This window comes from Melanerpes formicivorus, unplaced genomic scaffold (genome assembly GCF_026170545.1).
Source record: "Melanerpes formicivorus ecotype bairdi unplaced genomic scaffold, bMelFor1.0.p_v2 SCAF_8, whole genome shotgun sequence".
Taxonomy (NCBI): Eukaryota; Metazoa; Chordata; class Aves; order Piciformes; family Picidae; genus Melanerpes; species Melanerpes formicivorus.
This window is the reverse complement of record NW_027142360.1, coordinates 7,959,766-8,103,944: the sequence shown is the minus strand read 5'-3', so window position 1 is coordinate 8,103,944 and position 144,179 is coordinate 7,959,766. Positions and strand designations below refer to the sequence as shown.

General features: G+C 42.1%; 1 protein-coding gene across 2 annotated transcripts; it reads right to left on the bottom strand.

Moving 5' to 3' along the window:
- Positions 1-66,623: 66,623 nt before the first annotated feature.
- On the bottom strand, positions 66,624-136,632 carry BCAT1 (branched chain amino acid transaminase 1). Of its 2 annotated transcripts, XM_068141926.1 has the most exons (12): positions 136,477-136,632; positions 116,344-116,415; positions 101,197-101,397; positions 99,953-100,009; positions 97,794-97,904; positions 96,799-96,918; positions 93,437-93,600; positions 90,933-91,075; positions 84,283-84,368; positions 81,579-81,719; positions 80,403-80,477; positions 66,624-73,680 (listed from the first exon to the last, which is right to left on the bottom strand). In XM_068141926.1, the coding sequence occupies exons 1-12, from the start codon at positions 136,483-136,485 to the stop codon at positions 73,639-73,641; spliced, it is 1,221 nt and encodes a 406-aa protein (XP_067998027.1). In that variant the 5' UTR covers positions 136,486-136,632; the 3' UTR covers positions 66,624-73,638. The 2 variants fall into 2 exon arrangements, with proteins under 2 accessions (XP_067998027.1, XP_067998028.1); XM_068141927.1 differs by lacking the exon at positions 99,953-100,009 and having other exon boundaries at positions 136,477-136,629.
- Between the last annotated feature and the right edge of the window lie 7,547 nt (positions 136,633-144,179).

The following is a 144,179-nucleotide window of genomic DNA, read 5'->3' as shown; positions in this document are numbered from 1 at the left end:
ATCAGCTTACACTTCCCTTCAATTTCAACCTACCAGCAAATGGAGTGCTCAGTAACTTTACTCAAAAAACAGGAGCAGAAGCCAATTGCACATCATGATCTGGAAAAGCCTAGTGACAGAAAAGCAGAAAGTGGTAAACCTTGGTGCGTACAACTTCAGCCTTATCCCCATGAACGTTATGAGTGAATAAGCTGGAAGAGAAACAATTTGCAGTACTGCTGGGGGAGGAGGTGTTAAAAAGTAAACATATCAAGCATTGAACAAGGTGCACTGATTAGAGGAAGTTAAAAGTAGTAAAGAGATGCTCCAGTTAGACTTCTAAGATGACTTGCTAACAAGACAGCGTAAAAGCAATTAGCCATCCTGCAGATGAGGTTGGTGGAAAAGACTAAGACTAGGAGCTGCATGTGTTCACTGCAAGGAATGATACAGAAAATAGGAAGAACTGAGGAGGTAAATTCCCTGAGGATCACCATGGAGAAAAAAAACGAAGTCTTTCACATGTATAGAGGCCCCAAAATAATTACACAAATATGTTTAAGTAAGGGGACATTTTCTACTACCTATAAGGAGAAAAGTTTTTGAACAGCTGTCCAGTGCCAAATATTTTCCTGTGCTGAAATGTCAGCAAGGTTCTGGCAGGTGTCTTGGAAAAACAGAGTCCACCTTTATGCACACTCAGCATCCCCTTTGGGAGACTCCATTTCCGCAGGTTGCTCTGGGGTTGTATTTGGCACCTGAGGCTTTTCACAGGAAGTGACAAGTTTTGATGGTTTAGAGGGTACTGTAGTCTGAAAAAAAAACATTTTAGTATGATGCAGCTAGAAAAGGAAGGAGTAGCTGTGGTGGAAGAACCTCTATGCACATTAAGAAACAGCCACAGACATGCTGGCATAACCCTAAAAACCAAAAAACCATGAGAAATTAATTCCATGTAAAAAAAAAAAATGGAGGATGAGGGATGAAAAATAGAGTATGTATGATACACAGGAGTACTCAGCTGTCTGAAGCCATTAGCAACATGACTGTCCCAAATTCAAAAGGCAGTAGAAGTGTGATGTATTGGTGAGCTACACCAGAAGATTTGTGTTTTCTGCAGTTTTGGACAACCTTTTAAAAGGTTGCAGCCCTAGGAGTGTGGGACAATAAGAGCAAAAGAAAAGGAGAAGAGAGGCAACTGTTTAAGGTACCTTACTTTCACAGGGCAGGTGTCCTAGAAAGAATGGAAAGAAGCCTTTGTTTTCAGTTGCTATGTAGACAGGGATTGCTCCATAATCAGCTATGACTCATTTAGCCCTCTCTAATGCTAAAGCATAGGATGTATATGTAGTTCATATAAAACTATAAATTCTGCTGCTATCAACTCAGCTAATTTAATCTCAGAGAAGAAATAGACTGGCAAATTACAAGCTACCATACTGGCCTTTCACAAAGGAGCAAGTGTGTACAGGTACTTTCTATAACATTTCCAGAGAGGAACGCTGCTACAGTGCATAAAAAGTGAAAGTACTGGACATGTTAAAAGAACCCTGTGCATTGCCAAGTCCACAGAAAGCTTTGCCTTTGTTAAGGCAAATATTTGATTTTAAGTATGAGATGGATGTTGAAATGGGGCAAATACACCTGGGCCTCTGAGAAAGTAGGACTGACTGTCTGAAGCAGAGAGGACAACCAGAGACTAAGGTCGAACAGACACCTAGCAGCTGGATGGCACAAAAAACATTTCATGATGGTTCTGCTCTTCAAAAGAAAGTGCCACTTGAGTGAGGGATCCTCTGGAGTTTCCAGGCCTTCAGAACATCTGAAAATCTTGACTTAGATATTTGTAAACATCATTGTTAATTAGTAGTCTTGGGTTGGAAAGTCATATTCACAGTAAAATATGAGCAGGAATACTGAATGCACTCAAAGAGGAGGAGAAATTAGTTGTAGCAATCTAAGCAATGGCGCAAAGGCATGCATGGTTTTGCCTCTCAGTGTTTCCTGGTCAGGCTAATAAATATTAATGTGTTACACTAGTGTTATGCAGAGGAGGTGTTGAACACAGCTGGAAATATCAGACTGCTATGGCTGCAGTTAGTGCAGGCAATTCTTTTCTAGAGATATTCAGCATCTTCCTGAACCTGAGAAATAATACCTTCCCTTTTTCCTTCTGTGGAGAAATCCCACCTACACATATACCTCCCAATACTTTAATGTGTGCACCTGTGTGGATTCCCTTAAAAAACACTCATTCTATCCAAAGTGTTTGAGATTAGTTACCTGTCATATTGAACATAAAGCTTCTGAGAGATCTTCCTTTTTATAGTTAGGCAACTTTGACCCTTTGCTATCTGTATTTTGGATTGTGTGTGTGAAAATGATGGCTTTAAGCTATTTTTCCCCTATAGCTAGCTCTCATTCTGCTCTAACAGAAGGTAGTAAGAGGGTTTTCTATTAATGGGTGCAGAATCAAATCCTTTGGCTTACTACCACAGCTAAGCTTCTGTTCAGCTCCTAAATTTGTTTGGATCTTACTTCCTAAGAATCAATGAAGACCAATTCTTGGTTGTACATGGCCACCATACCACAGCAATTCCTTAGATTTGCTTCTAAGGTCAAACTTTGCACTGAATCTTGGTTTTAGTCTTGTAGCTTATCATCATTGCATCGTAAGACTATCTGTGTGCTAAGAAGTGTTTGGAGAAGCACTGTAGCCTCTTCTAGACTGGACAACATTCTCTGACTACATTTGTGTAGTAAATGTAGCAGTGCCTAGGATTTCTCCCAAGCCTGGGAACGTGATCATTTCTGCTATTAAACCAAAAGAGCTGTGATTTCTGCCCATGCCAGCTGGCACTACTCCAGAAAATTCCCAGCCAAAATCTGGGAGCTAGTATGGACCATGGACTGGTCCCAATAGACACGTTTCATACAGACACCCTGCTTTTGGAAGCTATGAGAAGCATAGGCAGAATCCATTATCCACCAGGTGGTCTCAGTGCCCAAGTATTAGCAGACAAATGCAGCTCAGAATTACTGACAAAGGTTTTGTGTCCTTAGGGACCACTTACCTCAATGTGAGGAGATAAACACAAATTTATAGCACTGTTCTGAGTTCTAATGATTTAAAATGCATTTCCATACCAGTTGGTCGTAACTCAGAATCATTATAAGCTTATCATTCCTCTTCTTTATTTGTTTATTATTTAAGAAAGAAAAAAAAAGGAGACCAAAACTAACCACATCATCTACTTTTATTGGCTTAAGTGAGTAATTTTTCAGCTTCGAGTTAAAATCAAGGGGAGAATCAATATGGCCATCGCTGTAATTGAAAACCAGTGGGTGATAATTCTGTGCTGAAAACAAGATAATAAGAATAGAGATGAAACACTGGCAGGGGAAAAGAAGAAAAGATTAAAGATACAATCTCAATTAAATATCAACTATTATTAACATTATATTAAAAACTTCCCCGTGTTCTTTTCATACGCTGTCTATTTTTTCCTCTTTTCCTCTAATGGATGTTAACGGAAAGAATAAATTAAATTATGTGAAAATATTATAAAACAAATTCAAACAGAATCAATCAAGTGTGTCCTTAGCTGGCAATTTATTCCTAATATCACTGAATAGCCCCCCAAACATGAATATTTAAATTCAAATCTTCTTTCTTACCACTCTCTTTACACATCTTCCCTTCTACCTCCAGCTAACAATTCGAGTAATAAGGAATTATCTTCCCATTGCTCACAATGCATGAAAAAAAATAGAGGATTCAGCTTTACACCTTTACTCTTCTCTTCTAACAGACCTGCAGATTCCAGCTCTGGACTTTAATACTTGGGAGAAAGGAATAATTAATTCTCTAAATAAATGGATAGCAGGCCAACAAAACTATTTTGTCTCTAGTCTAATTGTATTTCAACCAACCCGGTGATAACACTTTAAGACATAAGCCATTTTGCTTTCAGACTTTTCATATTCAAAGCTGTACTGAAGAGGGAGCTTCTAAAAGCTCACTGAGAACAGATGATGATTAGGCCTCAAAATTAGTTTTCTTCAAATAAAATAATAATAATAATAATTCATTAAAAGAAAATGAACCCCCCCCTTGTCTCCATGAAGAATGCTATCACTCAACTGTTAACAGGTCAACTTCCCCAGAAAAATGAAGTCATATCTATGATGTATTCTCATATCTGCTTGTAGCAGATGAGAAACTACTGCATTCTTTCTTGCTGTATGCAACAAAATAAGGGGAAGGCAAAGAAAATAATAATACCATTATATAATTAGGCATGACAAAAAACTGACACATTGTCATGTCTTTTCTTATTCCCACCTTCACACAAAAATGTTGGGTGTTACAAGATGCACCCACAAAATCAACATTAATAATAGAAGAATAAAGATCAGACTAGGTAAGAAAGAGTTAAAGAACATTTAGGTAAGTTAGAGATACTTATGTCAGTTCTCCATGTGAAGTTTGCTGCGACACTATGGTAGTATCTACCTCATAGAGATCGTGTAGGATGGGAAGAAAGAAAGGTGTCCCAGGTGGTTGAAAAACACCAGCCCCTTGCCTCTTTCCATTTGTTAAACCTCAAAACCTTTAAGAGCTTAATCCTCAGTGCTTCTGCATATGTAGCCCACAGTGAAACCACCAAAATCTTATTAGCAGTGCTGTTTGATTTAGGCTGTTGTACAGTTTGCAAATCCTTCTGAAGGGCATGGATTTGGGTTATAAAGTGCCTTTCATCCACAGGCAGCTCCAGGTGTGTCAGTGATAGCTCAGTACAATGACACCAGCAGACTCTGCTCTTGCAAGAACAGTTTGTCATTCAGTCCCAAGCAGGAGAACAATTCCCCAAATCCCTGTCTAGCCACACTGCCTACCCAGATATTGTATGGATTACAGTGGAAAACGCAGATATTGTTCTCTCCTTTTGTGCCTTTGCACATGAATAGAGACTAAGAGGAATTTGCTCATAACGTGTTTGCCAGGGGAACCATAGACAGGCAGGGGGAAGTAAACTGCACCTTTTTTATGTTTTCTCTAGACCAAGAGGGGAGAATGGGATGGTATTGTGACTGAGACACCTTTCTTTGTCAGCATGCCTCCTGAGACGGTAAATGGCATATCGTCCGACAGGCAGGACTCAGCCTACAGACACAGAGTCTACTCTTCAGCAGGAATGGTCATTAAAGACAACAATAGTGGTATCGATATATCTGAATATGTTCTCAGGTACCATAGAAAGAAAATAATCTCTCAAATAGAGTTCAGGGGTTTAAAACATATGGTACATATTACTGCTTTTAATTATAGATTCTTTGAAGTCTCTTTCAGTCACTTAAGGTAATCTGTGCCTGTAGAATTCTAGAGATTTAGCACATTGGATGTTACTGCCAGGATTCCTATTAAACGTGACAAAATGGTTTAAGCATATTTGAATTTGGGAGTGTTACCTTTACTCTTCCTCCTACAACAATGACAGTCAGGTGTCACACTATTACCATAGGGGGGGAATAAATAAATCACTGAGCCAGCATGGAAAGAGCTGGCACCCAAGCAAATACAGATTTTCAGGATGAGATAAGACATGATTTTAGATCAACAAGTCTACAAGCTTTTGTTCAGCTAAGTGTTATGTCACAGAGTGTCACAGTTCAGGCTTGTCACAAGAATCCTTCTTTGATTTTTTCTCATAAAAAAAAAAAACCATGCAGAGCTGAAGAGATGAATAATCACTCCTGTGCAAAGAGCCATAGAATGAAGAAGTCATGCAAACTCAGAGGTACTATTTGCTTCCATCTAAGCTCTTTGCTAATGGCTTAGAGTACACTGAGCACTGCAAAGATGTCTAGTTTAGTTATCTCACCAGCATCAAATATCCTTTGTAAAAATTGCCACTGGTATTCATACTATGTCACAGCAGGAGCACCCTCAGTGACTTCATCCCCACAGTGTCCCCTGAGACACAGAGGAATATTTCTTCTCTGTACAAGTGGGAAATAGAGGCCTGAAATGATGTTGTGGTTTACATCCAACAACCGCAAGAGTTGCATGTAGGATAGAATCCCAGAGTGATTCATTATTTATGCCATCCTGGTGAAAGGGTTACCATTTCAGGTGCTCTGCAGGAGTCCCTCAGACATGACCTACTTGCACCTTGAGGATGCTGGGTCCAGCATGCAGCACTGTGCGCAAGGTGTGGAGCTGAGTGGGCACAGCCAGCTGGCACTTTCTCCACTGCTGCTCTCTGCAACTATAGCCCCAGAACAGTGGGACAAAGAGATTCCTCCAGACAAGACAACTCACATATGTAACAAGAAAAACAATCAACTACCTGATCACTTTTCTACCATTAAAAGCAAACTTCAAGACTTGGTAAAAAATATTTTTCACCAGTCTGCTTTAAAATATTTATTGACATAACACTGTCCTCTGAACAACTTCTGGTGTAATTTACATCAAAATCATCCTTAGAAATAAGTTGCAAAGGGATATTTTGATAATCAATTGCTAGATAATTACTGGTTCCACCAGGAAAGATGATGCAGATCTTGGGCACAAGGAGTCAATCTCTAACACCTCCAAGTAGTTTCTGCCCATGCTAATGATGCCTGACTGTATTAGCCCTTTCTTAACCATTTATAAAGATACACAAACATTACAGTATAGAATAAAAATTTTTGCTGACAGAGTAGTGTTGAATTAAGGTGCAATGTTTTAGAGCTTTTGTGGTAGAGAGATCTTGTTAGGATAGATATAGTTATACCTGCATGAAGACACTGGTGTTGACAGAACTTTCTCTCTCTCACATTTTCTCTCGCAAAATTGGAATACTCAATCCAAGTAATGTGTTCTTTAGCTAATATAAGTTTTCCTCTATGCTATATGGCAATCTAGGCACAGCAGCATTTTTTCAGAGATGTAAAGTATATCCAGATCTGAAACATCATCAACAGCCTACAGAGCTGCAGTGCACTGCAACGTCCTCAGCAATTAATATCACTGTGTACTCAGATGCTTTGGAGTCAGACAGATCATTATGGACACATAGCCTAAGGAAAATCAAGCAAGGGGAAACTTGTATCAATAACCTTACCTTGTACATCCTCCTCCCTCTTTCAAAAAGTTCTTTCCCCTCTTTTTTTTTTTTTAATTTTAATTGGAAGGTTTTAAAGTTATATTGGCTGGTTCTAAATGCCTAATTATCTTCATATAAATGGCACAATATGATCCTTGAAGTGCTGTGCTCGGTGCCCTGCGCTGTTTATTATTTTTGCATCACAATTATCATGCAAAGCATAGAAGGTGACTTTAAGCAGCTCATTTGAAGTGCTCTTTTCTTAAACACAATATGTTTTTTGAGGCTATTTACATAGATGTTTATCTCAGGTCTTTGTAGAAAAAAAAAACCACCTCAGCCTAATTATAACTACACAAAAGTTTTTATTATGGGTTTAATCTTGAAATGTAAATGGCTCGGTGTAAAATCCATGCTGAAATCTTAATTTGTGTTTTCGTGTGCATCTTGGATTAATAAACTATCCTGTGCTGGAATTTATTAAGCAGACTGTATATCTAATATATATTAATTAAACACAAAATATTAAGTGATATCGGAGCATATGTGGCAAAATAGCTCAGAGGTTTGAAGAACTGAAAGTTCTTCTGACCTGTGTATCATGGCTGCTGAAAAGAAATTCGTGCCTACTGCCCAAACAAAATAAAATCCTAAGAATCATCTTGTGCAGTGGACATATATTGCATTTAATATTGCCTTTGGTTGCCATGGCTATGATAGCCTTAATAGGGGAGGCTCACAGCAAGGTTGCAATTAGTATTTGGATTTAGAAGAGGAAAAATAATGATTTCATATTGAAACTTCTTGCTTAATACTCTTATGGACATAAAATTGCTTGTGGGTTTCAAACTAGCTATTCCTGTGCTAACAAAATGAAAGAAAAGATTCTGTGTTAATTTGCTTTGAAGCTGGTATTTGGGCTTGTTTGGCCTGGCATCCTCAGAACTCATCTGCAGTTCAGTTCACTTACATGTAAGTATCTGTATACATGTATGTGCATACATACAACCTCACATGCTGAAAGTTTGTAACTTTATTTGCCTTGTCATGGTTCTGGCATGACACCCTTGACACTCCAGGAAGTGTCTTTAGCTGCTTCTTGCTAATCCCTCTGTTCAAAGATTCATCCAGTTCTTATTGACTTGAAGTATTCAGGGTGAAGGTGCTAGAGTTTGAAAACTATTCTTCAAAACAGCAAGCCCTTATCTCCCATACCAAAGTGGATTCAGCTGACACAGACCAACAATTTTAGCCTTATGTTGTGGCAGATTGATGTACAAGCTGAGAATAAGCTCTGATGGTGAAGAAAAGATCTAATCATTCTAATGAGAGCCTCAAGTAGACCATTTGGATAAAATCAGTTTAACTTAAACATCAACTACTACTTAGCCTTCATGGCTGGCAACTTTTGTTTTCTGATGCTCACATTACAAGCTGCTATTTTCAAGCATTAAGTGATCCTGTTGGGTTTTTACCTTCATGACAGACCTTACAGCAGTAGTACTACTGCTGTCTTTGACAGCCATCATACTTTAAAGCTTCAGAGGAAAGAAGGAGGAAATCCTTGTGAACAATTGCTGAAAGATTCACCCAAAAAAGAAACACCTGCCTATTTCTGTCAATTTGCACTTCAGTTTCACCTTCATGATGCTGCCTGCAACTCTCTCTATGGTTCTGTTTTCAAACTTTCAACCTTCCCATGCCTTTAAATATGCCCACTTTTCCAAATCCATTAAAACTCAGTGCTCATATCCCACAACAATTACATTCATCTTTTGGTTATGTTAAGACTAGTTCTTCCTCCTCTCCTTTTTAGTATATTTTAACACATGTAATAGATTTGCTCAGAATATTAGGGGGTGGGAAGAAAAGTAAGTAATCTGTTAATCTTCCAGTATAATTTTGAATCTTTGTTATCTTTCAGTTTGCTTATTGTCCTTCAAAACTGAACACTGAGGGAAGGAATCCGCGAATTTTGAGTGGATCTGGCAACAGAGGTGTTATTCTTATGTCATTACTATAGGATTTGTGCTTGGCTGTGGTTCAGCTCAATTCAGATCAAGGTCTCCATAAGGGTTTACAATAAATAGAATAATGCCAAAAGTGAAGTTTGATGCTACACACTTTTGGGTGGATTAAAGCATAAACCACCATTTGTTTCAGAAAAACCAAGCAGAAAAACAAAGGAAAAAAGAAAGGAAAAACAAAGAAAACCAAAGGAGAAAAAGAAGTCTAGTAGATTTGAATTTTTCTTTTTCCCCACTTCTTTTATGGAGCACATGGGTCTTGTTTTCCTTCTTGCTCCATCTCCCTCCCAAGGGCAAAAAAAAAAAACCAAAAAAGCCCAAAACCCTTCAACAAATTAAAACTCCAAACAAACAAAAAACCAGTAGACATTTCCAATCTGAAACATACATTAGCACCATTTAAAGTTGTCTCTAGATTAGAAAGAATATTTGTGTGCTTTAACATTGGTAAATTTGTGAAAGACTATGTCCTGAGGATGTATTAGCAATCCCTTCTTGACAGCTGAGCTCACAGTAGGCTGGAGGAACATGCACATAATTCCTTGTGTAGACCTCTGGGTTCCTTTCTCAGCTATTGTCTGTGTTTGCTCTCCTCACTTTTTGAAACACTATTTAGAATAAACCAAACCAGGTTGGAAGAGACCTTCAAGATCATCGTGTCCAACCCATCAACCAATCCAACCCACCCAAACAGCTAACCCATGGCACCAAGCACCCCATCAAGTCTCCTCCTGAACACCTCCAATGACGGCGACTCCACCACCTCCCCGGGCAGCCCATTCCAATGGGCAATCACTCTTTCTGTATAGAACTTCTTCCTAACATCCAACCTAAACCTCCCCTGGTGTGGCCTGAGACTGTGTCCTCTTGTTCTGGTACTGGCTGCCTGGGAGAAGAGACCAACATCAGCCTGTCTACAACCTCCCTTCAGGTAGTTGTAGAGAGTGATAAGGTCACCCCTGAGTCTCCTCTTCTCCAGGCTGAGCAACCCCAGCTCCCTCAGTCTTTCCTCATAGGGCTTGTGTTCCAAACCCCTCATGATGTCTTGCTTTTAAGTGACTAGATATGATATTCCACAAGAAAGGAAAAAACATTCTGAATGTTTTTCTTCAGATCATTGCTGTGTTTTTTTTCTTGCATGACACATCATTCCCCACCTTTTCCCTGTTTATTCCCTGGTTTTCATGTCATAGTTTTCCCCTCACCCTTCTAGAAAGGATTCTTTGATTCTCAGATCTAATGCTCAGCTCCACCATATGTCTTTATAAGTGGCTGTTGCCCCTTCCCCTGTACTAACTGGAGTGGAAATTACACTTAGAATTACACTTAGAATACACTTAGAATACACTTAGAATACACTTAGAATACACTTAGAATACACTTAGAATACACTTAGAATACACTTAGAATACACTTAGAATGGTCTGGGCCAAAAGGGACCTCCAAAGGTCATCTAGTCTGACACCCCCACAGTCTGCAGGGACACCTCCAACTAGACCTGGCTGCCCAGGGCCTCATTGAGCCTCACCTTGAATATCTCCAGATGACTTCTCAGTAGTCATCTTGGAGAGAAAGTCACAGGTAGATGAATAGCAGTTTAAGCAGGAGGGAGAGAGTGAGAAAAAGAATAAATCTTGCTGAGCTTTGGTAATTACGTTTTATGTAGCACAGAATATACTCAGGCTGTCTCTGAACTTGCTAAGCAGATGTTCTTGGCAGTATGGATGCAGAAGTACAGAGTACATCTGAGGTTGTAAAACCCACATAAGAAGCCGTGTAAACACCTGGACTGTCTCTAATACCTGCCATTTCTGAGCAACAGGACATGAAGCTGTCTATCTGAGCACTCCCTCATTTGACCACAGTCTTACAAAGACATTATTCCCGGGGCATGGGAGGGGAGAAACAGTGAAAGCAATTGCTTGCGTATTTCTGTTAGCTGCCACCAGGAGAAGCTTCTGGCAAGTCCTGCCCAAAGCTGTTGACATCATATTTCTATTGTGAGAAGCTCTGAAACTCTTTTCTAGACAGCTGATTTTTTTTCCACTGGCTGCACCTCGCAGTCAGTAACACTGTTTGCTTTTACTTTTGCTTCACCCAGCTTGAAACAGCATGTAGCTGTGCAGCAGCCTTGATCAGATAAACAGCTGGATTTCTCCTGCTCTGTGCGGTAGCTGACAAGCAGTGGCCAGCTATTTAACTCCTGCAGTCAAAAATGTACTTGTTCCTCATGCTTACTATTTCTCAGGGATCACCACATTTGGATCCTTTGTCTACTGCAAGCTTTCATCTGTGGATGTCTCCAGACACACAACAGCATTGGTTTAGGGGCAGCTGCCCACACTGGCAATAATAAATTGTTGCTGTTGGTGACCTTACTGAATTAGCAAATCTTAATTTGTCTTACATGGTCTCTCCCTATTCAGACAATTCCATTTCTAATAGCCTTTGCCTCCACATTTGCTGCAAATGTCATCTGGCCTGTGATTCCTGGGAAACAGTCTCTCTCATCTGACCCATGGGACACCCATGCAGAGTCAGAACTTGGGTTGCTTCCAATTTACATTCCACCTCCCTCTCCCCCACTAATCTACATCACTAGCAATTGTTTTTTTTCAAATACTTCATCTGGTACAAAGGAGTCACCCAGAGGCTGGGAACGAACAGCTGATGCTTGTCAAAAAGATGCATAGTCTGGTCCACAGGTTATCACTATCTTTGATTCAATCAGCTGTGCCTGTCTCCAAATGTGAGTCTTCCCATGGCTTGCACTAGGCACAGGTCCTTATCTGCCTCTACCAGGGCCAAGTTTAGATTTGGCATAGCAGATTCTCCCTCACTTGAGCTATGTCCAAGGTACATGATGGAATGAAAGCCTTCATAAACAGTCTCCTCAAGGCTGTTCCTCCCCCCAGCCATCTGATTTGCTATCTTTGCCATTATTTTAAGAGGGCAAATCTTCCCCTGTCTCCTTAGGAATGGCTATGAAAATAAAATAAACCCCCACAGTGATACATATGTCTGCAACACCAAAAAGATAAAAAATAAATAAATTTGCAGATAGATTTTAACAACCCAAGCGACAACAAAGGGTGCCTGTAAGACCCAAAATCTGCAGCAGGAAATTGTTGGAAAAGATACTTTGATCTCCAGCTAACAGGCACCATCAGATACCAATACTTTCTTATCAGTTTAGCCATTTACAGAGAGAGAGACACTCAGAACCCACCCACTGCTCCCAGATTCCAGGCTTTTTATGCACAGCTAGTAAATCTTTCTCCCACCAAATAACATTGTGCCATATATAATCTGCTTCCATCAGCTGAAGTACCTGACTGTGGATTTCAAAAATGGATTGCAACATTGCAAATAACAAATGTCCTTTCCTTCTCTAACTTTGTTAGATAAAATGCAGGAGATCCATGGCAGGGCAAAACAGATAACAAGACTATCTCCTTAGAGAGGAGCTGTCTGTGCTGCTCCATACACATTATTAAGGGCATGCCTAATAACCTGATTTTCAGACAGGCAAGTGTTAGAATTTAGGAAGGTAAATATCAAAGATACAGGTACAACATCTTGTTTCCAGTCCTTTTAGCTCTAAAAAAAGAAATTGAAGAGTAAAGATCATCTGCCTAAATCTTCAGACCTAGAATTAGAGGAAGCAATCTGGCTTCCTACCCACTTCCAAAGCAGACCTATCCTCCTCTGGTTCTTCAAATGAAGCATTGGCAAAAATTACAACTGAAGACTGAAGGAGTTGGGGCTGTTCAGTCTGCAGAAGAGAAGGCTCCGAGGTGACCTAATTGTGGCCTTCCAGTATCTGAAGGGGGCCTACAGGAAGGCTGGGGAAGGACTTCTCAAGATCTCAGGTAGTGATAGGACTAGGGGGAATGGAATGAAGCTGGAGGTGGGGAGATTCAGGCTAGATGTGAGGAGGAGGTTCTTCCCCATGAGAGTGGTGAGACCCTGGAATGTGTTGTCCAGGGAGGTGGTCGAGGCCCCGTCCCTGGGGGTGTTTAAGAGCAGGCTGGATGAGGCTCTGGCCAGCCTGATCTAGTGTGGGGTGTCCCTGCCTGTGGCAGGGGGGTTGGAACTAGATGATCCTTGTGGTCCCTTCCAACCCTGAATGAAACTATGAAACAAGAGTGGAGCTCAAAAAAAAATCCAAACCAACCCATGACAACTTTCCCCTTTGTCTCTACTGGCATGGTAATAGTTTTAGATACCTCTGTCAAACACTTGCACAGCGAGTGCTTCATTTTCAGCACAAAGGAATATTTATTGCAATTATTTGGCAAACTAACTTTGCAAAAACAAATAGCTGAAAGAATGCTTTGATATATTCGCAGATATTTTATGATACAAAAGGAAAGGTAAATTCTTTGATTAAACCATACATAATGAATTAGTCATCCAGCTCTTTGCTGTGTTAATCAGTTAACACAAGGTGATAACATGACTTCAGAAAAAATGAAAACAAACCCTAAGAAACGGTAAGGAAGTAAGCATAATCTGATATGTGAGCCAGAATAGAACATGCATAATGAGATAATGAAGATTCCTTTTAAGACAGGGGTAAAGAGACAAAGCCAGTACACCTTCTGAACAAAGAACAACAAATTCCTCTTTCATGACTTTGATCATGTTGATTCCAAATGAGAAGGTATTTGCTGGAGACATGCAAGAAACCTAAGCTGTCTGAAGCTGTCCTCAGAGTTACCTTAACTGCACTATCCTCGGAGTAAGTCCTCACAAAAGAATCTGGTTTAGAGTCTAGAGAGTGGAGATTCAATAATTTGATCCTGCATCTTGGAAGAAGGATTCAGTTCTGGTACTGAAAATGGGAAAATAAACCACCAGTCTCATGGTCAAACTAATGGACTCAGCAGAATATCCTACCTGCCTTACTGGCAGGCAGGTTTGGACTAAAAAAGTTAGAATTTACTAATCATAATCTTTTGGGGTTGTGAACCTGACCACTGGACGAGGGAAGGAGCAATCTTGTTTACTCATTGTGGGAGCAGAATTGACCCAGAGTAGAACAGCAATCCCCAGGACACCAGCACACATGCAGAAGTGAGATAAACAGGACTAGCCACTATTAAATCTGTTCCACACAACTGGAAAAACCTCAGCTAACACTATCAGAAGTGTGGAATCTGTTAATGTGAGAAAGAAAGAGCAAGAAAACGAGGTGTAAGTTTTTACATATTGAACACCTTGACCCCAGAAGGCAGACAAGCCTTAATCCAATTTTTTCCCAAAGCAGCCATACCCAAGTACTTCAAGTGTGTACTCATCACAGAGGCTCTAGCACCTAGATGGCACAGCACAGAGTCCCATGACAAAACCCATGGACTATTTAGATCAAGACTGCATCTGCTCCTGAACAGGACAAGAATTCATTCACAGAACTCTGTGGGGTTCCCTTTTGAAAGTTTGGAGCAGCACAGCACAGTGGGAGCCCTCTCTACCACCCACTGGCACGCTTTTGCAGCCCACCCTCACTACCGAGCAGCAGCACAGGAGCTTTACTCCAGAGACACGACTCCCTACAAGGCTGATTTCACCATACGTGGTTTCCTCATCACATTAGCAATAAGACTCCACGCTTGTGAAATACCCATCACATCAGCATATAGCTCCTTTCCAAGGAGAACAGCAATGGATGTGTCTAATTGAAATTTTGTACACTAAGAGTAGCAACAAAAATCTCCAGGTGAATGTAATTTTTTCATCACACAAAGAATTTTACATATGGATTTCATATTTCAGGTATTTGTATTTCTTTGGAAAAACCCCACACATGGAGTTTACCATATTGGTGAATATTTATCAAGAATGTTCTGTGAATTTTCCAGACTTCTTTTCCCTTGACCCCCTAAATGTCTCAGCTTGAACCTGAACGAAATATATGCATAAAAAATACAAAGAGACTCCAAAGACAGAAAGAGAAGTGGCATTTGGAATTCCAACCTGCTGAGAAATATTTACTCTTCCTTCACTTGACTTAAAAGTAGCTGAAGGGAGTTACTCTGAACAGCAATTTTATGCCTTGTAAAAGCTATCAAAGTTGCACACATGCATTTTACAGAGACTCAAAGGAACGCTCATACTACTTGGCAGGTGAATTAAGCCTGTGGCACTGTCTGGAGACAAGGTTGCAAGGGTGAATCAAGCAGTCCTGAAGATCCAAATCATTACATGAATTTAAACATTTTCTCAGCAACTGTATTCCCTAAGTCAGAAGTGTGCTTTTGTTGGTTAAACCTTTCAAAATGCTAATGCTCTCTGAATGGCTACAGCTCTAAATCCTATGGTGCCCAAATGAGCTCCAACACAAGCTAGTCCACATACCTAACTAGTCCTGTTTGTGGACTAAGCAAAGGCAAGTGACTCCTATCAGTAAGATATTAGCCTAAGACCGAGGGACTAGGCAGGAGACACGATAAAGAGCTGTGCATGCTTAAAACAAAACAAAACCAACCAAACTAAAGAATAAACAGACACCACTAAAACATACAGGCCTCTAAATGAAGTGCTAAATTTAGTTTCTGCTAGCCCCATACACAAATTGGTACGCTGATGAAAACTCAGTCCATAGCCAGGAAGGCACAAGCCTTGAAAAGAGCATACAAACAACGCTGTTTCCTAAGCAGACTATCTTAATAATATCTTCACTTTCAAGTCCTACCTCCTGTTACTGCTAATCCTCCCCTCCTCCCCCTCCCACCCAGTCCAAAAGAAGAAATGGATTTGAATGCACTTACTGTGAGATGCCATCAAAAATTATGTACGGTGCCTTCCTTCCTGCCACCTTTGCCCTTCGCTTTTGGCTTTTCAACTTAGGTTGCAGAAGACTCTTTGCTCTGATGCAGCATTATTTGGGGCTTTATGTCGCTACTGAGTCCCAGAGGTCAAAATTAACCTGTAGCAAGAGAAATAAAATAAATATTGGTCAGTCTATTAATTGGATGACCCAGTAAGAATTTCACAATAAACTCTGAAGGCCAAGATTTTTCAAAAGCAGATGGAAATGAGGTAATTTGGTTTTTTTTACTTGGATACTAGTTATTGTAAGAAGTCATCACTTCAATGCCTGCAGTCAGTTCTAACCTTGAGTTTACTTTAGAAAGAAATAGATAGCATCAAGCCCCACGATAAGACCTGCATGAGTGTCTTTGTTTAATACAAAAAGGTCCCTTCCAAGAGGTGGGTGGACAGCAGTAAGATTTCAGGGAGGCAGAGCTAAAATAAAAACACTCTTGGAACTTGTGACTCTAACCACCATTGTGTAAGAAAATCAAATGGGTCACTGAAGACCCTTCATAATTAGATGACTGACTCCTGGTAATATCCACAGGAATTCCAGCACCAACTGGCAGCATGAATTAATAGGAAGTGTTTCTCAAAAATCCCCTTTTCATTTTCTAATTTGTCAGCCAGGTGCTCCTATGCCCAGCTGTATTGAGAATGGATTGGTTATTCTTTCATAATTATCAATTCATGAGAAGATTATAGATAGTTCTGTAATAGCATTATATACACAAATCACCTATAAGAAGAGGCAAGGCTAGGATTGTTCAGTTTTGCCCCCCCAAAAATGTGCCTACCCATGAGAGCAACCACAGTGAATTACAAACCTTACTGCAGAAGCCTCGATTTATGCACAGGGTAGAAAGAAGAGCATGGCTTATCTCAACAGACTTGAAGCTTCTGACCTTCCTCAGCTCCTTCCTTTCCCTTGTCCTAATTGGAATAGGGAGGGGCTACACCACTGCCCAAACTTTAAGTGGCAGCAAGCTGTGCAAGTCTGGTTCCCCCTGCATGAGGCAGGTGAAAGCCTGATGGGATTCTTCATCAATCGTAGCTTTGAACTACATCTTTCTAGAGCTTTTCCTTATAGCCAGCTCCCTAAAGATGACCAAAGTAAAAAAAACCAAAACAAACCACCAAAACCAAACCCCCCCAAGTTTAATTAGATTATAAACTAATTAGCTGGCTCTAAATGGAGAAAACTCAAAAGAGGGTAGGTAAAGCAGGACAGAAATAAAAAAGGTTTATACCCAAGTCTTCCCTTGTTAGCTACATTCTTGCAAGTAGGTCATTGCTTCCAAGCATGAATTTAAACAAATTAATGACTCTGCTTTGCAGCAAACTACACATCTTCTACAGTTCCCTTTGGTGCTTAGGAACCACTCATTCCTATCACCAGAGACTTCTTTGCCCTGTGAGCATCAGTCTCAAGCTCCTGCTCACTCTTTTTCCACCTGTGAGCTGGAAACTTCTCCACTCAGCTTGCTCACCCTAAAAGAAGCAGCCCCAGCTGAGCCAGTTTTAGGTTAAAGGATAGAAACTTGATGGCAAAAAAGCAACATAAGTTTTTTTTCTACGGTCTTTCAAAAGATCTTTCTGCATCTGTAACACTTGGGTTTTGTCTCACACCCAACACACAGTCATACACAAGGACACGAGTATTCACCAGACTTGAGATCATTGCTCTGGTGCAAAACACTGCAAAGGAAGTATTTTGGATTGGTTTCTGCCTTAGAGTTAGTGCTTTATTCCTCTGCTGTATATCTTTGCTTCCATTTGAGAATGTTGCACTTGAGAAAAGAAGGGCCTTGACAAACACTAATGAATAAAGCAGCTGCCACTGTTTCCTCCTGGGTGTCCAACAGCATAGCTAAATCATGACCCACAGTTAGCAGATGCCCTCCTCCAAGTGGGCATCCCAGAAACTACCATCAGAAATCAGAGAGTTCCCTCTCATCTCACTCACACCCTATTTATTGTCCATCTTGGTTTTGTCTGGTCACTTATTTGTAAGAGATTTCTACCCCATGAAATGGAAATGAAGGTTAGAGATTATCTATCATCAAGCACATTGAAGCAGATTCCTTACTAAATCTCAAGTTGGAGAGAATGCAGAATCTGCCTCTTCACTTACACAAACAAACTTGAAAGTTTTTAATCAATTCCCAATTACAGCTTCCAGAGATAAAGTCAGCTGTAGCTGACCACCAGTAGCTTCTGAATTTGAGTGGTCAGCTGGGATTTGAAGAGTTCTGAATTTGTTCTCCTCCCTCTGTATGATTAAATCCAGGCATTTAAATTTGGATCTCTCCCATTCCAGGATTGTTTTAAAAAGCTACCTCTTAACAGACCATGGTTGTATCTGTTGTGTTACACGGATGCAGAACTACAGGTGGGAGCAAAGCTGATGAAAAAAGTACTTGGCTTTCCTTTTGAAATGATTGCACACACCCCACACCCCCCCCCCCCCCCCCCATTATTGAAAATCAGAAACATTGTAAACTTGCTCTCACGTGTCTCAAGTATACCTAATTGCTGACATGTAGTCAGTTACTCTCTGAGAAAAGGGGTAATAATCTAATGGATTGAAATGCAACAGCTCCAAAAATCAGCAGTAGAGAGAGATGGAGAGATTGCAAATATTGGATATACTGCAGACCTTCCAAATGTTTGGCATTTAAAATAATAATGATAAAAATCCCCACGTGGCACAGCAATAAAAAGCCTCCTCTCTGCCAGGCAGAATTAAAGGGGTTTTAATAGTTGCAAGCAACTATAAAGCTAAGAGTAGTGGAGGAGTCTGGATTGACCAGTCCTAGAAAGACCATGCCTTTTTTGTAGGATGGCTTTCAGAAGGACAGCTGCCACAAGTGGATCTGGTTTCAGTGCCTTCTGAAGAGCTCTGTGGATCCACTTCCCCTTAGTGGACTGTCTGCATTGGCTTTGTCGAGTAATTGCAATGCTTTGATGAAAGCAAAGTCATTGAATTGCTTTCTGTGAAAACTCTGAGTGTTAGACACTAAGTAGAAACAGAACAAGCTGGAAGAGGAATCCGCTCTGCTATCAGTTTTCCATTTCCTTATCTATATTGACTGTGACAAAGTAGTTTTGGATTATATGTTATCTTATTATCTGCTATCTGAATACTTGCTGTGGTGCCCTGCAATTCCATCATGACTAGGCTATCCTAATGGTGATGCTCTTGCAAACCATCTAAAAGAGTTATCTTCTGTTCGTGCTTATCTTCTTACCATACATTTTCTACCTTTACACAGGCTGAAGCACATAACCAGAACAACTGAATTATTCTGGAGTATGCCTGGCAGACCAAAGAGATACTTCCTGACCCAAACTATTGTATTTTTTGAAAAAGAAGGGTGAAACAAAACCCTGTGAGGATAACAATTATTTTAAGACTTGCAAACACAGACCAGCTGAGTACCATATATGGACTCGATGATCTTTGAGGTCTCTTCCAACCTTTGTGATACTGTGATACTGTGATACTGTGATACTAGTGCTTTGCTTCTAAGCTGTAAAAGTTAATGTTGGGCATGTCAGAGAAGAAAAAAGCTTTTATGATGTACTTCATAGCACCTTCCTTGAAGAGACTGAGTCACTGCCCCAGATGTCAAGTGTTCCCTGCTGAGAAGCAGAGGGACTGGAATCCTCTTTTAGGTCCAGTTACTGTGATGCTATTTGTAGTATCAGAAATGCTTCAGCTATTTGTTTAAAAAAGAAAAGATCTGTAAGCTCTTGGTCTTAGTGTCATCCCACAAGTGTCAGCTTTTGAGTACTCGACATCTACACTCCCTGTGCTTCTTTAATGGGAATCTAAGCAGGAGAGGGGGGAGAATAAGAATGCCTATGAACACTGAACCAAAACTTGCAGCAGAATCAACAGGAAAAAGCTGGCACAGGAAGTATTTTCAGTACTTTTGGTGCAGCAGCTTCTGGTTTTTGTTGTAAAAATAATCAGAGGAGATACAGACACATCAGAAGGCATGAGAACAAGGCTTATCCCATTAGGAAGGAATGTTTTGTCATTCTAATTTGGTAAGGTTGCCAGTGGACATTTAAAAGGCAGCATTAATAGCAGCTTTTGTAGCTGGATTATACAGTGTAGAGTATATAACCTTCTAGTCAAAGCTGCAACTTGCTAAACTAACATCCCTGTAGTTTTGCAAGGTAACGAAAACAGTCTACAAAATTAGTTATAAACCTGCTTCTCTCCACTCTCAGCTTTGTACTGTGTGAGCTGTCCAGCTATCTGCCCTGGAATATGAAGATTCAGAAAAGGGTTCTCAAACATAACCAAAGTATCTGCATACTTAAAGATTATTTAATCTAATTCTATCTGTCAAGTGAGATGCTTTTTTTATTTTCAAATGAGACAGCTTTTCTCACCATCATACATGAGTTAGAAACATTGGTATAAGGAATCAGCAAAATGTTGAAGAATGCTATAAGACAAGGTACAAAGTCTTCATCATTTCAGTACTGAGCAGTGCAATTTTCAACCACCAAAAGACAAACTGGTCCTAAGTTTCTAGGGAATTGGTTAATGATTAGCCAATAAAGGAAAGCTATTCTTATTCTTTAAACATGGTAGTACTCAGTTTAAACCCAAGGTAATTTTAAAAGTGTCTGGCTTTCAGATATTAGAACACAGCACCATTTCTGATAGATTATGGGGTTTATGCAGCTCTGACAGCACAATTAGAGAGGTTTGGAAGGAATGAATAGGATAGGATAGGATAGGATAGGATAGGATAGGATAGGATAGGATAGGATAGGATAGGATAGGATAGGATAGGATAGACAAGGTTGGAAGAGACCTTCAAGATCGTGTCCAACCCATCATCCAACACCATCTAATCAACTAAACCATGGCACCAAGCACCCCATCAAATCTCCTCCTAAACACTTCCAGTGATGGTGACTCCACCACCTCCCTGGGCAGCCCATTCCAATGGGCAATCACTCTTTCTATGAAGAATTTCTTCCTAACATCCAGCCTAAAATGTTGTTCCTCAGGTAAATGTTTTCCTCCCTATAGAGGTTAATTTTTAGAGGAGGAGTGCTGTCTGGAGCTCATTTTGGATCAAAATTATATGTGAGTTGTAAGACTTGCTTTGTCCTTGCTAGTGACAGAGTGGAGGTCAGGTGCTCTGTGTGTGCAGGGCTTCGGACAGGTTGAGATCATCTGCCCAGTGTCGATGCAGGATCACAATCTTGGGACCTGAGAGAATAGAATAGAATAGAATGGAATGGAATGGAATGGAATGGAATAGAATAGAATAGAATAGAATAGAATAGAATAGAATAGAATAGAATAGAATAGAATAGAATAGACCAGATTGGAAGAGACTCTCAAGATCATCATGTCCAACCTATCATCCAACACCACCTAATCAATTAAACCATGCAACCAAGCACCCTATCAAGTCTCCTCCTGAACACCTCCAGTGATGGTGACTCCACCGTGTCCTCTTGTTCTGGTGCTGGTTGCCTGGGAGAAGAGACCAACCTCTGCCTGTCTACAACCTCCCTTCAAGTAGTTGTAGAGAGCAATGTGGTCACCCCTGAGTCTCCTCTTCGCCAGGCTAAGCAACCCCAGCTCCCTCAGTCTCTCCTCATAGGGCTTGTGTTCCAAGCCCCTCACCAACTATGAGCTATGAAGCAGTTTCACAACCTCACCCTGCAAGGATTTAGGTTTACTTTTCACTTGTTTCCTATGTGCACTTCAAATGAGAAAGTCACCCACGGAAAAGAAACCCATGGAGCAAGTCTCACCCAAAATTCCTTGCTTTTCACTTGGTAAGAGGTAGGCCTAAGTATATCAGCAAACATGTCCTGTTGGTAGAGACCAACTTGAACTGGACACTTTCTGCCTTGGAGCCACACACTGCATGGTTTTACCACTTTCTAGCCACATTTTGTAGTAAGTTATTTAAATCTCTCATTAAAATTTGTAGAAACAGAAGTAAATGCCAAAGAATGCATCTTATCTCATTTGCAGCGTTGCACTGAGTTTATTTTTCAAGCCTTGCAACCAAAGAACCAAAAGAGTGCCATGGTCTCTTTGAAGCACACCTCAAATGCACATATCAAAACAAAAAAATTACATTCTGAATTGTCTCTAACTAAGAAATATTTAGTAAAAAATTAGCAAAAGACTTCACTGTTGGAAGAATTGTTCAGTTCAATAGGGGCAAGTGACTAAAAGAAACAAAGAACCAAAAACCCATCAAAGACCACTCTCCATTTTACACCTCCAGATTGGAGCCTGCAATGTTGTGTTTTATTTCTGTGCAGTGCAGTAGCTAATAATACATAATTCAAGGAGAAAGTGGTGCCTCAGATCATATATAGTATTAAAAAAACCCACCAAAACCAAACCCCTGCTGGACATCAATGCTTAGAATGTATTGGGTTTTTAATATTGATTGACCTTACCTTGAAGAGAATTTACCATTTCATTGTAGAAGTGTCACTGAAAGGTGTAATACTTGCCCTTGCAAGACACCTGTGTAGTAACATTAACAGAGAGAACATCTGAAATAGACATTTGGGTAACTAAAATTTAGACCTCAGGGCAAAAGACAATTAAAAAAATTATAATCATTTGAAGTGCCCTTTAATTGTTCTTAAGAACAAGAAAAGAGAAGTTCATTTTCCAGGGGAGTTTACTTCACAGGAATTTGCTGAGTGCTTCTGGCATAAAAAGGATTACAGAAGTATGAGTGTCCACTTCAACTGGCTGAATAGGGAGTGGGGATTCAACTTCAGTGTTACACAGTCCAGACTTCCAGCAAACCAAGCAAGCACTCCCTCTGAACCCAAAAGCCATCTGAGCAAAGCCTTACAGAGGCTAACATTTCAAATAAATGATGTATATGGCAAAGTTTTGCTTCACCAAAGTACTCCAGATGGCTCTCTTGGGAAGCATTAAAGGGATGAAAAGAGGTAGTACTCCTAGGAGGTGAAGGATCCGCAGGACAGATAGGAGCGTTTCCCTTTCCCTCTACTAAGTGACACAACTGGTGCCACAGTATCAGAAATGCTGCAGAGCCCCTTAACTCCCACTTCTGTGTTTTAACTGTTTTAATTGGCACATACCATTTAAAGATTAGGCTCCCTTCGAGGCCTTTCCTTCTGTAGTGCAGAATTTGGTCATGAGTATCCACTAAATCTAGTGTAAGTGTCAGTTTGAGATAGAACAGCCAGGGTTCTGCAAATTTCTTTTTAAAACAACTTAAGACTGTGCTCCTAAAGGACTGTCAGACCATAGCATTAAAGAAGCTCCTCTACTCTAATCAACTTTGTAAAAATCCAGGGAAATGTATTCCTGTGTAACTTTGACCAAGAGCTTTGAGCAATTTGTGATGAATAGTTTCCTACTCCCACTGCAGATTTAGGCAAGGATTTAAAAAAGCAACCAAACAACCACAAAAAGGAATGGGTTTATAGACTAGTCACACCAATCTTATCATTTACATATAATGCAGTCAAATTCAAAATAGATTTTAACACAGACTGTTTGGAACCTGACTATAAAACTTCCTTTTGTTCTATAAGAAATTCCTTAATTGAGTTTTAAGGGGGGGGGGAGAAAAGAAACTCAGAGGCTTTTTCATGACATGCAAACTGCCTCTTTTTAAAGCACTCTTTCTCTCTTGTTGCAAAACCAGTAAATACAGTCTTTCACACCCAAAGTCATGAAGTATATTATTTATTGCAGTCAGAAGTTCCTTTCTCAGTGTCCTGGATATGAGCTCATGCCATATCAGCAACCAACAATAGCCATTGTTCCTGGAGTTTTAAGGAAGTTTCTGTACCCTGTTTCCTGAACACTGTATGTAAACTAATACATACAAAAAAAGGTGTTTCATATTATTCCAGGTACCTTGGGCCCCCTCCATATCAGCCTGGTAGCAATTTTTTGCCCAGAGTCAGAAGAGTAAATTTGCACTTGTGTTTGTACGTTTGTGAATTTAAACAGGTACTTCCATCACAAACTATATGGAAACACAACCCAAAGAAACACAACAATGTGTTTAATTTGGAAAAAGCACCTTCTAGCTTTTGGCTGTTGAAACTGGCCTCCCTAATGGGTTAGTTCCTCAGATAAATCACCAAGTCTATGGTGTACATGATTAGGAGGGCTAAAAACAGTTTCATACACATCAGAAAGGCTGATGCTTGTTGTCATGTGAACAGCAATATCTCTGAGTGAGGAAGGTGTTGACTAAACTGAGTGACTGAGTTGTATCTCACTTCTCCACCAAACCCTCAGGCCTAATAATCATGTATGTGTAGATAGACATGTAATACTGCATAAAATTTACAATTGTTCTGCAAAGATGGAGTGGACATAGAATCATAAAATCATAGAATCAATAAGGTTGGAAAAGACCTCAGAGATCAAGTCCAACCTGTCACCCAGCACCTCATGACTACTAAACCATGGCTTCAAGTGCCACGTCCAATCCCTTTTTGAACACCTCCAGGGACAGTGACTCCACCACTTCCCTGGTGGAGTCCAATGGCCAACAATTCTTTCTGTAAAGAACTTTCTCCTCACCTCAAGCCTAAACTTCCCACATCTTGAGACTGTGCCTTCTTGTTCTGGTGCTGCTTGCCTGGGAGAAGAGACCAAAAACATCTCCAGGGTGCACAGAAAGCACCTGAACCCAGCATGACCAAATGGGGCAGATCTGCCTTGCAGTTTTACCTCTTCCAACACCAGCTACTTGCAACATTACATATTTCTGCCAGTGAAGTCAAAATCTGTTGGACTTCACTGTCACACAGTATTCACCTTCTGGAAGAAAGGCAAAGCATCCCACTTGCCCAGGGTATCTGCAGACAGTAGAGGTGGCTGTCATTTACCTATTCTCTTGAAATCCTAGCTAGTTCTCAGGCCAAACAAATCAGTTTGGTTTGGTTTGGTTTGTTGTTGTTTTCCTGTGAGTTACAGTGTATGTTTGCAATCTCAAGTCAGGTCTGGCAAGCTTTACTACATGCAAAGCTGTGCAAATTGCTCAGTGTAGTCTCCACATAACTGTCTCTCCTAGGCAGCGTCTCAGCTGTACAAACAACAGTTAGCCATAGTACAGTAAAAGATTTGCAGAAGGCTGAGGTGTGAAGGCACTCCTGAAGATCATCTCACCCAAATCCCTCAAGTAAGGTCACCTACAGCTCATTGTCCAGGATTATGTCTAGCCAGGTTTTGAATATCTCCAAGGGTGGAGACTCTATAGCCTCTCTGGGCACTCCTTTCTAGTATTCTACTCACAGTAGAAAAAGTGTTTGGTTATGTTTAAGTGGAATTTCCCGTGTTACATTTTGTGCCAAATACCTCTTGTCCTGTCAATGGACATAGCGGGGAAGAGTCTGGTTTCAGTTTACTAGAGGAAAGAAGATACTAGTTTTACTGCTATGGTTTTTCTACCCACCTGTGTATTTGTTCATTGCCTACTGGTGCTCTGCCCCCTTATGCGAAATGCCAGAGATGTCCAATAGAAAAAAAACATCCCAAAGGTTGGAACTGGATGATCCTTGTGGTCCCTTCCAACCCTGAATGAAACTATGAAACTATGAAACCTCACCACACGGGTGCTGACTGTGGTGCTACTGGAGCACTGCAGTGAGCGCAGCTCATGAGAAGGAGACTAGAGGAATACCCCACAGTGTTAGGCTGAATGCCATGACAGTGGCATTTGTCTTTAGTCTAGGGAACTTTATCCAGACCCCTCCTTCCAGGTTCCAGTTATCACAATAACTCCCTACCCTAAGTCCTCCCACTTTAATCACTGCTGCATTTACAATACCACGCTCTAAGAAAAGAAGACTGTTTTTTGGTGAGGACTGATGACTGTGATCTGAACCTTGAAATGGGACAAGAAATAAAGACGTGATAAAGACATTAACAATGTATGGTTTAATATATCAAGGCTGGGCAAGCCAATTAGGACTGAATAGAAAGTAAGCTAAATCTTTTCCCACAACTCTAATCCTTTCTGTAGGATTTGAAAGAGAATAAAAACTGCTACTGCTTTAAAAGTTACTTTCATGGTCATTTTTATGTTTTTATACTAATACTCATGCTCCTGCCAGAAGCATAAATGAAAGTGCTGAAATACCCCATAGCCTTTCCTGTGAGATTTACAGACTAATTTTACAGATCTAACAAGTTTGAGTTATTGAGATAGGGTTCAAATAAGCTTCTAAATTTGGGAATATCTCTCTGAATCCAGTATGAGATCTTCACTGTTTGAATTTCCCTCAGCCCTATGAGATCCACAGTATATTGCTGTGCTTTTACTGCATGTCCTATTTAAGAGTTTAATGCTAGCTCTTAAATCTTTTATTTCCAGGCAATCTGCTCAATTACTAACAGTGTCCAATTGACTCCTCTGACTGCAGCTATTCTCAGAGCATGAAACCATAAGTGAACTTGGAAGAGCAGAGTAAGGGCAGACAGAGGCATGTAGAGTCCAGTGAAGTCTGGGATGCTTTGTCTGCACCTCTACTGCACCTCAGGTTTCAGAGAATTTTAATAACGGTCTACTGGTCAGAAAAACTGAGAAAGGGAGAATCAAATAGAGAGACCATGTCTCACTGCCAGCAGTCCCTTCAATCCTGTAACATATGATTCCCTCCTAAGCACCTGCACAAGCAGCCCTATGGATGGGATTGCAGTCCTTAGAACAATCCAGTAAAGGCATTTTAATGTAAAAGAATACTCTCCCCAGCGTCTGAATTATGCCAAGAATTTTGCTCTTCCTTCTATGAAACTGGAAGAACAAAAGGCAACTTAAAGCCCTCTCTATCCTTGAACTGAACTTCTTAGTTTTAGCTCATCAGACTAGTGCTGAATTTTAAATGAAACATTTAATTGTGCATTTTCTCATTCCACCCAAAAGTTGAAGGAAAAAATCATCAGTATTAATAATCAAAACCTACACAAAGAGAAATTTTAATACATATATATGAATTATGCCCTTGTAGACAAGGTTGCTGCTATCAATTGCTCCCTGGCAATGAATAACGAATTAACCTTCTGATCATCATCAGCTATGATTTTCCTCTGCATATGTCATGAATTCTGTTTTCTGTTCCCAAAGTCATTGAGGACCTGATCCTGCAAACATTTTTGAATATTTCATGGTTTGACCCTAAATATATATTACTTAACCCCCATGATTCTATCTAATTTGAGAATAACTTTAATAGAGTAGCTTTACAGTATCCACAAATGTGTGTTTGTGGCACGAATGTGTATGGCTGCAAAATTACTTATGTTAATGTAGGTATTTCTGAAGCACAAATGCTGAAATTAAGGAATAACATTTTAAAACATGCTTGGATAGAAATGCAAATAACCAATACTAGTCCTTGTCTTTCTTAATGCAACCTTAGGTTTTAAAGTAACAAAAGTCTTAATCTTATTAACTTTAAATCATGGTGGGGTTTTTGTTGTTGTTGTTGTTGTTGGGTTTTGTTGTTGTTGTTGTTGTTGTCATTTACCAAAACTAACTCCAAAACATCTTCTGAGGACCTAACCTTAGAAACTGTATTTTTTGTTTTCATAGGCTTTGAAAAGTAAAATCTACAACTATTCCAAAGGAGAAAGGTTATTGAATAAGTAACATCTCCCTTTTTTGCTCTGCTCTCACAAGCCTCCTCACCATGCATACACACAAGCGTGCAGGCACGCTCACAGCGTTTAAGGACTGACTGGCAGCTGAAAGCAGATATTTCATACAAGAAACACTACAATAAAACCTGTGGAGAAGAAGACTGGAAGTGAACTAAAGCTTTGGGTTTAGAAAAGCATTTTAAAATATTTTCCATTCAGCTATTAATATTGTATTAAAAAAAAATAATAGTTTTTGCTCAAATTCCCATGTTTCAAAGCTCACACAGCTCTAACACTGAGGTTATCTTGTTTGGCATGAGAACAGCTCATGTCTACATTAAAGCTGGAAGCTTAGAAGTGACATAAACAGGCCTTTTTCTATAAAGATAAAAGGCTAAGCTTTAAAGAATTTTATATTTATAGATAAACGTTTCCATAGCAATCATTACAGTGAAACTTGCTGGTGTCAGCAATCCTTTGCATACAAAAATGGCTTATATTCAAATTAGTAGGAATCACAGAATCAGATCCCAGCTGCTACCTGAAAGAAGGGCTTACAGGAAAAGTGTGAATTGGGGTGGGCAAATGCTCTTAGTCTGATCATCTCTCTGAAACAAGAGATAGGTTGTAAAAGGCAACTTTGCAGTGCACAAAAACAGCGTAGGAGACCAAATCAGCCTTTTTCCATCTCTAATTTCTAAGTTTCAATGATATAAATGCAGTTCCCCCCTCACTTATTCTCTGCAACTTCTTTTACAATGGGGTGCAAATTCAATCACTGCTTTGGGAAGATGTCTGTTCCTTGTCACTTAGGGTGAAATCTCTTTCCCATAGCCCTCAGTGAAGCAAGATTCTAGTGCTCAACAAAGGCCTACATAAGTACTGTCTCACTGATGAGCTGCATGGATCTGAACTGGCACCTTATTATACCCTCTGCAACAGACAGACTGGAATTTAAAATTATGGAAGTTATTTAAAGCAGTGGAGCTAAAGTAATCATGTAAGATAAGACTCAAAACTGCATGTTTCTGGAGCTTTCTACAATGCCCTGAAGTCAATTAGGTTTAAATTAAATTGAAGGGGGCGGGGGGGAAAAGTGAGGTGAAGGCTTTCAGTCTATGAATTTTTAAAGCACCTCTAGTTAATTAAACAAAGGAAGGAAAATATCACACTCTCTTTTTTCACAGGTGGCAATACAAAGAAGAGAGGTGAGGTGACTTACTCAGGGACAATGTGGTAAATCAGTAGTGCCTGGCACAGAACCAAGCCTGCTCACTCTGTGATTACATCCTACTCACTCCTTGAAGTCCCAAGGAAGGCAAAAGAAAAATAGCTGAGAGATGTTCAGCTTTCAAATGAGAATGCTGTGTGTGTGAGCCCCCAGGCATATGAACACATGCCATGAGAGAGATGCAAGTAATACTCCCTGATCCGCAGTAATAAAACTCTCCCTCCTCCACCTTTTTTTTTTTTTTTAAACAAAAAAACTAGGTAAGGCAGGGAGGAGGTAAGTTGGTGTGCTTTGCAATTAATATACAAATGTTTCCATTGTAATCAGCAGACTAACGCCTGTCACTGCCAGCACCTCTTTGCAGAGAGGGCTCCCTGGCTGTTTCTCTTGGCGCACAGTGCTCTGACACAAGAGATTACTTCTGTAAGGTGCTCCGTTTGCACACTCAATAGTCACCTCACCCAGGTTTTTATGACGTCTTTGGAGACACACATCCAGTTGTTTGGCTTCTGCAAAGCTACTGAAGTCTGGGACTCAGCTGGAAGACAAGTAGCCTTCAATAAATAATGAAACTCTCTTGGACAGGGAGATGTTTGTGTTAACACCTAGCAGAAGGGAGAGAATGGAGCTGGGGAGAGTGGCCCCACTTCAAAGAGGTTGCCCCTGGCAGGTGCGGGCACCCTGCAGCCAGCCGGTGCTGCCCATGGTTGGCAAGCGCTGCTGGAGCGATGTCTGCCTTGGCTGCCAGAGGCTCTGAGGAGCTGGGCAGAACAGCTCGTGGCTGGCCCACATTCTCAGGTGCTGTCACAGAGCATTAGAGCCTGTGTTAAGTAGAGAACAAGGTGGGAAATGTGGAAAGTGAAGGGCCGGTGCTCCACTGACTGGCTTTTTGGCAGGCTGGATGAGGCGTTAGCCTCCTGTCTCTTTGCTTCAAGAAAACACTCTCAGTTGAAATACTTTCATAAAAAATATCATGCCCTGCATGTTGTGCTACACCAGCTACTTCACTTGCAGGACTGCCTCTTTCAAAACAGTTGTGTTCAAATCTGCTTTGGTGTACAGGCTTTTTTATCCTAGTTTTTCATCCATTTTTATCCTAGTCAGAAGTGTCTTAATGGAAGTACACATTAGCAGGCAGCCCCTGTCCAAATAGCAGCTTGTCCTACAAGATGTTCAGCAGCAAACCTGAAGCAGTTCTTCTCTCTTCTGCTTCTTATATCCCCTGTATAACTGAGAATCAAAACACCAGAGAAGCAGGGTAGTACTGCAGTACAATGGCCACAGTACTTACAAATTACATGACCTGAGCCAAGACCTAGGGAAGTCAGTGGGCTGTGGGTCACGTTCAACCATTGGGCAGCAAGGCTAATTACTTTGTTGTTGGGGTTTTTTTTGTTTAGGGGGTTTGGGTTTTGGGGTTTTTTGGGTGTGTTTTTTTTTGCATTTCTGCAGCACCTGGCATCCTAGCAAGCAATGTTTTACAGTCACCAAGTAAGACACACAGGCTTCTGATGAGGAAGAAAACCACCTATTTTATAGACAAGCAATACATGCCAAAGCAGATCTTCTGCAGTGTGCTGCTCAATAGATTATGAAGAGAAATCTGAGAGTTCTCAGTCCTTACTGCACTTTCATTCTCAGTGGCCACCTATTATGCAAATCCACAGTGGCAGTTAAGCCTTTCCCCTCCTAACACACACATTCTGGGAACTGCCTGCCCTCCTGGCTGTATCTATGAGTATATTGTCTGTGCACATCAACAGCTTCCAATTTCATACCACAGATGCTGCTGCACATCACCTCTGTCAGTATATGCACATATCACTTGAAAAATTAGATCTCTGCTCACCAGTCATTATTTATCAGATGGCAGAGTCTGATAGAGCACTGGCTCCTCTCAATTGCTTTGAGCAGGAAATAAATGCAATTACTTGCCTTGTGTGTTGGCAACTGGTGATTTTCGCCTTGTTGCAGCGTGTGTGCACTCACACGTGTGCGTGTGTCAGAGAGACATAACTCTGGAGAAGAGCAGGCGCTTCAGTTACATACCCTGAGATTTCACCCTAATCTTTTGTTAGTGTGAGGTTTATAAAGTAAATTCTGCTGTGAAATTTTCTGTGTGTGGTCCTAATGGAAGGTAACACAGAACGTCTGAGAGAAAGTCTGCTTAGGCATTTTATGTTGTGAGAGGAGGATGGAAAACACTTTAGCTGTAAGTTTCAAATGTCTTCCCCCCCACCCCCAAATAGCCAAAATTAGAAACTTCAAACACAGTTTCCTTCAGTTTTTATAGCCCTTGTTGAAAAAACAGTCTGAAGCAAATTGGCCAAGGGCTTTTTGAATGACCACATTTGCAGATGCTGATTATAAAAAAATGATGCCATCCACATTCCAGAATATTTCAGGACTCTCAGACATTGCAAAGGAGTTAGAAGGACTTATTTCACCGCTGTTTTATGATGGAGCAATGCATAATTAGGGATAGGATAATGAAATGCTTGACTGCTCTGAAATGCCAGCTTAAATTATTTGAATAAGAGGTGAGCCAACATATAACTTCACGCAGCACTTCATAGTGGCAGAAATGCCAAGAGTATCCCACTCAAATATAGGAAAAGATGCAATTCCCCCTTATGTTCTTTCTATTTCTTGATTTTTCCAGCTCCTTTTTTTTTCCCTCCCCATGAATTGCCTGTCGCCCCCACCATCCTCCTTCACCTTCCCACACAGATCCTTTTTTGTAAGTAACTGTGGAACGTTCCAGCCACACTGTGACTTAATGCAGTGTGAGAGAGGGAGAGGCAACATCAGGGAGTCAGAGATTTGAAAAGTTAAGGGGCTGAGTCTCTGGCTTCAGTTCAATCAATAAATGCTGTGCATCTGGCCCCGTGTTTCTCCTGCACAATTAACTCAGCCACGTAGCACAAACCTTGTTTTTTACATCAGTTTGCAAAAACTAAGTTTACTGTTTGCAATACTGGGTCCTGACTATGCAGGATGGTGAAAAAAAAACCCTCTCACTGATGTCACTACAGGTGAAGAGAGATTACAGTACAGGTGAAGAGAGATTTCAGAACAATGGGCCCAAACAGACCCTGGGTTACAAAGTTTTAATTTGCAATGCACCCTGAGATCAGCAAATTGTTGGGAGAAGGAGTCTTTATCCCTTGTGTGACAACTTCAGGCCTTGCTAGGAAGAAAATGTTCACTGCCAGTGGGGTTGAAAGCTTGGCAAATGGTATCAAAACAACAAGTGCAGGATGAGTGGGGCTGGGCTGCTTTGTTTGTTGTTGCTTTGACAAACCAACTAATTAGACAAGTGCCAGGCACTGCCTGCATGCCACCTCAGTAGTTTGTGTAAATGTGGAGGCATTTCAGCAGCAATATCAGTAGTTTTCTCCCATTGCAGAAACGACCACAACCCTTTGGTATGGGGGTGCTTTATGCTGTTCCAGATTATGCCCTTTGCTACACAGAGCACAGTAAACCAGTAGATAGTACTGGAAGTGCCCAAGGCACAGGCTTCTCATGCCTGACCTCAACTTTTCTATACATCACTAATGTAAATGCCAATTTCCCTAAACTCTTACCAGGACTAAAATGAAAACAAGTACAACTATTTGCATCTGGAAGTATCAGACCAAGTTTTAAAATACATTGATTTCTCAAAATGTTTCCCTGATGGCTCCAAATTCCAACACTCACAATGAAACTGAGCAGTTTGAAATCAGTAAGGCTGAGTAACTTCCTCCCTGCCTGAGGCAGCTTCTCTCCCTTTCACTTCAATGTGAGACAACTGCAGGGGCAGTGCCAGGCTCCCTACAGCCCCCTGGCAGGACAACACCACCTCCTGTGAGGTTGAGAAGCCCTTAAGCCATAGGATCAAGCCCAGTACATGCCAGCGAAGCCATCCTTTTACAGGATGGCCTGCCATGCACCTTGCACCACCATCCATGAGAGCTCTGCCGTCCCAGAGCTGCCAAGGCTTGGCTCATGCATGATGCTGTAGCACAAAGTTTGGTTAAGGATGTTTAAGCTTGTTTGGTTTTATTACCACTTCACAGCCCCAAGAAGTGAGTGGAAGACCTTCAGATAGTTGACACTTATAGCATGCTAAATTACAAACCCAGACTTAACTTCAATGCCTGCAATGATCTGTGATGGTGACTCTGCCTTCTCCTCTACCAACTCAAGGCAAAAAGCTACATAGAGCTTTGCAAGTATAATGCAGAAGCAAAGAGATTGCCCAAATCTAGCTTGAAGTACAAAACAAATACATATAGATGTGCACACATACCTCTACACAACTTGATTTTGACTTTCTCTTGTTTGTCTCCTCCTTTGCCTTTTGCTACATCAGTTCTACCAGAGGCAAAGATACGTTCACCTGACATTCCAGTACTCTAGAGCCAGATGTCATCTGGTGCCCATCTTAAAAAATATTCAGATGGTCTTTCATCTGAATTTGTTTCTCATTAAATGTTCCTGATGATGCAGAGAAGGGTGGAGCAAAGGAAAACATGCAGTGAAGTTTATGACTTTTATTTTGCTGACCAAACCAAATGCATTTGTTTCCTCTAATTTTGCATTCCATCTTTTCCTCTAATTTTATTGTGCTTGACTGAGCTCTTCCTTTCTTTTGTGGAGCTGATTATTTTTTCAATTATGAAAGTAAGTAGAAGTTAAGATAAAAAAGCAAAGCAATTAAAAAAAAAGTCAAAACATTTCTTTCTGAAATTCAAAATTTCAATTTCTTTGACAGATTCGTGAATTTGTTTCTTCTGGAGCTAAATATACAGAGCTGGTAAACATTTCACTGCAAAAATCCTGCCTATCTCTGAAGAGAAGCATTTTTTCTGCTTGCATTTTTTGCATGGGAAGAGAAGTCATTTAGCAAACTAGGACAATGCTTAGAGCTGCCGGTGCAGCCCCTCTTGATTACCGATGCTGGCTGCTATCTGCTGCCTGCTGTGGACCATGTAATCTCCTAGCATCAAGTCCCCAAGGATTAGGGGCCTAGAACTGAGTGCAAGCATAAAAAACTGTTCACTCGCAGTTTGCACCAGTCAGTAGCAGCAACATTCATGCACAAAAGGAAAAACGTTTATGGACCTGAGTAACAGTTCAGCAAATCCTCATTGGATTCTTTTTCCTCCCTTCCCAAATAAATGAAACCAAACACAAACTGATGCTGATCACAGTGTGTTCCGAGTAATGGGCCACTTTCAGCTGAAGCACCGCAGATCTCTCCTGGCTCTCAGTGCAAAGATGCTGATTTATACAAGTGAGACACATGGCCCACAGTTTATGTTACACATCCAAAATCCCATATAGTCTTAATTTTGCTTTTCAAAGCCTACAGAAATCCACAAATTAACACCTTTTAACGTTATTCACTTTGAGTTTGTCAGTTTTTCTGCAATAATCAATTAGCAGTTGTTTTCAAGCTAGGGTTTCTCTCTTGTTGGCGGGCATATTTATGACACATGGTTACACCTACAAGAATACATTTAAAGTTTTCTGAGTGACTTGGAGCTACACAGGCAAACTAGTGCCTTGCAGTTACTATAGTCTTTTATACCAGTAAGAGATTGCATTTATCAACATCAAGCAAGACATTTCTGCTTTCTGTGATTAAGGTAATCCAGGCTAAAGTTTTAAAGAAGCTGAGTTACTTTGACCTATGCTTTTGAAATGTTCAGAGATATTAACAGAGTGCCATGCATAAAACTTTTACCTGTATATCTCCCCCTCGACTAACTTCTTTTTCTGAGAAAGAGTATGCTGTTTCTTATAGAGCATCCAGTTGAACAAAGGAGAAACAGAGCCTGAATTCAGTGCTCTGGGCAACAGAATCTGATGCAACTCGCTTTCATCTCAGTCTAGCTTATCTGGTAGGCAGACCCAACGGGAGGCATGAATTCCTAAGGATAAGTTATATTATACAGCATGTGACTGGATTCAGCCAACTCACCAGTGATGAATTTGCCTTCTCTTCCAGAGTTTTACTTGCTTTTAAACAGAAGCCTTTGCAAATGGAATGAGTCTGTCAGTGTAATCTTTACCATAGTTAGACATGATGCAAAAAAAGGCACAAATATGCAAGCTACAGAGCCACAGTCCTGCCTGCATGTCAAACCAGACAAATGTGTTTACATCCACACATGTATATACATACATAAAGCACACATGACCTGAATGAGCTTATCTTTCATGGCACAGGATGGTGACAGGATTTGATTCCAAGCCTTACTACGGAATTCTTCCTTGACTTGAGGTAACACATGTCTTTCACTTAGACAAAACAGTCATCTGAGGGCAAGGGCTGTGTTTACTGCATGCTTGTATACTGCCTAATGAAATAGCCTGATGTGAGTTGAAATTCTGCCATGTCATAAATAAGTTATTGATAGATTTGGGGTATTTTAATGCCAGAAATTAATCACGACTAGGGCAGTGTTGGGGAAGTACTACAATTACGGAACAAGGTTTTGCTAGCTTTGTTTTCTCCTGTTGTAATAAATACTGCAAACAGTCATCTTACTGCACTAGTTCAAAGCATTCCAGGTTGCAGAGAGCTACTTCACTGTTTGGGGGATATCAGTATAATATATGCTGGTACTTTATAAGGGCTTTCTTCAGACATGCAGAAATTTGAGACAGAATTCATCAACACCTTTTCCTCTGACTGCCAACACAAAGCCATGGCTGGGAGATGTGAAATATTCTGTAGCAGCCAGGGAACAGAGGACCTAACTAGGGAAAGCAATAAAAACTGCATGGTGAGGCACAGACTATGAAGTCCATGCCCGGTTCACATCAGCCGATGTTCATCTAGGTTACCCTCGAGTCAAGTGGCGTGTTTTTAGTATTTCTTCTGGAAAGGTAGCAGCTTCATTAAATGTGACGCTGCACATTATCCACCATCACTCTCGTCATCCTCCTCTAGGATACACCCCCCCACACCATGCTACAGAACACTGCAGAGCCAAAGACCCTCGTTGCCCATCAAGAACTGAGAAGAGACTAAGCGCTACTTTCCAAGCCATGTGTCACGATTATTTACCGCACAGACCCCTGCTTTTAAATATGTGTTTTAATTTCCTATAATCCCAGCTCCTACCATGATTATGTGGAATTCCATTTATTCTATTTGTTCTATTTTAAAAGGGATGAAGTCATCTGTGCTGGAAACTATGACCTGATTGAAAGTACTGAAATGCTGCAATGTCTCAGGCACAGCTCTGGCATATGAAGAAGTATAAATTAAAGTCTTCTGCAGACATTTGATCTCTTGCTATGAAAAGGAATATTGTGCTTCCTCTGTTTAACAGGATTCTCTGTCCACTGTGAAAAGAACCCTGTTTGCACTTTTTTTTTTTTCCCCAAAGTGTGGCATTTTTTTCCACTCTAAATAGGATTGCAAATTAAGCTTCAGCATGTATACACACAGAGTCTATATATTACTGACTGCTGTGAACTAAGGGATGCTGATGCCAGATCTCACAGGCTCATTAACTAACTGATTCAATTGTTACCAATGAATCTAATGCTTCTGAGCTGCGGGACTGTGTACTTTTTACTACATCCAGCTATATCCAGGACTCCACAATTGCAGACTATTTTTGGTCATGAGTAACAGACTGTGTTAACATGCAAAGCAGCATGGTAAAGCAGTTAACAGTCTTTGCTTACAGTTATCTACAAAAATTCCAGTAGCCATGCAAACTCTGCACCTCTTAGCACAAGGTCACCATCTACAGATACCATTTCATTACTCAAGGTAGTTCTTGCAGACTCCCATATAGTTCTATGCAGAGAAGTCTCTTACTCCAGAATGTTAAGTAAATGTGTACAAACCTGGGTTCACACAACGTGAGCTATAATCCAGGATGTTGTGTTGTAAAATAATTCACTAAAGTTAACCATCTCATGCTATGCATTTGCTACAGAATTAGCTCAACTTGCCTACTCACCTCCAGAGTTAGGGAAACTTAAGTGAGAATAGTCACGATGAAAAATAGTACTTGAGCTGCTGCAGGGCTAGCAACAGATTTGGTGTGCGAACTACGGCAAATTCCCTCTCTTTTCCACAAGCCAGACAACTCATATTAATTGTCAAGGAGTGTTTTGTGTTACTAAGATTCATGTTAGGGGCAATACTCTTGTAAATACTTCAGGGAAAACAGACCCTTAGTGATTTCTTTATCAAAAGCTTTCAACTTATAACAACAATAACTGGAGAAGATCTTGCCGTGCTCAATAGTGACCTGCCTTTCATCCCATGAAAAATAAGGGGGCGGCAATCACTGCAGGCAGTGGAAGCTGACTCAAGACAATGGAAATACTTGTTCTGATAGAGCTCAATAAGAGATTTTTTTTTTTAAATAGAAGTCCTGCAAAAAGCAGCCTGTACACTGGTAGCTGAGTTATTTCTGTGCTCTACGTGGTTACCAGCAATAGTCTTTTCAAGAGTGGTGTGGACCTATTGCCAGACAAGGCAGGGCTGTGAGTAGCTGAGGACTAGCCCTGCTGCAGCATTGCTGGTGCAGCAACTAATAGCCCCTGGTGGCAGAAATGGGGTCCTGGGCCATAGGTAGAGAGGAGGAAGTCCAGGCAGGCCCCTCAAGGCCCTGTCCCAGCACAAGAAAAGACATATAAAGTGCCTTAACTTGCCATCTTTGGCAAGAGGCACAATATCTGCTTGTAGGATCTTCTGTTCTAGCTGATGGTGTGAACAATGTCCTCAGAGAAAGATCTCCTCTCTTCTGTGTTAATACCAGAAACAACTCAGTCCCCTGTCCCTGACCCAATACAATTGTACATCTTTAGAAAGCTAGCCAGAGGAGTTCTTTTGATACTTCTATGTTACAAGACTGATTTTTTTTGCTAGCCACCATTTTTAATATCATGCTCTTCCCCTAAGAAGAAAACTAACTTTGTTGAAACAAAAAGGTTTTAAGTATTTTAGCCACAAATATTTTAAGCTGACATCTACTAGTCTGCACTCCCCCCTATTTTCTGCTGCTAATGGAACCTTGCAGGAGAAAAAAATCTTCATCCCTTCACTATATATTCCCTCATTTCATTCCACAATAATATGATATTCAGTCATTGCTCTTTGATGTTCCTTTGTGCTGGGATTTTCAAAGGAAATTAACTACCAAAATATGATGACACTCAGCAGCAGAAGCTGTGGGTCTCACTGCACATTCAAGCTCTACTACTGAAAAGAGAAGTATCATCTCTGACCTAGAGACTGATATCTTTTATGGCACTTAGTCCTGACAGAGATACCTAGTAGTGTCAAAGAAATTAATGTCCACTAGAAAACTGAAAACCTGTGATATGTAACACATACCTCTTGCGGTGTTTTGGGTTTTTTCAATCAGAAGTCCTTATGTCATCTTTGGACACTTCAGTATAAAATAGAAATCAGCTAATACAATCAAAATAGAATAATACACATCGATGTGCAACTTCTGCTTCATGTTTGCAGAGTCATTCCACTAATTTTTGAACACTATATGAGCTTTATTCTGAGGTGGCTGCTCATCTGGAACAGCCTTTAGAAATTGTTTGAGTTCCTTCAGTGTGATTGGATTCGTTTTGCTTTGGTAGAGAAAAAGCATTTTTAGTAAGTTGAAGCTTTGTGATCAAGAGGAGTGCTGGGTTCTGGTCCCCACGCAGGGACCATGTTTTACATGTAGTAATCAGTCAAGAAAAAGGGCATTTTTAGTGGCAATCAGATGGAAGGGGAAACAAATGTATTAATCTGTAAACTGCTAAGCAAAACGAAGTGGGCGAGGGTCATCTTTAAAGACAAACTCTGGCAGATTTACAAGCCAAATCAGAGGTCTATTGGAAGGCATCTGACTCCCAGAACACCCAACAGGCCAACTCCAGGGTCCAAACCAGGCTCTCCTGGAAATTTATGTCCAACTGCTCAGATTGAAGCACTTCTGGAAACATAAGTGAGCTGAAGTACTTCAAATTTAAATGCAAATAGCAGTAGGTATCACCAGAGCAGTTTCCTATGATCCATATTTCCTCAAAGCTAAAAATCACAAGTGGCTTCCCCTTGAGCACTTGCAGAAATGGAGCAGAAATAGTTCACCACTAGCTGAAATATACTCCTATCTTCACTAGAAACATGAACTCTTATGAACTGCAAGTTCCTAATTGAAATTTAATACATTTAATGAACAGACTTTCTGTATTTTTCCCCAGAGGGTAAGCATTCCTACTTGATTAAGAAGGATCCTCCTTTTGCTTATACCTTTGCAGTTAGCCATCTAGTCCTTGAGACAGTTACTGCAGCACTGTCACAAAAGGCATTACTGATTTCAGTGTAAGAGTTACTCTTTTGAGTGCCTTACTTCCTCCAGTGCCCAAGACATGATTGAAAACTCTCTAAATGTTCCTCCAACAAGAAGATTCCCAGCTCTTACAACTACCTCTGGTTATACCACCCTTGACTCACTCCTAATGTAGAGATGCAGCCAGCATTGTAGCTGTGTCCTCATTACTGCTAATGGCTGACAGTAATAAGAAACAGTATGCCCATTTTTGACAGCCATCCATCACAATTCATCTGGGAGCTTAGAAGAGGGACTGCAGTTCTATGATCTGAAGCTCTGTAACTCTACAACTTGAATATCTACAGAGAAGGAACATATCTCCTGATAGCTGGAAACATGTTCATTACATTTTTTTCCAGTAGTCTTTTGGATTTCACAATCCAGAGCACAGAGCCATAAAAAGTTCACAGAGGTACATTTTTCCTGCTAGCCAGGTAGAGCATTATGCATCTCTCCACAAGGATGAGGAAAAAGCAATAATCAAGTCTTCTTACCAAGAATGCTTTGGAGTCAGTGCTGCTGAAGACTTCATAGCTTCCTGAGCTGGAAAACCTCTCTAAATTTCACTAGAATGGACACCATACAATCCCAAAGCAGCAAAAAGAATTGTAAAGGTACATATTTTCTGATCTCTCTAGATTACATGTTGTACTTGGTGCTTTACCCCCATCCACATGGATGACAGAAGGACTACATGTTTCTAAAAAGGATAAGCTCAAGAAAATATGAGCAAATGACCTGCAGTGGGTCAGACCATCAAGCTCACTACCCTGTTTCCAACTGTGGCCATCAGTGGATGTCTGGGAAAGAGTACAAAAAAAGAGCAAAAAAGTTATGTTTATCAAAAATACTCTCTCAGCTTCCAAAAATTTCTAACTCAGAAACTTCCTGCTCTGGTGAAACCATGTCCCCTCTTCCAAAAGCTCCAGTCTCTCTGCACAGTGTGAAGCCAGTGCTGAGCATAACAGTTGGGAACTTCCAGTTCCTAAAGCAATCAAGTGGAACTACATGTAAGCAGGCCCCTACCAAAGACTTTCCATACATAGCTGACTTTCCTCCAGCACTACTGACCATTAACACAAGATGCTGGAAGGCAGAACCCTCCCACCTCCACTGCTGTTTGTACTTTTCGCTACCTTAAGTCATCCTCCAAAAAAAAAAGCAAACAAACAAACAAAACAAAACCAAACCGACATCATGAGAAGGTGAAGGATACTCTGCTCTCCAATTTCCCTCCCTTCTCAGGAATGATGTGGCAATCAGGTTGGCTTTGCCCAGAAATACCAAGAAGTTATTCATAATATTTATTATTCCTCAGTGTTTTTCCACTGTCCCAGTGAAGCTGCTAGCCAGCTGCTCTTAAGAAGTGCATATATTAAAGAAAAAAAAAAAAGAGAGAGAAAAATGCTTTGTCTCTAAGCTGGACAAAGAAAGGCACTATACAATTCTCATCAAAATCTGCTGTAAACACTTCATTTGCCTTCATATTTGAACTGCGATGATCAAAGTTTAAGCTGTGCTCATTATGCACTTGTTGACTGGAAAAAGGGAGAGAAGACAAATGACATTATTTCCATTCCTTGACTGGCTCTGATGACCAAGTCTCTGGTTCAAAATTCACTTTGGTTAAAAATTCACATGTACTAGCCTAGAATTCACTTCCTCTGAAGGTTTGTTAAAATTCAGCTCTCTGGATGTTCATGGAAAGAGTTCAGAGAGCACAAATTCTGGCAACGTGAATTACAATTTCAAATGAATATTAGCCATCCTTTTAGCAGCAGTCATTAAATTCTGGTTTAAAGCATTAATCAAAAAGGCCTCTGAGTGATGTCTGCAAATTCAATAACAAAATTAATCCATTAATTGATGATGGAATGTGTTTACCCATAGATAAAAATACAATATTCCAAGCGCTATTACAATTGCCATTATTGTTTTCTCTCCAAATTTTGTTGTACCTTTTAGGGGCACTTCAGTAACCACCTTGTTTCAGGATACAAAGGGCTATAGAGCTTTGCCCACTCTGAATAGTCCTCTGAATGGGGCCTTTGTTTTGTGTGGTGTTTTGGTAGGAAATGGTTGCTATTTAGGTCTCCAAGAGGGAATATAAAACTATGCTCACCTAATCAAACAGACCAGTAAATACAGCAGTTAATCTGACAACTTCAAATTCCTGAATTGCATTTGGAGAAACAATTTAACACAAACAATCATTTAAAGCCTGCATTAATCATCTACCTTGGGTTACTAAGATGCATAATTTGTTTTAATTATTGCAAAGTTGTGTTTCTAAGTGACGTTTCTAGCAGCTGGGTGGTTTATTAAAGCCAAAAGAGGGGAAAGGTACTGTTAATCTTTTGCATCAGCAGAGCTGTAAAATGAAAGCAGTGTTATCACATGTATCAGAAGACAGGCCCATCATAACTCTGTGTCTAAAAAATGTACTTCCTAAGTATTCTACATATGGGAAATAAGATTCCTTGAAAACTAAATCCCTTCTTGTTCTCCATGGCGGCATAACGTTCCTTTCTGAGCAGCCTGCATGGTGAATGTGAATCTGGAAGTATTGCTTGGTTTGCTTGAATTATGAACATATCTACAATAGCTTCATAGTTACCTTGAAAACATTCAGTGTGCACTTCAGAAACAAAAGGGAGAAAGGCAAAAGCATGTGTAAGAAAATAATTCCACCTGGCACTTCAGCACAACACATGATGGCACTTTAAAACAATGACAGAAAAAGACATTTTCACTTGAATATAGTTAAATACAAAGATAAAACTGTGCCTCTCAGGACAACAGCACTAGCAATCTTGTCCTTGCAGCGTTGCAAGGTAGTTTGGCCAAAGCTCTGTTTTTAAAGCATTACACAAACTCTTTCTTCCCTCTTGAAAAAAAAAAGAAAGTTAAAACCCCCCTGGCTTTTAAAAGAGCCATTGTCACTTCTGGCAGAATGTTTATTTTACTGTCTCACGCACAGCAGAGGGCATTCCGCCTATAAAGAGCAATTATGTAGCACTGGGACAATTTGAATACCCTAATCAATGCTAGTTAAAGCACAGATAAATACATTTTTATAGTGCCAGGGCTCCTACCCTCCTTAGAAATTACTGTCAATTTATTGAATCAATAATCTTGGAACAGTAAATTATAATACCTTTTGTTTTACTAAACCCATCTTACAGCCTGTTTGAAAAGCACAGCTTTATAAATGTTGCAACAGGCTAAGGGGAGATTTCCAACCATGGCTTTGTGTCTGTCCCATTATGTGAAAGACTAAATTGTAAAAGAAAAAAACAAAACAACAACCACAAAACAACAAAACCAACACTAACCACCAAAACCCAAAACATCAACAAAAAACCCGAAGGTGCAGAAGCACAGAAACAAAATAGATCCTTAAATACAGAGACTGCCTGGGTTAACATGGAATGGAATGGAATGGAATGGAATGGAATGGAATGGAATGGAATGGAATGGAATGGAATGGAATGGAATGGAATGGAATGGAATGGAATGGAATAGAACAGAATAGAACAGAACAGAACAGGACCAGGTTGGAAGAGACCCTCAAGATCATCGCGTCCAACCTATCATCCAACAACACCTAATCAACTAAACCATGCAACCAAGCACCCTATCAAGTCTCCTCCTGGGCACCTCCAGTGATGGTGACTCCACCACCTCCCTGGGCAGCCCATTCCAATGGGCAATCACTCTCTCTGTATAGAACTTTCTCCTAATCTCCAACCTAAACCTCCCCTGGCGCAGCCTGAGACTGTCTTGTTCTGGTGCTGGTTGAAGCTCATCCCTTTCTGGGGCAGAATTTGTTAGCTCCTTCCTTACTAGCAATACCTTTATTGATTTGTTTTGCACAAAGTGGAGAATACTAAATTAGTAAGAATTCAGATGTTTAAGAGCAGAGAGTGATCTCCACTACAGCATAACTTTGCAATGGCTCTATTAACTTCAGCAGCACAATTCTGGATCTACATCAATGCAATGGTGATCACAGACTTACCCAACACCTGAAATTACATTTTCTGTAGAAGAAATGTCAGCCTAAAAATGACAGTGGAATTAATTTATCCTCTAGAAGTCACCACATCATTCAGCCTAATGTTCACCATGTTGATAATAGTCACTTCTCCATAAGCTTTCCTACTCTATGCTTTTGCAATACCTATTGCAAGGAAACCCACATCCCTGGCTGTTAAGGTGCTAGAGTAATCCAGTTAATATTATTATAGAATAGAATAGAACAGAATAAACCAGGTTAGAAGAGACCTTCAAGATCATTGCATCCAACCTATCATCCAACACCAACCAACCAACTAAACCATGCAACCAAGCACCCTGTCAAGTCTCCTCCTGAACACCTCCAATGATGGTGACTCCACTACCTCCCCGGGCAGCCCATTCCAATGGGCAATCACTCTCTCTGTGTAAAACTTCCTCCTGACCTCCAGCCTGAACCTCCCCTGGCGCAGCCTGAGACTGTGTCCTCTTGCTCTGGTGCTGGCTGCCTGGGAGAAGAGACCAACCTCTGCCTGTCTACAACCCCCCTTCAGGTAGTTGTAGAGAGCAATGTGGTCACCCCTGAGTCTCCTCTTCTCCAGGCTAAGCAGCCCCAGCTCCCTCAGTCTCTCCTCATAGGGCTTGTGTTCCAAGCCCCTCACCAACTTTGTTGCCCTTCTGTGGACACACTCCAGCAAGCCAACCTCCTTCCTAAACTGAGGGGCCCAGAACTGGACACAGTACTCGAGGTATGGCCTAACCAGTGCAGTGTACAGGGGCAGAATGACCTCCCTGCTCCTGCTGGCCACACTGTTCCTGATGTTCCTGATGCATGGTCTGGACCGTGTTCCATGCATCTGTATCTCACTGATTCCAGACTGTATCAGTTCAATAAGACATTCAATAAGCTACTCAAACATCTTCTTGTGAGGAACTGGAAGTTTCTGTTTACCTTTTCCTGGTAAATTAAGTTGGAGCAGGGGCTGATGGCTGTTCTAGTGGGAGCAGTTTCAGGACAGGAACAGAGATACACAGCAGAGTCTATTTTTTATCTTGAATAGCTAATTGTTCTAGGTAAAGGTAAGAGCTTACCTGGTGGCAATGAGAAAATTCTTTCTGAATTTAATGCATCCAAATCTAATCCTAGCTCTTTTTTACTGGTTACTGTCAAGGTTTCAACACTGGGACAATTACTGATGAAAACCAGACCTTCAACAAGGTATTAATTAGCTTAGTGGAGTAGGATTAATGATTCTATACAGATTTGAAACAACTGAGCATCTAGCCCAGACTAAAATTCTGTATCATACTCAAGAAAAAAACTACATGGCTTGCTACCCTGCCTCTGATCTCCTATTTTTGATGAAGGGTTTTGAAGATGGAGCTACAGTGCCTAGTTTATGTAATTTTTGCTTATTACACAATGTGCTAAACATAAGTAAAAGTAGGCTGAATCATATGGGGATGCAAACCTGGCCAAAACCCCCAGAAATCTCTGAGGTGGGCGTGAGGAAAATCAGCTGCTGTAATTATGATGGTGGTTGTGGGGGATAAAGGAGCAGCCAGATTTGGCTGAGTTTAAAGCAGTACTTTTTGATTTGCAGACAAGGAGTGTATTTTGACTTGCCTTCAGATTGTTAATTTTTAACTCTTGCTTCTTGCAAGGTTGCCAGTGCCCAGATGGGAAGCATCACTTCAAATTCTGCCTACATCATCAAACAGCATCCATCCACAGATAATTTTTAACTTACTCTGCTTGTCACTGGCAAGCTGTAGCCATTTCATCTTGGTAACTCTAATCCAGTTCACCACTGCTCTTTTCTGCTGTCTGCCATAAACCTCTAGTAAACTGAAGCTTGAAGCTTCATGGCTCCATGGCACCCTGCCTTTTTAACCTGATACTACTTGCTCCTATGTCCTTTTGTTCTGACATACTAAGACAAAGGAAGAATTTCTATGAGAGGCTTTTACCATCAATCTGGCACAGCCATCCGTCTTTTTTGACAAAGTTGTACACTTAGGCATTCCTTAGGGTGCTGTGAATGTGGTTCATGAAGTCTGGGATGTTTCAGGAATCTTTGGATGAGAGAAACAACATAATGAAAGCCTTTTGCAGCAGGAGAAGCATCTGTTACCTAGGGATCCGGTTCTGGGCCCCTCAATTCAAGAAGAAACTGCTTGAGACAGTCCATCTCAGAGCTACAAACATGCTGAAGGCAGTGGAACATCTCCCATCTGAGGAAAGGCTGAGGGAACTGGGGCTCTTTAGCTTGGAGAAGAGCCTAAGGGATCACTGCATTCATGTTTGTAAACATTTGAAGGGTGAATGTCAGGAGGACAGAGCCAGGCTCTGCTTAGTGATGTCCAGGGATAGGACAAGGGGCAATGGGTGCAAGTTGGAACAGAGGATGTGCCACTTGAACATAACGAAGAACTTTCTCACTGGGAGGGGGACAGAGAACTAGAACAGGCTGCCCAGACGAGTTGTAGAGTCTCCTCCTCTGGAAACATTCCAAGCCCTCCTGGATGTTTTCCTGTGTGACCTACTCTGGGTCATCCTGCTCTGGCAGAGGGGTTGGACTGGTTGACCTTTCAAGGTCTCTTCCAAAGCCTAAAATTCTGTGATACTGTGTGACTTGAGACTACACCCTTAAAATGTATAGGACTTTTGTCATTGCTTTAATCAAGAAGAGGAAGCCCATAGCTGAAAAGTTACATCCAAAATCCAAATATAATTTTTACATGAAGTGTGTAGGACAACACATGCTTGCAGTAGTATCTGGGGATAAGAATTCACAAAATAAATGGTGGTCCAGAGCTACTATTCTAGGATTTCCCTGTACTTCAGATTAAGCTCCTCTACTGTCTCTGCAGCAACTGTATACAATTATCTTCTAACAGCAACCCTAAAGCAGATGTAATTAGGGATCTTTGGAGCAAACATATGCATATCTTAATTACAGAACCAATATGGGATACTATTTGTTCCAACATTTACCATTAAAAAAAAACCCAAAAAACAATATCTTGGGCATCTGATTTAGGAGATAGTTATTTTTATGCTAATTTTGATTAGAATGTACTCAGCTAAACCTGTCACTCCAAATATGACATTGATTCATTACCAGGGGAGAGGAGGACCATACAGCACCCATCCTGGCAATGCTGGCAGAAGACAGAAGACCAGAGCTTTCTCTACATTACACACTAAACTATCACTTAGAACAAAATCAGTATCTATACCTTACTGGATCAGGGATATTCAGGTACTCATAGGAGTTGCGAACTAAGATGCAAAGCAAGGAAGAAACAGACCCTTAGCCTGCATCATTCAATGAACTGTTTGATTTCTTGAGTTTCAGAACTGCTTTGAACAATGAAGTTATCCCTAGCTTATTGCAAGAGAATAAAAACAATGAAAAAGAGCTCCTGGGCTGCCAACACCCCAAACTTTTCTCATGAGTCAAGAAACTGAAGGTAGACATCAAAACGTATTGAGACATTACATGCATCTGCAAGATTAGATCAATATTTATGAGCAAAGCAAAATATGCAAAATACTGGATGTGTAACTACTTACAGCATCTGTATATTTTTTTCTTTGAGCTGTCCTCTGTGAGTTGTCTGGAACTCTTTTGCATCCTATATTTTCAGTAGAAGAAAAGACATCTTCATTCCATGGGCTAACGCCTGCAGAAAAAGACACAAGAAGCAGAAATGCTTGATTTTCAGTCTCTAGTCTGAGATTAATCTCATTCTCCATTTTCCCCTGTGCAATTAGGAAATATTAGCACTTAATTTCCTCAACAGGTGGTATTTGTAAGCATTAGAATTCCATAGTGGTCATACACTTCACAAATGCCTTGTAAATTAAACAAATCTTGTTTATAAATCAAGTTGTCTTCTGCACAATGGCAATTTTTTGTAAGAGTGAGCCAACAGTACACAGTTCAGTGAATCTCACAGAATGTTAGGGGTTGAAAGAGAACTTGAAAGATCATCAATTCCAACCCCCCTGCCAGAGCAGGATCACCTAGACTAGGTCACACAAGAACACATCCAGCTGGGTTTAGAATGTCTCCAGAAAAGAAGACACCACAACATCTCTGGGCAGCCTGCTTCAGGGCTCTGTCACCCTCTCAGTGAGAAAGTTTTTCCTTATGGTCATGTGGAATCTACTCTGCTCCAGCTTGCACCCATTGCCCCTTGTCCTGTCATTGGACAGCACTAAAAAGAGCCTGGCTCCATCCTCCAGACATTACCCTTCAAATCTTTATAAAGATGAATGAAGTCACCTCAGGCTCCTCTCCTCCAAGCTAAAGAGACCCAGCTCCCTCAGCCTTTCCTCAGAAGGGAGATGTTCCAATCCTTTCACAATTTCGTGGCTCTGAGCTGGACTCTTTCAAGCAGTACCCAAGGTCCTTCTTGAACTGTGGGGGAAACTGAACACAATAATCTAGATGTGGCCTCACCAGGACATAGTATGTAGGAGGAGAACCTCTCTTTCTCAACCTACTAACCACAGCCCTTCAACACACCCAGGATGCCACTGGCCTTCTTGGCCAAAAGGGGACATTGCTGACATGGTCATCCTGTTGTCCACCAGGACTCCTTGATCCTTTTCCCCAGAGCTGCTCTCCAGCAGATCAGCCCCCAATGTACAGTGCTCCATGGGGTTGTTCTTTAACAGATGCAAGACTCTGCACTTGTCCTTGTTGGATTTCAATTTCTCCCTGCCCAACTCTCCAGCCTGTGTAGGTCCCACTGAATGGCAGCACAGCCTTCAGGTGTGTCAGCCACTTCTCCCAGTTTTGTGTCATCAGCAAACTTGCTGGCAGTGCACTCTATTCCCTCTTCCAGGTCATTGATGAATATATCAAATAGTACTGATCCCAGTACTGACCCCTGTGAGACTCCACTAGATACAGGCCTCCAACTAGACTCTGTCCCACTGACCACAACTCTGACTTCTTTCCTTTAAGCACTTCACAATCCACCTCCAATCCACCCAATCATCCAGACCACACTTCCTCACTTTTGCTGCGAGGCTATTATGGGAGATGGTGTCAAATGCTTCCCTGAGATCAAGATAAACCACTCCCACTGCTCTACCAACATCCACCCAGCTGGTTATGTCCTCATAGAAGGCTATCAGTTTAATGCTTTCTTAGAATACAAAATGGCTTTACAATTGATGTTCCAAACTTCCTTTTTTTTTCCCCACTTCAAACTCTTTACCCTGTACTTCCCATCATATCTCATCTCTTCCTTAATCTAGACATTTTTGGAACAGCTTTGCTTTCTTCAGATTTTTAATTCCATTTGTTACAGATGACTTGTGCCTCCCTAAGGACACTGAATATCAAGTATTTATCGTTAGTGGTAGATGGATTAATCTTGTTGGATATTTAAGAATGAAGACCAGAAGGCTGCACTGGAATAATGTTTCCTAGTTGATATGATGAAGGTAGTGGTGTATTTCTTGCACCCTGCTTTAAATTAACAGCAGAGTGTGGAGGACAAAAGGCAAGTTGACCACATCAGTTAAGACATGAGTCAGTGAGTGCTCTGGGAGGTACAGGATCTTTCTTGATTTCTTGTCTCAGGCAAGCTCTACTGCAAATTTTCCCAGTTCTTAAGATTAGATGACCACCTGACCAAGAATAGTGTTCCAATGTCATTACAGTATCACAGTATTGCTAAGGTTGGAAGAGACCTCGAGGATCATCGAGTCCAACCTGTCACCACAGACCTCATGACTAGACCATGGCACCAAGTGCCATGTCCAATCCCCTCTTGAACACCTCCAGGGATGGTGACACCACCCTGGGCAGTACATTCCAATGACAAACGACTCTCGGTGAAGAACTTTCTCCTCACCACGAGCCTAAACTTCCCCTGGCGCAGCTTGAGACTGTGTCCCCTTGTTCTGGTACTGGCTGCCTGGGAGAAGAGACCAACCCCTTCCTGGCTACAACCACCTTTCAGGTAGTTGTAGAGGGCAATGAGGTCACCCCTGAGCCTCCTCTTCTCCAGGCTAAACAACCCCAGCTCCCTCAGCCTCTCCTCATAGGGCTTGTGCTCAAGGCCTCTCCCCAGCCTTGTTGCCCTTCTCTGGACACGTTCAAGTGCCTCGATGTCCTTCTTAAACTGAGGGGCCCAGAACTGGACACAGTACTCAAGGTGCGGCCTAACAAAAGCAGAGTACAGGGGCATGATATCACATGCATTATTGCTACTCACATTGTACCCAGGGCACTTAGTGGATAAACAGTAGACATCAAGGTTTGGGGCATTTCCCCTCAAGATCAGTGTCTGTGCAGAACAAATGGACATGACAACTATAAAACATAATAAATGAAGTGGATGTGACACAGATAGTTAATCACACCAATGTAGTAATTTCCAATGTAATGGCACTACTGAACAAAAGTAAAAATGCAAATAATATATGGCAGTATTTAATATTTGTGCAGTTCCCGATAAAGAACAATATTGTTTTTCTCATCTTCATTTCTCATCATCATTTATGGCACTCATAACAATCAGACTGTGATTGGAAAAAAGAAGAAGATAAGAAAGTGCCCTGCAAAACATCACCTGCCAGGACCACAACTGGGTGCCAGGGACACAAACTTCCATCCAAAACCAAATTATAACAGCATTAGTCCCCATCAGCATTTCACATCTTCAAAAGCAGATGCAAATCAAAATTAAATACTGTGACAGATATCCAACAGGTCCAGTAAGGCCATCTCACTTCTCAGAGGGAAAACAGAGGAAGATCTGCAGAAGGAGAGTATTTGAGGGAAAGGTGATTTCTCCAGTGACAGGCTACAACTGCAGTAGCAGCAAGAGCAGTTTGACTGCACTCTAGTTCATTGCCAGTTCTTAATCAAAGCCTCAGGGCATTATTGAAACAGGAACATAAGTAATAGTAAGAAATAGTGAAGGACAACTACAATGACAAATTGTTTCCTTCCAGCTGTGATGGCACTACTAGCTACAGGTCTAAGTTGGTCACTGCACTGCTGATCACAAACCTCTGAGCTCTGTTGTTTAGGCAGTTCTCAATCCATCTCACCGTCCACTCATCTAACCCACACTTTCTGAGCTTACCTATGAGGAGGTTATGAGAGACTGTCAAATGCCTTGCTGAAGTCAAGAGAGACAACATCCACTGCTCTTCCTTCATCTACCCATTCAGTCACACCATCATAGAAGGCTATCAGATTAGTCAAACATGATTTCCCCTTGGTGAATCCATGCTGACTATTCCAATAACCTTCTTGTCCTTCATGTGCTTAGAGATGGCCTCCAGAATGAGATGCTCCATCACCTTTCCAGGGATGGAGGTGAGGTTGAATGGCCTCTAGTTTCCTGGTTCTTGCTTCTTGCCCTTTTTGAAGACTGGAGTGACTTGGGCTTTCTTCCAGTCGCCAGGCACCTGTCCCATTCTCCAAGATCTTTCACAAGTGATGGAGAGAGGCACAGCAGCAACAGGAGCCAGCTCCCTCCGTACTCGCAAGTGCATCCCCTCAGGGCCTGTGGACTCATGGGTATTCAGTTTGCCCAAACATTCTCCCAGTCATTGACCAAGGAAGAGTCTTCCATCGTCCAGACTTTCTCTCTTACCTCCAGAGACAGGGATTCTGGAGGGATGGATTTAGCAGTAAAGACTGAATCAGAGAAGGCCTTTGGTAATTCTGCCTTCTCTGTGTCCTCTGTTACCAGGGTTCCCACCTCATTCAGCAGTGGGCCCACATTTTGCCTGGTCTTTCTTTTACCACTGTTGTATTTGAAGAAGCCCTTCTTGTTCTCTTTTCCTTCCTTTGCTAGATTTAATTCTAAGAGGCCCTTGTTGCATTCCTACTTACCATGCCAACATTTCTATTACCCTCCCAAGTCACCTTTTTTTTTTCCACATACTATAAACTTCTTTCTTACATATGAGTTTTTTGAGCAGCTCCTTCTCATCCATGCAGATCTCCTGCCTTCTCTGCTTGATTTTTTACTTGAAGGAATGCACTGACTTTGAGCTTGGAGGAACTGGTGCTTGAATATTAACCAGCTCTCTTGGGCTTCCCTACCTTCTAGAGTCCTAGCCCATGGGATTCCTCCAAGCCAAGGCTTGTTTTATAACACAGCCATACATAAGGAAAAGGAGGGGAGAGAGGAAAGAAGTAGGAGCTCATGGTGGTATTTCTTGTTTAATATTTGTGCTAATTCTTTCTTAGTTCAGCAGCTCAGTCATCTGTGCTTTCTCTGGGACATGACTCTAGCTGATGTGAGACCCAGTAGTGAGGGCAGAACTGATTAACTGTGGGCTCCCCTGCTGCTGATTTCAGTCAGAAAGGCATGTATGGGCCATTTCCCCAGCAAAATTTGTTTATTGAAAGTCATAGATGGATTTCCTCCTGCTTTCCCTTTCTCCCTCCCTGCCACAAGGAAGGCTCACATAGCCAGGGTGTAGTAGGAAGAGCAATAGTGGGAGCTGGCTTCTACTTGTGTCTTGCTATACATGCCACAAGACATAGTGTAAGGGAGGAAGAATGACATGACACACACCTATAGTCTGTGAAGGGTATGTTTGAAATAATCAGGGGACAAGACCCAAAGGAGACCTCTGAAAATCTAGACTGCCTAGAGAGTGATAAAGCATATAGTCTGAAATGACTGATCAGCAGCCCAACACAGAAGTCAAAAGCAGCCAGCTCTAGGACACAAAGTGTTCAGTTGCTAAGTGTGGATCACCAGCAAGATTGCTCAGGACTGAAGAACAACACCTTACAGACTGCTGCTTGATGACTGTGCCATAGCCTCACCTTTCCTTCACAGGAGGAAAAGAACCACTGCATGGCACAGTTGTTTTCCTTGGGCTTCTAGAGCTGGTGGTACAGCAAACTTCTTTGCCAGATACAGTTTGCATGCACATGGGCAGCAGTGACTTGTACTGGTCAAACTGGAGATCAGGGATTGCTCTATTACTGGGCTATTCAAGAGGGCTCATTTTATTGCTCCAGACAGATCAGAGACGGTTTTGAAATCTGACTGATACATTGACACAGCTGCCCAGAAGAGGCCTTTGAAATACTCAGCCTATTGGTTTTCAAGGATTGATTTGCCTGCCCAGGAGAGGTGAGAGGCAGCCTTAGATCAGAAATGGATTACTGTCACTTTGTGGCAGTCATTATTTTCAGCTGCCTCATCTTAATCAGACGAAACGGTGGGTCAAGAATGCAGCCAGACACGTGAGAGGACTCTTTGCTTTCACCAAAGACAGTTTGTAACACAGAGTCAGGGGAGGAAAAGCAGCCCCAGTGCAGACAGCAGTGTAGTAAAGCTAGTTGCAGTGTTTTGTCATGAAGGCTGTTTTGGTATTACATGAAAGCCACCATCCTTTGAATTAATAAAAAACAGGTATTTTGCAAATCACTGCTCTCCTCTTTAAAGCTTCTGCAGTTTAAAACTATTTTATTGATGGATTTCCTCCCTTCTTTATTTTTAAATTTTCTTCATGCTTTCTTTCTTGCATTTGTGCACTGAAAAAGAAGAGCACAGGGAGAGGCTGGGGGACACTTGCTTCCTAGTTAAAATGGCATATCTTTACTTTTTTATTTCCCCTTTGTTTTTAGAAGTGCTAAAAAATGACAAATAAATAAATGTAAGAAAATCCACCTGGTTTTGCTTCAGAGATGCCAGTTGCATACGAGCAAACAAGTGCACCCTTTCAAGCTGACAGAAACCCCTTTCCAAAGTCTGGGATCTTGTTTCTTGAACTCCATAGTGAAAAACTGACCTTCTTTGCAATAGCTGGATCCAAAACACCCTGATCCTACAGCCAGGGGAAAAGCTGAAGGAGTTTTCTGTGGTGCAAGAAGGTAATGGCTTGTTCCTTTCAGTTACATTAGCTTATGTATAAGCATAAATATTACACTCAGCTATTTAGTTCAAGAGTAATGAATGCTGTAACAAATAGGTATGCTTCAAGGAACTTACTTTAGGATAGGATAGGATAGGATAGGATAGGATAGGATAGGATAGGATAGGATAGGATAGGATAGGATAGGATAGGATAGGATAGGATAGGATAGGATAGGATAGGATAGGATAGGATAGGATAGGATAGACTAAACTAGGTTGGAAGAGACCTTCAATATCATTGCATCCAACCTATTATCCAACACCACCTAATCAACTAAACCATGCAACCAAGCACCCCATCCAGTCTCCTCCTAAACACCTCCAATGACGATGACTCCACCACCTCCCCAGGCAGCCCATTCCAGTGGGCAAACTTCATCTAGTGTACAAAAGTCCTCCACAGCAACTGGTAGAACAAAGCCTAGCTCTCACTTTTTAAGGACAAAATATAATGGAGACTGGCTGCTGGTGCTCAGTCAGGTCAGGGCCATGCAAGCCAGTCATGTGCATAAGCACAGGATAAAGTCAAACATTTCTAAATCTGTCTACCAAAGGCAATTGTTTGTACATGCACTGGGCTACTATGCTATTATGCCCATCAGCAAGTCTGCTGGTGGCACCAAACTGGGAGGAGTGGCTGACACAGCTGAAATCTGGCAGACCTGGGCAGGCTGAAGAGTTGGGCAGGGAGAAATGGAATGAAATCCAACAAGGACAAGTGCAGAGTGTTGTATCTGGGAAAGAACAACCCCAAGGACCACTGTACATTGAAGGCTGATCTGCTGGAGAGCAGCTCTGGGGAGAAGGACCACAGGATGATCATGAGCCAGCAATGTGCCCTTGTGGCCAGGAAGGCCAGTGGCATCCTGGGTGTATTAGAAAGGGTGTGATTAGTAGGTTGAAAGGGGTTCTCTTCCCACATCTACTCTGCCCTGCTTAGGCCACATCTGGAATATTGTGTCCAGTTCTGGGCACCTCCGTTCAAGAAGGACCTCAGGGAACTACTTAAAAGTATCCAGCACAGAGCCACAAAGATGCTGAAGGCAGTGGAACGTCTCCCTGCTGAGGAATGGCTGAGGAAGCTGGATCTCTTTAGCTTGGAGAAGAGGAGCCTAAGGGGTGACCTCATTCATGTTTATAAAGATGTGAAGGGTGAGTGTCAGAAGGATGAAGCCAGGCTCTTCCCAGTAATGTGCAATGATAGGACAAGAGAGAATGGGTGCAAGCTGGAGCAGAGGAGGCTCCATGTGAACATAAGGAAAACTCTTTTCACTCTGAGGTTGTGGAGTCTCCTTCTCTGGAAGCATTTCAAACTCACCTGGGTGCTTTCCAGTGTGACCTACTCTTGGTGATCCTGCTTTGGCAGGGAGATTGAACTGGTTGATCTTTCAAGGTCTCTTCCAATCCCTAACTTTCTGTGAGTCTGTGATTTAGCATGATAGCAGAGAATAACAGTACCAGCTGGTCATCCAGTAGGCTGGAAATGCTAGAGTAGCTTGTACACAGAGCCACTCTTTTTGAAACAATGCAGGAATTGGTGTAGCATCAGAATGCAGCATTCAAGCTACCATCACTCAGCTGGTGTACAGAAGCTTGTTGAGTCAGGACAATCTGATTGTACTTCTCAACCATTTCATTCAAGGCCAAAATGAGCTCCAGGCTCTAATTCGAGTGCCCTGCAATCATACATACGAGTAGCCGAAAGTCTGACTCAACAGTAACGCTCACAGCACTCATCACATCCCTAGAGGTAACAGTTTGTGAGGCCTATACCAAGCAAACAGAAAAGTGATGTCCCTGCCTCAAAAAGATGTATTTATTTTCATGGCAAAACAAAAGGAGACCACTGAGAATAAGCTATAATAAAAAACTCATGACTGGAAAACAGGGGTTGGAATCTAGTCATTTGTATTCACATCCTTGATGTGACTTTGTGATTCTTGGACATCTGAGGTTCTCTGACACACTTCTGTGTTTTCCAAAGAGGAACAAAATATGAAATCATAGTTATTTATTAATGTTTGCAAAGCACTTTTAGCTGAAGAGAAAGTCTTGGCTGACAAAAGGACCATAATAAAGCCTAGATGACTGCTCAAGGTTCCCCTTCCATGACACAGGCTCTGGTGGATGTAGGTGGCTCTCATTCACACCTTTGGTACCTGGCATTGACAGAATAGCACTGGGGACATTCTGGAGCATTTCTGGAATATCTTGCACACTCTTTCTACTCAAGCAGTTGGTGCAGAGGCCTCTCTAATACCTTAGACACAGAGCAAGCCAAGAACAGCTCCAGATCCCTAGCAAGTAGAGCTGTGGCACAGCAGTATTTCAGTCCCAGACTCAGGCTGAATGCAGTCAGACAGGGGTCCAGGCAACAGGCGGTAATTTTGAAGTGGTGTAGCCACAGAAAGCTCTGTATGTCAGGGACAGCAGAGTCCCAGTTCATCTCTACTACATCTCTGGTAGAGGTCATCTGATTTTTGTATGGAAGGATGATAAATGTTTTATTCACAAGACCTCTTGAAGTTGCTGTGACCACAGGAAACTGAGAAGTTTAAACAGAGGACAACAGGCAAAGCAAAGTGTGACACGTTGTATTGCTTATTCAAAGACAAAGAAGGTTGGGAACAACAGTTCTTACACAAAGCCCTGTTTATATCAAGCAAGGCATAATTTTAAACTTCTTGCCTGAGTAATTTTTGTGGTATCTTTTTGTCACCCTCCACTGGATGAAAAAACAGAAGCACAATCATGCTCAAAATAATTATTTTTTTTTCTTAAGGAAATCCTAATGAATCTGGATCCCAGTAAAACACCACTGTGCTGCACCACCAGAACACCAGCCACCAACAGCTGAAGCTGAACAGTCACCCTAAGAAATGGATTTTGTAAGTCATCTAGGCCTGTGAAAAATCAGGGACATCCAAGCTCTGTAGAATCATTTGACTGAATACACTTTCCCTCCGCCACCTCTGGGAACATTCCATGGTTTTACACACAGAACTGCTGAGCATCCAAAGACACCTACCTAGCTCTCAGAGGAACAGAGCAAGTTCTACCTCTCTGAATAACAGCCTCTGCACTGCATCAGTCTCCAGTCCCACTGAATGCTTGGCTTCTCCCTGAATACTGACAGCAAACCCAGCAACACCCAGGGGACGTCTATGATGCCTGTCTGGTGGGTAAAGGACCTCAAGAGAGTACTTCTGACAGGCGAGCAATACGTAATGGTGCAGGAAAACCAATCTTTCACCTGGAACAGAGAGCAGCTCTACATTAAGGTGCTGTGTGCAGCCCCAAAATACCTCATAGAGAATTCACATGGCCTTTCTTTAAAAAAAAAGGCAGGGTTCTTGCCAGACAATACAATGAAAATGCACATTTGCCTTCTGAAATGCATGTTGGCTTTTGTGAGCTTGTCTGAAAGGAGCCCATTATTAAGCCAGAGTTATTTAAGCAATATTGGAAATGCCCCTGCCCTTTTGTTAATTTGCTTGGCTTGGTGCACACATGGCATTTGTTTTATATCATGTGTGGAACTTGCTTCTTTAAAAAGTCTGCAGGTTTCAAATTCCTCCACTTTTGATAGATGTACTGTATGTACTGTTAGGTTTAAAAAAAAAAACAACTTACAGGTGGCTGCTATTTTCCCCAGTTCAGCCCACAAAAGCCCTTTTATTAAGAGAGGTCCTTGATGAAAAAGAAAAGTAGAGCTACTGTATGTGAGGTTGCAAAGATCTCTGGTGGAAATATTTGGTGTTTACATTTTGCCAAACTATTTATACTGTGGACACACACTACACTAAAGGCTCTCTTTTCCCTGCATAATAGAAATCCTTGTGACTGAATTCTATATACGTAGTATGGTTTACATTTTTTTACCCAGCCTTACCACATTTTATTCCATCCTGCTTTCTACATGACTCTGCATGCCTTTAACAGAGCTGTATAACAGCAACACCTTCTGGAGGAAGGGAGACACTGGAGAATTGTTTCTGCCTCTTGCAGCTTGTTGCCCTCACCAGCCAGTGTACATTACTAATAAGGCAGAAGTTCGGAATAATAATTAGGGTACATCACCCTGTGTGCATTCATTGTGTCATTCAGCAGCAACTGAAAACTGTGGGGTTTTACTAGCTCTGTCACAGACTTTTTGTTCAACATACTTTTAATCATTAACATTCCGTATTTTAATCACACTGGATTTATGGGTCTAGGTCTCTGCTCTGTTGTACCCTTTCTCTGATGATATGAAGAGGCAGAGGATCACCCTGCTGCTCCATGGCAGCAGTCACTCTTCTGCACTTAGAAGAGCATGAGCCACCAGCACTAAGACCAGCATTCCAAACTCTGCTGCCTGCAACAGAGCTACAGAAGCCACAGGCTGGCTATCAGAGTGCCTGCATTTACTGTCAGATGAGCATCTGAAAATCTCACAAACTCAGAGCTAAGTGCCACAGCCTTCCTGGTGTCTTTAGAAACAAACCTTGGCCACTGAAGTGCCTTTAAGAGCCTTTGACATTAGGGCTTTTAAGTTTTTGCCAAAGAGGACAGGTGACCCTTTCTGCGTGTTGCTATGAGACAGCTTTGCCAGTGCAGGTAAGAAGCAGTGGGCTGGCTGCTGGGGCACCTCTTTAACAGTTTTAAAATGCAATCTATGGCAATATTTCTTTTTTTACAAAGTACAGCATAGAGATGCTACAGTTGTAGTAGTAATGGTAGTTAAGAAAATTAATACTAATACCACCTCTAATTAGATGTTTGAACAGAGATGCAATTAATCATTTTCACGCCACCGTTGTAAGGTCAGAACTGAAGGCATTGGTGAATGACTACAGGGAGACAAGAGTCAAGAAGAGGAGCAGAGGAGCTTCCACATGTAAACCACTAGGCTACACATTCCAAACATTAAATTCACTATGCTTTTCTTTAATGGTGCCAAAATGCTGAAATTGTAAACCAGCAGGCTTTATTCAAGAGGATTATTATGTTCTGCAACATTCAGTTGGCTTGGAGGGTGCAAGACAGAATCTGGGTAAGCCTTATAAACCTGGACGCCTTTCCTTGTACAAGGCAAGTCACAGTCTGGTTCTTTCTGATGGGAAACCTGATCTAGGGTCAGACCTAACAAATTCTGATCACTTTGCAAGTTAATGCAAGATTTCCATTTTTGCTTTTCATTTTGCTCACTAAATTGTTGAAAATAGCTCTGAGGTGAAGCCTTCTGAGTAATGCAGAAAGATTTTTCTATGATGGAAAGAAAAGCCCTTTGAGTTATGTTTAGGTGTGGTTGTGAAAGAAAACTCTTAAAGAAAACAAGTTTGTGAATGACCTTCATGATACACCCCATTTTGGCAAAGCATTTGAGGGCTACTGGTACCCACAACTGCCTAGCAGCATGGAACGCATACTTCTCACAAATAACCACGGCAAACAGTTCCCTCTCCCTCTCCACACCTCTCTAAGCAACATGATGATTGTACCTAAAAAGCAGGAACCTGGGGCATGATCCTGCTTGAAGGCAGACTGCTCAGCATTAAGAAATCCATGAGGGGGCTGCAGGCAGCTGCTTGGTGTGGCCAGGTGAGGATAGCTTACTGAGCAGTATAGAGAAGGACATATGGCACCAGCTGTGCTCCAGCTCCCAGCAGGGACAAAACTCTCTTCCTATGAATATAATCATGCATGAGAGTGAAATGCTATTGCAATAAGCAGTCCTGTCTACCACAGCAATGAAAAAGCCAGCACAACAAAACCTGCAAGCACTAAGCCTCATGCTGTGGAGGTGCTCTCTGCTGCTGCCAGAAAACAAGCACAAAATTCAGTAGGGAAGCCTGTTCCCCTCTGCTGTCTGCTTCATGTGAGAAATGACTGTGTCTGCTCCCCACACCTGTAAGCACCAAGAGCCATGGGATGACGAGCCAGCAGGACTGCTGTTGAAACCTTTCTCTTCGGTCCTGCCAGCACAGCCTCACTCCAAATGACACAGCTCACCCCAGTACAAGGAGAGCTTGGGACAAGCCACCGACTAGAAGGAGACTCTCTGGTGGGAGTTTAACAAGTTCTGCCTGGGATCCACAGTCGCTGGTAATGACAGGCATTACCTGACTCAGCCAGCACAAGGATCGCGATAGCTATTCTCAAGATTTTGCAAATCGTTCTCCAGTTCCTGGCTCCTTCCCTTTGACTATCTTGGCAGCCTGTTCTGGCAGCCAGTCTATCTCACCTAAGACTTCTCCAGCTGGTGAAGCATCTTGGCACTCCTTCCTCTCTGTGCCCACACACTTTCATCAACTTCAGCAGTAACCCTTTTTAAGTGTTATCTCACAGGCCTAATTACTTCAAATACATTTTCTGGCTGCCTTGGTTGGACGGGTGGAAATTGAGCGCCATCTATTGCTAGCTAATAAAACACTGTCAAGAATGCGGGGAAGGCCCTTCCCCGACGGGAGCCTTGGCTCTAGGATTCCTGCGATCCAGCAGAAGCATCCCCATGGCCACCAAAACCTCTTCTGCTCTGAACTGCTGGTTAAAGCCTTGAAGTTTCCTAGATAATACACCTGTAATTCTGGGGGTACCCCTAACCAATTTCTTCAACCAGGAGATACTGTAAGGACCAATATTCTTGAAAGATTTGTAAAATTTTTCAACTAAAGTTTGTTCTAAAATACTGTGAGATTAATATCTCTCTGTCCCTGTCACCCTACAGGTATTTTGGTAAAAATCCCCTAAACTGCATATCTACCACAAGCAAACTTTATGCACGGTGCCCAAGCCTGTGGCAGCAATTGGCTGTACCCTCATTCCAACTGTGAGCAAAGAAGTGAAAGAAGCAAATAATCTCAAAGGCAGGAAGCATCCTTCTGAGCTCAGCTGCAGCAGAGAGGAACACCTGAAGAACCTGAGAAGACCAACTGGTCAGCATTGCTTGCAGATGGGGAGGGGACTATATTTCTGAAGAGACATTAATGAAGCTGAAGGTTATATTCCTGCCAAAGGTCTTGGGATTAAGTAATTTACAAATGCATATCTCTAATAAGACAAGAACCCTGAAAAATTCTATCAAGAGAAAAATGCTAGAGAGTAGAGTGTGTCAATTTCAATGACAGGAGCAAAAGCTAAGTTTGTTTTGCTGCTGTGCATAATAGTTGAATACATCTGAAGCGATGCATGTTAGTTACATGATGTTAGCATCGGATTATAATGCTGTTAGCCTCCGCTTCTGACTGCAAGCAACTACTGATATTGTAAGCTTTGTCACCAAAAAGGCAAAGACTGTGGTGAAGACAATTAAAATTAGTAGGGTAGATGGGTAGACATCTGAAATCACTTACTAAACAAAAGGCCTGCTATACACAGCCTGCAAAGACCAGAAGCAGGTCATCTAACTGTCACATCTCCAACAGATATGGCTGCAAAGATTCCAAATAAAAGGGGAGGTACGAGATGACAGAATCAATGAGCAACACTACTGCAAAATGCCTGCAGACATGAAGATGGTACATCTTACAAGTGTTAGAACAACTACCTGATGTAGTGCAAACAGCTGTCTGTGTTTTATTGCGAGGTTCATTGTAACTAGTACCTTTTTAAAAAGCTCTGTGTGCTGTAGAGAGGAAAACCATATTTTAAACTACTATTTTTTGATCTTTTTGTAAGGCCTGACTCACAATTTTGGGTTAGGCTATATTACTGACTCTAAAAAGTCAACATGCTAATGACTTCTTGCTTTTTAAAAAGGAATAAGAACTCTTTTTCTTCAAAAAGAAATACAGAGATGAGAATTAAATAACTCTAATTCAGGCATGCTCTTTTTGAGTCTGTCATTGCCTCCATTTAATATACAGTAGCCCAAGTAATTTAGCACTGCTGCCCAGAAGTCAGATCACTTTTGTTCCCCTCCGTCTGTTTAGAGAACAGAACCTGGTTCACATGGCCCAGTTGCTGAATCAGTCCTGATAGCTTTGACTCTCTATTTTATCCCATCTCCTTTCCCTACTCCCCAGAGACTTACATCAGCAGTGGCAGAGATCATGCTGTCCAGCCAGCATTGCCAGGAGGAGAGAAGGGGAGAGTAAAACTTTATTATGGACTAGATCTGGCCCATCAACAGGCCAGCTCTAATTTAGAGCAATATAATGGACAAGGCAGGGCAAACAGTAGGGGAAAATCTGCCCAGATCTATTAGCATCTGCTACTTCTACTCAGAGAATCAGTCATGGTTCATAAACAGAGTCCCCAGTGGATGAAGAGACATTGAAACAGAGGGGTGCATGCCTGACAGGACATCTACACACCCACTCAATTCTGGCACACAGTAGACAGAGCCAGGGTACAAAGCCACTTGGTCAATCCTTCACCTCTCTGGGAGACAAGCTGTGGCAGGTACAACTTGCCCCCTGGCCCCAAAACACACAAATGGCGAGGCTGGCTAGGAACTGTTAAAAATCGGCTGAACGCCCCCACACGTTAGCTGATGTCCCCGGGCAGAGAAGTTCCTTTGGTGCGGCTCTCCGACTAATTAAGAAATTGACCAGCGGTAAACAACTCAGGCAGGGTATAAATGGAATCCTGCTAGGGAGAGAGGCTCACTCCATGCAGCAAACAGCCAGGCAGTCAGATCTTCCCCCTTAGACTGGGACCTCGTCGAAGGAGTCCCCACCCTGCCACTGATGAATGTATATATCCTGAGTACCTGTGGGGAGATTTTCCTTTTTGTTTCAGTGAGTGCACTTTTGGTTCCTCTCCCTCTAGACAGTTTAACTGGTGGTGCAGCAGTATGCTCCCGACTGACATCCGAGCCTGCAAATACATTGTGTAGGAAGGAGAGCAGAGTAATTGTGATTAATCCACAGCTTTCAAGTAGCTATTGCTGTCTGCTCTGTGGGTGCCTCTGTTACACAGGCAGTAAGGCTACCTTGAGTCTGCCGAGGGCATCCTCCTACCAGAAGAATATAACTGAGCAGATCAGCATAAAGAATGAAAGGTGAATGGCAGGCTGAAATGCAAACTGCAAGGAATTAAAAAATACTTGACTGTGAAGTTGAATGCTACTGGTAATGATCTGAGCTGTGTCAATGGAAAAGCAGAGAATGCCATGTAAGAAATGTGTAAGGTAGCACTGATGGGGGGATGATTGCGATCCATTCTTAGGCAGGCTGTCCCAAATGCTCCCCTTATTTCAGCAGAAGAGGGATTTTATATCACTTCTCATTTGGTTTGGAAGAAACATGGCACTAAATCTTTTAAACAGGTGAAAAATTAGTTATGGGTTTGGGTTTTTTCCCTTTTCCCTCTCCCTTGGCAGGACTGATATAGAAGGTTTAATACACTCTCTACCTCTGTTCTCTGTGTTTGCCTTTTTTTTGGTTGTTTGTTTTTGGGGGGGGGTGGGTTGGGGAGGTCATGCAGGTTGCTGGAAGGGAAGGATGCTTTGCTTTTTGGGCTGGTCTATTTTTTTCTGTATCAGATTTAAAATTGGGAAGGTAACTAGAAAAAGATCAAATTTCCCTAAAAAATTCTTCTATCAGGTAAATATATGTTATGGTTTAAAGAATGAGTTAAATGGTTACAAATCATCTTCTAGACAAGGCAGCAGCCAAATCTGCTCCTGTAAGTAATATGGTAGAAGTAGTTATGGGTGAAGGAAAGACATTTTAGTTTAAACCAAATCACAGTACAGTACAACAGCTCTACAAAAGCTTGCTCTAACTCATAAAAGCTCCCAGGGCTGTCAAGAAAGCACCAAAGACCTGAGTTGCCTGGGATCAGTAAGTTTAAAAGCAATCTGTTCTTCCTGAGCTATGAGAGTCCTGTGAGACTACAACTCTGTTCCAAACTTCTGCTATCAGCAATGCCAACTAGGAGCGTAGTGAATTGTGATTTCCCCAGCATAGCTGTGCCAACCAAAGCCCCAACTGACTGCTCTAGCAAAAATGTGCTTTTCCTGGTGTAACTTTTCAAGTGTGGGGCTGTGGCCAGGTATAGTCTTACTGTATAAACAAAACAATGTGTCTTTGCTGGTAGATCTGCAGCTTTATGTCTGCGCTGACAAAATGCACCTATCCATAGACAAAAGAGCACAGTGTATCACACTTACCTTGTAAGCAGACTTGGAACTTGATTATATACAGGGGGTCTAAAAATCCATTGTTACCTCACAGAGGCTTTATTTTTCTCTTTTGCAGTGTTGTGCTTACTCAGAGAAAGGTATTGTGAACTGAAGATAGGCAAGGCCTTGTTTCTTTTGTGCATGAAAAACAACACTTCTCACATTCCCTGCAGGTTTCAAGGAACCCCAGAACTGCACCTATCCCTCAGTGGACACCTTTCTTCAGGTAGGAAGAAAGAAGTTACAAGAATAACTTGCTTGGAAAGTCAAAGTTGTGATAAACAACCTAGAGTCATTCTGCCAGTGGAAATCCGAGAGGTCACAACCTGATTGCTGGAGACAAGGCAGGTTTTAGGTGCAAGCTAAATGAATAGAAGTTGGGAGCTCCGTGTTTTATCAGGGAATGAATGTTCCTGCAATTCAGGCATTCAGAAGCATAAACTTGAATTTAAATGTGAAGTAGGCAGCCGTGGTGGAATCTGTCTTCAGGCCCATATGGCCTTCCATTGCTCATTGATCATACAACCTGTCATGCATTTATCCTCACAGGAGTCCCTCAGTTTGCTGAGAACTATTGCCCCCATTTTACAGCTGGAAAATAGGAGCTAGGAGAGCTACCTGCCTTGCTCTGAGGCACAGAAAGGAATTGATCAAGGGTAACTGCTAATCTTTTCTTCCTTTCCAGATTGCTCATAATTTTCCCTAATGAAAATCACTTCTTATCTGATAAACTTGTATTAGGCACTGTGGAGGAAATTAAGAGAGCAGTGTCTTTTAAAAATAAATCATTAAAAGCCAACATGGCTTTAGCAATTTACTATAATTACAGTTTGATTTCCAGTTTTCCTGTGAAAGATCTCAGACTTATCCTCTTGTGACTGAAAGAAACAGTAATTGTTAAAATACACTTGGTTGATTACCAATGATCTGTGGGCCATAATTTTCTATTTTTTTTTCTCTCCAGAAAAATTGCTTTTCCTTTTTAAAAATGAAAACCAGACATTTTTCCAGCTACCAGCTCTACACAAGCACAGTGCTGGTGGTGGTACTGCAAGTGCTTTGTGAACAGAACTGTTGCCAGCTACTGAGATGTTTCAAAAAGGAAATAAAAAAGGATCTCTTCGACTTTGGCTAAAAGGCACAGGTCTGTCTGCCTTTGAGGCCTGCTCAGCCTCCTGTAGGATCAGTCCTCAAATAATTACAACTTGGGATAAAGACATTTTGAAGGTTATCTTACATAGGCTTCAAATTTTGAAGGTTATCTTACATAGGCTCAACATAGGGTTACAGCTAAGAGAGACTCCCTTAGGATTAAAGTGGAAAGGTCAAAATACAGGAATAAACCCTGATTCTAACACATTAGCTTTGTTCTCCTATCGGTGATTAACAACTTTTAGTATTTCTCTTTCTACAGCTTCTTTAAGGTGCCCTGCATCCACACCAGCTTCCACTGAAATCACCAAGAACCAAACCAGACGGAAAATGTACTATGATGTGTGCTTCACCACAACACAGATCAGCATTCCCTTCAATCACAGTGTTCCCCCGTGAAGAAACACTCACCGTGAGCTGGCGATGGCTGCTTGGAGCACAGCAGGCACCGGGATGAGGGAGGATGATTCGGCCCCTCCACTCCGCTCCAGTGAGACCCCACTGGGAGTGCTGTGTCCAGTTCCTGTGCTTCCAGCATAAGAGAGACATCAAGATGATTAGAGGGCTGGAGAACCTCCCTTATGGGCACAGGCTGGGAGAGTTGGGGTTGCTCAGCCCCGAGAAGAGAAGGCTCTGAGGAGTATCATAGTATCAGTCAGGGTTGGAAGGGACCACAAGGATCATCTAGTTCCAACCCCCCTGCCATGGGCAGGGACACCCCACACTAGATCAGGCTGGCCACAGCCTCATCCAGCCTGCGCTTAAACACCTCCAGGGACAGGGCCTCAACCACCTCCCTGGACAACCCATTCCAGGGCCTCCCCACTCTCCAGTACCTGAAAATGGCCTACAAGAAAGCCAGGAAGGGATTTCTTGCAAGGCCTTGTAGTGATAGGATGAGAGGGAATAAAGCTTGAGGAGGGCAGATTGAGACTGGAAATTAGGAAGACATTCTTTCCAGTGAGGGTGGTGAGACACTGGAACAGGTTGCCCAGGGAGGCTGTGGATGCTCCCTGCCTGGAGGTGTTCAAGGCCAGGCTGGATGAGGCCTTGGGCGGCCTGGCCGAGTGGGAGGTGTCCCTGCCCATGGCATGGGGGGGTGAAGTATATGTTCTTTAAGGTGCCTTGCAACCCAAACCATTCCATGAATCTAGGAAAAGGGGGGACACATCAAGGGGTTTGGTAAATACAGCTACTAAAAACAGCAAGCATCAAGGTTTTAACCATACTTGCTTTTCAGCGACTTTGGTTTTCAAAGGGCTTCCCATGAGCTGACTCAGAGTAACAGCTTGTGGTTCAAAGGGCCCTCTGAAGGGCCCATGGTCTAAACCTGTTTTCTGGCTTTTAAATTTCCCTTGAGTTCATTTTGCCCAACCCCCTAGAACAGGAGCTGCATTCAAGCATTGTTACATATTCCTGGCATACTGAAAGCTGCTTTGAGACAACATGGTCAGCAGGTGGCTAGCTCTGCAACCTGGGTTGTCCAGCATTTTACTCTAAGTGAAACAATGGGCTCAGCCTCCAGGCTTGGCAGGAGAGATGCATGCTTAGAGGGCTGGAGCATCTCTCCTATGAAGACAGACTGAGGGAGTTAGGGCTGTTCAGCCTGGAGAAGGCTCTGAGGAGACCTTATTGTGGCCTTCCAGTATCTGAAGGAGGCCTACAAGAAAGCTGGGGAGGGAGTTTTTAGGGTGTCAGGGAGTGATAGGACTAAGGGGAATGATAAAAAAAAAAAAATAGAAATGGGTAGATTCAGACTGGATATTAGGAAGAAGTTCTGCACCATGAGGGTGGTGAGAGACTGGAACATGCTGCCCAGGCAGGTGGTGGAAGCCTCATCCCTGGAGGTTTTTAAGGCCAGGCTGGATGTGGCTGTGAGCAACCTGATCTCATGCGAGGTGTTCCTGCCCATGGCAGGGGGCTTGGAACTAGATAATCCTTGAGGTCCCTTCCAACCCTAACAAGTCTATGATTCTATGCATGCCTGACATTGTTAAGGCCTCATTTTTACCTCTGAATGTATTATCTTTAGACTTTAGAGGAAGCCAGAATACAAGCTTTGTATTTAGACTATAAAGTTAGCTTATTGCTCACCAATAAGCTTTGCTGTTCTTAAATGCCATAGTTCATTTGAATGTATATACTTCTTTTTAAGCCAGCCTTCAAGAATGTATTTCATAGCAGTTCCCATCTATGGGATAATTATGCTTAGCTAGCTGCACTCAACAGTGATGATTTCATAACATGCCACAAACAGGTGCCATTAGATTCCTTTATTGGAGACAGAAACATTGGATAATTACAGATTTGATGAGGAAAACTGCAAATAGTATAGACTGTTTCTACTGCCAGCAAAATACAGTTATTACAGGATTTATAGACATACAAATATATAAAGTGTTTCTTTCATGCCAGATGGTCTGTCCATAACAATGCCATTAGGAGTGCTTAATTGTGCTTCTACAAAACCTTCAGAGAAGAATGAGGTAGAGTTTCCTTTAGTTTATCCAGTATTTTTCCACACTTCTGTCCTTTACTGCTTTTATATGCTCAGATCCTTGTAAAATACCCAGTTAATTTTAACATTTGAGAAAACAGAGACCTTCAGAGTCGTTTACTCCTCCCTCTTTAAGTTGCTAATTTCCCACTGCTTATATCCTACAGTTCCAATAACTACTGCTGAACCCTTCTAAATGCCTTGAAGGTCAGGTAGATTGGGACATCTGTCTTCCAAATTTACTCCTTCAAAGAAAATTGTTTGCAAATAGCTGCAGATAAAACTCCTGCTTGTCTCCATCATGCCAAAGAATCTTTTGCATTCTGTCACTCTCTACTATAGTGGCCATGTTAGAGTCCAAGTCATCTCCCTGGGAGTAGCTTCACCCTTTATCAACATCCTTGACTATGAAATAGAATTAATGATATATTTGCCTCCTACTTGCAGTTCTCATCAGCTACTGGGCCATAAGAAAATAAATAGAAAGTATGGGAATAGAATAAGCCACTGACTTTTAGGAAACAGCTTCTCACTGTTAGATCTGGAACATTACCTGTTTGGTTTGATCTAAGAGTTCACTGTTTCATGGCAGGTTTCGGTTAAGATACTAGGGCACAAGTTATGAAACTGCAGGCACAAATGCAGGTATTTAAGCAACTGAATAAAGGGCATTCCTCAATAGCAATAACAATCCACCACCTTGCTAGACACTTAGTGTAGCTGGGTAGTCTCTGTTCTGGACTGAACAAGCATGGTGATTACAATTCTTCTGACCTCCTTCTCTTGACCAACTTGATGGGTAATTTTACTCTCATTTCTTAGCATGCCTGTTCTGGAAACAGACAACTTCTCACTTTTTGCTCTGGCATTTGCTGCAAGCATTTAATACTCACTAAAACCCCAAGACTACATTAGTAGAGCACAATAGAGATAAAACCTGTTATTCCATCTGAAGAGGTAACAATTCTAGCAGTGAACAAAGCAGAATGAAGAGTGAATTTGGCATACAGGAAGAAAGTGATTCTTTGAAGACTAAGAATGTTTCTTTCTTCTCTCAACCTACTGAGACACATTAGTTTAAGACAATAGTTCAGTGACACTGTAACAGAAATTCTAAAGTGATCAGCAAGTGTTTTTTTTACAAAAAGGTCCCAAATTTAAAAGATTCTATGTCCCTATCTTGATCATTTTGATCACAAAATGAAACAAAATTGGTTCCAGCAAGACAGTACTGCCCGACATAACTTCTGAGCTCTTCCATCTCACACTTTAATGACTTCTCTAAGCCTGGCAGAATTGAGCCCTACAAAAAGCTAGCATTATTAAGAGAACCAGCTCTTAGAGGAAAAAAAAGCACTACACTTATTTTATCTATTATTCTCTGCAAACCTCTTTGGTAAAACCTCAAAATTATCAGTGTTGGAAAAATCATTTGGAACACTGTAGTTAATTACATCCATAAAGTTGTCCTTTCATTTTCTACCTAAACTTTACCCACAGATATTTTAAAGCCTTCAAAATTTTAAATCAAGGTTTTAAATCCTCCTTGTGATCTTCCCATAAGCATGAAATTGAAGATTCTTCTTTTTAAAGCATGACATTGAGAATTCAGGATGTGGTAAAAAACAGACACAATTAATTAAGCTTTAAGATAGTCAAATGGCATTAAATTCATGCTCAGAGAGGGATGAGCATCTACCTATGCTCTTACCTCAAGTGAATTTAAACACCATTTGCTTTAGTAACTATGGGAGTGGTTAACCTTGCTAGTGTGGTTTAAGAGATTTATTTCTACCTGAGTTACTAATTCCACCTGCTAAGTCCTAACATACTTGATGGTTCTAGCTCAAGGTATCTGTTGAATTTTGGGTTTGGAAATAGCAATAGATGCACTCAGAGTTTACACAGTCAGGGAAAATACTCTGGAATTCCCACTAATAACCATCATGCTTAAAGCATGGTATGAACAGAAGGATTGCTACAACAGCTATTTTTCACCAGTGCCATAACAGGACTTTCTTACAATACAAATACTTATTAAGAAGTTATTTAGCTTAAAGGATTTAGGATGTATTTTTCCAAATCTTGACAAAAGACAGTAAAATACAGCTCCCAGTTGCTAAATATTGCAGTTCAGAAAATCTGTAAAGAGGTTTGTCACTGTGCTAGACAACAGGGTACCTCCAGAATAGCTGTAATCTGATGACTCTAGGTAGAGGAGTACAATGCTTCCTTCAAGCATTCCCTTTAGCCAGAATTGTTTGAGAGACAAGGGTGAATTATCTTTTCCTGTGCTACCTCATAATCTGAATACTTACTTGTTTATGGGTTCATATAGCAAACCTTAAATACATTTCTAATTCAAATAATATCTTTTTCTCCTGCATTATAGAGGTAAAGCAATCCTTGAAATACTGCTCTTTACCTGACATCCTTCTCTGTTGCTTAGGTGGTTTTCTGGAAAGCTTATTTGACCTGTAGTAAAACAGCTTTTTATGCAAGACATTGGATTACAGTTTAAAAGGGTGTAAATGGTAGTACTATTACTCTGCATGTAGAAAGAGGTGAGAGAATTTGTGCAAAACAAAGTTTGTGCAGGCATTATGTATGCAGGTGCTAAAGTGCTACTCTGACACCTGAACACCTGCAAAACTCATTATTTTTTTTTTAAACTGTAACTACTGCTAAAAGCAAAAAGAATGCAACATTAGCTTAAATAGTCACTTTGAGATTTGAGACTAAGTGACATCCTGAGAGGAGGCTATGGAAAAGGAGCTGCAAGTTTGTGTGAAAAGGAGAGAAAGAAGGGAACAGTCCACCTCAGGGCATGCTAAATCATGACTTACACCTGCTCCCCTCCTAGTATACGAGCCTGCCACTAGAACAGTAAAACTTAACATCCATGCAGAGAGAGTCAATGTGCCATGGACTGGCAGGCTGTGCTACCATCTCTATATTCCATTTCATAGCAAGGCACTATCAACAGACAGTTCAAGCAAAGCAATCTGTTGAGATTATGTAGATTATTTTGGAGAGGTCATTGATTTCAAGAGGGCTGCTGCTCTAATTAGCCAGTTATGAAATCAGTTCCAGCTGTTGTTCTGTCTAGTTCCTTGGAAGATCACATACTAGACAGATATTTCAAACAACTTGTACTCCAAATGTCTCTCAAATATCACAATTTCCCACATTACTATTCTTCATGTCTGAGGAAAAGCAAGTATGAAATATGTACACAGGAGAGGCTCAACGACACAACCCTGCTGAATAAGGTAATCCCTAAACAAGGGCTTATCTAGAAAGAGGAGTGGAGGACAACTGGATTTTTGGTTTGAGATAGTTGAACAGGTGTAAACAATGGCTGGGCAGAAAGATCTCTCATTGTCTTGCTTTTGTCTTATCAGATTTCCCTTCTACATCCCAGAAAAAATTAAGCTTGCTTTGCACTGATGCAGCTTCAACAGTTTGTCTACCCTAAGCAGGAACCTTTATTAGCATTCTTACCAGAGTCTGTCACTAAATTCTCAGCAAATCTGCCCTTGTTGCAGTTAAGAATCTAGTTAAGTACTGTCAGTTGCTGAAGCTGTAACTCTTGGCATCAGAACAGCTTGTACGAAATGCCAGTTCCATGAAAAGTTCTCCCATTCGAAGAACTCCCCTCCTATGCATGAATTATGTTCACCAAACTGAAAATTAAGGATGTGCTCAATAGTGGAAAACAATCATCAAAAGAATGCAGGGGAGAAGAAAGAACATACAAAAATTAGAGTTCATTATCATTTTAAAGTACCAGTGTTTGTAAAACATAAGCATGTGAAAGGCTGAATCTCATTTGATCAACCCAATTAAACATTAAATAATTGCAGCCAATTATGCAAATATCACACAACAATATTATTTTGTTGATTTTTTTTTTAACAGTCTCAAACTCTCCTAAACTATCTCATGTCTTTAAATCAGCAATTAGCAGAACCCTAAGTGATGAAGAATGGATAATTGCCTAGATATGATGTACCATACTCTTTCTGTGTAAATCTGTTACAATTAAACAAATAGGGCACATGGAGAAAATACATGCAGATGTTCTTTTACAATCTATTCTTAGCTCAAGGAACACCCCAGTTCCTTCCCAAATTTTACAGGAAGAATGCAGTACCAAGTAGTCATCATTATTTGCACATATTATTTCTTGCCTTTGGTTAACAAGATAAAAAGAAGTGGCAGAATGCAGGGCAGGACAGCATGGAACAGCAGAAGAATTTTGTACATTATGCTGACCTGTCAGCTGCCTTATTTAGGTTTTAAAGTTTAATATCTAGAACCTATTCACCTGGATCCCATTTGGAAACAAGCACAACTTTGAGTTGATACAGCCAGAGTAAAGCAGTTAACCAAGATGTTAAAGACAACAGCTAACACATACACTGTGTCTTTTCATTCTTCTCTGCTAGAGAAGACTATGCATTTCTGCAGGGCATTCCAGCCTCAACTGGCATCATTTTGAAGTCTCCAGCAGCCCAAAATGTGCAGTGAAAGTCAAGTTGCCTCTTTGGTCACTGCAGGAAACAGTGCAAGCCACAGTAAACGAAATCACCTGGTTTCTTCACAGAAAATTACTTGCATCCAGTTTAAGAAAAGTTTTACACAACTTTCAGGTTCACACCACAGTATCATGGTGTCACAATCCATGCATCTGATGTTACCTAGTTCCACTTTTCCTTTTGCTGCTAAATCTCAGATGAACATAAGGGGACAGATTAGATCGCTGAGTGACAGGAAACCACATGTGGTTGCTCATGACAATCTTTCATGAGCTCCTCACCACGCTCTAGTTAAAGGCACTCTTTAGTTATACTTGTCTCCTTGGATTACACTCTCTACCCCACATTGCATTTTGACATAACTCCCCATGTGATTTTTTTCCCATCCATCTAATGAAATAAAAAGATTAACAGCAGCTTGTAATACATAGTAAGATACTGAAAGACCAGCTCACAATACAGATTCAAATGGTCAGAAAAGGGACACACAATACCATTGCTACCATAAGTGAAACAACATTTTGTGCTTGCAGTTCTATCCTAAAGAGAAAACTATCCAACAAATTTTAACAATGGCTACATTGTCAGAGAGAACCTTCAACTGTTCTTCATTAAAAGATCAGACTGGACTGCAGTAAAAGTCATAATTTGAGGAAGCAAAATAAAGTGATGACTAAATAGGGGTCATCTTTAAAACCTAACCCACACTTCAACAGGAGAGCCATAAGGCTACTTTGTAGCAGTTGTGTAAGGCATGGGTGGTGTATCAGAAACTGTATTTTGCCTTTTTTAAACTATGTTAATAAATGCCAATAACTACAAAGGACTTACAAAGCATGTGAGAGATACTGTTGGGTCTTAATAAAAAAATAAAGTGCTAAATATTTCCCTTAATACTGGTGCATCTCTACTGCAGACTATGGCAATAAATGTTTCACTTTTACTTCTTACAGGACTCCATCAGTGTCAGTGAAGCTCCACCAGTTTCATACTGAAGCAGCACTTTGGAACGTTGATACAGAAGATAGTGATCCTTTTTTGGCAAGAGATATCTTAAAGCTGTTTGACAATGCTGTGTGCAAAAAGAGAAAGCTAATAAATAGTACAGCATGATGTTAGTGGACATTTACAGGAGTTATTTTACTAATGATGGGCTACATGCTCTGTGTTGCTTTCAGAGTATTGAGTCTGCCTGTGAGAGAGCAGCAGTGTATGACAAGTATGGGTTTAACTGGAGTGAAATCAGGGTTTGAATGAAATCTCTTTCTTTCTTAGGTATTTTCTGTTGACAACATAGCTTGTCCCTTAATAGGATAGCCCTGTTACATGTGTCAATGGAGGCTGGACATATTTCACAGTGAGTGGGAAAGGGGACAAGAAAAACATTTTGCTGACCTAAATTATGTGAGGGGATGATGGGAAAAAAAAAATCCTCAGTTCATGGGTTTAGTTACTAGGAAGAGTGGTTCAACTGTTACAGCCATAATTGCCCAATCTTTTCTTGGCATTCACCTGGAAGGCAACACTGTGTCTGCAGCGCCATGCCCAGGCCAGACAAAGAGGAATTCTTGTCTCAGCAGGCCCCGACCCAGCCCTGTAAATCATGAACAGAAGGATGTATTCAACAGTTCAAGAGATATACACGGCCCAAGAAGCCACTGTGCATCCCCACGGAGGGAAAGGCAATAGGCCAACAGGGAGCATATTGCAGGCCAGACTGATTCAGAGAATTTTGGCCTAAAGCACAGAGGGCTATGCAAACTCAGGAGCCTCCCATACAAGCAGAGGATGAAAGAAAAGAGCACATGGCTAAAATTAATTGTTTCCTAAAGAGAGAAAAGGCAGAATGATGTCAATAAAACCCTGTGGTCAACTAACAGGCACCAGCTTTGAGTTTTAGGGCAATATGCTCTGCTGGTGAGGGCAGTTAAATCAAACTGAAGAGCAGTTGAAGAGCATTTTACAAGTTTTCAGACCGTATGTAAGACACAAGGAGGCACTAAGAAAACCGTCAGGAAAGTTCTATTGCTAACATTTAGCACCTCTACTAAGAATATAGGCTTCTACTAATAGGATTACAGTAGAAATCAAAATGATTGTGTTCACATTCACCAGATTGTGGAAACAATCATCCTGGGGAGGAAACTGATACGGAAACTATGCTACACACAGGCAGCTACAGGAGTTGTCATTGTTCACGTCTGTTCTGTCCAGAGGGGCTCAACTGCTCCAGCTTCATGACACCAGCACAGCCCAGTCGCTGTCTTCTCTTCCATACTGAAATGAAGCAAAAATGCAGTTTAAGAATCAAAGTATCAGTGTACAATTACAATAACTTTAGTCTGTTTTCATCATATCCACCAACCTGATAGCATTTGACATTATTTCTTATGCCTTTACATCTCTCTTTGATTTGAGCAAAGCCTAAATGCAGCTTGGAGCTTTATCCATCTTCCCATAAGTAGACCAGGAAACAGTGATACCAACACTCACTAGAGATGATACAGAACAGTCTTGCTTCACTAGAGCTTTCCACCAATTTAATACAGTTATTCCCTGAGGTCAGTTCACTAATTTATTCCTAAGTACACCTCTGCTCAATCTCCAATAAACACACACATTTGGTTTTATTTCATTTTTAAGGTGGACTTTATTACAGGATTCTGACTGAAGGTGAATTGAAACACATCACAAATACCATAGAGTACAATTAGAGAGAACTGGAACCCAAATAAAACAAATCATCTTTCCATAGACAAACCAACAGGATCTCCAGGGAGAAATGAAGGCAACCTACCACATGGAGCTGTATCCCTTCCAGGGAGTTCACAGACACAAAGCAGCACTTTCAGTTGTTAAGCTGGCTACATGTTCTCAAGTTTTGTTACTAGACCTGTAAACAATGCTCCAGAGAACCCCAAAAATGCACACAAGGCTAAAGTAAGTAAGTAAAGCAGAGGTAAACAGACTAGTGGCACATGCAAGTAGGGAGTCCTTTCCATCATACCACCATGTTCAGGGAGCTTGAAAACACTCTTAAACAAGGAATAAACACTAGTTTTAGACAGTAGGCTAAAACAATCACTTCATCAATTCTACAGAGAGGATAAAAGGAAGTTTCTCCAGTCTAGGTTCTACATCAGCAGGAAAGGAGATAAAAGTATATTAAAGCAGGGAAAAGACAACCATTCCAAATCAAAATGTGCCAGAAAAGCACAATACTAGATCCACACAAGAATCATTCTCAATGTGTTTATGTTTTACTCTTTATCCCAGCAAGTAAAGCCTCTAAATGACCTCCACATCTATTTACTTTTTCTTTTCAGCACTAATCCTGCTGCTCCTGTTTTGCAATCTGCAGTGTGGCTGAACAGACACTAGTGTGATGCTGCATGGAACCCTGGACAAATTACTTGTTCAAAGGATTTCTAGCTTATTGTTAGTTTAACCACAAAGCACTGTATTACCATCACATGAGACAATTTTGCTGAGGATGGAAATAAAAGGCAGGGGGGGAGGGGAAGGAAAAAAAAGGAAAAGAAAAAAGGTATGTCTTTGACCTTCATATCACTGCTTCTCAGAGAAAAGGGGGCACCCCCACCTCCCCCAGATAAAGCAGGCAAGGTCCAGAAGATTATTTGTATGTTTTGCTGGCATTAGGTAGCAGCAGCATCTAATGCCCCAATGCTGATTTCAGAAATTGCAAGGCCTGGTCCAAGTTGCCATTTGACAAAGGCAGGGAAGTGCTAGGTCCTGCATTTGGGTCACAACCACCCCAGAAAATGCTCCATGCTTGGGAAGAATGGCTGGAAAGCTGCCTAGCTGGTCTCCAAACTGGTGACACATGGGTTTGATGGGTGGACCACTGGATGGATAAGGAACTGGCTTGATGGCCGCACTCAAAGAGTGGCTGTCAATGGCTCCATGTCCCAGTGGAGGCCAGTGACAAGTGGAGTCCCTCAGGGATCAGTCCTGGGACCTGTCTTATTCAACATCTTTGTGGGGGACATGGACAGTGGCATTGAGTGCACCCTCAGCAAGTTTGCTGATGACACCAAGCTGTGTGGTGCAGCAGACACGCTGGAGGGAAGGGAGGCCATCCAGAGGGACCTTGACAGGCTGGAGAGGTGGGCACAGGCCAACCTCATGAAGTTCAATAAGAGCAAGTGCAGGGTCCTGCATCTGGGTCGAGGCAATCCCCGGCACAAATACAGGCTGGGCAGTGACTGGCTGGAAAGTAGCCCTGAAGAGAGAGACTTGGGGGTGCTGGTGGACAAAAAGCTCAACAGGAGCTCTCAGTGTGCACTTGCAGCCCGCAAAGCCAATCAGATCCTGGGCTGCATCAGGAGAAGTGTGGCTAGCAGGTCGAGGGAAGTGATCCTCCCCCCCTCTACTCAGCCCTGGTGAGACCCCACCTGGAGTACTGTGTCCAGTTCTGGAGCCCCTATTACAAGAGGGATGTGGAGGTGCTGGAACGTGTCCAGAGAAGGGCCACGAGGATGATCAGAGGGCTGGAGCACCTCTCCTATGAGGACAGACTGAAGGAGTTGGGGCTGTTCAGTCTGCAGAAGAGAAGGCTCCGAGGAGACCTAATTGTCGCCTTCCAGTATCTGAAGGGGGCCTACAGGAAGGCTGGGGAAGGACTTCTCAGGATATCAGGTAGTGATAGGACTAGGGGGAATGGAATGAAGCTGGAGGTGGGGAGATTCAGGCTGGATGTGAGGAGGAGGTTCTTCACCATGAGAGTGGTGAAACCCTGGAATGGGTTGTCCAGGGAGGTGGTCGAGGCCCCGTCCCTGGGGGTGTTTAAGAGCAGACTGGATGAGGCTCTGGGCAGCCTGATCTAGTGTGGGGTGTCCCTGCCCATGGCAGGGGGGTTGGAACTAGATGATCCTTGTGGTCCCTTCCAACCCTGAATGAAACTATGAAACTATGTTGGTTGATAGGTGGCTGAATGAGTTACCAGTGTGCCCAGGTAACTGCCAGGTGCCAGAAGCATCTTGGTTGTATAAGATATACTAAGGTCAGCAGGACTAGGGAAGTGATTGTCTCCTGCATTGGTGAAGCCACAACTCAAACACTGTGGTCCAGATTTGTCCCTCTCACTATAAGAAAGACACTGAGATGCTGGAGTGTACCTAAAGAAGGACAATGAAGCTGGTGAAGGGTCTAGAGAACAAGTGTCATGAGGAGAGGCTGAGGGAATATGGCTTGTTTAGCCTGGAGAAAATCAGGCTCAGGGGAGACAACCTTTCTCTCTACAGCTATCTGAAAGGAGGTTGTAGTGAGGTGAGGGCTGCTCCCTTCTCACAAGTAACAAGTGATAGGGTAAGAAGAAATGGCCTCAAATTGCTCAAGGGCAGACTTGAACTGGACATTGAGAAAAACTTCTTCAAAAGGGTTGTGAGCCACTGGAATAGTTAGTTGCTGAGGGAAGTGATTAAGTCACCATCCCTGAAGGTGTATAAATGTGGTGTTCAGGAAAGTGGTTTAGTGGTAGACTCAGCAGTGCTATGTTAATGGTTGGACTCAATGACTTCCTAAGTCTTTTCCAATCTAAATGATTCTATGACTATGATTTGAAGCCACTTCCAGGATTAAAAGGAGAATGAAGATGTTACACCACAAGCAGAATGTTTTAATTCCAGGAATAAAAGCAGATGTAGCTTCCATTTCTGATTCTGTCAAAGATTTTGTATCTTAAGATAGTTAATCCCATCCCTTTTACCCCTTGCCACAGGTCCCACTGTCTAAAAATTAACACATATTCACCTTCTCTGGTTGTGTTCTGCTGGCCTATCCATTTAGATTGTGCAACTTTGAGAAAGATAGGGTTTTTCACTAAATAGCCATTCTCTCCTGTCTTGACTACAGTGTTTAAATGTATTTTATATCATACAATATAAACAATGCCTCACATTCTTTCTGTCCCTTCCAAGCTGCACCCCAATCTTCACTCTAATGGCTATAGCAAAAGCTCGTTTATTCTCAAAGTATGGAATGCAAAACCACACAAACATTTGAGTGGCACTCCCAGAGGAAAGAATCACATCTCTGAATCATCTGACTCAATTGGTTACAGAAGACAGTGTGCTATGAATATATCATTCACAAACACACTATTACTGTATACAATATAAATGAGTTAGTTAAAAAAAAAAAAAGAATATAATAAAAGGCTGATAGAGATTTTTAATCATGATTTCCACTCAGTGATTAGAAGGGAAATGTGCATTGCAGTGCTACTACTGTCTCAATTGGCATGAGAAATGGAATCAGTTCTCCCCATGAGTTTCTAATTTGTCACTCTAGCTCTAGTTGTCACTGAACAGCTGTTCAAATCCAAATAAATCCTGTTGAACACAGAAGACTTACAAAAGAACAATAAACAGCATGAAAATAGACTTGGAAACACAATAATGAAGATAATCTGAAAATGTTTTAAAAGCACGTATTGTACCCAAGGGAACTGACATACTGGTATTGGAGATGGAGCTCTGCACCTCTTGGTGACAGGTTCAGATGCAGAACAATATGGGCACTGAGAATTTGTACTTTTCATACAAATGCCCATTGTCCAACATGAAATGGATACATTGCCCTAGTTTGGGCACAGCATGGAGACACAAGTTGTATTTGGCTGTAATTTTCATTGCATTTAGATCTTGCCTGTTCCTTGGAATAACAGCCTCAGACTGTCCAAATGGTAGGACATGGGTCCAACGACACTGCAAAGAGATTTGGTTTTTCTCCTGCTGGCAGAACACACAGAAGACCTTCGTGAAAGATCCTGCAAACTCCTCTGATGTTTTAAGAATATTACACATTCTGTGTGGTGCCCTACAGCATTGTTTTCTGTAGGACAACCTGGGGTCCACTGGGATATGAGCTCATCTCTCCACAGATAGAAATATGCAGAAATAAAACCAGCAGCCACTGAGTGGCTATTAAAGGGGAATCAGCCATCATTCTCTTTAAAAATCACTTTTCTAATGAGGAAGAGTTCTCACTCCCCTGACTTTTTCAAGGGAGGAAGGAAACAGAAGGAAACATATGCCTAATAGTCCAGCACTTTCCCAGAGTGATTGATTTACTCTTGGCATGTAACTAATGAAAACAAGGTATGTATGTAGTTTAAAGGTAAAAAGGTCCATATGCACAGGTGTAAAATGAGAAGGATTAAGAAAGGCAATGGTTAGAAGCAATCCATACTTTTTTCAGCTTCCTCCTGAGCCTTTGCTTGCAGGTGGAAAAGAATGATTAGGGAGTGCTGGGAAGAAGCCTCAGAGAGCAAGCTGGATAAATTTGTCTTAATAACCCACTCACTATCTCTTGGCCAAGGGAGAAAGTCACATATTCCAGTGTTGTCTTCTGGAACAGAATTCTGGATTTCACAGGCTATTCTTCTGGAGATGGCACTTGCTTGTCTCATGACGCAAACTGCTAAGGCAATACCTGCCCCTGCACAACACTCCACGAGGTGCTAGAACTGGCCTCAACTCTTTCTGCCACTGAGCTATTAGATGACTGCAATTAGAAGTGACCATTGGAAACTCAAACTGATGACAAATTGTTGCAGGCCCTAACACACTGAAAAAACATCAGAAGGTAACACAGGATTTACAGAAGTGCTTTCAGACATTATGGATAAATACTTGACATACAAGCAAGAGAGCTTTAAATACAGAGCAGAAAACTATGGAAACAGTGATCACAATGAAAAGTATGTAACAAACCTGGACATATGACAATAAAGTTATGACAATACCACCAAGAAGCCGCTATGAGACCTTAAATAAAGGGACCTGTAACTTGCCAAGACCTACTCCTATTCCCATATCCCCTACAATAAACTATGCTGAACAAGGAAAACAAAACAAGCAACTAAAATAAGGACCAATAAGTGCTGCTCATTGACTTTACCTGAAATGGTATTGAATCCCATGCCCAGGCATGAAGATTGAGTACAGAGTCTAAGTACACCTTTATATTTAACAAATCACAGTGAAAGTAATTGTTTTAAGATCAAGAAGCAACTGTGTGATTGGAAAGATGCTGAGAAAAAGAGATGATTATCAGCTGGCTGTGCCCAGGGAGTGCTTGCTGCTTATCCCATCTCTTTAATGCTTAGCCTATGTTAATTGTGATTGCAGTTATTAAGGTTCTTTATAATGTCTTAAAGAACCTCTAACAACAATAGTGATAACAGTAGCAGTAGTATCCTACAACTCTCATCCAGCTTCCAAGATGAACAAGAGAAAAAAAAAAAAAGTCTCTTTCTCTATTCATATCACACTTTCTCAAGGGGAAAACAACAAATAATAATTTTAAGAAATGGTGATAGAATAAAATCAAACCATACAAAAAAGCCTTTATTGTCACATAAGGCTATAAGCACCACTATTAAAACGATTATTTTCTGGTATTTTCAAATCACAGACTCACAGAATGTTAGGGGTTGGAAGGAACCTCCAGAGGTCATCCAGTCCAATCCCCTGCCAGAGCAGGATCACCTACAATAGGTCACACAGGAACACATCCAGGCAGGTTTGGAATGTCTCCAGAGAAGGAAACTCCACAACCTCTCTGGGCAGCCTGCTCCGGGGCTCTGCTACCCTCAGAGTGAGTAAGTTTTCCCTTCTGTTCACATGGAACCTCCTATATTCCAGCTTGTACTCACTGCCCCTTGCTCTGGAACTGCACATCACTGAGCAGAGCCTGGATCCATCCTCCTGACACTAACCCTTCACATCTTTATAAACATGAATGAGGTCACCCCTCAGGCTCTTCTCCAAGATAAAGAGACCCAGCTCCCTCAGCCTTTCCTCATCAGGGAGATGTTCCACTGCCTTCAGCATCTTTGCGGCTCTGAGCTGGACTCTCTCAAGCAGTTCCCTAAGGTCCTTCTTGAACTGAGTGGCCCAGAACTGGACACAATATTCGAGATGTAGGCGCACCTTTTATCACTTTATCTGGTTAAAGAAGAGGAAGCTACTTACCTGGATATCAGTCAGCTTGTTCAGGAAACGGGTGGTTATCTGAGGTCCATTCTCCATGGTTGGAATGTGCAAATGCTGACATCAAATCAAGGAAAGGGGTAGCAGGGGGAAAAAGAGAGAGAATAAGATGTAATAATAGCTTTATGTACACGTGAATACCTCTAGATCACCAAGTTTAATAAATGTTTATCAAGCTTTATAATTCTATCTTCTTACAAGTAGGGAAAGACAAAGCAATGTTTTTTATAGGGAGAGATGCTGAGACAGTGAAAAATTAGAGTGATGCTGCTTTGAAACAAAAGCTCATCTAAACCTTCCAAAAGATCTGTCCAAGCCAAAAGTTCTGTTCTACAGGCAAGAGTAGTAACAGTATATACAGTATTTAATATGGTGTAGGAACACAGCAGGTACATTTACAGTACATAGCATCACTCAGCACTTCAGTGTCTCTCATACTACCTTTCAACCCAGTTATATCAGCACATTTATTCCATCTTATCAATTAAAGCAGTATCACTTCACAGCCAGTTACTGCACTTCTCATATTTAGTGGAGCAAAGCACATCCATATATGTAACGGCAATAACCCAGTCCTCTGAAATAACTTTGTGCTGGCTAAATAGCATCTAGTTGTCTTATGGGTCTGAGTGTTTCTGCAATTCCACCTGGGCAGGAGAAACCTCCCACATGATGTATAGTAGGTGGAAGCAGCTGCAAGTCCTCCTGAAACTGAGCTAAGTTCCCTGCAATGATGGAAAAAGATGAGAAGAACTTGAGAAGGAAAAATGCAGGGGCTCAGAAACTTTGTTCCCTGAGAAAGCCTTTCCTCTTCTCACATTCCTAGGTGCCTTAACTTTGGGAAAAAAGTTCAATAAAAGAACTGTTGGAGAATGTACTTTTCTGTGTTTTCAAACAAGCTGGGAGCTATTTTTCCCCCCCTTTTTCCAGGAAGTGAGATTTTATGCATTGAATAAAGGGAAAGTTCTCTTCTGACAACATACTGACACTGTTCATCTTTCCAGGCTTCTGGCACCAATCCCATTCTATTTCACAAGTTATTTTGCTTCAGCTGCAGTTAATGATGATAAACTTCTGAAGAAAGAAGGTGGGAAAAAAAGAAAGGGAAAGCAAACAAAACCCAACAACAACAAGAAAGCCCCCAACCTATTTTCTTACCTTGCCCTTATATAAAATTTTCGAGATAGGACACACAATACAAGCTGTTCCAGCCCCAAACATTTCCTTCACTCTGTTCTCTTCCAAGGCCGCTGTCAGGTCACTCATGGTGATGTATCGCTCAGAAACTTTAAATTCTCCCTGCACAAGACAAAAAAATTCAACCATAAAAACTGCAAAAAGTTTCCAAATGATGCTTTTGTGGGGTTTTGGTTTTCCTTTTTCCTTTTTTTTTCCCTGTTTCTAGTGACAGTCAAGTTTTGGCTGTGATCTTGTGACCTTTTCTTCACACGAGACAAGACTCAAATCAAAAGAATGACCTTATAGAAAGGCTGTGGTTTGCCACATACAGGCCTGATGGTGAAGTGGCACTGCCCCCTGAGTTTCTACAGGATATTGATACTGCATGAGGGAATAAGAGAGGGGAATTTGTCATGGGTCACGTAACAGCAGGATCTGACTACTCGTGGTTTTCAGCATGGTAGAGTTTGTACAGAAACTGCTCAGGAGAGCTTTGCATCCCACTCTCACACAATTCCCAAGCAAAACACATTCTGTTAATTCCACCTGGAATGCCAACTCTATGAGGCATAGTTCTTTAATCCCTGGGGGAATTCCACACTGTGGCCTGTACACAGCTGTCACAAACAAAAGTTAACTGTACTGCAGGTATGAGTAAAACAATTCACTTTGGACTGTCTTGATAGGGGAAGTGTTATCCCTTCTACAAGTGTTAAAGAAGGCAGAGCAACTTACTGAGGGAGTGTGTTTAAAGAACAGAAGTAAACATCAAACTTTGAAATTTTAATTTCATGGGTTTATGTGGACTTTATGGTCCTAGCAGACTAAACTAAAGCTTAGAGCTTGTTCTATAGACAAGTATTTTAACATGAACTAGAGATGCTCTTGCACGGGACAGTAACGGGAGAGTGAGGCAAGGACACCATGTATGCAGAGTTTCAGACAGATTAGGGAAAGGAGGTCAGGAAGAAGAGAGCAATGTCAGAATAGAAGATGCCTAAGAGAATCACAGAATTATTTTGCAAGACATCTGTAAGATCATGGAGTCCAACTATTAACCCAACACTGCCAGGTCATCACTAAACCATGTCCCTCAGCACCACTTCTCCATGGCTTTGAAACCCCTCCAGGAATAAGGATTCCACCACTTCCCTGGACATCTTGGACCAGGCCTTTACAAACCAAGTGGAAGAAACTGTTCCTCAGTCCAACCTAAACCTTTCATGGAACAACTTGAGGCTGTTTTCTCTTTTCCTGTCACTCCAGTTCCCTCAGCTGCCCCTTACCAGACCTGTTCTCCAGACCCTTCACCAGTCTTGTTGCCCTTCTCTGGACCCACCTCAGCTCCTCAATATCCCTCTTGGAATGAGGTCCCCAAAACTGAATCCAGGACTCAAGGTGTGGTCTCACCAGTGCCCAGTACAGGTAGATGTTCCCTGCTCTGGTTGTGCTAGCCACATTGCTGCTGATCCATGCCAGGATGTGGGTCACCTTCTTGGCCACCTGGGCACACACTGTCTCATCCTCAGCCACTATCAACCACCAGGCAGTTTCCAGCCACTCTGCCCCAAGCCTGGAGCATTCATGGGGTTGTTGTCACCCAAGTGCAGGATGCAACTCTTGGCCTTGTTGAACCTCATCCCACTGGCCTCAACCCAGCAACGCAGCCTGGCCAGGTCCCTCTGTAGAGCCTCCAACCCTCCAGTAGATCAAGAGTCCATCCCAGCTTAGTGTCATCCGCAAACTGACTGAGGGTGTCTCGATCTCCGCATCCAGAGGACTGAGGTGAGGGTCTGGTTTCTCACAAACAAGCCCTATCAACTGGGAATATCTGTCGGTCTTGTAAAGGAGATGGGAGCAATACAAATAAAGATGCATAGGAGTTCAGTAAGTGACATGTGTCATGAAGTACAAGCCTAGCTGTCTTCATTGCAAGTTGAATTTGAGTCATCTAACTGTGTTTCAGCAAGCCTTTCAGTTACAGGTAGTTGGAAGCTGAGTTAATACCAAGGGGAAAGCATCACACATGCCTGTGTTATTCCTATTAATCCTCCCTAAACATAAGCATGGTCAAAAGTCAGGAGACAGGATACTGAGTTTAGTGTCCTTACAGTTAGCCTTTACAGTATCCTTATCCAAGCTGCAACACCACATTTGAATACAGTACAGAGTGAATAGTCTGCTGCATTTCAAAATGTGAGATAGTCCCAAGTGTCCTGGTAAGTACTTGGATGGCTACACTACAGAACTGGAATCTGGAAGCAGACAGATTACTTCAAGACTGTGGCTGGATTTTAGGCTGCATGCTAGTTAATAGAAATAAGGGTGGAACCATGAGAACTGAATGAAGAAACAGTGTGCTGATGAGTAAACTATAGCTCTGGTCAGCATGGTAATTGCTTGTTTCCTTGCTTCAAGTAGCTGGTACCAGTGGCTTTAATGAGAATTTTCATGTTAAATACTGCACGGAGCTAATTTTGCAAGCTCGATAATATTCTGTGTGACAGGTGTGGGTATTCTGATGATGTTGCAGGGAATCTACGAATATGCCCTTAGTTCCCATTTTGGTTAAGGGATTTGACCAGATGAGTTGAACTTCAAGATACTGAGCACCAGGAATGCTTGCTATCATTGATCTTATAACATCGTTGAAACCATTACTGCCAAGGGTCAAAGCGCTCACCCAGTTGCGTGCCAGATCCAAAATGCTTTGTCTTGTCACTCCTGGGAGGATGATGCCATCTAAAGGTGGAGTTGCCAGCTCGTTTTCTGTCAAACACAGAACAAATAGAAATAGTGATTGGAAAAAAAGAAACCCAAAGAAACAAAAATAATGATTCTCATTATTATGCATGAAATGAGAAGGGAGTTGAACGATACCAGGAGCATTCCCTACCCAGCAAGATGCAACATTTATCAGATTTCCATTTCCATTTATGTAACATGAGTTACATAAATTCAATCCCAATAAACTGATGGGGAGTGTTTGGAACCTTTTGAGTACTCTTCAGTGGGGGGGGAAGAAATACATATAATGCATTAACAAATCCATGGCTAAAGCCCAGTAGTAGTTTTTATTCCTTAGTGCATTATGGATTCACTGTATAACTACTAGGAACCACTGAATGGCAGAGTCTTCAAATCCAGAACAAAGAGGCACAACAGGAGCCATGCCTAATAATCTCAGAGCAGATCATTACTTTTCCTGAACTGCTTTACTTAATTTGGGAATATGGGATTCGGGATATCCACTTTGTAACAGTGGTATGTAACATTAAAAAAAAATGGAGGCTTATTTACTGAACAATCAATGCAGTGAAAACCTTGCCAAATACACCTTGAGAGGAGAGTTCCTTGATGATCTTCTGTCTTGGTCATCCTGTTTTTGCCCTTTATTTTCTCTACATAAAAAGAGCAATCCTAATAAAACTCCAAAGGCACCAACAACTGAAATTGTTCAACTAGTTTGGTTTGTTAGTTCACATTGTACCCCAGTCAAAGCACTCTCCTTTCTCAGAGAAAACTTCAACTAATGTAGACCTTAAAACCAAAGATTGTTAATTACATAGCAGACAACATTCTCTGTGTGGAGGTGCTACCACAGATCTTGGCCAAGAGCTATTTAAGCTCAACAACATACATTAATTGATTTGAGTTAGTTTGAAAAGGTGCCAGGCCAAGCCAGCTACCAAACAGCACTGAACAGACAGGACACAGGAGTCCCAAAATGTTTCAAACAGTCTGCTCTGTAGAATTTTGTCAAGTATACATATGATGCCTACCAGCCTGGGGCCACCCGAGGAACATCTGCTCCCCTGGTATCTGTGAAAGAGAATCATGCTATACAACATGGCATGCCAAAAAGCTCATCCTCTCTGTGAATCAATGCCAAGCCAGGCTCCATATGACATCTATTTGTCCATCTCAAAGGAAAAAAACCCACCAGACTGTGAGCTCACAGACTGCATTTGCCTTCTGAATTTTTTGATGGGCCAGAAACCTTAAAATACGTAGTAGAAAAAATGGGCGACATTTGATGCCAAGTGCCAGGGTCTCTTTTCAGTCAGCTACTGTTATAGTAGTAGCACTACCAAACCAGCACCTCGCTACCAAACCAGCTATGGTCTAGGCATGCTGTAACAATGGAAGTGCATCAGGGTGTTATAAAAGATCTTTAAAATGAGGTCTTGCACATTGCACAGCTTCAATTTCTGCAGGTCTGCCTTTATGAAGGTACAGCAGGTGAGATTCCGAACGTGGGATGTCTCCAGGACCGTAGCAAGCACGAGAAAGTCTCCAAAATATATTTCACCAGAACAAGAAGATACCAAATGAACTTCAGGGTCAAGAAGAATCCAGAAAACCTTAATTTCACTATGAGTAAGGGCTGACTTCTTCCAGATTGTTGTGGACCTTTCTATTGCTTTCTCCTTACTTTTCTTCTATGCTTTCCTCATGCAATCACAAACTTTGTGTCACTGTCAATTTACCTCAATTACATTTCCCTCCTTCTTTGCCTGCCATTTCATTCATCTGCTGCTCTCCTCTCCATGTTATTGCTATGGCTTTCTATAAGAGCAGAATGTACAATCCTTGTTCTGTTGTTAGTATCCTCCTTGTACAGGATACTTGTGTAGCATGAATAATCTTCCATCTACAGAGCATAGTATCATAGTATCATTCAGGGTTGGAAGGGACCACAAGGATCATCTAGTGCCAACCCCCCTGCCATGGGCAGGGACACCCCACACTAGATCAGGCTGGCCAGAGCCTCATCCAGCCTGCTCTTAAGCACCTCCAGGGACGGGGCCTCAACCACCTCCCTGGACAACCCATTCCAGGGTTTCACCACTCTCATGGTGAAGAACCTCCTCCTCACATCTAGCCTGAATCTCCCCACCTCCAGCTTCACTCCATTCCCCCTAGTCCTATCACTACCTGAGATCCTGAGAAGTCCTTCCCCAGCCTTCCTGTAGGCCCCCTTCAGATACTGGAAGGCCACAATTAGGTCACCTCGGAACCTTCTCTTCTGCAGACTGAACAGCCCCAACTTCCCTGGTAATCTACCTGACTGGTCCAGAGAATTTTTTAACATATTTGTCTTTTTATTTATGTCAACTATGGGCACTATTAATCTCCATTTTACCAACAGCAGAAAAATACTAGCACCTGAACGCTATTCACAATGCCTTAGCAGTAAAGCTAGAAGTAGCGCCAGGATGGTCCCAAATCTTTCTGAAGAAATTGAATTTTAGGGAAGTACCCACAAATTTCATAGTCAGCAACCCTCAGGTGGGACATGTGTTTAAATGTTAAGGGTTTCCATAATGTCAAGCCCATATTCTAGGCAGAACAACAAACATTAGAGGAAATGAGTTTCAACGTTAAGAGCTTTGGGGGATTGTTATGAGCTCTGAAGAGGCAAATGGAAAGAATTATAGGGTCACCTAAATTTTCATCTGGTGAACATAAGACGTAAACAGTATTTTAATGAATTAAACATCATAATTCTGTATTGATGTAAGTGCAGGAACCCAGACATGGTCATATTAACAGCCTCAGCCAGAGCAGCAGCAGGTATACAGGAGCAGCATACAGCACATCATGTTATTTTACCAGAAATGGAGTTGTTTCCTCTCCACTCCCTCCTCAATGTTGCAAATTAAACATTTTCCAGTCTCTTCCAGCCACAAGACACAATGCTGTAACTGAAGAGATATAAAAGCAAAGGCTTGCAAGAAAAGCCTGCTCTTATTGGCAGGACAGATATCAGGTCTAGACTTTCCTGGGTTAGGCCTTTACTTTGTTATAAACCAAGGAGAGCAGTTCAGACTGCACTACAGTGACCTCTGAACACACAAAGAAGGACATTTTCCTATTGGTGACCTGCAATTTCTGCCTAACTGTTTTTATGCGAGATCACTCTCTCAGCTGCAGGATTTGCATGATAAAACAAACCACAGCCTAAGCAGGTATCCTTTGTGAAGCGACAGAACATAATGGCACACACTTGAAACCACACTGTGAAGCCCTAGGCAGGTATATGATGACACAGGTTGGCAGCAAGAGTGATTCTCAGCAAAAGATATGATAACTAAAGCATTGATCAACACACCAGGAGACAGCCAAGTGCTCCAGAGATACTAATGACCATGTCATGTGAAATGGCAGGTTTGCCAGTACACAGTTAGCTTGGGTGGCACAAATTACAAGTTGTTTGCTGCAACCACCTCACAATAGTACTATTCACTAGTGCACTGGTAACAGTGTGATTGACACATCTTTGGAAGGGTATGGTGCTGCAGCTGGATAATTCCAGCATACTCCTGGTTTAAGTACAATGAGAACATTGAATTCTAATTAAGTGCCCCCTTATAGTTTCATAGTTTCATAGTTTCATAGTTTCATTCAGGGTTGGAAGGGACCACAAGGATCATCTAGTTCCAACCCCCCTGCCATGGGCAGGGACACCCCACACTAGATCAGGCTGCCCAGAGCCTCATCCAGCCTGCTCTTAAACACCCCCAGGGACGGGGCCTCGACCACCTCCCTGCACAACCCATTCCAGGGTTTCACCACTCTCATGGTGAAGAACCTCCTCCTCACATCCAGCCTGAATCTCCCCACCTCCAGCTTCATTCCATTCCCCCTAGTCCTATCACTACCTGATATCCTGAGAAGTCCTTCCCCTGCCTTCCTGTAGGCCCCCTTCAGATACTGGAAGGCGACAATTAGGTCACCTCGGAGCCTTCTCTTCTGCAGACTGTACAGCCCCAACTCCTTCAGTCTGTCCTCATAGGAGAGGTGCTCCAGCCCTCTGATCATCCTCGTGGCCCTTCTCTGGACACGTTCCAGCACCTCCACATCCCTCTTGTAATAGGGGCTCCAGAACTGGACACAGTACTCCAGGTGGGGTCTCACCAGGGCTGAGTAGAGGGGGAGGATCACCTCCCTCGACCTGCTAGCCACACTTCTCCTGATGCAGCCCAGGATCTGATTGGCTTTGCGGGCTGCAAGTGCACACTGAGAGCTCATGTTGAGCTTTTTGTCCACCAGCACCCCCAAGTCTCTCTCCTCAGGGCTATCCTCCAGCCAGTCACTGCCCAGCCTGTATTTGTGCCTGGGATTGCCTCGACCCAGATGCAGGACCCTGCACTTGCTCTTATTGAACTTCATGAGGTTGGCCTGTGCCCACCTCTCCAGCCTGTCAAGGTCCCTCTGGATGGCCTCCCTTCCCTCCAGCGTGTCTGCTGCACCACACAGCTTGGTGTCATCAGCAAACTTGCTGAGGGTGCACTCAATGCCACTGTCCATGTCCCCCACAAAGATGTTGAATAAGATAGGTCCCAGGACTGATCCCTGAGGGACTCCACTTGTCACTGGCCTCCACTGGGACATGGAGCCATTGACAGCCACTCTTTGGGTGCGGCCATCAAGCCAGTTCCTTATCCATCTAGTGGTCCACCCATCAAACCCATGTGTCACCAGCCTGGAGACCAGGATGTGGTGTGGGACAGTGTCGAAGGCTTTGCTCAGGTCCAGGTAAATGACATCAGTTGCTCGCCCCTCATCTATTAATTTTGTCACCTGCTCATAGAAGGCCACCAGGTTGGTCAGGCAGGATTTGCCCTTGGCAAAGCCATGCTGACTGTACCCAATCACCTCTTCACTATTCTTTTGAGCGAGTAGTGACTCCAGGAGGATCTGTTCCATGATCTTTCCAGGCACAGAGGTGAGACTGACTGGCCTGTAGTTCCCTGGTTCCTCCTTCTTGCCCTTTTTGAAGATGGGGGCAATGTTTCCCCTTTTCCAGTCTGTGGGGACTTCACCAGACTGCCAGGACTTTTGAAATATAATAGAGAGGGGTTTAGCAACCTCATCTGCCAGTTCTCTCAGTACCCGTGGGTGTAACCCGTCGGGTCCCATGGACTTGAACACTTTCAGGTTCTTCAGATGATCACGAACCTGATCTGCACTTACAATGGGCAGTTCTTCCTCCCTGTCCCTGGCTTTGACTTCCATAACATCAGGAGTGTGGCTAGAGGCCCTTGCAGTGAAGACTGAGGTAAAGAAGTTATTAAGTACCTCAAGAAGTTATTAAGTACCTCAAAGAAGTTATTAAGTACCTTCAGTGTCCTTTCCCTGGGCAGAATGAGCCAAAATCTATTTTTATGTCACTTCAGTGAAGTTATACAAGGCACAAGTTTGGCCATCTAGCTACATCGACAAACCTCCTGCTGCTATAGAAACAACAAGATTTCCCATATTTACAGCTTCATTCACAAGATTTTGCAGACTCATTCAACACTGAAGAACTATCCTCCTCACCAAACTGGTAAGTACCTTGCAGAAGAACAGTAATGAAACTGGAGATAGGAGTCAGGTAGCTGGATTCCCATTACCATGTGCTGTCTGAAGCACACTGATGTCCCCACAAGATGCTGCCCCTGTACTGCAGCTGAGCACTGTCAGATCAAAGTCAATATTCAAGGGTAGCAATAGCACTATGATGCAATCAGAATCTAAACCCTGTGTCTGTTGCCATGCAGTAACATTTATTTTCCATGGAGAGCCAACACTCAAAATCAGGAGGTATCCTTTGATTCATTTGCCTATGCACTGGCTCAATCCTTTAAGGACTCAGTCATGAAGTCTTTCAAAGCAGTCCTCATGTGCAGCTATCACCTCTCAAGCACTGAATGGCACATCCCAAATGGGTGTTTTTGAAATACCCAAATATTTGGATGCTCACTAACTAGACAGTTTTCTACATTGCTCAGAAATGGCTGTGGATACAAAGAGGTATAAACGGCTTCAAAAATGATGGTGTATCTTGAAAGCATCATTTGAGCATTAGTAATGTAGAATGCTGACTGACATGCTTCTCTCTCTGCCTCCACTGGACAGAACTGCAAATTCTTCAAAGAAACAGAAAAGGTCTTCATCAGCTGGATGCTGAAGTACTTTTGGTTATGCTTCAGGAACATTTGACTTGCCAGAAAGTGATGATAGGAACCACTCATGCCAAAAACAAGAGTTTGAAGAGTTACTAACTATAGACATTTTATAGCTGTGTATGTCTGCCTTATTTATGATCCAAACCCTCCTTCAATATCAAGCATGCTGCTAGAGTGGACACCAAACCTGCAGTGTGACCTCATGTACAACTAGACTCAGCCCTCTGAGCACAATGACTGGCCCAACAGTTTAGTATGTTACCAGAAGGCACAACTCATGGATGCTCCAGAGTCTCCTCTTTCAAAATGGTATAAATAAACTGATCACCAAACAGTTTTTAAGCAGAGAAAGTTTTCATAGTTTGTTTTCCTATACCTCCATCTTCATTTATCCAGTAGAGAAAGAGATTCATTGTTCCAACTTCAGTTATTTGGTGATCTTCTCCGTAGAGCCACAAAACCTGCTGGCAGCCTAACTCCATGGCTTCTTGTTGGGCATAAATAGAAGAACCATAATTCCTATGAGAAACAAAAAGAAAGAGCAAACAATTATGAGTATCAGTTTGGGTATTTTCTTTTTTCTACACAAGGTTTTGGGCACACCTACCTGGTGAGCAAGTGTACTGCACAGTATCACAGTATCACCAAGGTTGGAAGAGACCTCAAAGATCGAGTCCAACCTGTCACCACAGACCTCATGACTAGACCACGGCACCAAGTGCCACGTCCAATCTCCTCTTGAACATCTCCAGGGATGGTGACTCCACCACCTCCCTGGGCAGCACATTCCAATGGCTAACAACTCTCTCTGGGAAGAACTTTCTCCTCACTTCGAGCCTAAATTTCCCCTGGTGCAGCCTGAGACTGTGTCCCCTTGTTGTGGTGCTGGTTGCCTGGGAGAAGAGGCCAACCCCTTCATGGCTACAACCACCTTTCAGGTAGTTGTAGAGGGCAATGAAGTCAACCCTGAGCCTCCTCTTCTCCAGGCTAAACAATCCCAGCTCCCTCAGCCTCTCCTCATAGAGCTGTGCTCAAGGCCTCTCCCCAGCCTTGTTGCCCTTCTCTGGACACGTTCAAGTGTCTCAATGTTCTTCTTAAACTGAGGGGCCGAAAGCCACTGCTTGTCCCTGTGATATTTTCCTTGGAAGTACTAACTGATGTATTTTACTGGATCATTTGTACTTGAAAGGGCCAAACAACACCAACAGTTTAAAACTATCTGTCAAAATTGCCTGAAAAGCACCTCTTGTTCCATTTTCTGCAATTAGACACCTTGGGAAAGCACTGATCTTTACTCAGCAGTTGGCACCCTGGTAAGAGAACAATAATTCCTATCCAGCTCATGGCTTTAAAAAAAAAAGGCTAAACAAACCCAAGTACCTCATCTTGTATATATCAGCTTAACAGGTTAGATACACCAGATGGAACTCTTGGAACACACACACACACACAGAAAAAGTCACTTTTCTAGTAAAAGACATTCACAGAACTAATGGCTTTGGGAGCTGCAAAAGGGACTTGATGAATTCCATATCCTTGAGGACCAACTGATTTCTAAAATGCTGCCTACGGAGCGAATTTGACTGAAAAAACTCTGTCATTCACATTATGGCATTCTGTAGCTTCTCGGGGCAGTGGGGAACCCCCTATTGCTTCTGTTATTCACAGTATCACAGTATCACTAAGGTTGGAAGAGACCTCAAGGATCATCAAGTCCAACCTATCAACATAGACCTCATGACTAAATCATGGCACCAAGTGCCATGTCCAATCTCCTCTTGAACGCCTCCAGGGATGGTGACTCCACCACCTCCGTGGGCAGCACATTCCAATGACAAACAACTCACTCAGTGAAGAACTTTCTCCTCATCTCAAGTCTAAACCTCCCCTGGTGCAGCTTGAGACTGCGTCCCCTTATTCAACAACGATGAAGACCTAAAGGCAGCAGCTCCAAAGTGCTGACCACACTGGAGTTAAGATCTCACCATGGGGCACAAATCAAGTCAATAGTGACCCCAGACTATTCATTTTTTCCACAACTGATGTATTTCTGAACCCACATAAAAACTCACAAAAAGCAAAAGGTCTCAAAATTAAATGAATGATTTTCTGCCCTTGGATTATTCTGCCAGCTCCACTGAGCATCACTTGACAACTTGTGTAGAAAAGAAGCTCCTAGGTAGCAACAATATACTTCATTTAAAAATCAAAGACCAAGGAAGAATAATCAAGTCATTTATTCAGCAGCATTCAAATTGCTTGCTCTGGGTCAAGTCCTAAGCAGTTTCACTCCACAGGTCAAGTGCTTGAACATTAAAAACTATGTTTCTACAGAACTAGTGCTTTGGCCTAGTTCAGCAGAAACCTGCCAGACTATAGTAAAGTCAGTGCAGATAACTGTCTGATGCTTTCCCTGAAATACCCATTCTCCCCTAGCTAATTGCAGATGGCTTGTCAGGACAGTCTGCCAAGGAACGAGGTCAGCAGTCAGTGCTACTCACTGCCCATTTGGCAGCAGGATGCTATACTGAATACTGCTTCATAGAAGTGCTACCTCTAACGTCAGCTTTTGCAAGGGGAACAGCCCAAGTATTGCATTTGACACCTTCCAGGTCCAGTTCCTCAGTTTCCTGCTGCAAAATTGCTTCTGCCAATAACCCACTTGGCTTTAATAACCAATAACATACAATAAAAACCCCAAAAACCAAACAATTGAATCACATTAATAATATTTGCAGCATATAATTTTGAAATCTCTATTATAATACCTTGTTGAACTGCTGTGTTTAATACCTCTACTTCAAATGGATTAGATAACTTCACTAAAACCCAAATCTCCCTTATAAGCAATGTATAAGATGCAGAATTATACTTTCTTACCCTCCCAGTTTGCAGTCGCCCGTTCCTCCTTTCCAGGCTCTCACATATTTTGGATCTGCCCATAAGGATATTGGGCTGAAGCATCCACCTGCAAAGTAGGGGCCTACAGGGCTCAGTATGACATACAGCAGGGCTTTAGTCGGCTTCTTCACTCCGAGGGAGGGCTGAAAGGAAGGAATGCAAACAAATCAAAAGTTACCAGTATACTTCACTCCACACATCAAATGCTGCACAATTAGCTTTTGAAATGCTGCTTTCAAGGGAACTGCAACATGGACTACTTTTGCCAGGACAAAGCAAGTGCTGCAATGAAGAGACGGTATTTGTACAATTTCCCCCCAGTCCAAGCAACATAATGACCCTAATGACCAGTACCAGAACAAGAGGACACAGTCTCAGGCTGCACCAGGGGAGGTTTAGGCTGGAGGTCAGGAGGAAGTTTTACACAGAGAAAGTGATTGCCCATTGGAATGGGCTGCCCGGGGAGGTGGTGGAGTCACCATCACTGGAGGTGTTCAGGAGGAGACTTGATAGGGTGCTTGGTTGCATGGTTTAGTTGGTTGGGTGGTGTTGGATGATAGGTTGGACACGATCTTGAGGGTCGCTTCCAACCTGGTCTATTCTATTCTATTCTTATCTACTGTCCCCATTCACTTACAGTTGTTTCATTTATGTAGAGAATATTCTAATTTTCTCAAATGGCTTCAAGCTTTGGGGAATTTGGAAATTAACTTAAAAGGCTACTACATAACTACATGGATGTTAGGAACAAGTTCTTTACTGTGAGGGTAGTGGAAGACTGGAACAGGTTGTCCAGGGAGGTGGTTGAGGCCCCATCTCTGGAAGTATTCAAGGTGAGGCTTGACAAGGCCCTGGGCAGCCTGGTCTAGTTGGGGGTGTCACTGCTGACTGAAGGAAGGTCAGACTAGATGACCTTAGGAGGTCCCTTCCAGCCCAGACCATTCTAGGATTCTATATGAATTAATCAGAGCAAAAGCCTGAAAAGTCTTTTAGGGAGAAGACTAGTAAGGATGATTGCTAGCAATAACACCGATGGAGGGATCACTTAGTGAAGAGAATTAACCAATGCCATTTAGAACTGGCATCGGTATAGAGGAGTGCTGGCTCTGTGAAGACTGTGGGACAAGTTAAATGTTTTTTCTCCTGGAAATGGTTCACACAATAGTACAGGAAATAAGTTGGAATGTACCAGTTTGTGGTTTTTTTTGGGGGGTTTAGGTTCTTGTTTGTTTGTTTTTTCCTCTCCTCTCTGAGGGATGGTGTCTCACACTTGAGGGTGGGAGGGTGGAGGTCAAAATTCTGGCATTTGTCAAAGTCTGAATCCTGTGGTAGGAGATGCTGCTTAACTATATGATTCTTTGCAAAGCTCAGGACTGACCATAGAATCATGTAATGACTGAGGTTGGAAGAGTCTTCTAGAGATCACCTTGTTCTAATTCCCTGTTCAAGCAGGGCTACATATAGCTGGTTGCCCTCAATTCTTGGTATCTTCTATGCAACTGAATGGGTTGCTACTTGCTATCATTTTTTTTTTAACTAGAGCAAGTGCAGAGGACAGCAATGAAGCTTGTAAAGGAGCTGAGGCTGTTTGGTTTGAAGAAGAGGAGGTTAAGGGGTGACCTCATCACTCTCTACAACTACCTGAAAGGACATTGTGGAGAGGTTGTTATCGGTCTCTTCTCACAGGTAATTGCAGATAGAACAAAAGGGAATAGCCTCAAACTGCAACAGGATAGGCTTAGACTGGACATTAGGAAAAGTTTTTTCACAGCAAGAATGGTCAAACATTGGAACAGTCTGCCCTGGGGTGGGGGTTGAGTCACCATCTCTTGATATGCTTAAAGGTCATTGGGATGGGGTGCTTGGGGATATGGTTTAAGGGTGAACTTTATAGAGTAGGGTCAATGGTTGGAGCTGATAATTCCAAGGGTCTTTTCCAACCTGAGTGATTCTGTGATCCAACTTAGAAAAATTAGTCTTTTTTAAAACTAGTCTTTTAAAAAGAACAACATTAGGTCTCCACTGTAACAAAGACAGTGAATGTAAAGCTTTAGGACCAAAGGTCTAAGCAAAACACTGTGCACAAACTATGTGAAACTTAACTGGGAGGTAGAAGGGGAAATTATACTGTAATAATGAAATTACTGGAAAATTCAAACAAGTCTTCCTCAGGCACTGAAAAGATTCTTCTGATTTCTGTCTACCTTACTCCTTCAGCAAAACTTCTAACAAGATGAACTACCTGATATCTTGATATTTTGCTGATTCTTACAAAATCACTCAAAAGACCATGCTGACAGCACTTCTTAATTGTGCTGACTCATAAAAGGACTGAGTTTCAGGACATGTAATCCAGGAGCAACACAGGACAATGTGGAAAGTTCAGATATGTTGGCTAACCTGAAACAAAGCTCAACAGTAAAAGAATTTCTAAAAACAAAGACAGAGTGGGGAGGTGGATGGGGGTAGTCAGGTTTTCATACTAGTATTTCACAGTCACTGAATGGAGATACTTCCACCTGAAAATCTGCAACCAGTTTACAAGCATTAAATTAATGGAGTCCTAGAACACATGTGAAATGTATAATGCTCCATTTACAGTAACTACTTACAGATGTAGATATTGCAAAGAGTAAATTAGTTGGGAGTTATACATTCCTTGTCCTATGCTCTACCACTACAGGTTTTTCCTCTTTCCCCTGTTAAAAAAAATCCCTAAAGTTTTAATTAAAATGAAATTTCCAACTACCTCTATTAATGTTATAGATTTGACTCACATCCACATGAAACTCCCAGAGTACATGCTAGTTGCTGAGAAGCCTCTTACAAGGTCAAGTTTATCTAGGTTCAAGAATAAATTGACACAAAAACTACTTAGTTCTGTTAAAAGCCTCTCTCAGAAGAGCTATCATCATTTCCTGCATGGAATCTTCCAGAGTCTCCTTATTAAGATCAGCATGGAGGTATAAGATGAAATCACAAAATCTACAGAATAACTTCTGTTCCCTCACATTTTCTCTGACTTAATCGTATGCTAAAGGCATACATTACCATGCCACAACTAACTATTCTTTTGGTACAAATCTCAGTTTTACCCTTGCTACTCAGAATGGTTTTACTTTCTGTGAGCTGAATCAAGGTGTCCACTAGGTGGTGGTGTGGGCAACAGAAATTTGTGCAGTCGAGCTGCCGGGGACTAACTGCAAAGTGAAAACAAAACCTATCTGTCCCCCAACTCTAATACTGTTGTCTAGTAACTCTTGTGTATTTCCTTGCATGGATGGAGGCTTTTGCCTCATGCTTAAATACACAAGAGAGAGGGGAAAAATGAAGTTTCACACCTCAGTTCCAATTAAGGTAGGACGGATATACAGGCTCGCAGCAGTTGAGTATGGGACCCACTCCTTTTCCACCTCCACAAGCTTCCGAATGCACTCTAACAGCTCGTTCTGGTCAAAACACTGAGAAAGAAAAGCAAAGAGAAAAAAAGCAAATGGTGAAATACAGCCTGAACACTCCTTGGTCTTTATAGACCCAAAGGTTAAAGGGAACACTTCATCAGGATACATAGCAGTGACAGTCCACAGAGGTACACAAGACCACATCATCTTCCTTGATTAAGTTCCCATAGTCTTTGCCACTGCAGCTTTTTATAAGGTATCCTGAATACCTCCTTCTGCTACAAAGTATTCTCCTGAGATAATAAAAAGGAGAAATTGACCCTTCTTGTCACCAAAGCACATACAGAACTCCCAAGGTAGCAAACACCTCCACTTTGGCATGTGGGTACTGCATCACCTCTTCTGCAGATGACTGCATTGGGTTATAACTTCAAGGGGCCCAGCAAGTCTCCCAGCTCTACAGAGTTACAAAGTTCTCACAGTAATAAAGCCAAGAAGTGTGGGAGGAAATTCACTGGCTGACATACAACTGCTAAAAGCAGCATTAAGTTGCCAGCATGACCAAAAATGAAAGCATGCAGAGTCTGAAGGACTTAAGTGAAGCAGAAAGAGGAAAAGGAAGAACATTAGTGCCAAAACAATTTCATTGGCTGCCTGCATGCAAATACCTGCAGAACAGTGCTCCTCCATCAGAAACTGTCTAACACCTGAGATAGGAGGGAGATAAAGAAAGCAAAACACTGCTGTAATCTGAAAGGAAAACATGTGTTTCAAACTGCACCCTTTACTGAATAAGAACTCTTAACAAACTTCAACTGAATTATTTAAGAGTCAGAGTGTTTAATAAATGTTACACTACTGCAACATTTCAGAGATCTGCTCTCTAAAAAAGAAAATACACTCTGACTTCAGATTAAGATGCTGTGGCTACATACTGGCAAAGTTGCTCGTTTTGCTGACCGTGCCATCCTGTCCATGTTGAGGGTGGGCCGGAACAGGCGGATTTTGCCATCCACTCCTCGATAAGCCTTCATTCCTTCAAACAACTACCAAAGGAAAAGAAATCAAATAATACTTGCCATATTATCTCATGATGATCTGCACAAAAGTCAGAACACACTGCTTGGAAACAAAAGAACTTCACTTTCCCGCTCACAATACGCCAAGTATAAACATTAACTAGTTCATCCCTGCAGCACACTCCTGTGAGGTAGGTACTATGAAACGTATAAATCAAAGACAACCTGGCTATGTATCTCTCTCTGTCAGGGGACTTCATAACCCAATTTTACTTTTTTTTTCATAATTTGGTTACAGCAATTAAAATTTGTAGCATGTGTTTGAACTGTTCTCTTGCATTCTGATACCTAGGGCTGAGCCAGAACAGTATTCTCCCTTACAGAAAAGATCTAGAGAATTTAATTATGTATGTTTAAAAATTTTAGGGCTCTGTCCAAAACACATTTCAGTAGGAAGCAGAGAATAAGGTAATTAAGTGAATTCTGCTGCAGCTGTAGTAAAATCTTGGTCACACACTTCCCCCACATCCTCTTAATGTTGTGGAAGAGGGCTTAGCTAGCATGAGAGACAGAAGCATCGACCTGACATAAGAGGAAGAATGCATAAAAATGTTTTATCTTTGCTTTACAGGAAATTGTCACAATTATCCCACCCAACTGCCACATCTGGATGACTGGTGTTGACAATCAATTTACCAGAAACCCTTATGCCACCAGTGCCCTCCCAGCAGGATGCTATACAGCATCTCCTAACCACAGCAAAAAAAATATCTTATCCCCACAAAATATGCATAGTTATTTTCACTTACAGATGGATAATTTCCAGTTATAGACAGAAGACACTTGTATTATAGAAGCTTACATTAATATATACATATACACAACTATTACTTAGATTAAGTATGAAAGGATCACATGGTTACAGGCAGGAATTCAGACTTTTACAATCTATTGTCTAAAGCATTTTTTTGTCAATTAAATTTAAGATCTATGAATTTCACTGCAACAGTGCTGTCAGCCCCCTCAGACTTTGCTGCCTGACTGTTCCACACACACACACAAAAAAAATTATTAAAAAAAGCTGGAAATACATTCTGTGTGGTTGGAAGTCTACAGATACAAGTTGTTTAGTTGGGAAAAAAAAAAAAGCCTACATTTTTAACAAAACAATTCTAGTAGAGCACTCCTCGTTGTTATTAAATGCTATAGCATTTTACCATAAAGATCAGTGAAAACCAATGCTCAGAAAAGTTTTCTGCAGTCCCATGACAGAGCTAGGTCCTTCCACATGACAAATTTTAATTGGGGTGTAACTGGGTTGCAAGAATCCTGGTAATTTTCCTTAAGCTACATGCCAACTCTGTAGCAGAACCAGAACTAGAACCCAGAACTTTTTGCTTTCAAAATGCATCTTATTCCAATGGCAATGCCAACCTTATTAAAAGTTATGTATGCAGTTTTGAAACATAAACTGTTCCTAGGATAGGCATTGTATCTACAAGGGAAAAAAATGTCTTCAATAAAGGATGGCATAACTGGGGATATGGTTGATATTTTGGTATGATTTTTATTGGGCCAGTTACTGACTAATACCACATTTCTATATTGCTACTTTCTTACCACAGAACAGTTGTTTCCCGCCCCGCCCCCATCTCCCACAACACATTCACAGAACTTTTAATGAGAGGGAAGAGGAAGGAATGTTACTACTGAGATTTATCAATGGTTTGAGAGAAGTAAGAATCACATCATTACTGAAACACAAAGCCTTCTCAAGCTGTTAAATCCTTTTCCCCAAAAAGAAATACCTTCAACCTTTCAGGGCTCAGCAAAACCTTTCACTCATTAAAAAGGGAGACAGTGATGTGTTCCAGAAATGCTCAACTCACATAAAAGCAACTGCTGCGGTTGCTTGGATGACTGGGTGCTACAGTGGTGTGCAAATGGTATTATCTGACATGTGTACATCACAGGAGCTGGATCTGGAGTTTGCAGATCCAGATTATCACACTGCATCATGGAGGGCAAGGAGGAAGGGGAGGGAATGCCAAATTCATCATTTTTATTATACCCACTGTGTATTCATTGAGCCACAGCATTGGCACCAGATTCTCCTCTCTCTGTCCTCTTGGCTAGAGGAAACGTGATGCAATAAGAGTAAAAGAATAAAAAAATAAAAAAACAAATGGAAAAAAAAAATAAGAGCATATTCATATTAGCAATAATTTCAGACTGGGCCAGAGGCCAAGCATTAAAGCAATATGCTACTAAGAGTGAAATATAGATCTGGGACTCCAGCGTGGTTTCTTACTTCTTAGGCAGATCAAGAGCTGCAGCCTTTGTCACAGGGGCCTGTCGTAATTTAGACAGAACTTTGGAGGCCTGCTGACTTGATGGGGAAAAAATAGCAACAACTAAAAACAGAGAATGGTGAAGGCAGGAGCTCAAGGACAACAAGCAGGCAAAAACTTGATCCTTTCCTTACACCAGTGGCAAAGCAAACAACACAAAACAAAACAACAGAAAGGGAAAAATGAAGAAAAGAAGCACAAGCAACTCCACTAACCTCAGTGGAGACACTCCCACCTTCAGCACATGTGCCCTACCGAGGCTCTCACACAGATGTGAGTATAGCCAAAGCTGCTCTAGAGACACAAAAGGCAGCTTCAGGCCTTTTGTACACAGCTAAGCACGGAAACTGTTAACCACGCTGGTTTCCGACTTAACATTTCACTTTCCAAAGTTCCTTGCTGAATACTCTCTGCTTAAACACATTTGTATAGGCTGAATACATCAGATTTAGTTCAGAGCTCTCCAAACTTTGAACAGAGTTGCAAACGAGCATCTGTCTAATTTGTCCTACAATCCAAGCTATGAAACTTTAAAACAGCTTAAAATAACTTTCACGAAGTGCACGTCCACTGCCCAAATTAAAACTGCTCTTGGAATCTCACATAAGCTTTTCTAGTGCTTCATTAAGGTACATCAGAGACAGTAATTGGACAGATCCACCATCAATGAACCAAATGCTTTCTCAAATGGATTTGTCACCAGACAAGAAAGGGATCACCTTTGCTAGGCCAGAAAGTGAAGCGAGTTGGAATCCACAGGCCAGAGCTGCTTCTGAGTTATACTAATGTAAGCATAACATAACCTTGTTGTAAGTAATGGAATTGTTCTGGAAGGTCATCAGTTAACAACAACAAAAGTAATTAAATACTAACAAGCTTCAGACAGTAATAGTCCTTGTATAACAAAGCTATGGCTTCAAGACATAATTAAAATAAAATAGCACGTTCCAAACTGACTCAGTACTCACTTCTATAGCATAATGCAGAGATGAGGAGGCTGGATGCAATGAAAGGTTCTCAAGTGGTTTAATGTAAGGTTTCTCCCAACCTGAAGCCAAGGACCATTCTATTATCAGCATATTGTCAGTGAACACAGCTCCAAACACCAAACCACTGGGATCTGGTTTTTCCTTGAAAGTTGTAGCTGGGGTGATAATCAAGTCAGAAGCCTAAAGGAACATGAAGACAAAGATGAAGTGCATGAAAATAATTGTCAGGCATTAAAAAATTATTCTGCATCACTAAACATGGACAAATGCAATATTTTATCTGCAGGGACATTTAATAACAGAGTGGTTAAAGGTGGTTAACTTCTAAATAGCCAGCAAAGTACTCATGCTATGTATGCACACATATACACAGTGCTGCTTGTATCAGAAGTAGTAGGTGTATTTTAAAGCACTGTTAAGTGGAGGAAGCAGTACAAGGAATAAACCCAGAAAATCAGCAGATGAAAGTTTCCTGCATATTTAGATTAGCAAGTTCCAGAAACACCCAACTGTTGTACCTCAGAACATAACAAGTTGATCACCAGAAATTAATGCCCCTCACAACTAAGCAGATGTTACGTTGATTTTCCTTTAATGCATAAGGCCAATGTGAGATCCAAGCCAGCAGATTACTTGAGTCACACCAGTTTGTTCATTCACGTTCATGTTTTCCTCAAAAGATCCCATTATCAGAGAAGGCTAAATGTTCCCCTGCAAGATTAACTCAAGAGACTTTTTCTTACAAGCCATTTCCAGCTGCAGAAATGCAGCAGTTTTTTGCAGGTTTTGGCTGGGATAGAGTTAATTTTCTTTGTAGTAGCTAAACCAGTGGTGTCAATTGTCCTAAGCAGGAGAAAAAAAGAAAATCAGGATCTCTGGCACTTGACTCTTCTTTTATACAGATAAGGGCTAAACAACTGGAGATTACTAGGAAAGGGGCAGTCTTGATCCATCCTCCCCATTCTCTTTCTGCACCGTTTGACCATTTAAAATTGTGCTTATCAGAGGCAAGGAAGAACTAACAAAAAACTTATTCAAAGCTCCATTTTCCTTCCTAACTTGACTCTGAAAGTACTCACTCTTATTATAGATCTCTAAGTGAAATCTTAACTCCTCCCTGTTGGGTCCATTTAAAACAGACTGCACTGTCAGTAGCTTAGACTACTGTTTTCAGGATTTGCATGTGCAGCAAAAGGCAGCTCTCCATGAGGCATCACTGACTTTGACTTCTCAGACTCAGAGAACATTTTACAAAATGCAAAAAAAATTACTCCCAAGCCTTTGAAAAAGAACACACACCCCCCCACCTCTGCCTCTGTAAACAACCTGATTTTCAAGATGTATTTAATGAACGACAGCCTGGTTTGTATTGACCAGTTGGTTTGGGTGAGGTGTTTTTTTTTCGCTTAATGGCTTATATATGAAATTAACTTAGAGATGGAACAAATCAATAGCTAAAAGCTTGGTTCAAACTATCTGCAGTTATAGAGCTTGTCTAGATATTACAAGTGCATTAGCCTGGTTGAACTAATACTTAATCTGATGAAACAACAATTACTCTTCTTAACTCTTTATGTTATCCTGCTTTATCCTTTATCCTCCTGACAGCACTACTTAATGTTGTCCTCCAAACAAAATTGAATTTTACCTGACAATGTCCTAACATTTGCTTTGCAAAAAGTTATATCCCAGAAGAGTGTGAATGATAATAAAAAAAGACACAAGAGTACAAGACTCAGCTCAGGAAAACACTTATGCAGGGGCAGGATGTCAGCGGGGCTTAACCAAGGATGCAGAATAGAGTTATATCCTTGGCTTTATCTCTGGACAGAATCACAGCTTCTAAAGCACTCCTGCTGCCAGTGGCATTAACAGCTCTCCCTAAAGTCATGGCTCCTGTCTCATCTCAGGTCATTTTCATTAAGGTAATTACTTTTACTATAAACTGGCCTGAAGACCAGAATTATCACATGGAGTGTCATCTCGTACAACTCCCATCAATGTGCTGATTTCTGCATTCATGCCTCAGTTTGCCACTTCCTTAGCTGTGGTAGCACAACTAGTTGATGAGCTACAAAACAGTTTGCTAAAATCATAGGGATTAACAAATAGCTTTTACTTTAAGGGTAGGGAAGGCTTAGCTTTTATAGCTGGCCTACAAGCACCTACAGAGAGAGCAGTGAGCTGCAACCACAAATGGAGAAACCTATTTGAAAGCATTTGGGTTTTCTTTGACCCAAATCTTGATTACCTTGATACCAAAGATAATCCTCCAGATTTGGAGATCTAGGGTTCAAGAAAGCCTTGGACAGTCCTTATCATGCAAGTTATAATTGAATGAAACTATGATGATCAAATGTAAGCACACTGTTATGCTCTACTGGTTAACACATAAAAGGTCTCAGATCCAGAGTCACTCCAATGCTGGCTCATTAGAGGTAGGAGGTGGGCCAAGTACTCACCCCTGCAAGTCAATAAAATGGGTAGACCGGGGTGGGGGTGTCACAAAGCAGTGAACATGCCTCAGAGCAACAAACCACACTTCTTAGCTCTCAGTGCCAAGAATTAGGGACTTTATGTTGTCAAAACCAGAAATCTTTGGACTGGATTTCAGGTTGAGGCACTTGAAGGCAGATAGCTATGATGCTTATCCAGGAAAGAAGCAAAGAATTTCTTGACCACAGAGCTTCCTGAAGCTGCATACTCTGAGCAAAAGACCCCACATGCTGTTTCTTGGTTTCTTCAGCATTTAAGGAAACCAACTTCATTCAGGCATTTTGCAAACACCTGGCTCCACAATATCAACTATGACACTTAAACCATGCAAGAGACTTCAAATGTAGACTACACTGCATAGCCCAGTAGGGCAACAATCATTAAACAGGCAAAAGGGCAATTCTCCCAATCCTTATAATCCTGGTAAGCTCTCAGGAGGTGTAGTCAAGATTTTCTTTGGCCATTATTGTATTAACATTTTTCCTTAAAGCTCTTCCACCTTATGCATTCTGTTGTATTTTTCTCTTTTACCAAGCAGGAAGTAGTGCAACTTAACAGTGCAAAACCTGAATCTTTCAGAATCCATCAAGACCAAGAATCCACCATCAAGAACTGCAGTACATCCAATCTTTTTTTAATCCATGCAGGGGTGCAGGGCATCAGAGAACCCATGCTTGGAGCACTCTTTCCTACAGTGTGGTGTGCAGCATGAAGTATTGCCAGCACAACCTCTTGGTCCCTGAGCAGTAAGAGCCCCTACACAACATCTCACCTGACCCACCGACCCTTATGGTTTAACTTGCTCCCAAGTCCTGTCCCAGCAACTTGTGCTGTTCAGGCAGCACCAGCAGGAGGGAAACCAAGTGCTCATAAGAAACACAAACAGAGCAAAGCCAGGCCAGGTGACTAGTACCAGGAGTACTTTAATATCACTCAAAAAATTCTCACAATGCTACCACAATATCACCTATGACCTTCATAAATGGCAATTTATTTCTTTCCTTTGTCAACATTCTCCCAGCCCTGAAAGCAGCATATTAAGGATGTGTTAGAGATTGGTATTAACACCTATCCAGATCTCTGCCATTCAAACTGTAAATACAAAGGATAATGTCCAGCTAGATTTGTGTTTGGCTTCCTTTGTTTATCAACAAGCTCTCAAGCATCTTCTGACTGCTGCCGAATAAAACCGTTCAACTGGAAGGAAAGCCAGTAAATGCAGGAACAAAAAGGATAAGGAAAAAACAAACCAACCAACCAAGCAAGCCAGAAACAGATGTGGCACACAGTCTACTGAGGGCAGCTATTCCACCCCTGTTGCCTAAAGTAAAAGGGAGAGTTCCAGCCCTGCAAGCTCACCATGTCACAGCAGTACAGAATGTACGAGATACGTGTGCCCAGGCCCCTGCCCAGGGCACTCTGGTAAGAAATAGGAAGAACCAGATTGCTCTGCCTATGGTAGGCAAAAGGGAGTCAGCTGAATATTATTGGTTTTCAGGGATTACATAGCAACAATACACCTACAAACAGCCCCTGTCTTGACCTGAGGCACTTTGCTGAACATCCCCTAGTGTGATAAGTGCCTGCTGATTCCAATGCTAATTTTTCCAGAGTGAAGCCTTACCCAGTCCAAGTAAAGAAGATGTATTGTGACCTCCTGAAACTAAAATTCATCATTTGATCAAAACAACCATGTCAGTTGTGAGCTAGGTCAAACTACAAGTGACATGCCAATCAGTGTCAATTTTAACCAAAGCTGTAGCAAGACATTCTGGTGCCCCTAGCCAAGATGTCAGTTTAATGCTTATTCTAACCAGCCTTTGCAATAGCCTTAAGTGGATTTGGAGCTGACAGCTGCCTCTGGGCAGAGCTGCTACTGTCATTACTGCACTCCTACCTTTCTTAGCCGTCAGAGCTGTCATGGGTAGGTGCAGATAGCAAGTGCATATTTTGTCCTACTCTTTCCATCAAGTTTTGCTGAGGCCTTACCCAAATGATCTTTGGCTGAGGTTATTTTCATTGCACTGAAACAACTACACCATAACCAATAGGTTGAGCACCTGTAACACCTGTAAATTTGACATACACAAACTTCACTAAACACTGTGATGGGCAAGGTTTCTACCACTTTGACAAATAAAACCAGAACTGGCAGCCTCATCTGGAAAACAGCTTACAAGTTACCTAACTGTAACAGTAAATTTCAGCAGCAATCCTCAAAACATTAACATCTCTTCAGTGAGCGTGACTAATCTATTCTGATGAAATAAGTAACCTCCCTGATGTCTAGTCAAGGTGATTCAATCAAGATCACAAAGCAACTGCAATTATTACTTATTCTGAGTTTGTAAACATATCCTAGGAAATACCAGGGCCTTTGGATGCAACAACAGACAGGGAAGCATAAGCAAAACTCAGTCACTTGCTCTGCCCTTGCACTCATGAACAGCAAAATGTGGTTACAGTGGCAGAACAAATTTTGAGGAGACATTACAAAGAGCATAAGGAATTACTATGAAGGGAAAGGTAACAAAGCATAGCCAGGTGTCGTAGACAGTGGGGCTGGGACTAGACAATTATGTTGAGGGGAGGTCCAAGAGTGAGGATGTTATTTTCCTGCCATTGGGTCTTCATCACTGCTTTGGGGCCTACCCCAGCACACACATCTGAATGCCAGGAAGCCATTCCTTCTGCTGAAGCAGCTACTTTCACCCCAAAACACCTTCTGCCTGGCCTCCTGAACCTGAAGCACCTCCTACTGATGGGAAGATGTTTGCACTGCCAAAGAGAAGCAGTGGTGGGGAACTAGGTTGAGGATATTAACTAGGCTGATGAAAGTGTCTTGTTAATTCACCCCTGGAAGCTGAAACCCTCTCTTCTCTTAAAGAAGTTCTTCTAGCCTTGCAGCTAATGAGCAAGATATCACCTTTCTCCCAAAACTCATTCATCTCCATTGCTTTCCAGATACTGAGTTATAGATGGCAGAGGATTGCCCCAGGATTTTTTGCTGACTTGTGCAGTGAACTTAGCTGGCTGGAGAAACTTATCCACTAGTTATTCCAAGCCAACAGCCTCATAAGCAGAGTTAATGCTACTATATATTGCAGATAATTTCTCCTGTGGAGCAACTACTGTGAGCAGCACACAGGGAACTGCAACCTGATCTAGGAAGATCCTTCACCATATGGGCATGCTTCTGTAGGCAGACACCAAGAATCATACTAAACAGCTACTACTGCACACACACAAAGGCTTGTGCCAAACTATTGGCAAACTCTGAGAGGAAAGAGGGATTACACAGCAAATCCTCCATCAGTGGCATCAGAACACACATCAGCAGTGCCACACTATGTAACCCGAAAGTAAGAAAAGGTTATGGAGGCTGTGTACACTTGTAGGGAAACTGGTACTTTTCTCATCCACTGGGACAAAATAAGCAATCACCTGTTCTGCTGCTGCTAAACCCTGTCTTAGCAATAGAAATGCTGATTGCTGCACCAGATGAAACCAACTGCAAGCTCCTCTAGCAGGTGTTATTTTTGTCTAGTTTGTCTGGCTATTCTCTCTCAGGTCTATTCACTAGCTGACACCACAGCAGCATCTGCTTGAGTAAAAAAAAAAAAAGGGGCAATTTGTGTCCTACAGGGTAAACCAAGGTGTGTGGGTTTGTTTCTTTTCCCATCCCCATCATCTGGAAAAGACTGCTAGTTTTCCAGAGCAGAGACCATCACTTTCTGTAGAGGGTTATGTTCTGTACGGCTCTGATAACAATAATGAAGTCTATAACAGAAACAATAACAACAAGAAGTGGTTTATCCACTCAAAACAGAATAGGAGAGTTAAATACATTCTTAGAAATCTATTACCAGCTTGCAAGTATAAAAGTAATGTTAATGTAAGCTATCCTATAATCCCTTTAACATCATTACTATTTTAAATTTACAGAAGAGCCTGAGGCTCGAGAATGGAAAGTATGCCAAGATATAAGAAAATGTGAGCAGGAAGAAAGCTCTGATTTTCCTACTATAAAAAAAAAAATAATAGAAAAGAAATCAAAATCTAACAAAATATTTTCTGTAACCCCAGGGAGAATACCCAGCAATCTTTCAACATAAAGCTTCCCTGAGACTTCATCTGAGAATGTGTTAGCACAAATAATTGGACCGGGGCCTGGAATCATTGCATCAGATCGGCTGTACACTGGGTAGTAAACCACAGAACAAATGACAAAGCAAAAGGGAGTCAAGGCTCTGAACCAATTGTGAGTCAATCATAGAAACACCAGAAAATATGGTGGGAAGGATTTTGCCTAGTTCATCCTCTGCAAGGCATCTAACCTAAACTATCCAGAGGAGATATTCATTGAGTATTTGTCAAACCAGAGAATAAGTTTCTGCTACACTTGTAAGCAAAGGGAAAAAAGGAGAAGGACATGACATACTGTTGGCCTCTAACCTTTCCCCTGACCTGACAGATGTTCCATCTTTAATGCAGGAATATTTGACTTGGAGCAGTTGACAGGGAAGTAAACCTGCTCTGATAAGACAACAGATAAGTGGTTGGAGTTCACATAAACTTCTTGCCTTCGAGGATGAAAAGGGCACCTAGGGCAGCAACACAGCTGAAAACACACCCTGAAGCTCCCCAAATATACCAGAAAGGAAACAAAGATGTTGAAAAGCTGCAGCCCAGTTAGACTGTAGAGAAAGCATTCAGAAAATCAGTCTTGCCCTAAAAAACTACTCAAATACATGGACAATGCACAATATAATTTATTTCAACAGCACTGACTACATTTCAAGACTTCTCCAATATGTTGCTGAAATTTTGCCAAAATGTTGCCCTGCACCATCTCCCACTGATTTGATCCCAAGCCTGTTGAAGTTAATCAATACCCTTCCTCCAGCTTTGTAGGAATTTGGATTACAGGGGAGGCAAAACTACCTGAATTTTTCCAGCCCTATCCATTTCTACCACTTCAGGAAAATCAAATGGACTGGTAATGGTTCCACCTTTTGTTGTTTGGTTTGTTTTGTTTTTTCTTTATTTGTCCCTTACTCATTAGTCTGTTCTTCACTGGCACAAGTTGCAACAGGGCTCCTACAGATCCTAAGGAGATCTTCTGTCTGATATTAAGGAAATCTTAAGGAAAGCACCTATTTGATTTCAATGAGATCTATCTCTTCTAATCCATATATTATACAGAAATCTTGCTATTTAGAATAAACCAAACCAGGTTGGAAGAGACCTTCAAGATCATCGCGTCCAACCCATCAACCAATCCAAGCCGCCTAAACAACTAACCCATGGCACCAAGCACCCCATCAAGTCCAGAAATTGGACACTTGGTTACAATTTGCTCCTATAAACTATTGCTGTTTACTAACACCTATTCCAGTTAATTAAGTGGAGTGGTCAGGAAGTGTGAACAGGGAGGAAGTGTGAGCAGGCTTTCATGCAGTCATTTTACTGGTCTGGAAAACACACTGCCATAGCTTACTGTTACTGCTGGTCAAGTTAGCTATAAAAAAATCCTCTTTGGCCATGTCACTGCACTTCATGTCTGTTAGGTAGGTATACCTGGGCTTTTGACCAGAAGGACGCAATTCCATATAGGGAAACACAGACTACAACTCCCTAAGAACCCAATTCCTTGTACAGAAAGTCTTTTCACAGACTCGTATTCAAATGTCTCCAAAAATACAAAACTAGGACCATTCTTCACTAATGGAACATATTAATTAATTACCCTACCCATAGAAGTCACTATTAGTATATCCTGATTCTTCTCAAAAGATCTGACAGATTGGTTAATGCAATTCCTGATGCTGTGCTGCTCTTTGTCTCACAACCACTGTATTTCTGCGTTACAGCATAAACACAATGTTCCATTTTTAGAAAGAGTTTGCCTGGGAGAAGATTTGAGCATAACACAAGCTGAGGGCTCACACTGGCCTGTGACACAAAACTGGGATAGAGAGATGTGTGACATTTCACCAACATCACATTTTTGTACAGTGGCACAGTGGTTTAGATGCTCAAATAATTCTCTATGAAAGCAAAACTTATACAATGAGTCCATGAAGATTTAAGATGCTACTATCTCCTGCTTCAGGAAACAACATTTCTATGTCACATGAAGAAAGCAAACCATTATTTAAAGTATTTACACCTAAACCCTTCTCTAAAATATAGTAATGTTGAAGGAAGGAATGAATTGCAAATCTGTCTTTCAGACAAGCAAGTTGGAAATCTCTTGCCTAAGAATCCTGGCCAGTCACAACCATGTTATGTGGAATAGCCAGGAATAGAATCATAATCTCACACGTCCAAGTCCCGAGCAGTTGCAATTAAATCTTCTTACCCTGGTTTTAATAAGCTTCTAGAGATGCAGAGAAGTGTATTCATGGAATGAAGGGATTCAGAATTTATCATTTCAAATGGAATTTCAAAAGCTTTTGGGAATATAAAATACTTTGGTGGTGCAGACTTACACAGCGGTCACAGGAATAATTTCCAATGTTCAGTTAATCACACCTGCCTTTTTCTCTTATCTCCTTTCCACAATGGTAAACAGGAGGTACACTTACAAATTGCCATGAATTTCAGTGTCTGACCTGCCACTGAAACCACCACATTCTGCCAATTCATTCCATTCATTACTTTCTTAGAAAGAGAGACTAAATATGGGATAACAGAAAACTATTCCAGCTTTCCAAGCTGTTAGTTCATGAGTTAGGCTATAGAGATTTCAACAGAAATAGAAAGGCCAACAGAATCTTATAAAAAGAAATTTAAAAAAGAGGAAAAAAAGACTAAATTATTTTCCCCAAATGTATCACAGTATAACTAAGGTTGGAAGAGACCTCGAGGATCATTGAGTCCACCACAGATCAAGTGCCACGTCCAATCCCATCTTGAACACCTCCAGGGACGGTGACTCCACCACCTCCCTGGGCAGCACATTCCAATGATGAACGACTTGCTCGGTGAAGAACTTTCTCCTCACCTCGAGTCTAAACCTCCCCTGGTGCAGCCTGAGACTGTGTCCTCTTGTTCTGGCGCTGGTTGCCTGGGAGAAGAGACCAACCCCTTCCTGGCTACAACCACCTGTAGCTCCTATTTGGGTGTGTTTGGCAAAGGAGATATATATATATGTGAATCTCAGGGACTCAATATAGAAGAAGGTATGGACACTACATAACTTTTTAAGCTTTGGAGTCAGATAGTTTCCTTTGGGAATTATTGACTGGTGCTGAAGCCCTGCATTTTAAAAGCAATTCTTCAAATTAGGGGGGAAAAATACCAAACCCAGAACAACAACAACAACACAAAAAAAAGGCAAACAAAATGAAACAAACAAAAAAAAAAGCCCCAAACACGTTAAAAACAAAATTATGTAAGCCAAAAGGAATTTCCAAAACGGTAGTACAACTTCTCCGCTTTTAGAGACATCAACTATATCTTAAGCTCCTAGTTAACAAGAAGATAAAGCTATAAATCAACTCAGCCAGGCTGCCCCCTGCCTGTTTTTCTAGCATCTTCTTTTTATCTTGGCTAAAAGCTCCTGTTATTTGCCAAAGTCAATTAGCTTTATTTGCAAAGCCTACAGCTTCAGATAATGGGCCAATCACTTTTCCTACTCTTAGAAAACCTATTTGGTAAAAGCCTGCAACTATCTGAAGGACATTACCCACCTGCAGGAAAACACAGAAGTAATTGCTGCTAAGCTAAAAGGGAACAGAGCTGTCGCAGATCTCAAACACCACCTTACAGATGGGCTCCTGATGGCATGAGAAATCTGCTTGTAGACTGTTGGGAAATCATCCTTTAGTGCATCATGGAAGAACTGTGGTGACTTGTTTTCACAGGGCTAAGAACTTCTCAACACAACTTCCTCAACACAAGAGGGCTGTGGATCTGATGGAGTGGGTCTAGAGGAGGGCCACAAAAATGATCAGGGGGCTGAAACCCCTCTTCTATGAGTACAGGCTGAGGGAGCTGGGCTTGTTCAGCCTGGAGAAGAGAAGGCTATGAGAAGACCTAATTGCGACCTTCCAATACCTGAAGGGGGCTACAGGAAGGCTGCAGAGGGACTGTTTCCAAAGACCTGCAGTGATAGGATGAGGGGCAATGGTTTGAAATGAGAGAAGAGATTGGATGTTAGGAACAAGTTCTTTACCATGAAAGTGATGGAACACTGCAAAAAGTTGCCCAGGCAGGCAGTTGAGGCCCCATGCCTGGATATATTCAAGGTGAGGGTCAACAGGGCTTTGGGCAACCCGATCTAGTTGAGGATGTACCTGCTTACTGCAGAAGGGGTCAGACTAGATGACCTTTGAAGGTCACTTCCAACCCAGACCTTTCTATGATTCTATATAGCTTCCAGTCCACCATCGGCTCACATCCCACTGGCTTGGAACCTGGGGAGGCTGGGTCTGTTTGCAGAAGACTAAGTGAACACCTTTATGTGGAGTAACACAAGGAACCATTTGGATACAGAAGCTCCATTTAAACACTTTCCAATCCACTATCACAAGTCTTCATACCAGCAAACAAATCCAGATACACTTACAAACTACAGCTACTTTATTCTGTTTCAGCACAACAGGCTAACCAGTATTCCCTAGAAGGTTTAGGCTACTTTGGTACACTAATTAGGCCATTAAAAACTAAAACAAAAGAACTGAATATTGCACCATTAAGATGCCCAGTCAATTCTACATAGCTTCAGATCATTACAGTAGAGAGAAACACACAAGGAATAGGTAATACTGTTAAAGGGTTCCATGTATCAGTCTCTCACAGAGAAAAATGTATTCCATAAAAATGAAAATAAACTTTCTGGATATTGATGGTTAACATGAGGAAACTAAAAAGGCAATAATACCTACCTTTAGTCTTTAAAAGACCAAGTATTATGAATTCCAAGTCAGAGCTCATGTATACATTAAGAGAAACAAAATGAGATTTATGTATGGAAATACTATCCAAGCAACATTCATTCTGTTTTGTGATACTCCAATAAGCAGAAAGAAGGCATTAAAGAAATTACTAGATTTTTAGCCATAAACATCAAGTGCCTTAGACATGACCATGGGCTATTTCATGGCATTACTGAATGCAAAACAAAAAAAACTCAAAAAAATGGGTAAGAACAAAGCCAAACTAGAGCACTTCTTGATTCAACATTCTGAATTGCCTTCATTGGTACAGAGGATGACTGCACTCTCCATTACTGGTTTTGTGCTCCCCTCCCGAGATCCACTGCTGGCAACAGACAAAACCTACAAGAATAACCTCTTTGGTTATGGTCACAAACCACAGACAGTTATTTAAATAACTAAATATGCGCATACAGCATTTAGAAGTGGGAAGGAAGGAGGAAGATTTCACTCTAGTGTTAAGAGCTTGGTTGATAAATCGTGGACATGTGACATTTCCTACAATACAGGAAACTCCAGCATAATCACAATTTCCTTCAATGTTCTTATCTGGTCCAAGATCACTGTGTCAGCTCTAATTGCAACACATTAAGCACCTAGTAAAACACAGATCTGAGACTTTTAACTGGAGAAGTGAGTCCAATTAAGGTAGCCCAGTAGCAGTTAAAATGAACCAAGTACTGACTTAAGACAAACCCAGAGAAACCCATGAGAATAGAAAGCAGCAGGCAGCTAGCAGCAGGGCTCACTGCTTGCTAGAAGCTTCTAGGTAGCATTGTTTAACCTGGAAAAGAGAAGGTTCAGGGGAGACCTTATCACTGTCTACAACTACCTGAAGGGTGATTGTGGTCAGGAAGGGGTTGGTCTCTTCTCCCAGGCAACCAGCACCAGAACAAGAGGACACAGTCTCAAGCTGTGCCAGGGGAAGTTTAGGCTCGAGGCGAAAGTTCTTCACTGAGAGTCATTCGCCACTGGAATGTGCAGCCCAGGGAGGTGGTGGAGTCACCATCCCTGGAGATGTTCAAGAGGGGATTGGATGTGGCACTTGATGCCATGGTTTAGTCATGAGGTCTGTGGTGACTGGTTGGACTTGATGATCTTTGAGGCCTCTTCCAACCTTGGTGATACTGTGAATTTCCTAGTCCACCTGTCCAAGCCAGGCAGAAATAGCAGTAAAATTCAAAGCAGCTCACTCCACCTCAAAAGCATAGCACTGCATTCTGAGAAGAAATGTCTTCAGCAGGCTAACCTGGCATTCAAATGCTGGGCCTCATCCACTTTCAACAACACTTTATGTGAGCATAAAACAAAACCATACCCTGTTTTCTACATTCCCACAGTCTTGGATTACTTAGGTTTCTGGCACAAAATTGTGGCTTTCTTCAGCACAGACAGCACCGTGGGGCAACTTGATTCCTTTGAAATATTATTAATTATAGTTTATGAAATTGTAACAATAATTGCCTTCCACATAAATGTTTGTGACACTCCTTAGAATGAATCCAGGCTATTTTACTTGTCATTGACTGGAACTATTTTTCCTTCATTTATAAAGTTAAAAGAGACTGCAGATAATTTTTACAATGCAGCTCTGCAATCAGTACCTGTATTCCTACCATCATTTTCATACACAAACCCCCCACAGTATGATATTTTCTATAAAAATCATATAATTTTCTGGTGACTGCAGCTGATTTTCAGAAACAGAGCCAGAAGGCAGGGATGGACTTACAAATTAAACTTTGCCATGAGCCAGCTGTTTTGTTTTTTTCCTTAGCATTATTTCCTTTATGACCATCTGTCCCACCTGCTAACATATTTTTCCCCTCACACAGACCCTCCATTACAATGAGCTGCCATTCTGGCTGACATACAAGTATTGATGGAAAGGAAACTGGATTAAATCCAACTTTGTGTCACCTAATATTTGGACCTTTGGTAAAGCACCTGCTGGACTGCCAGTATAATTAAATCCACCTCAAGTCTGCTTTAGCTTACGTCCAGTGCACCTATGACCCAAACACTATCAGAGTTTGTTGCCACTCTATCTTCCTTCTGGACTACCTAAGTCAATGAGTGGAAGGACACAGCACAGTGTGATTACACAAGCAATCTGTAATGTAGTTTTTGTTTTCAAATGCCCTAGCACACTGTACTGAATGAATTTACCGAGGTCTGTCTTGTCTATTTATTAAAGATGAATTGACAAAAGAACTCTGCACTCCATACTTGTGAATTCTGGTTGCATTTCTGGTTTTGTCAACATTTTCCAAATCAGACCTTCTGGCTGAAAAGTCATCCTAAATCCTCCTTCTTGGGCAGAATTGCCAGAGCAACACAATGCAAAGAAATGAGGAAGAGAAGAGCTGGGAAGGGTTGAGGAAGATGAAAAAGGAAAAAAACCCATGTTGCTACATGGCAAAGTTCTGCAGTCATCTACTCTCAAAAATTCTTTACTGCTTTCAATGAGACCAGCATTGGAATAAATCTTACCAAGGAGTCTAACACATTTGATGCATCACTTGTTTTTGATATCTTCTTAAAATCTAACAACTGAAAGAGAACTAACTTCTTCAGCATAATTCAGAAGATCATACAGCTGTGATATTGCCCCCCCCCCCCCCAAAAAAAAAACCAAAAATCAGGAAGAAGATGGCAGTGACAAAGTGTATCATCATCATTTCATCTCATGTACTGCTGACAACAGTCAGCAATAACAGGAAGGGAACTGCTGAAAGAGTACAAGTGAAGACGCTCTTTTCCCAGGTACTATTTTTAAATATCTGCAGATTGTAAAGCAGTGAAGGAGAGAGGGGAGAAAGAATTACAGATGTGTGACTTAAGGAATAACATAGACAAGAGAGAGGAAAAAAAAAGGGAATGAAGGCAGAATGAAGGTAGAATTCCAAGAAGCAGATGCTGATAGACTTTACATTTCCAACAGAGAAAAGCTGACATCTGTTTCCATACAGTGCTCAAAATGAGCACTTAGTTACTAGCATTGCATTCAGGCAGGAGCAGGAGAAGTGATATCTTAACTGAGCTCAGTTCTAAGTAGAAGATGAAAATAAAAAAAGAGGGATTCAATTTCGTGTCAGTTCCTGGCAGCTGCTCAGCATTCCTTATTATCATAGCCCTGTTTGTTGAGTGTTGATAATATGCCAGAGCTGTGGTGTGCTTTGGAGCCCTGAGCTCTGCCAGTTTGAGACCAGATGGAAAAATCTACTTTTAAACACTAATCATAATGCTAAAGTTTAACAAATAATAGAGTGCTATATAGACTTAGGAAAAACTAAACTAGCACCTGAAACTAGATTAAAATAAACTTCTTGCAACATACTTAGTTTCCAGACTGAAAAATATGGGCATTCTCAGCAAATGCAATGCACAGAATTTAGAATAAATAAACCAAACCAGGTTGGAAGAGACCTTCAAGATCATCACGTCCAACCTGTCATCCAACACCACCTAAACAACTAACCCATGGCACCAAGCACCCCATCAAGTCTCCTCCTGAACACCACCAATGATGGTGACTCCACCACCTCCTTGGGCAAAATTACGACACTGAAGCCTGTCAGTAGGTAGGAACACCTGCACAGCAGTCACTACCATGTTATATGGATGCTGTCTGGCATCATCTACTGAAATGCCTCAAACCCTCATCTTTTACCAAACAACATACCTTGAAAGATTGTGTTGCATGCTTTGCTGTTTCTCCTGTGCATCCTCCAGCTGTGCACTCATTCTGACAGCCCTAGAGTAAGTAAAAACAGAGGAAGTCAAATTCAATGCACACTGCAGACAAGTTGACAGACATTCAGTTAATTCTATTTTAGGGACAAGCTGTATTGAACAATCACTCAGACTTCATCAGTAAATACATTAGCAAGAACGTTTTGGCAGTTTCTTAGCACACCTTTCCAACTTCTGGGTTTGTAGTTTTACTTCAGTTGCATTATTTTGTGCAATGGTATTTCAGGGCTTTATAAGTCAGACAGCATCTTAGAATAGATGATAGCTCTGAGGTGTAGAGGGGTATGGACAACATTACAAGTCTCTTTTTCAAAGCTGAATAAATAAATTGTATTTAAACACATCAAATCCCAGTTTCTCTTCTAAAGTATCCACTTTACAGATTTGATTTTGCCTTTTTCAGAGAAGCCTGAGTAAGCAGAATCGAAGAAACAGAAATAATTTTCTCTTAAATAATTAAATGAAGACAACAATAATGAATGCCCATCTGTGTAAATATATAATCAGAATCATTTACTCTGCTGAACTTCAGGGTTCTGCCACAGACCATGTTAGAAAGTAACTGAAAGAAATCCATCCAGCAACAAAGGGATAACAGACTGGTGCAAGCCTTCTACCTAAAAGCAAGATCCCCAGCTTCCACAGCATCCCCGTGGACCCTCCTGCAATACTTATACCTTCCTTGCCAGTAGCCAGTAAATACACTCAACAAGCATGGAGCAAAGGAGACCCTTACAAAAATTTCCCAATTCAGACCAGACCTTAAGAAAAAGCTGGAAAGATGAAATAGGGGCAGAGGTTAGGGAGAGGGCAGAAGGTGCTGTGTCTTGGGAACAGGTGATGAAGGGCATGGCTAGGAGGAAGGCTTACAGGGGGCACAACTGGCAAGATGGAAGGGATGGCAGAAGGGATGGCTAGCTGTTGAGATGAGACCAGGGATGGTGGGCATGGGGAAGTAGTAAAGGTGGCCAGAGTGACTCTCTGAAGGTGTGAAGGAAAGACAAAGTCATTAAGGGATATTTTTCCAGGGCTGATAGGCAAGGGGCTTTCAACCCTATAAGGGAAAAACCCTAGCAGGAGCATGAACCATCTGCTCACCACCTGGCAGCTGCCTCTCACCCTGCCACCCCTCAGCCTTGCTGCATCTTGGGTGGGAAGTTCCAACACAGGTGAGAAAGCCCCAGGTTAAAGATATAATCCCCCAAAGGAAAGAGGTGCACAGGGAACTCTTCATGGTCAGCCTCTTGAGATCCCTACCCCAAGCTCTTAATCAGGATGCCACCTTCATTTTACAAGGAGGGCTTCAGGGCAGTGCCAGGGAGACCCCAGCCGCCACAGGCCTGCAGCAGCCACCAAACTGAGTCCAGGACTGGGGCCGCATGGCTCTCAGCCAGTGATGCATGACGTGCACAACTTTTTGCAGATCACAGTAGATATAGAGACAGTAGAGGAGGAGAAAAAAAAAGTGGTATATTCAGTAGGCTTTTATCAGCTAGCTGGCTTGTTACCAACAAAAGAAAAAGCCAACTCCCACCTACAGTAGATCTCACATCCTCTTCCCTCCCCCACAAGCCCCAGGGAGACCATAACATCACTCCTGCCTTTTCTCACCATCAGCTTTAACCCTTCTGTTCCTCTTCTTTTCTAAGCCTCTATAATGACCTATACAATTTCAGCTATAGGCTCCTTCCTATCAACTACAGGAGAGTGCAGAGAGAAATCATAAATCTCTTTACAATGTGCTAATATGCTTTACCCTAAAACCTTATTAAATATATGGTTTATCTGCCTTAAAGCTTGGTGAGTTTCATTCCAGAATGACAAGTCTTTTTGATACACTGTTCAACAGCATTCAGTGTCAGACCCTGGTAGAAGCAGAGTGCTACCCTAACTGAAAGACCATTTGAATTAAATATTGGATAATAGGTCCTTGCTTTCCCTGCAATCCTTGAAGGATATTTCCAAATGCAATGGTAAAATTCCAGAAGGCCTTCATTACACTATCAGTTTATAATAGTTAAGTATTCTGCAGATTAACTAAGCCAACTGATTTTGCTATGCAGTGCAATGAATCAGGATGGAGAATGTGCTAGTTACCAGCTAACAGGATGGCAACTGCCAGTCGTGGAGCAAGAATTTCTCAAGCAACTCTAGATCCACTGCTGTTTTTTTGTCTAATATCTAGTATACAAAACTGGATTCTCATAGATTCATAGAATGGTTTGGGTTGGAAGGAGCCTTGAAGATTATCTAGTTACAACCCCCTGCCATAAGCAAAGGACACCTCCCACTAGCCCAGGTTGCTCAAGGCCTCATCCAACTTGGCCTTGAATGGCTCCAGGGAGGGAGAATCCACAACCTCCCTGGGCAACCTGTTCCAGTGTTTCACCACCCCCTCTGTAAAGATTTTCTTCCCAATCTCCAGTCTCAATCTGCTCTCCCCAAGCTTCAATCCATTCTCTCTTGTGCTATCACTACAAGCCCTTCTAAAACATGCCTTAACAGCTGTCTTGTAGGCCTCCATCAGGTACTGGAAGGTCGCTACTGGAAGGTCTCCCCAGAGCCTTCTTTTCTCCAGACTGAACAGCTCCACCTCTTGCCACCTGTCCCATAGGGGAGGTTCTCTAGCCCTCTGATCATCTTCCTAGCACTCTTCTGGACTCTCTGTAATAGTTCAATGTCCCTCTTATCTGGGGGCACCATAACTGGATGCAGTACTCCAGGTGGGGTGTCATGAGGGCAGAGCAGAGGGACAGAATCACCTCCTTCATCCTGCTGGTAACACTTCTTTTGATGCAGCCCAGGACATGGCTGCCTTCTGGGCTGCCAGTGACCATTGCTGGCTCATGTTGAGTTTCTTTACCAGCTGATATTTTCTAATCATAATTACTAGTGACAGCAAATACTGACAGATACTCAACCATTATGTTCCATTTTCTTCCCATCTCTGCATTACTGCCCTAAAGCAAGTGTTGACTTCAACACAGCAGGGAGGGAAGCTGCATACAGTTTAATCCTCTCACAATCTTTGAAAAGCTACAAAGCTTGTATGTGAATTCCAAACACGGACCACCTATATGGGAACAGCCCTGAGGGGGCCCAACCATGTTGTCCTTCAGTTCAAGGTTCCCACTGAACTCAGTGAAATCAAGAACCCATTTTTTGGGCTTGAGCCTGTTTGCCATGAAGTCATCACATCTGACAGGTTTAACTCATATTTAAAGCAAGCAGCTAACTGCCTTTGTTAACCACACAGAGATTATACAGAGTTAATCCCTTGGCACTGGAGAGACATACCACAATTACTTTCTAATTGATGGACTCATGTTTTAATGGCTCCATGGCTTTTAAATTTGAAACATTGTTAAGTGCAATAGGGAAAATTACTCCCTGGTTTAGTGCCAACATTGCCAAGGGAGATATGCCAAGCATAAATCTACCCTTAGTATTTAATAACATGGTAATTGAAAACTGCATCCATTAAAACACTGATATTATCCTAAGCATACCTCTGAGCCACTGGGTCAATATCTCCTCCAAAGTCTCTCAAGTCTGTATCAAGTTGCTATGCAATTACATAAGCAGAGCAGTATTTCCTATGTTGTGGTATAGAGATAACACCATTTTCTTTGTGGTATATGCACTGCTGCTTCTAGTTTGGAAATAGGGCAGCATTTCACATTTTCCCTTCCAAAATATTGAAAAGATATACTGATGTTATCACTACTGCAAAGCCTAAATGAGAAAAGAAGGGTAAAAATTACACTAGCTTTTGGTAAACTAGTGGGGTTTATATGCCGTTTTATCACTTGCTGGCACTTCTACAGACTATCTCCGTGGTATAATAATCACTGCACATTCTTTAGCATCTACAAAAGCAATCACAATACACTCAGTTGGGTAACAGTGCTCCCTTACGTTAGCACTTTCAGTCTAATTCTTATGCAAAATAAGGCTTCAGCAGGGTAATCTCTTCCCAACACGTGAGGGACCGTTGTGTGTGTAACATCAGCACTTTGGACATTTTCTACTTAATGGCTGTCATCTGCACTGCCGCTGGAGCTTTTCCAAACGTCAACATTCTGCTCTTGCATTTGGTCCTCAGACTGCAATTGAAACACGAAGTTTCAACGTCTTTTACACATTGTTCCAGTCAAAGCCTCTTTGGCTTTCCCTGCTGTCTTTGACACACCTCTCTGCTCTCCTGTCAAGGGCATGAAACCTTGTAACGAAAGCACTGACCTCCAAGAGCAGCTGATCAACTTCACTATTTTACCATGCCTGTTATGCTCATCTTTTCAGCTATCCTCTTGCAACTCCCAGCTTCCTCAAAACAGAGGATCTACTCTGTGTGGTCATATCATTCAGCCTTTAGCTGAAAGCCCCATTTTTGTAGCAAGAGATCCAATCTCCTCCCTAAACTCCTAGATTTCCTGGATTATCTGAGTCTGCCTTAGGTTTTTTTTTCCTGTGCCCTCAGACTTGGTGACTTTTGAGAGACAGTGGTAGCACCAACATCTTTGTCCTCATTCTCTGTTCTATAACCTACAGTTCCAACAGATCTTTTGCCAAACTGCTGCCCTTAGATTTTAGCTACCCATTATCCCATAGGCTCATCCTCAGTTATAAACTGATAATCTTATCAGAAGATTTATCACTGTAAACTTAAAATGCAAACTACATTTCCTTAACCTGTGGTGTATAACATTGTTCAATTTAAAAGCCTGCAGCAGTTCTCAAATGAAATAATAGTTTTAAAAAGAATTGGCAGTTACCTCTCTATGCCACATACTCTGTCACAGTTTTTCAAAGAAATCTAATTCTCCAATCAGCTCTGTGCTCACTTAAAATTTCCTTCTCACCACTGTGGAAGAGAAAGAAAACTTTCCCTTGTGGAAGGCAGGAGCAAAGAGAGAAATTCCACATAACTGCTACAGAGGTCACACCTTCAGCTAGCAAATCAACACAACTCAAGACCTGCAGTTTCACAAAATCCTTAAGTCATCTTTTGGTTTCACCAGTGTATGCTTATCTCAGGCAGCCCAAAGACAGCTCTGATGTCTCCACTCTATGAGTGAGAATTTCAACAACAGCCCCAGTACTCTGGTTAGAGTACCAGCAGCAACAGGGAACATTTGAAAACCCAGTTTCATGCCAGTGAAAGAATTTTAGACAGTACTTTTTTTGGCAGGCATTGGCTGTTCCTGAAGGATGAGAATCTAAAGAAGCAAATATGCCCCAAGCACAGTTACAGCTGCACATAGTTCTATCTACTGAGGCAAACTGGTCTCCAGATTTGCAGATAAATGTAACACCAAGGCTGTCTTGTAGGCTTGTCTTTGCCCCAGCAAAGATGATCTGAGTTTCCTCTCAGTCAGAAGTCATATGAAAAAACATCTTCAGTAATGAAAGTGCCTTCTGAGATGTTTCTCCAAGTTAAAACAGGGTCTTACTGCTTTTTTTCCCCCCATGCTTGCTTCCAGCTACTAAGTGTCTAAGAAGTATTTCATGCTCCAATTTACAATGGAAAGATAACAAAAATCAAAATATTTATCCAGCAATCTAGCAGATCAGTCAATTGAATACCTGACTTATACCATGGCACTGCCTACAGGTGAGCCAAATCAGGTATGTACCAGAGAAGGGCAACAAGGCTGGGGAGAGGCCTTGAGCACAAGCCCTATGAGGAGAGGCTGAGGGAGCTGGGATTGTTTAGCCTGGAAAAGAGGAGGCTCAGGGGTGACGTCATTGCTTTCTACAACTCCCTGAAGGGTGGTTGTAGCCAGGAAGGGGTTGGTCTCTTCTCTCTAGCAACCAGCACCAGAACAAGGGGACACAGTCTCAAGCTGCGCCAGGGGAAGTTTAGGCTTGAGGTGAGGAGAAAGTTCTTCACTGAGAGAGTCATTCACCATTGGAATGTGCTGCCCAGGGAGGTGGTGGAGTCACCATCCCTGGAGGTGTTCAAGAGGAGATTGGACGTGGCACTTGGTACCATGGTGTAGTCACGAGGTCTGTGGTGACAGGCTGGACTCGATCTTTGAGGTCTCCTCCAACCTTAGTGATACTGTGATAGGTACTCAGGCATTCAAAGCCATCAAAATCAGGGGTTGCCTTTCTGTTCCCAGCGTGCACAAGTGACACATATTCTGTTTATTGCTACAGCTATCTAAAATACTTCCATGACTTCATAACAGTTTTCATCTTCCCCTAGGAAACGTTAATACAATTTGGCAGCCACACCGCACAGAAGATGAACTTGCAGGAACAACAACAAAAAAAATCCTAACAACAAAACCACCCAGTAAAGATGTTCATAGCTCTAAAAATATATAAATATTAAAATCTATCTACTGTCAGACAGAGAAATTCTGAATATTGCTGTAGGGCTGAGTCATATAATAATTTTTTTTTAACATCAACTGAAATAATATTTACTTAACATTTATAAAAAGACTTGCAGATCTCAGGAAGCTCATTTATGGACTCTAAGAGCCCAGTGTGTTTACCTCAGCTGTCATGGGAGTAGTTACAGCTTATAAAAATATTTTAATATTGTCTTTATATTGTATGAATGTGAACATGAACCTGTAGAATAAGATAGACCAGAGCAGGTTGGAAAAGACTTTTGAGATCATTGCATCCAACACCATCTAATCAATTAAACCATGGCACCAAGGACCCCATCAAGTCTCCTCCTAAACACCTCCAATGATGGTGACTCCACCACCTCCCTGGGTAGCACATTCCAATGGGCAATCACTCTCTCTATGAAGAATTTCTTCCTAACATCCAGCCTAAACCTCCCCTGGTGCAGCTTGAGACTGTGTCCTCCTGTTCTGGTGCTGCCTGCGAGAAGTGACCAACCCCCACCTGGCTACAACCTCCCATCAGGTAGTTGTAGAGAGTGATAAGGTCTCCCCTGAGCCACCTTGTCTCCAGGCTAAGCAACCCCAGCTCCCTCAGCCTTTCCTCATAGGGCTTGTGTTCCAAACCCCTCACCAGCTTTGTTGCTCTTCTCTGGACACGTTCCAGCAAGTCAACATCTTTCCTAAACTGAGGGGCCCAGAACTGGACACAGGACTCAAGGTGTGGCCTAACCAGTGCAGTGTACAAGGGCAGAATGACCTCCCTGCTCCTGCTGGCCACACTGTTCCTGATACAGGCCAGGATGCCACTGGCCTTCTTGGCTCATGCTCAGCCTACTATCAACCAGTACCCCCAGGTCCCTCTCTGCCTGGCCAGTGTTAGCAAGCACCAAGTGTGTTTGCTGGGCTGGGGCATTTGCATGACAGCAGGGCACACCATATCCACACAACTCCTTTTAAACCTACTCTTTTCAAAATGAAGACATAAAGAGCAAGACTGAATCTCAAATTGGATTTCCAACTGCTTATCAAGCCAAACAGAGATCTTTGAGGTATCTTTGTTCAGTTGGGGCAGTCTCTATGCATTGGCTTGACAGTCTTCAACAATGAATACAAAGAATATGTAGCACAAACAGCAGAATTCCTAGAGCACCTGCAATGATAGGCTCCAATAACAGATCAGCTCTTGGGGGGAAAAAAAAAAAAATAAACAAACCCCCCCACACACCAATAAACCAAACCAAATCAACAAATAAACAAAACCAAACAACCCCCAACAAACCAAAAAACACATCAAAAATACCCCCAAAAAGGCCAATTTGGCATACCCAGTCTCAGTGTTTAGCTTACCAAGAGTTCTCTGCACTTCTAATATATTTTTTGGAGACTACTCTTGCCTAACATATGTTTGCCCTGATGCCTTGTCTGCTGGGCATTATCACCTTAGTATGGCTGCTTGCTCAACCTTGATCTGGCACTAATGGTGATTAAAACAGCAAGGCAGCTTAAGCAACAGTATACAATGAAGAAAGGCAACTATCATAGCAGAAAAAGCAAGGTTCCACATTATTTAATGATAATCTTTTACCAGAGGGAAAGCATCAGAGTTTAAACCATGGGAGAGTGTCTTTATCTAAGGAAGTTGCATTGCATAAAGCAAGAATCATCATTACATTAGTCCAAAAGACTGTGAAGGCACTTATCCTCTGGCTTAAGCAGTTTATTTGGTTTAATTTAAAGCAATTTGAGTAGTTTGAGTGAAGCTGGAATATGTTCTTCTTAAAACAAGTATCACTGTTTTTATTATGTTTAAATAAGAGTTCTGATGATATGAACACAACTAAGTAGTTAGAAAAACCTTGAAACAGAACAGAAAGAAATGGAAATACTCAGCTAGCCGATCCAAGATTAATATTTACTAACATTTATAGCTCTATCTCAACTCTAAAACCAGACAAAGTTGGTTTTACAAGATTAAATAAATGCAGGACAGCGTTGCCAGAGTAAAAGCATTGCAGTCAGCGCTCAGGTGAAAAACCTCTCCATGGAAACCATGGCAATTTTTTGACTTGGTGCTTAAATTACTAGTTGAATGAGTTCACTAATGCCTAACCTGTTATACAAGAAAGTTTGCGTCAGTTCATCTAAAAGGTAGCAAGGCTAGGCAAGGTGAAGGATAACTGAAGAAAAAGGCAGGGGGAACAGACACCATGTGCTTGACAAACTAGATTATCAAGAAGGCTAAAGGAAAGAGCACCAGAAATACAAAATATATTCATTGGGTATAACTAATTCTAAGGAGACCCTGACCAGGGATCTGTTCAGCTTCATGCTAAAATTATTTTGCCAGTTATTTCAGATATATTTACAGTGTGAGCTTTGAATTACACTCATGTACCACAGACTCATAGAATGGCTTGGGCTGGGAGAGACCTTAGAGATCATCTGCTCCAACCTCCCTGCCATGGAAAGGGGCACCTCTCAACTAGACCAAGTTACTCAAGGCCTCATCCAACCTGCCCTTGAACATCTCCAGGAAGGGGGCATCCACAGCCTCTCTGGACAACCTATTCCATATTCTTGCCACCCTTGTAGTGAATAATTTCTTCCTAAGATCCAATCTAAACCTATTGTTCAATTTAAATCCATTTCCCCTTGTCCTATCAATGGACACTCTTGTAAAAAGCTCCTCTTCAGCCCTCTTATGGTGGGAACACAGAATGGGACACAGTATTCAAGTATACTCACAAGAGCAGAGTAAAAGGGAAGAATCAGCTCTCTTGATCTGCTGGCCACACTCCTCCTGATGCATCCCAGGATATGGTTGGCCTTCTGGGCTGCATGAGCACACTGGCAGCTCATGTTGAGCTCATCTATCAATGCCCTCAAGTCCTTCTCTTCAGGGCTACTCTCAAGCCACTCTGTACCGGTTTATATTCGTGCCTGGGACTGGATAACCCAGGTGTAGGACCTTGCACTTTGACTCGTTGAACCTCATGCAGTTTGCACTGGCCCATTTCTCAAGCCTGTCAAGGTCCCTTTGGATGGCATCCCTTCCCTCAAGTGAGTCCATCACACCACACAGCTTGTTGTCATCAGCTGGTGTCTAAAGTGTGATCCTTCCCAACTGAAAGACTGAAATCCTTCCACCAGCCCTATCCAATACAGCTGTACAGCTCTATGTGGTGTCCCTCTGTTAAACAGTCAGCTCTGCCTTAATACATTTCCTGCACAAGCGTACAATCTTCCTTCCTATTTTCTACACAGAAATAGTCAAGTGCTCTAAAGAAATCCTCTTCAGAAACAACCTCCAAATGCAGTGTGCTGTGACCTTGATTTCTAAGATCACTGCTAACGCTGTTCTTGTTTGTGTTCTTTCTTATGACCCTTTTGTTGCTCTGTCACTCCCCAGTGCCATTTCCTCTGTGCTTCCTCTCTTGCACATTTTACCAACTCTTCTGATGGAGCAAAACAGCCTCCTACTATTAGGGGAACAGGCAGATGACCTAATGGAGCTTTTCCATCTCTAACTCCTATGAACAGTGCCTCTAAGTGCTTCTTTTGTTAGTTTGTTTGTCCGCTTCAGCATTAATTATGTTTTTAACAAGTGCATTGTTTGCTAGAAAGGCATAAAGAAAAACATGTTAAAGCAACCAGCTGGATCTAGTTGACCTAAAAATTCATCTGCCTGTTTTCTAACTAGACAGTGTCTCATGGCTATAGGATATGGTTATTACTTTAAAAAAAATAAATGGAAATAAAATTACAATTCTGAAAGCCATCCTGGTTTTCATGGTCTTTAGGCCCAGTTCTCATTGATCTTTTATATCCAACTGGCAACAAGAAAGGGTATAAATGCTATTACATACTTTCTCCTACCACTGTAAATTGGCTCCCTCTCACCCACAAGGAAGATTGTGCTCACTAAGTTTTCTCCTCCCTGGGGGTCCTCAGTGCCAGGGTGGATGAGGCCTTGAGCAGCCAAGCCTACTTGTGAGGTGTCCCCACCTATGGCAGGGAGGATGGAGTAGATGATCTCTAAGGTCCCTTCCAACCTAAGCCATTTTATAGTCCTGTGATTTCTCTTTCCTCATGTATTTTTTAATGTCAGGTACTAAATTAGCATTTTAAGATTTTATAATGAAGTTCATCAGAGCTACAGGGATGGATTTTTAACTGCACAGTTATACCAGCAAAGATAAGCCTAAGCACTATAAAAATAATTATTCTTCTTTCCCTCAGGGATTCAGTTACACCGGCTGTATTTTCCTATCCTAAGACAGCTGTAGAAGTAAAGTACAGATCTAAAGATGCATAAGATATAGCTTACAATTTATTTGTGAAATCCCCTGATGGTGGAAACTGCACAGAGATCCTGCAGCTAATGACCAAGGCAAGTGGCTTGATGCAATTACAAAATGATAATGTGACTAACATGAATGCACACACAGCAGAAACAAATAAAATCATTGTCTGAAGAGTTACTGAGTGTGTAGAACTGGAAGCAGACAATTTAGTGCAGAAAACCAAAGCTTCTGCTCTTTGCAAATAAATCACTGTAGACTTCTAGGGAATAAAGAAAACCAAACCACAGCAGATACAGTGATGGATTCCAAAATGAGAACTGACATGCTTAAATAAAAGAGCTAGCAGACAAAACCTTTATTTAAGGATGTGCTCCTGTCTGCAGGGTCACTCATAACTACAGTGGAACCAGAATAAACACAGGGTCAAGCTGAATCACTAGCCTGTGTAAGGGGTCATTTGTAGCTATTCTCAGAGTGCTTAGACCGTGTCCCATTTGAGTCCATTTTGCACTGCAATGGAGGTTTACATAAGACACTGAGCAATGATGAATCACACACTGAAAACAAAAGCTCTGGAGGGAAGGAGAAAAAAAAAACCCCAACAACCAAAAAAAAACCTTTTGGAGAAGAGTTACTTTTTTTACCACAAGTCCTGTATCCAGTCCCACCAGAGAATATAAAATAGTGACTTACACAGCTGGCTCTCCAATAACACTAAGTACTATAAAACATTATGCAACTGTGCATGTGGTTGCTGGTGTGTAACGGGCAGACATCATATCTAGCTCTCATAACTTTGCATGGCTTATTTAATTCATCACCAAGTATCAGTATTTAATTCACCACCACTATGCCACTGGTGCCAAAGCACAAGCAGCATGACTTTCTGTATTGCATTAGGCTGTTGATGCAGTTATTGCCTGCTCCCTGCTTCCCAAGCAGTTTGTTTAGCTGTTAAGTGTCCAACCGATGAAGCTGATAGAGCATGGCAGCAGCTATCTAACCTGGGGATCTGATCAGGCTCAATACTGCAGGTACACTCTGCCTGACTAGTCAGAGGAGGGCTCCTTACAAATGTGCTTCTCTACTGTGTTACTCTTCTCAAATGGCTGAGCATAACCCTGGCTTTTGCTTGCAGGCAGAACTGTATACACCTAACTACATGTCCTGTCGGAACATTTGGCCACAACACTGGAGAAGGACCCAGACCTGAGCTTTCAAGGCTTACACTGGATTGAGTGATCTAGAAGGTCTGTTTAAATGGGTGATGCAAGCCACGATAGGAAAAACAAAACAAAACAAAACACCCCAAACAAACCCAACACCACAAAAAAAAAAAAACCAACAAAACACAACCCCTCCAGAAAGACAGCAAGCATTGTCTAGAAGTGCTGCAAACACTGCTTTCTCTTCAGTTCTGATGGTGGGCTGGTCTGTGTGATGCTTGCAGTTATTCACCATTTATTCTTTAAATAAATGTTCTTACTGCACTACCTGGAAGCCTTGAAAATTAATACTGGCTCTACAGTTGCAACACCTAAGTGAAGGAAGGTAGAAGTATCTCTCTCTCCTACAGGCAGGAAGTTTAGGCATAGATTGTCCCACCAGCATACCTCACACCTGTTGGCAGTTGCTTCAGAGAATTCACTGGAAGGTGGACAGATTCCAGAACAGGGTGTGCACAGCTCCCCAGAAACTACATCTACAGCTCCTCTTCCTTATAGAGTCATACCCACCAGATCCACTACAATTCTTCTCAAGAACCAGCATAGATGACTGATGTGGTTTTAGCTGCGTACTCAGCAGCTATGCCCTATGCAAGCTTCTTGCGTAACAGCACACAGGATATGGCTGCAGAAGGCCTGCCTATACTAGTTCCAGTGAGTTTTAAGCCTGGCACAATTGGTTTGGAGTAATGGGTGATCTTTTCCTGGCTTTTAACAAAGTCTATGTTGTATCCTTGTGACATATCTTTTGCTGTGTGTTCAAACACTACCTTAATTTGATTTAACTGGACACTATTCAACAACATAGAGGAGAAGTTGAAGCTTTCCTCTTGACATAAATGGTCCTAGAAACAGAGCTATCCCCTGGAGAATATAATTGGAACCACCTACAATGGCGTTCATACTCTCATCCAAATAAAGAACAACTTAGAGAGGGAAAACATTTAAATGAAAGACATCCAGCTCAGAATATGCCAGGGAGCTTCTCTTGCTTTACAGTCTTCCTGAGTTTCAGTGGATACAACAAAAGGTAGCAAGCACAATCCACCACACCAAGTAAATGTAAATTATCACATAGTAGTTTACTAAACAAGCCAAGAAAAGCAGAGCACAACTAAAGTGTCACTGTACAGTGTCACACATTAATCCCTTGAATGGGGAAAAACACCAAGATAACACACACAAACTGCTGCTTTTCTTCATGATGTCTGCTCAAAAGCACAGTATTTTAAACTTGTGACAAAGCCAGATACTCCACCTATTTAGCTTATATTCAACTGTGTAACAACTTTAAGACAGGGAAAAATCACACATTGTAATACTAAAAGAATGGGAGCTACATTAAGGTTACCTGTGAGCAAGTCCTTCATATGAAATCTCTTATCATTTGTTACAGTGCCCAGAGCAAGCTGGATTCTGCCCAGGGAATTTGAGAGCAAAAGAACACTCAGCACATAAAAAGTGGCCTTGAAAAGCTATGGTTACAGATGAGGTATTTGCAAGAGGTGTCAGCATTAAGAATGCAAAGCAAAGAGGGGCCCTTTGCCAAAATTACAGCATGGTAAAAGGTCATCACAGTCTCTAACAGAAAAATGACAACTTTGAAATACTAAGAAATGCCACTAGAAATCAAGAAAATAAACAGGTGTGTGACAGGTAATGTACAGTTGTCCTCTTATGGTTCAACATTTGTGTCTATGACCAACCAGCCCTGCTCAGGTCAATAAATCACTTATTTTTAACACCCTCATGAACTAAGGGTTTTGTCCAGCTTCCACCTACATGGGTATCTTAAAACAGTTCAGAATTTGGCTTGATTTAACCACTGTTAAAATCCAGTTCACCTAGAAATGGCATGACTGAACATTTAATTTTATATGTATATTGCAATACATATTTTGCCCAGTTGACATGATGACTATTGTTGGCTACAGTAAAACCAGATAAAAGAAGGTCCAAAAAGAAACAATTGTAAATGGAGCATTTGCAGATCAATGGAGCAACAGAAAGGAATGTTGATGTTGCAGAGTTTGCTTCCAGCTGTTAAGACGAGAATCTGTCTCAAAATGCCCAAAATCATCTAAGAAAATGTATTTAAAGGCAAACCATAATGTTAAAAAGTGAAGCTATTCTGATGGGACAGACACTTGTCAATGTGAAGAGAAAAAACACCACACCACAGACTGCAGAACTTGTCCTGGTATTCTACAGAGCACTGTGAGATACTGAGGATGAAGCCCAGGCCATGGACTAGGCCATAGCACTGGATCAGATTGAGGAAAAAGCACAGCTATATTAGAAAGATACAGAAAGGAGAAAAACCTAAGCTGAACCAAATACAGTCAAACAACCCAATGGACTTCCTCTATGTTTACAGAAACAAAACACTTCCTGACAAGGGAAACTCTCATCTGTCTCCAAAACTGCACTTTGGTTTCTAAAGACAGTTAGTGCAGTGTAAGGCAGAGTCTGCAGTTAGTTCCCACGTACATGCAAATAGGTTACAGGATATCCAACCATCATCCTTGCTTCAAAATATCAAACGACGCACTTATGGTGAATAAACGCCTGAAGTATACAAGCATATGAATATTGTATGATGTTTTTCTGTGTGCTTGCATATGTGCAGCTGTACAGCTCAGCTATGGCAAATATTGTGGCTGCCTAGCCACTGCATGCTGTAGTAACTCCATGCTATAAATACTAATTCACGCCATGCCAGCAATATACTTTGCTCACATTGCACTTTTATACCAGTATACAACTATTCATTTTTAATAACTTTCACTCCCTGTACTTCAGGCAATATTTCCAAGCATTTAGGAAGAGATACTTTGATTTTGTAAGTAAGCACTGCCACAATGTAGGGCAGGATTCAGAAGAACTTAAAGAATTTTGACTTTTAACACTAGCACTCATTGTGACCTTGATGATCTTAATACATCTTGATGCCTTGTTCTCAGAAATTCTTATTGTACTTTTGAATGCTGTAAAACTACAGATCCTATAGGCTTCTATTAATCTGGGATCAAAAACTAAACCTGTTTCCTCAAACTTTAAAATTAGGGAAATAAAACCTGCATCGTGCATATGGTAAGAAACTTCCTTAGAAACCCTGCTAAATATGTTGAGAGTACTCCAAGTATTCAAATTTGCTGGGAAGTTTTCTTCCCCCATACCTTTTTGATTAATAATGTGTTTTACTCCATGCATCAAGAGAAATGATACTATTACTGCTGATTTTAAGTGGACTTTGTGTGAGTTTTAATGAATTACATGATGATGTGCAGTTGTATGAAACCTTGTGAATCAATAATCTGGTGGTAAGAGGGGAATGTGTAATTTTGTATGGCACATTTATATATTAAAGATACAGTCCTTTAAAGGTCACATTCCTTTTTCCCCAGTGCTTCATATGGATTTCCCAGTGTTTTATTTTTCACATACCCAAGGAAAAACACAATTTAGAAAGCTAAGCATCAAATATTACAGAAGTTAAAACTACTACACAGAACCTTTTCAGAAGCTGTAAGAATTCTGGCAGTGCACTGAACTTTACTTGCAGTTGAGTTGCACTGAAAATAAGTTAAAAGAAAACCTTGTGGATTCATCTCAAAACCAACAATAAGCTGCTAGGTTTTTGTAAAGCCAGCAGTATTAGAAACCCACCAACCTTAAGAAAGAGATGTTTAAATCCCTAAGGTATCACCTTAGCTTTCCCATTAGTAAATTGCCTTAGGAGTTTTGACATACCTCTTCCCTTCCCATGGCCAGCTCCCAGTGGTACAGTGATCCCTGTTTAAACAATCATTCTTAAGGTGCATGGTAAGAAACTAACAAACAATCTAGCAAAACCAGGATGTATTCTGGTTATAAGAAAAGTTGCTAGCTTGGCTCTTGGATGAGGACATAGAGGAAAGCTGTTGAGAGTGTAAGAAAGAGGTACAGTCCTCTTTCCTAAATCAGCAGTAGGCACACTGATAGAACACTGATAAACTCCAGAGTGTCCAAATAAATCGGCATGAGCCTCTTCACTGGACTGCTAACATTACTGTTCAACCTCCTCTGTTAAGGAATTCCTCAAGATAATACAGAAGACAAAATACTACTACCATACTGGTATGTTAAAAGGTCATCTCTGCACAGAGTTCTTTGTACTGTTACAAACCTAGCATGCAGGGTTCTGGACACACTTCCACACTACTGTCTCAAAGACCAAGAATGCATGTAAATATGTAAAAGAAAAATCATCTTAGCTCATAACCTTTTTTCCAGGACCACAGGAAAATCCAGGCTGGAAGAGGCCTCAGGAGGTCACCAGTCCAACCTCCTGCTCAAAGCTCAGCTCTGAGCTCAGGCCAGATTTCTCACAAATTTATCCAGCTGAGTCTTGAGTGATGGTGATTGCACGTCCTCTCTTGGCAACCTGTTCCACTGCCTGGACTGTCCTTGTGGGATCAACTTTTTCCTTAAATCTAGTTTAAGCCTTTTTCATTTCAGTTTATACCAGTCTCTTGTTTTCCCTACCATATATTATTGCTGAGCCACGCTCTTATCTCCTTGACTTTCCTCTAGGTTTCAGAAGGCTGCTGTTACATCACCCCAAAGCCTCTTCTCCAGACTAAACAAACCCAGTTCCCTCAGCCTCCCACTGTCAAAGCTGAAAAAAAAATCATACTCAGTAAAGGCAATGCAAACTCAAGCATTTATTACAGAACTGATGACTCCTAAAACAACAGTTTAAATAAAATTGAACAAGTGTCTAGTAGGGCACTCATCTTTCTGAACTCTAGCAGAAATTAATAATCAGAATTCCCTGTTGAACTAAACCCTATTCATATACCAGGAAAACCATTTGGGGGGGATTTTTTTGTTTGTTTGGTGGTTTGGGTGTTGTTTTTTTTGGTTGGTTGGTTGGCTTTTTTGCTTAAGAATGTTTTAATCAATTACTGTGTGAAATGCTTGAAATGCTCTAATATGCAAATTGAATTAGCAATAGCTGTGTACCTACTGAGACATCACATGCTGCACTTCATTAATGCATCAGGTATACTTCAAAATAAAACTTGGAACATACTGTAGACCTCAACAGAAGAAAGTGAATGAGTAACTCTGTTGGAAGGGTATTATGGCATTAGTCTGAAAACCAGTAATGAACTATGTGCCAAGATGTACAAAAGACAGATGGGTAGAACTTGATCATTTTTAAAGGCTGTTTAAATTATTCAGTTCACCTCAACTCTTTTGGATCATTTGATTATACACACCAAAGAGCAACATTAGACCTCTCCATAAACAAAACAGTGGATTTTCAGCTGCAATAGCATATGGCAATGAGCATGAAACTGCCATTCTACAACAGGTGCTCTATTTTATGAGGTAATGTTAACTGTCTCTAATGTGTATAAAGTGATGAAATTGTTTCCAAGGTAAATGAGGTCACCCATTCACTTAATCCTATGTAAGAATTGGAGTTATCAAGCTACAAGCATGTAAGTGGCTATGATTAACAAATTAGGGTCATGTATTGCTTTGATTTGTGCTCTAGTACCATTAACATTCAGAAATTCAACATGAAGGTTGTGCATTTAATCTCTACATTACAGCCATCACGGCTGTTGGATAGCCACAATTTATTATCAAAAGCCACAATCAGTACTGGATGGCTTGAGCTCACAGAAGTCTCTGATGAGCTTATCTAGCATTGTGGAGTACATAATATATCACTGTGTGACATGAAGAGGCCAGTCTTCACATGTGTGCTGCAAGAAGGCTAATTGTACAAATTTTCCAAGCAGCATTTACCCCCTAGCTCCTTTATGCTAACACTGAAGATCCTGCCATCGAAGCAGCTCAAAGTGCATTCTGCTATACAGTCAGCTGTGATTAATCACTTCAGAAAACGGCACAACATAAATAATGAATATGCCTGTTCCAATTCTGTAGCACACCCACACCAAATAGATTGTTTTAAAATGGCTGAACAAATAGAGAGTGAGTGCTTACAGAATTAATGATCTGTTTTACCTCCTTTCCTAATATTGCCCTCCTAGGAATAAATCCATGACTAAAATAATTCAGATGGAATTCACTAATCTATCAAATTAAACGAAGGATATGGCCCCCGGGGTGGTTTAGCAAGACAGCAACTGTAATAAGGCTACCTGATGGTTTTGTAATCTTTGCTTCTGCAGCAGATTTCAATGCTAAATTTCCATAGGAAAATTCAGAACATCCACCGGATCACACAATGCTTGGAGTGCTAGGCCCGTCAGTAACAATCAGTGCAATAGGTAGATAAGGCAGGACTGCAGAAACCAGAGGCATAATTCATTTCTTATACATAACATTCCTTTAAACAGGCTAGAAAGACAGGGTTGAGGCTGGGCTGGAAACGGTTCAAGGAGAAAGGGAGGGTTATGACTAAAAGCAGGAAATGATGAAGAGGGAGATGAAGGGATAAGAAGCTGTAATAATGTTGTTGCTTACTGACACCTTTATAAAATTATCGGGTTTTGCATAAACATTGTAACAATCAAATGGAAATTTTTCTGCACCTTTGATTCATGCTTCACAAATACTGAGTGACAGTCATAACCCTGAAGAGCTTACAGTCTGCACAGATGAGGCAAATAAAGGGTAAAAGGACTCGGACAGAACTGAGTTGCCCAAGGCTACACCACTTGCAAGTGACAAGCCTGTACTTATGTAGCTAATTGCTTCCTGTCTTTTCTACAGTAAAAATACAAAGCAACCTTAGGTTTTGTGCAGGTGAGAAGAACCCAGTGAGATGGCAGCTGCTTTGAGCAAGTAGACAGTTAAGTCTATGGCTGGCCTGCTACAAGTTTTTCACATGGGTATGGCAAAGCACTATTGCTAGGTGCTGGATAACACCCCAGAGACTGGGCTCGTGCCCTCTTTCCCAGGCACGCAACAGGTATGGCAAAAGTGATATAAGAACATGACAGCCTCTTACATTCTGTCCCTAAGCAATCTGGCTGAGAGCAGCTTCACGTGTATTTTCCCTGAGCAGCTTCAGATCAGTTTTCAGCCATGGCTGGTCTGCCACTCTCCAGTTGCAGAAAGTGCAACTGGGGCTGATCAGAGCCTCCTGAAGCTCCTCCAGGGCACTCGCCCATTCTAGCCCCGCCACCATCAGCAGCACCTGCACCATTGTTAAGGCTCACACAGGAGAAAGTAATGTAGATGAGACCTGCGATGGGATGAGAGTAACACTTGTCATCGATGCCTGAGAAGAATTGGGGAGACACCTGACAGTCACCTAACTGTTGTGCCCATTCCATCTGTTATAGTTAACAAAGGACAGCAAAATAACTCAGTCTTGTTTTTCCCTCAGCTGTTAACCTTGGTATAAGGCTACAGCTGGCAAGTTCACAGCCCAGCAAAGACCTTCTTCAAAGCCCAAGAATTATTCTTAGTACATCATGAAGTTACTGGAGTGTTCCCTCAGCCTAAGTGAAAGATACCCGTGCTATCTCCATGCCCTTTGCCTTGATAAGGAAGACTTCTTTTTAATCCCCAGATCAGCCTCACTGAGCAGAGCATAACCATGGCATTCATAAAGGAATCATTTCCACAGATGCTCATCTCTCACGTTAGTGTTCACTACTGACAACTCCTCCTCCATTACTAAAAAGTTATTTCTGAAATTACTCAAAACCTCTAAATACATACTGCTGGTTTTTACCCATAGTCTATTTTAGTACCACATGAGACCTATAATAAACTCATAGGCATAAAAAGGCATAATGCCTGTCAGCAGACCATACCTTTTGCAGTTTTAATCACTGAGAGTCGCATGTTACAAGTAAATGCTAAGAAATCCCCCAGGACAAATGCTACACCTTCCCTTCCCCCGCCTTCTCTCTCCTGACTCGTCATTTCTTTTCCACACGTTGTCTGCGATGAAGAACGTGGAAAGAGGTAGAACCACACACATCCTGCTTCTAAACCTCAAACAATAAACCTCTTGGGGATAGGAATCTCCTTTGCAAAGCACAAATATCCAATGAGAGCATCAAAATCTCTAAAAGCGAATCAGTAAACTACCGTTTTCCACGTTTGCTGAGGAAAAGCCTCTCTGCCGCTCTCCATTCCCGAAGGATGAACGAAGGGATTCTGGCAGGAAACCCGCTCCGCTTACCTTCATCATGCTGGCAAACAGGGAGCACCTCTGCCGTGGCGGAGCAGGCTCTCGACGGGTGCCGCTCGTTTCGGGCAGAGCAGCTGCTGGAACCCCGCGGGTCGCCGAGCACACGGCTGCAGCTCAGGGTGGCGGCGGCGCACTGCGCGGGCTCAGGGCCGGACCATCCGCCTGCTGCCGCCGTCGTGGCCACTGCCGCCGCTTGCGGACTCTGATTGCATCAGCGGGCGAGGGCGGCGCGCACGGCAGCAGCCAGCGGGGAAAGCGGCGAGGGACTGCGGGCTGCCCCGCCTCGCTGGTCCCAGCGGGCACGCACACCTCCCGCCTCGCCCGGCGGAGCCACGGGCAGCGCCGCGTTGGGGGGGGGGGGCGAGGCTGGCGGGCGCACACCCACCGCCCGTGCCTACCATCAGGGTCAGGTCAGCGCTCAGGGGCAGCTGTGGCTCTGCCCTAAAATGGCCCCACATCATGCGCTGTGCCTACCGAACAGGGACAATTAAATGCTTTCGAAGTAGTTTATACTGAGGAGCACACGTTCTTCGCACCCCTCTCTTTTAGGAGGCATTCAGAAACTCATCGTTTTCCGTCTCTGAGTCATTTCCTCCTTCTACCGTCCAAGCTGTCTGACACACCAAACACCTCGCTGTTTATCCGTCCCATCACTGGCAAGCCTCTCGGCTCTCCCGCAGCAAGGCAGCCTTTCCCCGTGCCCTCCGCCTTCCACTGATACGTGCACAACTTGTGCTAAGCCTTCCAGGGCTGGCAACGAACACAGGAGGGGCCCATGCAACCCGTTTTCTTTGGAGCTAGCTGGGGCTGCCAGATGTTTCACAATGGGCCTCTGCATCTTCTTGGCAACCGCTGCCTAGTCCATGCTGAAGCCCACGTAGCGACACCACAGCTCATACCTCAGGTGGCCATCTGGGGTGTACTGCTGGATCACCCATTTCTGTGTGTAGGTGACCACCACCTTGAAAACAGAAGAAGAAACATCAGAGGCTGGTTTAGTCTGTTCTATCAGTGCTGCTGCCAGTGAAACAAACAAACAAAACCTATGCATTTTTGTGAGAAAGTCCCAGTATAACCACAGCATGATGTTCACAGTGTGCTTACTTTCATCTTTACTGATATTATGTTGAAGTAATTTCTTCCATTACTACTGTTTTTTGTAAACGTTTTCCCCTTCTGTCCTGCTTGAGAGGAGTTGTAGAAAGCTGTTTCATCTCAGTGTTACCTTCTGAAGTGGCAGGTTCTGCTTTGCATGATGTACATGAATTATTCTCTCTTGTACAGTGCCATAGATCTCTGTTCCTGACACTCTTCAGCCAAGTAAAAAAGTGCTGTTTAATGGAATTACAAAAGTTTGGGTTCTGTAGAAACACAGGTAAACACCACCATACCAAAAATGAAAGTTGATGTGAAGAGTGATGTTTTCATGGATATTTACAAGAGAGATAAAGCCAGGAACAAGAGGCAGAGAAGGCAGCAAAGACACAGATAGAATTAATCATCAGTGAACTACTGCTCAGGAGAGTAACTCAATCTATTCACAGTGAATTATCTTCAGATTACAACCACAACGTGAGAACAGCCATAGTGGGTCAGGCCAAAGGTCCATTTAATCCAATATCTTGTCTCTGACAGTCAATGAAGATGCCTACAAAAGATTTATAAGAACAGAATCAGCATGTAAGGGCAAAATCCTGATATGCTGATAGCTTCAAGCAGTTTGTGCAGCATTTTACACATTCTTCCTGGATAAGCACTTTGTGAACGTGTCACTTATTTTGGCCCTGAGAGGCAAGAAAAGTATTATGGTCTAAGAATCAACCAAGGATAGAGTTTGTTTCCAACATTTCTTCTAGCTTTCTTTTTTTTCTAGCTACTCACCTGCTCTCCTTTTGCCTCCTGGTGGGGCAGGGTGGAGGTGCTGGCCTCTTCCAGAATGTCCCAGGCCATTGCACCTGCTTCATCTCAGTGCTGTCTGTCCCACAGATCTGCCAGAATGGGGCCAGCTTCCCTTACATCACAGAAAGCAAAATGTCAGTCACTCTTCTGAAAGCCAGTTAAAATGGTTTTAGGTGCAGCAGAGATGTGAATGGGCATAGGTGGATGCTGCAACAGGCAGCAGCACCTCAGATGTTGAGTGAGTAGGAGACTCCCACCTTGGATGGCTCCTTCACTGTTTAAGGGAAGCACCAAGATTCCTTCCCAGCCCATTCTTCCCATCCAAGGTAATTCTCAGGGTTGTATAACTGCCAATTGATTCTTTGTCCCCTGATGAGGCCTGCTGAAAAAATGGTAGAACAGAGAGGGGAAACACTTGCTAATTTGTGCAAAAAATGAGGGTAATTCTCCACACAGGTTCACAGAATCATAGAACTGTTCAGGTTGGAAAAAAACTTTAAGACAATGTCTGTGGATCTGTCACAATAATCAAGACAACTGTTAAGATAGCACTGCAAAGTCCACCACTAAACCATGTCCCTAGGCACCACATCTACACATCTCTTAACTATCTCCAGGGATACTGACTTAACCACTTTCCTGGGTAGTCTATTCCAATACTTGACAACCTTTTTGTGAAGAAATTCTTCCTTACATCCAATCTAAACCTCACCTGGCACAACTTGAGGCCACTTCCAATTGTCTGATTGCTTGTTAATTGGGAGAAAAGACCAATGCCTACCTCACTACAATCTCCTTTCAGGCAGTTGTAGATGGCAATAAGGTCTGGCTTGACGTCTTTTCTCCAGGCTAAATAACCCCAGTTCCCTCAGCTGTTCCTTATAAGACTTTTGTCACTCTTCTCTGGAGGAGCAGACTGAGGTGGTTCATCATAAAAGCCACTCAGCAAGGTCCAGTCACCATGGGTTCATGATGGAAGGGTCCTGCTTGATGAACCTGATCTCCTTCTATGATAAGGTGACCTGCTTAGTGGATGAGGGAAAAGCTATGGATATTATTTATATGGACTTTAGTGAAGCCTTTGACACCATTTCTCATGGTATCCTCCTGGAGAAAGTAGCTGCTCCTGGCCTGGATGGATGGATGCTTTGTTAGATTAACAACTGGCTGGCTGGGCCCGAAAAGTGGTGATGAATGGAGTTAAAGCCACTTGGCAGCTGGTCACAGGTGGTGTTCCCTGGGGCTCAGTTTGAGGGCCAGTTCTCTTTAATATCTTCATCAATGATCTGGATGAAGGAATTGAATGCACCTTCAGTAAGTTTGCAGATGACACTGAATTGAGAGGGAGTGTTCTGCGTGAGGGTAGGAAGGCTCTGCAGAGGGATCTGGATAGGCTGGCTTAATAGGCCAGGGTCAGTTTTATGAGGTTTAACAAAGCCAAGTACCAGCTGCTGCACTTGGGTCACGACGACTCCATGCCACGCTACAGGCTTGGGACAGAGTGGCTGGGAAGTTGCCCAGCAGGAAAGGACCTGGAGGTGCTGGTTAACAGGTGGCTGAACGTGAGCCAGCAGTAAGCACAGGTGGCCAAGAAGGCAAATGGCATTCAGGCCTGTATCACGAACAGAGTGACCATGGTTAGGGAAGTGATTGTACCCCTGTACTTGGCAATACTGAGATTGCACCTCAAACACTGGGTTCAGTTTTGGGCCCCTCACTACAAGAAAGACATCTTGAGAGAATCAAGGGGAGCTCCACTAGAAAAGTGATGCAGTCAGCAACCCAGTTGATGTGCCTCTACAAGAGCATATGCAGCATGGGCGACAAATAGGAGGAGTTGGAAACTACTGTGCTGATAGAAAACTGACCTGATTGCCACCACTAAAACTTGGTGGGGTGAATCCCATGACTATAGTGCGGCTACTGATAGCTACAGGCTGTTCAGAAGGGACAGGTAAGGAAGGAGGGGCAGAGATGTTGCCCTTTATGTCAGGAAATGGATAGAGTGTGAAGAGCTGTCCCTGAAGAATAGCAATGAACAGGTTGAAAGCTTATGGATAAGAACTAGAAACAGAGGCAACAAAGGGAGCCTTGTGGTTGGCTTCTGCTACAGGCCACCTGATCATAGGGAGCCCACTGATGAAGCCATTGAGGAAGTTTCATGCTCACAGGCTCTTTTCTTGCTGGAGATCTTCAATCACCCTGACATCTGCTGGAAAGTAACACTGCAAGCTGTAGGGGATCAAGGAGATTCCCAGACTGCCTCAGTGATAGCTCCTTAAGCCAGGTAATAGACAGCCTACTTGAGAGGACATGATACTGGACCTGATGGTCACAAACACAAGTGAGCTCATTCAGTGATGTCAAGATTGGAGGCAGTTAGGGCTGCAGTGGTCATGCACTGGTGCAGTTTCCAGTCCTAAGGGGTATGGGACAGGGAAGGAGTATAGTCAGGACTCTGAATTTTAGGAAAGCAAACTTCCAGCTTTTCATGGAGTTAGTCAAGAGGACCCTCTGGGAAACAATCCTCAGGGACAGGGGGCAGAACAGAGATGACAGATCTTTAAGGGATGGCATTTAACAAGTCCAAGTGCTGGGTGCTGCACTTTGGCTACGGCAACCCCATGCAGAGCTACAGGCTGGGGTCGGAGTGGCTGGAGAGCTGCCAAACAGAGAGGGACCTGGGTGTGCTGATCAACAGCCACCTGAATATGAGCCAGCAGTATGCCCAGGTGGCCAAGAGGGCCAATGGCATCCTGGCCTGCATCAAGAATAGTGTGGCCAGCAGGAGCAGGGAAGTCATTGTGCCCCTGTACTCTGCTTTGGTTAGGCTGCACCTTGAGTACTGTGTCCAGTTCTGGGCCCCTCAGTTTAAGAAGGACATCGAGGCACTTGAATGTGTCCAGAGAAGGGCAAAAAGGCTGGGGAGAGGCCTTGAGCACAGCCCTGTGAGGAGAGGCTGAGGGAGCTGGGGTTGTTTAGCCTGGAGAAGAAGAGGCTCAGGGGTGACCTCATTGCCCTCTACAACTACCTGAAAGGTGGTTGTAGCCAGGAAGGGGTTGGTCTCTTCTGCCAGGCAACCAGCACCAGAACAAGGGGACACAGTCTCAAGCTGTGCCAGGGGAAGTTTAGGCTCGAGGTGAGGGGAAAGTTCTTCACCGAGCAAGTTGTTCATCATTGGAATGTGCTGCCCAGGGAGGTGGTGGAGTCACCATCCCTGGAGGTGTTCAAGAGGGGATTGGATGTGGCACTTGGTGCCATGGTCTAGTCATGAGGTCTGTGGTGACAGGTTGGACTCGATGATCCTCGAAGTCTCTTCCAACCTTAGTGATACTGTTATACTGTGACACTTTCCTTAGTGCAAGAGCTCTTGATCCCCAGGTGTAAGAAATCTGGCAAGGGAGGGAAAAGACTGGCATGGCTGAATAGAGACCTGCTGATGAAAATAAAGAACAAGAGGGAATTGCACAGACAGTGGAAGCAGGGACAGGTAACCTGGGGGGAGTATAGGAACACTGCCTGGTTGTGTAGGACAGCAGGGCCAAGACATAGCTGGAGTGTCTAGCAAGGGATGCAAAGAATAACAAAAAGGCCTTCTGCAGGTACATTAACCATCAAAGGAAGATTGAAGAAAGTGTTCCCCCTCTGAGGAGTGAGAATGGAGAGCTGGTATCAGCAGACAAGGTGCTCAGTAAATTGTTGCCTCAGTCTTCACTGGCAATCTTACTCTGTACCTGTCCCAAGTTGATAGACCACTAGGTGAGGACCAGGGCAGTAAAGGTCCTCCCACTGTAAGGGAAGCAGTCAGGTGAAGTCCCTGGAGACTGGAGGATGGGAAACATTACACCCATCTGTAAAAAGGATAGAAAAGAGGACCTTGGAAATTACCGACCTGTCAGCCTCACCTTTCTGCCTGGGAAGATCATGACATAGATCCTCCCAGAAGCAATGCTAAAGCACATGAAGGACAGGGAGGTGATTTGAGACAGCCAGCATGGCTTCACCAAGGGCAAGTCCTTCCTGACCAACCCAGTGGCTTTCTACAATGGAGTGACTACATTAGCGGACAAGGGAAGACAAACACATGATATCTGTCTGGACTTCTGTAAAGCCCTTGACACTGTCCCCCACAACAACCTTCTCTCTAAGCTGGAGAAATATGGATTTGAGGGGTGAACTATTCAGTGGCTAAAGAACTGGCTGGTGACATTCAAAAGGTAGAGGTCAATGGCTTGATGTCTAGATGGAGATGAGTGGCAAGTGGTGTTCCTCAGGCATCCATATTTGGATCAGTGCTGTTCAATATCTTCTTTCTGTGAGAGTGCCTGGAGAAAAGGAGGCAGGCAGGCTGTGGCAAGTGGAAAGCCCATTTTCTGAATCTTCAAATCACGACCTGACTGCTCCAGTTACTGCCAGCTGGGGGCTTATGTACAGCCTTTCAGCATGAATGGCTGTCTATAAAAATTTCAGTGTGCACTTCGTGTTTTGAAGCTACGCTGTGGTTCCCCAGTCTAAATTAAATCAAGCCTAAGAAGTGCACATCAAACCAGCCAGACATTTCCAAGACATTTTTCAGTGCCCACTTAAGGGCTATAGGACTGATTTGCAAGTAAGACAATAAGAATCATAGGATTGTTAGGGCTGGAAGTGACCTCAAGGATCATCTAGTTCCAAGCCCCCTGCCATGGGCAGGGACAGCTCACACTACATCAGGTTGCTCAGAGCCACATCCAGCCTGGCCTTAAAAACCTCCAAGGATGAGGCTTCCACCACGTCCCTGGGCAACCTGTGCCAGTGTCTCACCACCCTCATGGGGAAGAACTTCTTCCTAACATGCAATCTGAATCTACTCCCATTTCCATTTTTCGTTCCATTCCCCCCAGTCCTATCACTCCCTGACACCCTAAAAAGTCCCTCCCCAGCTTTCTTATAGGCCCCCTTCAGATACTGGAAGGCCACAATAAGTTCTCCTTGGAGCCTTCTCTTCTGCAGACTGAACAGCCCCAACTCCATCAGTCTGTCCTCACAGGAGAGCAGCTCCAGCCCTCTGCTCATCCTCGCGGCCCTTCTCTGGACACGTTCCAGCACCTCCAGAGCCTTTCTGTAACAGGGGCTCCCGAACTGGACGCAATACTCCAGGTGGAGTCTCACCAGAGGGGAGTAGGGGGGGAGGTACTTTTTGCCCTCGATCACCACTTGATCTCTGGTCCCCTGCTTTGCCGGTGTCTGCCCCGCGCCAGTGCGCGCACCGCCGGTGAACCGCCCGCACCACCAGGGCTTTCCCGCCGCCTCTCGCTGTTTCGCTTCGTCCTGGCGCCCCCCAGTGGCCGCCTCTTGCCATCGCAGAAGAGCGAGGTGCGGGGTAAGTTTGAAAACGACAAATAAAGAGGTTGGGGTCACCGACGTTTTAGCCCGCGGTCACTTCGAGGGTTATCAACATCTTGGCTCTCGGATCATAATAAGACCTACAGCCCTAAGCCCTTTCAGTAGAGAGATTCCTGTGCATGGTAAGCCAGCCATGAACCCAATGATTTTATGAGCTTTCAGCATCATATGCAAAAAGATGCTTCGATGAATGTATTTTAATACAAGACCCATCATATTCCCCAGCAAAATGGTGCTACGACTTCAGTGAAAAAGAATACTTGCTGGAACACCCAGAGGAACACATTTGCTTTCCAGGAAGCATATCTCTTAAGCATGCATGCACTGCTTCAGCAAGTAAACTAGACATGTTAATGATGGGTTAAAAGCACATCAATAAATCTCGAGCAACCTCCCAAATTAGTCATAAC

Excerpts from the sequence above, each read along its gene's own strand:
- BCAT1 (XM_068141926.1), bottom strand. Across the intron at positions 101,398-116,343 it reads ATGCAACACAATCTTTCAAG|GCTTCTGACTTGATTATCAC; the intron begins GTATGTTGTTTG and ends ATGTTCCTTTAG. Across the intron at positions 93,601-96,798 it reads CTACCTTAATTGGAACTGAG|CCCTCCCTCGGAGTGAAGAA; the intron begins GTGTGAAACTTC and ends CCTTCCTTTCAG.